This window comes from Ostrea edulis, chromosome 1 (genome assembly GCF_947568905.1).
Source record: "Ostrea edulis chromosome 1, xbOstEdul1.1, whole genome shotgun sequence".
NCBI classification, from domain to species: domain Eukaryota; kingdom Metazoa; phylum Mollusca; class Bivalvia; order Ostreida; family Ostreidae; genus Ostrea; species Ostrea edulis.
In genome coordinates this window covers 24,187,879-24,314,863 of record NC_079164.1, presented here as the reverse complement: position 1 = coordinate 24,314,863, position 126,985 = coordinate 24,187,879, and the positions used below count along the sequence as shown (strand labels likewise).

Genomic DNA, 126,985 nt, shown 5'->3' with positions numbered 1-126,985 from the left:
AATTAAATTGGTTAAACACATACATCTTGGCTAACATGATGTTTATTTAAATCTAGTGATTGAAAGGTGAGAAGAATGGTAGAACTGAAGAGGAAATATTGGCTTCTAATTTCATAATATTTGTTTCATGTACACTGGTACATATTATTGATAAGGAAAGATTAAAGTTTTTGTAGAAATAAATTTTCTGTATGTTTTAGAGATATTGAAATTTGGCTTTTAGTGTGTACATTGTTCCATTTTGTGCTGAATCATGTTTTGACGTTTTCTCATCACAGGAACAACTGACTTGTCCATCCTGCAAAGTGAACAAGAAAGATGCTGTTTTAACAAAGTGTTTTCATGTATTCTGCCTGGAATGTCTAAAGACTCGATACGAGACGAGACAAAGGAAGTGTCCCAAATGCAATGGAGGCTTTGGTGCCAATGACTATCACAGACTTTACATATCCTAGCAGGGCACCTGTCATGTGTGGATGAGGTGCATGCTGGGAGTATGTACAACATGGCGATAGTAAAAATTCCATCCTTTTGTGAATGTGCACCATTTCTTGTTTCATAACTTGGAAACAGGCATGTTGTAGTATACAATAATACTACATGAAAAAACATGACCTGTTTGTTCATGTGTGCTAGTGAAATCTGTGCGAGAGGTTTATGTGCAGAAGTATTCCATATAGATCTGATCTCAGATTCTGTGTCGTGCAGTACTTTAGATGTGTGTAAGGTGCACAAATGATGTCCTGAAGGCATATTTCATACCACTGTATCGAAGAGATGTGAATAAATTAAATTTTACACAAATGTGTATGCTATCATTACATTTTATTGTGTGAACAGAATTGATACCTATGCCAAATATTGATATGAGATGTAAATCAGGGTAACTGTTTTTCATATCACAATTGATTCCAAACAAAGAACAACTTTTCCCACACATAATTACAGGTCACTGTTAAGGAATAGTGAACAAAAAATAGTTACAGTGAAATGATGGGGATGAACAATTTTGGTTAATTATAAACCAAAATTGTTATTTGTGATATCCCATAAGTTCAGAATATCCTGAAATTTTTTGTAGTTAGGGCTATACGGACCGTGGATATTGGCCTGGGTAGCTCAGTGGCTAGAGCACCTAACTAGCAATGCACGAGTCCCGGGTTCGATTCTGGCCCAGCCAAAGATTTTCTCCTCTCCTATACTACATTTGGTGTTGTTGACCACCCCTAGACTTCAGGTGAAAGTTCTGCCAGGGGCAAAAGAATCTGGGTTGTGTATCTTCAAGGGCAAAGACAATTTAAGGAGGGAGGAATGTAGCGGTCAGATGGGTTCGATGGCCAGATAGCTCAGTTGGTATAGCACCTGACTATATATTCAGGGGGCTCATGTTCAAATCCCAGTCTGGTCTGTGCATTTTCTCCTTTCCTGTTACAAATTCAAAGTACAGGGATTGAAAATTACTTCGTATTAAGTGTGAATTCATTAAGCATGTTCACTGTAACTGTGTTTCAGTGCATATGAATTAATAGTGTTGTGCATTGAGACAAAATGTGTGTGAAGATGTATCACAATTTGCCCTTTATGGTAGAAGTTTTATTTGACGATTGTCAGGGATACACAGGAAGCGTATTATTTATCTTCTTTTGTTTTTGGTCTAGAAAGGACATTTTTAGCTCACCTGAGCCAGAAAAGTTTACATTTACACGAAAGCTTCCTGACGTAGTGCAGATACAAGTTTGTATAAATCATGGCCCTCGGGTGAAGGTTGGGGCCACAATATGGATCAAAGTTTTACATGCGAATATATAGGGAAAATCTTTAAATATGGGCAAGGTGACTCAGGTGAGCGTTGTGGCCCATGAACCTCTTTGTTTATTTGCAGTATTTTATATCTGTCATTGAAATTACTGAATTGTAGCAAGTATAACCAAAATCACCATTCCATGGAACTTTACTCCCTCCCAGATAGTGTCACCATTGCCTACTCCTACAAGTCTTGTTCTGGTAAAATTGTCAGTGGGTGACCTTCACCCACGTGACAATTTTACCAGAAGAAGGTCGATGATATTGATAGATTTAGAAATTTACTTTTCTCGTAAAAGATGGGAATGTGAAACCAAAAAAAAAAAAAAAAGAGATAAACAATCCCAATCTGACAATGCTTCTGTAGATACATGTAGCATGTCCCAAGTTTCTCTTCTCTGAGCCATGCGATTCTAGCATTAAGGTTACCTTGGAGATTATCACAACAGCCAGGAATGTGTTGTGTATTTCTAGAGGCTTGTGATATGAAATGAACTTAAATTTGGAACCGGCTTTTTATACTCCCGCAAACGAAGTTTGGGAGTTTATACGGGAATCACCTTGTCTGTCCGTCCGTAGATATCATTTGTCCAGAGGGTATCATTAACACCAATGAACAGATTTCATTAAAACTAGGGTATCATTAACACCAATGAACAGATTTCATTAAAACTTTATGTATATCTTATATGATTAATGAAGATGTGCAGCTATTTTGATTGTGATATTTTAATATTCAAGGACGCTATGGATATTTTTCTTCCATTTTTAGGGGGTGACTTGTCAGTTTCCAAAGTGCATATTAAAAACCAATGTACAGATTTGATTCAAACTTCTTGTATATACTAATAATGAAGTTGTGCTCCTGACCTTTCTCAGAGACTAATGCATGCATTAGTTTAGGAGAGGGTATAATGGAATCATCAGTCCATTTGTCTGTCCGTCTGCTCATCTGTCTGTGGGTGATTTTATTAATACAAAATGTGTTGTTTTCTGGCTCATGTACGCTGAATAGTAGTTATGCATGTAATATTATTCAGCTTCAATATTCTGAGTAACACGCAATTGCAGAATATATAGTCTTGCATTTATATTAATTGCTCTCAACAATCTTCACCTCAAAAGGATGTGTTTATTCTTCAATGAGCACAATTATATTCACTATTTCCCACCATCCAATCTACCCTTCGGGGGGGGGGGGGGTGTATTCGTCTCGCTAGGATACTTCTAGTTAGATATATTATCAGAAGATTGTCAATATAAGAATTAATTATGTATTTCAGTATTCTTGAAATGAATACAAAAAACCGAGAAACTTGAAACCACTAAAGCGTTATCTTTATCGATGAACTAGATAATTCATATTGCTAAGTGCAAAACATAAATGTTATATTAGGATTTGATACGACTGTACAGCTTCGAGAAAGATTATGATGTAACAAACATTTTCGCCCGCCAGTTGAAAAGTGACAGAACCGCGATTTCACGTTTTGTCATATTGAATATTGGTGTATATATGAAATAAATTTAGAATTAAGTTTTTATCCCGATTCTTTAGTTTTATACTGTCAAAAAGTTATGTATAGTTTTGCCTGTTATGAGAATTAAAAAATAAAAATAAATAAAACAACACCCCCACCCCCAATTATGTTGTGATATAGAGATCTCAGAACGCTCGATTTTTTTAGATAAATTCCAGAGTAATACGTTCTCAGGCCCGCCAGAAAATTCTTTCCTTCAGTACTGAGACACTACGCTCCTTTAATAATTCCTAGATCCGTCACCTGGTTACTATATCAATCACACTGTAATCATACGTATTGTTTGTAGCCTACTGTGACATTTAGTTCGGTTATATAAAAAAAAATTGATCAAGGTGAACTCTATTCGCAACATAACCATAGGTATCAGGGGCGGATCCAGGAATTGTGGTTACGGGGGGGGGGGGGGGGCGTTACTTTATGAGACAGTGGGTCCAGGGCGAAGCCCTGGTGGGGGTCCAGGGGGCGAAGCCCCCGGAAGCTCCTGGATTTTACAGATTTTATGGGGCTTGAAACATTTCTATTAAGTCATTTGTACTATTTTCTATCATTTTAATAAGGTGAAATTAATAAAATGACCCAAATTTTAAGGGGTTTTTGGAAAAAATTAAGTTCTCCCAATAAAGTAATTCAAGAAATCAAAGGATTTTGTCATTTATTTCTCCGGGAGTGGAAGAAATTATTGCTTCTTTTATCGTTTAGTACACTTTCCGAAACAAGATACCTTAAATTTGAAAATTTTAGTGGGTGGGGGGGGGGGGGGGGGCTGCGCCCCTCTAAATCCGCCACTGGGTATATCGGTTTTCTTTTTTACTTACAATCATATCCACACGGGTGATATACGCTCAATGTACATGTACATTAAACGTCACACTCGATAATTTTTTACTCATATGGAGACGTTACCATTGCCGCAGTCTGATTAAAATCAAACCTCTCCCTTCGCTCGATATGCCGATATACGGACAAGTCTGATTAAAATCAAACCTCTCATTTCGTTCGATATCGCAGCTATTGTCCGTATATCGAGCGAAAAGAGAGGTTTGATTTTAATCAGATTACCGGCGGCTTGGCGCTTGCGGCTCTAGGGATCTTTATCGTGCCACACCTGCTGTGACACGGGACCTCGGTTTTTGCGGTCTCATCCGAAGGACCGCCCCATTTAGTAGCCTCTTAAGACAAGCAAGGGTTACTGAGGACCTATTCTCATCCGGATTCCCAAGGGGTCTTGTGACATTTGAGATTGCTATATGGCGCAGAAATTGAGAACAAATATTTCCACAAATGTCCCTTGATAGATTATGTAGATAAGGAAATAACCTGACTGGCCGATCGATATTTATTCTACTCAGGCACCTCCGTGACCGCTCTATGAAAATAAACCAAGTATCTATTATAATTTGTGTGTTTATATATATATATATATATAACATATACGAAAGAATCACTTATTGAAAGAGCTTAAACAAAACTTATTGTTTCTATTTTTATTAACCTGAGTGATTAATATTTTAACTAATTGAACATGTTTGACGAGGCCTATGTTTGACTATGTTGCATCCCTGAATAGTTTTGGTAATAAAATAATCTGTGCTATTCCTTCAGTATTCAGTTCAAAGGTGCAGAAAAAACCAAATAATTACGTCTACGTTTGAAAATAAGACAATCCTAGTTTGTTATTCATAAATTATAAATCATGCAGTCAAACTGAAATCGAATTTCAGGGCATGAATTCGTTTGTATAATTTTATCACAAGATTCACCACAAAAATACGTAGCTAAAATATTTTCTCAGTAATCAAACAAAATAATTTTTAAAATGATTTAAACTATATGCCCGCGCGCTTAAGGACAGAAGGAGAAAAAGACCTACTGGTAAAAAATTGTGACATTGTAAGTTATAAGGAGTCGTCACCTTAAGTTTCATTGCAAAAGCTTGGATAAGACTGTGAAGTATTTCTACATGTAATACATAAATTGGTGACCTTGACATTCATCTTTTCAGCTCAAAATCAACAGCGGTCTTTTATATATGTAGTCTCTCTCTCTCTCTCTCTCTCTCTCTCTCTCTCTCTCTCTCTCTATATATATATATATATATATAGGCTATAAAACAGAGACGTTGTATTAAATCATATTGCACTCAAAGAGAAATAAAGATGTCATCTGAAATTTTCTACACAATAATAATCTTAAAATTACCCTGGCCTACAACTCATCAAAAGGGCCACCTTATTTGAGTTATAAGGATTCATGATTCATCGCATAAAATTGCAAGGCTCGAGGACTTAGAATCACAATATTTGACAGGAAATAGAATGACACTCTAATCATGAATCATAGTTTTACTTATTTTGATTGATTATTTTTATTATGCTGACCGGGATTCTATATATAGCGCCCAAATAACATAAACTGAAATAATTGAAGATATCATCAATTGAATTGATGCGCGCTTTAATGCATTTGATGAGAGCAGTAATTGATTTCATGCGTACATTGATGAGAGCAATATTTGATTTCATGCGCACATTAAATCAATTGATGAAAGCAATTAATAATTGATTTGATGTGCGCATCAATTCAATTATTACTCTCATCAATTCAGTTGATTGGTGGTAAAATTGCATTTGGAACTAGGTATAAATGGTGTGACGATCTCTTTAATTCAATTGAAGATATTTACATTCACTGAATCTTTTCTCTTATATTTCTAGTGAAATTGACATTGCTTTCATCTGGGACAATGAATGCATGTTTGTTGCAAACTAGTTCGATCCGGTTTTTTAGTACCACCTGTCTGTGTAATCATTACCAAAGATGGAGCGTCGTCAAGGTCAAAGGGTGCATTGGCTGTTCTGTTTAGCGTTTTTTAAACACTATATAAAATATAAATAATAAAATGTCTTTCTTTGTTGTTTAAATATCTTTAATTATTTGCAACTCCTCTGTATAAGGAATTAATGAGCGCATCTGTTTAAAGAGATCAATAATTCAATTAAAGATATCATTAATTGAATTCAATTGTGGACATGTTAAATTGAAGATATCTCTAATTATATAGTTGCTCTCTCTAAAAGAATTAGTGCGCGCAACAATTAAATTAATGATATCATTAATTCAATTGAAGAGATCAATAATTCAATTATTGCGAGCGTTAATTGAATTGATGAACTGATTAATTGAATTATTGCTCCGTTCAATTTAGATGTAGCGAGCATCAGTTCAATTGTTATCAATTCCTTTGTTCAAAGAGAACAACAATTCAATTATATAGCGCTCATCGATTCGGCAGAATAATCAATGCTATCAACAATTCAATCAAACCCCGCAATAATTCAGAATTGAAATTATCATTCATTATTTGAAGAGATCTTTAATTCAATTGTTACACGCATTAAATGAATTGATGATATCTTCAAATAACTAAAGATATCTTCAATTATTTGAGTTTTTGTTAATTTGGCACTCTGTATGATTCACATCACGAAAAAACATCTTTCAAAAGAAGTACCATCTGACATACAGTAGGGTTCGAACCCTTGGAATTTTTTGATCAGGCACTGACAAGTATTGGACATTTTGAGTCCACTCTAGAAGTTACATGTATCTACAACGTTGGTGATCATCAGGGTCGGATCCAGAAATTTTTCAAAGGGGCAGGTGCGAGCCAAGGCTGTGCCTTTTCTGCCCAAAAAGGGGGGATAAAAATAGTCAACATTGTTTAGCGGGGGGGGGGGGGGCTCCGGAACCCCCCCCCCCCCTTCTAGATCCACCACTGATAATTTTCTTCCAAAGGGTCCTTCTGATGTTCTTCGCCATTTTAGTTCAACTTGTCTACATCAATATTTGGAATTCGGACGTACAACAATAAAGCTATACATCAGGAAAATGATCGTTTTAGATATATAACTATTAGTTCAAAACTTTAATTAATATGATTTAGCAAACCGACAAGCTGTAGAGCGATTTATTTTTTTATCCATTTCTAAATACACTGACAATGTTGAGAACACAGACGTACTGAGGTATTACCTGATCGCCAACGATCTTAAAATAACAGATATGGGGTACTGTTTTCACAATGAGTGAGGGGTCTCATAATTCCTCTCTCTATAAATGCCCAACATCACAGGGGCAAAGCTCGTGTGGACCCGAACTCTGTGATACCATAAATATAGAAGATTTATGGTATCACAGAGTTCGGGTCCAAACGGACTTACCCCCAGTGTCTCTGTCTGAAGAGGATCGACATCTGATTTGAACGATAGAACATTTTATAGAGTTATATATTAGTGACCACCTGGTGCCATTGTATATTGAAATCAGAATCGCACTGAAGTTTAAACCATTCGTTTTAATAATCATTTTCTAAATAACGAAAACACTATGCTCGGTTGTATTCATAGTTTAAAGATGATCAATAGTTCCTAATTAATCAACAATAGTTTCTAATTATATCGATAAGCGATGTGCGCCGGGTCATATAAAAGAGGATGAAGTACATTAATGATTTTATACTCGAATGTCCACTATATGATAATCACAGAGGAGAATTTTTAAATGATATCCTTAAAATATTTCTAAAACTAGTATTACTTAACAATGCTGATCAAATTACATTGATTATGTCAAAGGAAGATCCTGAGTTTGCTGTTTTATTGTGTCACTACTTGGTTGTAAATTTCAATATAAGAAAACAACATACATGTATACAATATAGTTATGTGCATGATCACTGTAACATAGTTACTATGCATGTACTACATGTACATATATGTTTTGTGTGTATTTTATGCATTGACAGATTTGACGACTAATTCTCTGTTCATCACGCAGCGCAATTGTTTTTCTTTTCCTTTCTTTTCCGCCCTTCATGAATGACCCCCTTCGCGCAACAATCCAAGCCGACAAGAAGCATTGATATAAGTTTAAGAATTTGATTGTTAATCGTTGTAAAACAAAGTTTTTAAAAAGATTAAAGCAGATTCTAATTGGCAACCCGATCCCAATGGAAATCGTCAAACTCCAGTCGAATTTTTCGAAACAATCAGCTTATATAAGAGTTCCCCGACACCAAAAGAATTTTCATTTTCGGCTCGATTCTAGAACTCGATCGCACGGGGACTCACCGCTTCCCGATATTCCAAATAGTGATAACATCATTAAACAAGAACTTGAGTTTTGCATGGTAAATCTCATCCAAACTTCTGGCGGAACGTTAGTATCGCCAGATGAGTCCGATCTCTGACCACTAATGAACTACATTGGTGACGAGTGTTGGACCAGTAACATCAAGATAATTCATAGGAAAATATCATTATTCACCAGGGATAGCTGAATTGGTGCTCTCTCTTTCCGGACACACATACAAATTACATGAACCACCCAAAGTACACATACGGTGTTTTCCCACTTCGCTAAAAATTTGAAATTAATATACGGGTGACTGGTTTTAGCTGGACTTTGAGATATACATGTAATTTTTTTTTTTTTTTACGATTATTATAATATTCTTAATGACACTAACTAAATGACGAAATAAACTAAATTCAAACGTAGAAAAAAAAATTAAAATCTTACCAAAATTCAACTTTCATCGACGCGACAGCACGAAGACATTCAAGTTATGCATGTAAGCATAGCGTTGAATACTGACATTTACTGATACAATATATTTTTGCTAGTGAAAGTTGTGTGCTATTTCAATGTATTCTCAATAAATTAATTTGATATTAAAGACAATGTATCCACAAAATTTACAAAATGTAAATATATTGATACTTTTATTTTGTTATGGAGGATGTATAAACAATGGAACGATCGGACAAATTTTGCATTATTAGCTCTGATTATGCAAATTACCTTATCCATCAATTGCTTACATATAAACATACATATATGTAAACAACATGGCATTAATGACGTCACTAAGACCGAAAAGAAAATCGAACGTGCGTGCGGTGGAGTGAAATGATGAACAATTTAAGCAATACCAAAAAAAAAATGATAATAATAAAACGAAATGAAAAATTCTAACTTTTTTTCAACTAAGTAAATAAATCTATATTCTGATATAACTGCACAACTCTGAGCTTTATTGGATGAGATCCAACAAAGTTGAAAAAATAAAAAGTTTTATTCACCTCCATGTGCCCTCGGGTTGAATATAGTATTTTATTTTTACAAAATTGGACCAAAATTGAATTGGGAATTCGTAAGTTATACGATTGGCTATTATTGATCGTCCAATGAAAGCTCGCGTCTCTACTCACTTACGATTGGGTCTTACACTCTAACTGTACACAAAAATGACCGATTAGGTATTGTTTTATAAGTTTTAGTGTCCGGTTTCAATCTTATGATAAACAAAAATTCACTTCACTCGTAACTTCCGATCAGGTCCTGTACTTTAGCTGTAAACACAGATGGCCGACTAGGTATCGCTTTGTGGGCTCTAATTGCCGGTTTCGATATTTTGAATGATTCAATGATATAATTTAACTTCATGCTCGGTTAATATTGTATTTCTCGGGTAGCTAAATTATCGTATTGATCCCCAAATTGTCAATCATTGAATGCAATTGCGATATACATAATGTATAGTGAAATTCAGTTTAAAATTACTTTGACCTGTGGTTTGTCAGTGTGGGATGTTAATTTTCAGCCGAAGAAGTTGACATTGTATTCGTTAATAATGGATATACAAGTCATGAATAATGTATACATAATTTCACGGGTATGAACACTGTCGGAAAAAAAGAAGAAAAGAAAACGAACGACATATATGGATCCATAGATGACGTGTGTCAATTACAACATTTCAATTATTCAATAACATCACAATGTCGTAACTCAATGTAATATTTGACACTGCATACAATAAAATCCATATTACAATTGTGTACAATTTCAAATTAACTGTTACTCCAAATTTCAGGATTGCTCAGGCTGGTTAACTTAAATCAGCAGCAGCACTTTACAGTCACCGGGGGAGTGTCATTGGTGTTAATTGGGGAAACACGTGACAGGCTTAAAGTCTCTTCTTTCTTACCATCTTGGTCAAATAGTGATGTTTTCATTTCCCGTAGTTTGTTTTTATGGTAGAAATCACTGAAGTTGGTGGCGAGGATCGCCACGGGCATGGCCAATATTAGCATTCCAGAGAACGCACACACTCCCCCAACAATGTAACCAAGGGTCGACTTAGGATACATGTCACCGTAGCCTACTGTTGTCATGGTGATCACCGACCACCATATCCCTATAAATATATCGGAGAATGTGTCCGACACGTAGAATTCCGCGTAATAGATGAAACTGGCGAAGAATAGGGAAGCCACAAGAAATGACATGGAGAGTAGGAGAAGGTCTCTGATGCTAGCCCGTACAGACATTATCATTATTCGTAAACCTGAATAAAGTTTCATCAGTCGAAATACGCGGAACAGTCGCAAAACGAGCAATGATTTCAACACTAAAAAGAACCGCACAAGTTCATAATTCTTCACCAGAAATTCCAAATCTTGTTCAAGGGCAAAGGTTACCCACATGGCAACCACCAGAAGAAGGTCAATGATATTCAATGGAGATCGGAAAAATCGACCTTTTCTTGGACAAGACGCAAAATGGAAAATCAGTTCAATGGTGAAGAAAATGGAGGTGACTATTTCACTGTGTCGTAATAGATCTACGGGTTTCGTCGTCCCAAACATAATTTCTTTAGGATTCTGCAAGTTGAGCTCTTTAAAAAAACGAATGTCTCCATATGTGATAATATACAAGAGCGAGTCATTCGACAACGTTTCCTTTCTGAATAACGGATGTGATTCCAACGTGAAATTTGCCATGGAAGCAATCACAACAACCAGGAAAATATAGTTGAAAACCTAGAAATATAATGCATTTCAAATAAATGATTCTTAGCAAAATATAATATTTCATATCCACTGGTTTAATTATATTTCTCTGAAGATCAATTTTTGTTAATTGAATCAGACTAAAGATTCGAGCACTAAAATGTTTCGCTTTTAATAAAGACTATCGAGAGTGACTGTTCAAAACTCAATGATGATCCTAGGGTTAGAATGAGCCTGATATTTTAAAAATAACAAAATGCTCTCTCTCTCTCTCTCTCTCTCTCTCTCTCTCTCTCTCTCTCTCTCTCTCTCTATATATATATATATATATATATTCAACGTAAAATATAGATATTGTTGACCTGTAAAGTTATTTAAAGTAACAGCTGAAAATCACCTGACCTTGACTTGTCTCCATATTTGGTAATGATTTCCATATTTGGACAATGGTAAACTTTAAAATATATAAGTGATTACATACTAACTGTATTAGTACGTGTTAATTATTATAATTATTGAAATAAAAGGTAAAAAAAATAAAACAAGAAAATACTGTGTATTATCGAATAAATTCAATAATGACAAGGAATAAGTAGGGCAGTTTGTGGAATGGGTATACTCGCACGCTGTCCGCAGCACTATAACCAGGTTCAAAGACTTGTAAATGACAAGCAATGTATTTTAATAGAAAGAAGCTGTGAAACAGATTGAATGTAAATACAAATTTTAAAAGACGAATCTAATTCTTGAAATGTGCTCCTAAAAGACAACGAGGCTACACGTTTATCGGATTAATTTGCAAGCATTTTCATGAAGTGTGAAAATATTGCCCCTCTGGTATCAATAGTGTGACGGTACACTTTTAAATATGATGAAGAATCATTATTAAACATTTTGTAAAGTCTGTCAACACCATGTTGATATAGAAGTATCTCCATTCCTTTAAAATAAATGTTGCAGTTACTTGAACAGTGCAAAATCTTCGATTCTCAGTTTGAATCGTGACACCAAACCATAACTTCCTGTTGGCAATTTTTTGAACAGTAAAATGCCGATTGGAAGTTATGATAAATCAGCAATGAAATGTATACCATAAGGTTTTCAAAAGATCAAACAGCTTTAGAACCCAAAACTAAAAGTGTTGCTTGTGGCAACGAAAGAACTGTGGTCATGGGTTTCCTTTCATGATCATAATAGACGAATTTTCCAATAGCACTACCTCAGCCTGATTAAAGCCAGTCTTTATCATTTCATTGTGTTACTGGCAAAGTAAAGCTAGCAGTCACTAACCATCAGCCAATAAGGCCGTATATGTCAGCTTCTTATTGGCTGCTGGGTTCAGCCTAGTGTGAAATAGTAGAGCTGCTGGGTTCAGCCTAGTGTGAAATAGTAGGGGTACCGTCGGCATCTCTTCTCATCATCAAAAATACGCTAAACAAAAGTTTTATTTACCATGGTACTGATACTCATCAAATTCCTCTCCGTAACGTGGTCTAAATCTGTGTAGAATATTGTTCTATCACGATGTGTTGGATGCCGCTTTTCTAACAACCCCAAAAAGGTAATGATAACACCCCCCCCCCCCCCCCCAATTTTTGTTCTCAACGACTCCGCTTTCGCCCTCTTCCACTAGTGATACTTTCTGCATATGGTTAATTTAAACCCACCCTTCTTGAGATTGGACTATTCGCCCTAGGCTTCTGAATTTTGCATGGTATAATCCTCCCAAATCTGCAATCTGTCTTTCATAAAAAGAGATATTCGGCTACTTTAAGAGAGTTTGGCTCTAGTACGAAGTGGAAATCATAATTTTATATTCCGATCCCGCCTCAAAAGTGATGGTTTAAATTTTTAATCAGATAAAACTTCTCGATGTTAACGAGAGTTGCTCAAGACGCAGTTGCTGACCTGTAGCTCTCTTGGAAGTGGGGAGGGGGGGGGTTACCAGAGATAACCCATTTTCCGCAGGGGTTTAAAAATACGGTGGTCCGAGGTTGGAGACCTAAATTTCATGGGGCGGACTAGCTAATTATCATGGGACGGACTAGCTAATTTTCACTTACCAACAGTCAATCAGAGCAGTAGTATTAAGCAAAAACTAATATTTGAAATTTATGGGTTTCGGAAGCGTTTTTCGATTGATCAATGAGAGAGAGAGAGAGAGAGAGAGAGAGAGAGAGAGAGAGAGAGAGAGAGAACACCTTAGCTAATCTTGATGAAGATGGTTCTTCTAAAGTAAGCCATATTTTTCTAAGAATTCTTTTGATGTTACTGGTCCGACACTCTTCGTCAGTGTAATCCAGTTCGTATTCTTCAAACGCCTGATTCAGTGTTTGTGTTGTTTGGAGATCAGCCTCATACTGGAGATAGTTTTGAAGACAACATTCTGCCAGAAGTTTGGGTGAGATTTCCCAAAACTCAAGTTCCTGTTTAATGGTGGCACCACAATAGAAAGACGGGAAGTGGAGCGTCCCCGTGCGATAGAGTCCTAGAATCGGGCCGAAAATGTCCGGATTTCTGTCGAAAAAATAACACTGTCTCCTGTTGTCATAGAATTCTGATTGTGGTGAAAGTCTTCCCAATAAAGTTTGCGGATATTGAGAGAGGGTTAGTTTTTTAGTTTCAAACACTGTCCCCCCGACGTTAATCCTGACAATTTCCATCGAGCTGATTGCTACAATGTGAACAATGCATTATAATCAATTAAGGTTCCACATGACGTAGTGTACACTGCATGTATTGTAGTCATTATAAATTGTAAAGAGCAGAGATTTCAATACTCGGTGTTTTCTGTTTGTCAAACTCTCGTCTGTTAGGAAACAGTAAACTTCTTGTAATTCTTTTCCCTAACTTTGAATCGTTAAAAATATAACGCAGGAATTCGAGGTTTTAAATCGATTGAATCCTAGCGCGGGCACATCAACATTGATTCAGCGTGAATTTTCAACGTAGAAGCAGCATTGAAGCTTTGGTTGCTTTTTGAAAATTAAAGGGATCATCTATTTCTCTCTCTAGAAAAAGGTAATCTATAATTTAGATATATATCCGTCATGAAATACATCAAATCGACAAAAGACGTAAATAATATATCATAAGTAAAAACGGTATTAATTTTACTAACACGCTAATAGAATGTAAAGTTGCGCTGTTGATTACAGCATGATTAAGTAATAAATAGTTAAACATGTACATATCTTAATTCCTTACTGTAGCTCAACAGGAACTTTTAAAAGAAATGTAATGTGATATCAGTCAAGAGGAAATGCACATTCTAAATCTGTAAAAAAAAAAAAAAACAACAACAAAAAAACAAAACAAAAAACCAACAACAACAACAACAAAAAAACAACCCAAAAACCCCACAATTTTAGGAGGAGGGATTTAAAATCACTCTGTATCATGATCACAAACCACCATTGTACCAGTAATAGAAATATATAACACCAACCCGTGTGGAAATATTCAAAAACGGTCAACTTTTAACGACACTCCCTGAAACAAACTTTTTCTAAACTGATGAGAATAAAAATTACAATTCCTTTATGTCATGAGGAAGTTTTACAACCAAACAAAACCTAAGAATTTATGCTAATCCACGCAACCATGTTTTTGTTTGTGTCAAGTGTCCTTAAATCTAGAATGCTTGTAATGATACTGAAAATACATAGTTTATTTACTAGTTAGGGACAAGAACAATGATAAGTGTAATCCCTCAGGATACTGATGAGATTTCCAAATAACCATTCATTTCAGTCATGACCTTTGACATTGACATCGTGACTTGAAAACCAATGAATGTCATCTACTCTATTCGGGAGAACAAGTGTACCGGTACCAAGTTTGTTATTTGCCATCAAAGGGTTCACAAGATATTGAGCGGACAATATTTTCTTATGATCGGAGTAGTTTGACATTTGACTTCGTGACCTCGAAATCAATTGGGGCCACCTACTCCTTAGTATATACCAGTGAACCAAGTTTAATGTCTCTCCAGCAAAGGGTTCTCTAGATTTTCAGTGGAGAATATTTTCCTATGTCTGGAGTAGTTTGACCTTTGACCTCCATATCAAGAGGAGAAATCTACATCCTAGGAACAACCAGTGTACCAGATCTGATGTCTAAAGATATTAGCAGACAACATTTTACCATGTCTAGTTTAACCTTAGACGTTTGGCTTGTGACCTCAAAATCCAGAGGCATAATCTACACCTTTGAGGAAACTATTAGAAGTTTGATGTGAGTCAAGCAAAGGGTTCTAAGATATTTTAAAAACAGTCAAAAACTATTTTATCTAAGCTGAAATTTGACCTTTGACCTTTTGACCTCAAAATAAATAGGGAGACAAGTATAACAAGTTTGTTGTCTGTCAAGCAAAGGAAGCAGACGATACTAGTTTTTTTCATTCTGAGCGACGGGTGCAGACCAATTTGCCCCCTTTTCAAGGGGCATTAAATCGATTGCAAGAATTGTAGAATACTGTGTTTTCATCATTTTTCAATGCACGTATTTACATTTCCAATATTTTTGCCTTCGATATCTTTACAATGCGCATGAAATTCATTTTTGAACACCGATTTTAGTTGTTTTCTAAGTCGAATAAAATCTCAAAATCAAATGATCGATGAAATGATGTTATAATTTTATAAACAAAATTTATACTACAGTAACTTGATCCGAAGAGTCGGATCACGTCGATTTGACAGGCGCTTTATTGTGGGATTGAATGGTTTCAATTAGATTCACTTGCGGGTAAATCATCCATGGATTGATCAAAAGTTTACATCGAATGTAACCTGAAATGAATTCAAACCCAAGCGCGCCTGATTTCCCACATACTGTATGAAGGTTTGCACAGAAACGAGGGGGATAAGAAAGACCGATTATAAATACCCCCCCCCCTCGTTTCTACAGAAATTAAAAAATGGGTAGATTGTCATCATCTTTGTCGAATTTTTACTTCCAGGACCTTTACAATCTTTCATATGTGTACTTTCAAGAAGCATATACATTATTTTTATAATTGGTTGTCATGCTAATCTGATAATTAAAAAAAAAAAGGGGGGGGCTTCTGAAGGCGAACTTTCTTCCATTTCCTGGTAGTGTGGCCCCTAAATCGCAGCGTGGTAATCCGGAAAATCGGACCACACTCTGTGAAATACCGAAACATTGATGGGTACATGTATATAATGAGATAGAATACTGAAAGGATGGGCGTCCACGACTTCTTGTATCAATGAAATATATACATGTATAAATATATTGAGGCAAAACCGCTGAATTTAATGATTACGAAAATAAATGAATGAATGGATGTTGATCATTTTGATACTGTAAACTAGCTTTTCTCCGCATACGAGAAATAATCGCGAGATTCGCGAATACCCCTTACCTGGAGGATACTTATCGTCGCGAAAATCATTGTGGTTAATTAGAACATGTGTGTGTTGATTCGCAAATGAAAGATTAAAAAAAATATCAGAAATAAGCCTTTTCCACACATGATAATTAACATCCAACTAATTACAAAACATGTAAAACGAATCATTGTTTATCCTAAAGAAAAATCTGATGACATCACAGAAGGGTGGAATTACTTTTTGTCTGTCAACATGAAAAAAGTTGCAGTGGCGGCATAATCTCTAATATTCTTTCAAGTAAATACATGTACAACTATTTCACAGTTTATTGTTTGTGATGAACTAAACTGTAAATATAAAATTTAATTTAAAGAAAAATAATAGAATGAATTACAGGGCTTAAAAAGTATAAGAAATTTCACGACACAGTGTAGTGTATTCGTGCTACTCCGAGAACTGACAGGTTACAGCTGATTCATGACCCCCCCCCCCCCCCCCCCCCCTCCGATATAGATTTGCATACTCAAAAACGTCATAAGGTGAGGTTCATTCCCTACAATAATAAGAAAAATAACTCACCAATGTCAATGTGTATAAGATCTCCAACTACTTAAGAATGAAAAGTGGGCTTTTTGCTACAGTGACGAATAGAACACTAATACGGAAAACGTATATCCGCCTCGAGTTCCTGTGTTGCTACATCTCGAGATAAGCAGTCTCGTTTAGTGTCGCAATATTTTTATTATGATGACATAGTGTATTATATTATATTACAACTCGTTGTGAAGATTTTTTTTTTTTTTTAAAAATATATAATTTTTCATACTAGGCTAATAACCAGCAGCCAATAAGCATCAAAGTACTGAGATATCCAAGATTAGCAAATGATCGATCAAAATTAATAATTTTTAAAATCAATTAATAGATTGTTACTAAGTTATTAAACATTTAAAGACCGCAGAATTGGCAAGATTGGGAATAAACAATTAACTTTCCAGACTGTCATCTGTTACACTCAAAACAATTCACGTCACAAATGAAAAGTGCAGATACGATTCAGCACGGACGACCGTGAAAACATTGGATTGAAATTGTAGTTTTTGAAGTCCTAATATAAAGCGCAAACATGTGATATCTTCTGAATTGCATTGATTTTTAAGACATAGGCCCCTATATTTGAATATCATAACCCTGGTACAGAAATTATTGTATGTTACTTCACAAAAATAAAAAAAAAACGTCTACCAGAGGTTTTTGAAGAGATCTTTAACTGGATGAATTGAACGCCTATCCACTTTACAAATACATGCATATGCATCAAAAGAATTATAATGGATATTAATGATTTGAAAGACCATCCTGTTTTTACCTTCAGTTTACGTCACTGGAATCATGAGACTGAAATTTCATTTGACTAATTGAATTCTAATCCATACTTAGCCTTCATTACAAAATTAATCTTTTTCAACAATAACTTCGTCTAGATAAAATAATGAGATGCTGAGATGGCAAACTATAACCAAGGTTTTCAAACTTTGCCAGGTTTACCCCCAAGAATGGGGATGGGCGACGATTTGGGGTTTCTTATGTAACACCCCAAATAGTCGCCCGTCCGAAATCGTCGCCGGCGACGATTTCGGCATAACCTCACACCCCAAATTGTCGTCCCTCTTGCTGCAACTATTTGGAAACATCATTTACATACAAACTTCTCCTCTCCTCCTCTTTCTTCATCTTCTTCTTCTGTGGTCCAGCTATGACTGCAAAAGGTTCCCTGGACCCTATAAACAAGACATTTTAATCTTCTACTTCGTCTTTTACTTGTTCTGTTGTATAATTTTTATAAACATTTATCATGATCACAGTATTTGTTATTGTTGTTTTGGTTGGTAGTGGTGTTGTTACTATTGAGAGAGTTGCATTTGTTGTTGTTGGTGGTGGTGTCATTGTTGTCTATATAAAAAAAATTCGTCCAGTCCTCCAGAGAGAGAGAGAGAGAGGGAAGAGAGAGAGAGAGAGAGAGAGAGAGAGAGAGAGAGAGAGAGAGAGAGAGAGAGAGATGTCCAACAATAAATCATTTTGCCTTTTGTTGTAGGATCATTCTGCCGATCATGGGTTCTTAGGTCTTGTGCACCGAAGATTTGTTAGTGACCTCAGATTATTTTTTTATTACACCTGTTAGCCGCCGTTTAGAAACTCTCATGCCGTTTGGAAACTCGTGAAAACCTCGAGAAACGCCCATCCTTCCTCTTTATTTTCAAAATTTTATTTTTATCTTTTTTTTTTTTTTTAACTCGTTGCACCTCTCAATAAATAAATGAACAAACAAAACAAATAAATGAAACCTATGTGCTTAGTCCCACATAACCTACATTCAAAATTTCAGCTCAATCGATTCACAAACACCAGAGTGACAGTCGAAAATAATTCGCTATGATTACAGCTCTCGGCGTTTGAGCTCGCGATCAAGAGAGTTCATGTTATGAGAAGCACATGCCAGGAACACATGTAACCCACATATCAGTTCACACACACCAGAGATATTGCAGAGTTGCTGAAAGCTCTCATTCCAGAACTCTCATTTTTGATAAAATACATGCCTCAAGTGAGAGGGTCACTTGTACTCTACATACAAAATTTCAGCCCAATAGGTCGACTAGCACCAGAGATATGAGTGACAGACAAACAGACCAAGTGAAACCTATGTATCCCCATATAAGAGGGGATACAATAAAATAACTTCTGTGTAATCTATCCTAAAACGTCAATAAAAGATTTAGGACGCCTTCATATGACATCACAGACTTATAAATGCAAAATCTTTATTTAATTAAACTTTGTTCATTCATTCATTCATACTTTACTTCCTCCCTTAGGAGATTATGAAGAAAATACATTTACATGAATATAATTACAAATACATGTACATACAAAGAAAGAAAGAAAGGAGAAAAACACATTATGTACACAATATAACCAAAAATAAAAAAGAATAGGATATTCTTAGTTGTACACCTCAATAGATGAGTACATATGGTAGCAGCTGTCCCCTTAAAGCCAAAGCATATTTAATATAGATATAATTACTGCAGTGAGCATCTGTAGTACAGGGCTGAAGTGCTGCGCACCAATTTAAAGTTCAGCAGACGGAATGATGTGGCGTCCATCTTATTTAAAGGTGTAGATATTTGGCCACCAAGAAGAACAAGATACCATTCAAATTCCGAGAGCCCACAGAGTTCTGCACACAGTTTGACACTGAAGTTATTAGCAATGGCGTTCCACCACTGTTCTCGTATGCTGGCGGTACTTAGACACAAACAAGACGAGTGACAGAAAACATCCGTGAACGAATTACCACATAAATGACAGAAATGAACAAGGCCATTTACATGCATACCTGTATATATTTTGCATATGAATTTGCAAAGTTCAATGTTACCTAATTTCCAAATTGTGGCAGGTTTTATATCTGAAAATATTTGTCTGAATAAATAGAAATCCGGACTGTTCATCCTCAATTGCCACTGGTCTTGGTGATACAATGATACAGTATTTCTGGATATCCTTTTCCAGGATAACTTATCGGGGAAGAATCCGTTGTCAAGCCATGTACTTATATAATTGGTAAGATTGTATGTTTGCAAGGTTTGAAATGATATCTGGAATAAAACCATATTGGACTTCTGAAAGGTTTTGCCAGTAAGAAAATAGTCGGGTCAAGAATATTTTCTATGTCCATTCGACAGAGCCTTCCTTAGAACAGTAGTTTTCTTGTATCTATTTTTGCGCTGATGGGCAATACATCAAAAAGTGATTCACGTATATCGGATCTGCATAATTTTGGTAAATTTAGAGATTTTTTGCACACAAAATGTTGAAAAATACAAAGGTTTTGGCGGTCTGAACAGGTAATATTATTCCAGAGTTCGCATCCATAAAGTACTGTAGGCATAACGATTGTTTTATATAAATGAGATGCAGTCATTGGGTTGAGAAAATGGGATCCTATGTCAGATAGTGCAAAAAAGGATTTTCTGCCCGTTTCGCAGGCTCTTCCTATTCTTTGAGAAAGTTGGAATTTGTGATGAATCACAATACCTAGGTGGTTATAGGATTCTTCACATGGAATCGATGATTGTCCCAGATGCCAAAGAAAGTTGTTATCCATTTTACTCCTCTTACCACGGAATTTCACCACGCACGATTTTGACGCATTGAAGGAAAATCGCCATTTATTCGAATATGCGTATGCAATATCTAACAAATTTTGGAGGGCCATTGGGGATAATCCAATGCAAAATATATCATCTGCCAATGAGGGACAGCTGCTCGTAACATTAAGGACACCTGTATTAGGACTACTTAGCTCTAATTCATCAACAAGATCGTTAATATAAACAAGATATAAAAATGTAGACAAAACACCACCTTGTCTTACACCTTGATCAACAGAGAACCATCTAGATTGAGTTTGATTTACAACAATAGATCTAGATGTTCCTTTATGGCAGTTATTAATTAGTGACCAGATTTTACCTTTTATTCCAAGTTTGTAAAGCTTTAACATGAGGCCATCCCTCCAAACAGTATCAAAAGCCTTACTGCTATCCAAAAAGCTAACATAGACATTGTTGCCTTGTTCTATATTGTGAAAAATTGTCTCTTGTAAATTAAACGACGCGGTTAAACAACCTAGATATTTTTGAAAACCTTGTTGTTGAGCATTTGGGAAATCTTTTGATACAAGAGTTTAATTTGAGATACGAGAAAGAATTATTTTCTCAAGTATTTTAAAAAAGCAGGGCAAAAGAGATATAGGCCTATAACTGTTGAATGCGGCTTTCGATTTGTCTCCATCTTTATATAATGGAACTATTAAGCCGCGCTTCCATTCATGGGGAATATTACCGCAGGCTAAGACTGCATTGAACATTTTCAAAAGACAGAGGGTAAGAATTTTACCTCCGTGAATAATTATATTTTCCCGCGTTTCGTTAGTAATAGCGGGAAAATGTTGTATTGACGGTACAGTATATTGTACAGGTAGAATGGAATGATCCATTATTAGCCAATAGAATGTGAGTTAGAAAAACAGGTTTTCGAGCTGCAATATTCACTTCTAGCCGCCGTTCGTCACGAGATAGACGAAATGGACGCCCAAGCAGTTCAACAACAGATTAATGAAACTGTTGTATTGCCAATAACGAAAACCCCATCGCATCAGATTCCGACGCGACGACGAGAAGAAAATCATCAAAGCGCAGTTTAGGGCTGCCAGAAAAGTAAAAGACGTAAAAAAGCGACGCAGGGAACTGAGGGAAGCCAATAGTCTCTACAAGAAGCCATTGTTGTCGTCTTAGACAACGCCCAATGAATCTACCTGGAAGCCTGGCCACTGCTATCGATGTAGTGAGATTGGAGAAAGGATTGCACAGAGAAATTAGATGATAAGATAAGTGCATTTGTTCATCAAGAAAATCATTTGAATACACTCGCAAATAATAGCGAGAATTATGATAATGTAATGAAAAATCAGTCAAGTAATATATGTATTTCACCTGTTGGTCGTTTAAAGGAAAATATAGGTCAATGGCGTTCGATTGGTGCAAACAGGTATATTTTAGACACTATTGAGTATGGTTACAAAATGCCTTTGTTTACCACACCAAAACCGGTTGAACTATGTAACAATAGATCTGTGTTAGAGAACACTGAGTTTGTAGATCAAGAGATTGAAAAACTGCTCAGAAAGAATTGTATTGAGGTGTGTTCAAGTAAACCAAGGGTTGTAAATCCATTGACGGTAGTGGGAAACAAAATAAAAGAAAGGTTAGTATTGGACGCTAGGCACGTGAATCCTCACTTGTTTAAATATAAGCACAAATATGAAAATGCCTATGTTTCAAAAAGCTTATTTCAAGCAGGTGATCATATTTTTTCATTTGATTTAAAGAGTGCATATCATCACATTATGATGCATGAACTAGACAAGGAATATCTGGGTTTTAAATGGAGAAGTAAGTATTATGTGTTTAAAGTGTTGCCGTTTGGGCTCAGTACAGCAGGTTACATATTTTCTAAGGTTATGAGAAAAGTGTTGAAATTTTGGAGATCCAAAGGTTATAAAATTGTCATTTATTTAGATGATGGAATGGGTGGAGCTTCAACTTTGCATAAAGCAGAGTTGATGAGTTTAGAAATTCAAAAAGATTTGGAGAAACTCAGGTTTCTAATCGCAGTAGAGAAGTCATTGGGAGCCAGTGCAGGAACTGATATGGTTAGGGTATGTTTGGAGTACAGTAAACAACAAAATATAGGTTGCTATGCCTAGCATGAAAATGTTCTGGAACGCTACAATTCTGGAGTTGTTTGGTTTGAGGTAAGAAATATCGTAGCAGTGGTTGGACAAATAATCTCAATGCAGACAGTACTGGGTGATGAGGTCAGACTTAGGTATTTATATGCATGTATTTTGAATCATTCCAGTTGAAATTCAAAAATAATGTTGTCACCAGAGGCAGTAAGTGAACTTAGATTCTGGGAGACATCAGTGGAAGAAATGAATAACAATGGTACCCCATTAAGTCAGTTGACAGAGTCTGAGGTAAACAAAGTGGTAGTCTATTGTGATGCCTCAGACACGGGGTTCGGCGGTCATTTGACATTATGCTCAGAGGGTGGGCATACTGATTTAGAGTGGTATGGAGTGTGGAATGAATGGGAAAGTAAGCAAAGCTCTATTTGGAGAGAGCTTGAGACAGTTAATAGAATATTATCAAAGTCAGTTGACAAAGTTAAAGGCATGTCAGTTGAGATCAATTCTGATAATCAAAATGTGGCGCATATATTGAGAGTGGGAAGTAAAAAGAAAAAGTTACAAGACATTGCAATGTCGGTGCATAGTATGTACAAAGACAAGGCCATTGAAATATAAGGTAAATGGTTACCCAGAGAATAAAATCGTAAGGCAGATTCTTTAAGTAGAATTACAGATTGTGATGACTGGTCAGTTAAACAATGTGTATTTGATTATTTTGATAGTATATGGGGATCACACACGTGCGATAGATTCGCCAACTTTTATAACAGTAAGTGCAAGAATTTTAATTACAAATATTGGTGTGAGTGGTCAGGCGCTGTAGATGTGTTTTCTCAAGTGTGGACATATGATGTCAACTGGATTGTACCACCGCCAAAGTTAATTCCGGAGGTAGTAAGGAAAATTGAGAATGATAAATGCAGTTGCACGTTGGTTATACCGGAATGGAAGTCCGCTCCTTATTGGCCAATGTTGGTCGATATGGAGGGAAATTTCAAATTTTTCATTAAGAATTTTTCGAGAATACAAAATGTGCATGTTATCTGCAGGGGTAAAGGAAATAATGGAATCGTTGGTAAAAAGGGTCTTCTGTTTAACATGCTCTTTCTGAAAATTAGATTTTGATTACATTGTAAAATATATTTACAGGAATAGGTCTGCAGAACAACATTGAAAAGACTGCAGAAAAGCATGGCGTTGAACCTGGTAGTTATTTGGCAGATATGTGTCCATTCTTAAGCAAATGGATTTTGCGCAGCAAAAGTGAAAACACTATCAAATCTTACTTCAATGCTTTTAAAAGATGGGAGGTTTTCATCACAACACAAGGACACAGTGCGTTACCGGCAAGTCCGATCCACGTAGCATTATATTCGACGCATTTATTACAGTCGGGGGCATCTCAACATCCCGTGAACAATGCGGGGGCTCGTGATTGTGCGGGTTTAACATTCATTTGTTAATTCTGTACAAGAAGCTGCAAGACGAAAAGCCAGTCATAGTATACAGAAAAAAGAACCTATCACCAAGGATGTGTTAATTGCACTTTGTGATACATTTATTGATGAAAGTGATTTGTTAATTGTAAGAAATATTACAATGATTTTGTTTTGTTTTGCCGGTTTCCTTAGGTTCGATGAGGTTAGCTCATTAACATTTAATGATGTGATTGTACGTGATGATTACTTAGTGTTGTTTATTAAGAAATCCAAAACAGATCAGTACAGACTAGGGAGCGAAGTTCTTATCGCTAAAGGTTCAACGTCTGCATGTCCAGTCAATATGTATTTGAGATATTTAGATCTTCTGGGTTCAATTGATGACAAGCAATGTTTCTTATTTAGACCAATTTTTAGGTCTAAAGATGTTTGTAAATTAATTTATAAGAACAAAAAGCTTAGTTATACTGCGGCTAGAAGCAATATTTTGTCTTTGTTAAAGACTGTCGTTGGTGAACACGTTAATATAGGTATTCATTTTTTAAGGGCAGGTGGGGCGACTGTGGCAGCGAATTCGAACGTTGATGAAAGATATTTGAAAAGGCATGGTAGATGGAAAAGTGACACTGCCAAAGACGGCTATATAGTGGATTCTTTGGGGAAACGCCTTTTGGTGTCAAAATCACTGGAGTTATAGGAGTTTTTCTGTCACAGTCGGTTGTTTTTTCCACCCCCTTCTTTGTATTTTCTAGAGCAATCACTGCTGGCTGTCGGGCAATGTATGTTAGTGTTATGTTTTTGGTGTTAAAATGTAGTATAGTTAATACTTATATTTTCCCGCGTTTCGTTAATAATAGCGGGAAAATGTTGTATTGACGGTACAGTATATTGTACAGGTAGAATGGAATTATCCATTATTAGCCAATAGAATGTGAGTTAGAAAAACAGGTTTTCGAGCTGCAATTCAGGTATTCACTTCTAGCCGCCGTTCGTCACGAGATAGACGAAACTTAATGGATAGTTAAATCTTATGTTTTCATCCATGCCATGCAAAGGTTAAACATTTACAAATAAGTTGTGAGGTCCGTTCACAAACCCCTGCATCCAGCGGCACTTGGCAACGGACACAGGTTTTCTAGAGTTTTTTGCGATTTTCATCGTTTTATTTCTAGTTTTTTCCTGGCCGGCCCTGATGCTATATAGAGGGGATTTGAGGTATATTTAAAAGTATTGTTATTTATGTATTGCTCATATTCTGTATATGGAGTTGGAAGGCTATCTTAATTTTTGTATATGGGAAAACGCCTTGTTCTGCGAATTGTGTATTTAGAATACAATAAATTACGGGCGTCCAGCAATCACTGCTGGCTGTCGGGCAATGTATGTTGGTGTTATGTTTTTGGTGTTAAAATGTAGTATAGTTAATACTATGTTCATTTGTTAGTGAATCATGGCCAGGTGCTTTTGAAAGACCATCCTGTTTTTACCTTCAGTTTACGTCACTGGAATCGTAAGACTGAAATTTCATTTGACTAATTGAATTCTAATCCATACTTAGCCTTCATTACAAAATTAATCTTTTTCAACAATAACTTCGTCTAGATAAAATAATGAGATGCTGAGGTGGCAAACTATAACCAAGGTTTTCAAACTTTGCCAGGTTTACCCCCAAGAATGGGGATGAGCGACGATATGGGGTTTCTTATGTAACGCCCCAAATAGTCGCCCGTCCCAAATCGTCGCCGGCGACGATTTCGGCATAACCTCACACCCCAAATTGTCGTCCCTCTTGCTGCAGCTATTTGGAAACATCATTTACATACAAACTTCTCTCCTCTTTCTTCTTCTATGGTCCAGCTATGACTGCAAAAGGTTCCCTGGACCCTATAAGCAAGACATTTTAATCTTCTACTTCGTCTTTTACTTGTTCTGTTGTATAATTTTTTAAAACATTTATTATGATCACAGTATTTGTTATTGTTGTTTTGGTTGGTAGTGGTGTTGTTACTATTGAAAGAATTCTAACACCAGAGATATGAGGACAGACCAAGTGAAACCTATGTATCCCCATATAAGAAGGGGTACGATAAAATAACTTTTATGTAATCTATCCTAAAACGTCAATAAAAGATTTAGGACGCCCTCATATGACATCACATACTTATAAATGCAAAATCTTTATTTAATCAAACTTTGTGCATGATAGATCTTTGAGGAATTTTATTCACTGGATAAAATAAATGAAATGGTAAACCATCGATACTGAAAAAAATTATATTTTCCATAATTATCAAATTATTTATAATTCTAAAAAAAATAATTTGCAAATGACAATGACTCCTATGCTGGTATTTTCTCTACTGTATAACTAAAATACAGAGATTTCTCATGTTCACTATTGATTTATGCTGGTATTTTCTCTACTGTATGCCTAAAATACAGAGATTTCTCATGTTCACTATTGATTTACACATATTTTAAAGAAGCAGATTTTTTTAAACTGTTCACATCAAAAATTGGTCATTTAAACAAGTTTTTCATCTTCGCAAGCCAGGGGATTTCGGTCCACTCCGCTCGGGGAGCGGAGTGGACCGAAATCCCTTGGCTAACGAAGATGCAAGTTTTTATGCATTTTATTTTCTTTTTAATGAAAACGTTGATTTTCTAATATTGACATACATCTTTAAAAAGGTGGCAACATACAGATTTTCTTAATTATTTATTATTAATTATTGATTAAATTAAGATATTAAAGGTATGTATACCGTATTCTTTCGATATTACTGTAGAAATAAAGAGCAGGTGTTTATATCAAGCTATATAAGTTATACACTACTTTACGTATTCAGTCGCCCCTTACGGCAAGCAAGGGTACTTGGTACCTATTTTAATCCGGATCCCCACGGGGATACTTTAATTTCGAAAAGAAATACGACACATAATGAAGGTGTCTTATACCACATAATTCATGCAGATTAAAAAAAAAACAAGTGAAAGAAGATAGATAATGGTCCGAGTTCACTTCAAAATATATATTAAAAATTGTATGCTGTAGAAACAACAGAAGTTAAGTGGTAAATGAAACTCCTGTTCATAACAAATTATCTACAAATACTTAACACATCAAAAATACTTAACAATGATCTTCAATAACTCCTTGTACATCCTTTTTTTGTGAAATGACATATACAATCGTATGATATTCAAATATACGTCTTAAAAATATTACTATATCATAAATTTATTTCAGAAGATATCACATTCTTGTGTCTGATACCCAATATATTAGTTATGATAAATGTGATTGCAAAATGGATTGAGATTCACTGCAAAAACTAGAATTTCAATACAATAACATTAAGGTCAGCTTGGCTGACATTGGATAACGCAACAAATGAGCATGGCCCCCGGGAGCTTTGGAAAAATGCGGTAAGTGTTTTAGTTGATTGTAGTTAATCCTTTCTGATGATTGCTTTCCGTATAAAAAATCATTGAGAAAAACATTAATGCCCATTTTCGTGAAATGCAAAACTTTTGACAAATTCTCACGGAACATGATGCACGTAGATACATCTCGAAAACGAAAATCTTGCAATATTGAACGGTCCGTTCAATATTTATTGGGGGGTTGGGACCGGTGCATTCCACATTTCCATTAAAAAAAACCCATATGTCCTATCTTCTAAAATACCCCCCAAAAAGTGGCTGTCCTATATCAGATGTGTAATTAAAAAGTGTGTGTCCTATCTAATAAATATATGTTTGATTAAACACCATTTTACTTCATTTTAAAAACCTCTGGAGTTCTTCATGATTGTCTCTCCGGTTATATCAGCTGAGGGATTCAAGCTCCTGAGAAACTTTTGTTTACTTTGTCAAGTTTGTTCGTTAATTTATCTAGTGAAGTTACAAAACTCATTATTTTCATCTAATTCTTTTCTTTTTGTTAAATTGTTGTTTAATGATCTTTAGATGTGTTTTAAATGAAATATTTTGTGTAGTAATCTTACGATATGCATATTTACTCTCGACATTTTACGCGCCATTATGAAAGATGAAGATAACGAACAGTGATCAATCTCATAATCCCTATAAACAATATGATAGAGAGTTGGGCAAACACGGACCCCTGGACACACCAGAGGAGGAATCACATGCCTAGGAAGAGTAAGCATCCCTGTCGATCGGTCACACCTTTCGTGAGCCCTATATCTTGATCAGGTAAACGGAGTTATCCGTAGTCAAAATCAGTGTGACAAGAACGGCCTAACACTTGGTATGAAACAATTTCGACAGCATTTGACCCAATGATATGGTGTAATGGCAAACTATCAAATTATTAAAGATGTGTTTAGACTTTAGTTAAATTCTGGTCTGTATCTTTCAAGTTATGACCAACATGATATACCATTTTTAGGTCACCTGAATTCATTCAGGTGACCTATTGCTATCTGTTTTTGTCCGTCGTCGTGCGTCGTGCGTTAACATTTGAACATTTTCAGCTTCTTCTCTGAAACCCCTGAACCAATTTCAACCAATTTTGGCATATAGCATCTGTGGGTGGAGGGGAACAAAAATTGTGAAATTCGTGGTCCCTGCCCCCCTGGGGCCTGAGGGGTGGGGCAAAAACCATCAAAATGAGTGTAATTTTAAAAAAATCTTCTTCTTTACTCCTGGACATCAAGAAGCCAAACTGTGGGCATAATTATAATGAACGTTGAGCCCTCTACCAAAATTGTGAAATTCATGGCCCCTGGGGCAGGGGTTCTTGTGTTAGGGTGGGGCTCTATTGGTCATATAGTGAAAGTGTAGAAATTCTTTGAAAATCTTCTTCTCTGTCTCTGGGTATTAAGTAGACAAACTACTAGCATGGTAATGATGAGCAAGGATGCCTCTTTATACCCCCTGCAACAAGTTGTGGGGGGGGGTGGGGGTGTTATACTGGAATCGGGTTGTCCGTCTGTCCGTCCGTCCGTCTGTAGACGCAATGGTTTCCGGGCTCTAAAGTATTATCCTTTCCACCTACCGTCACCATATCATATATATGGACTACCCATGGGATGAAGATGTTCCCTATCAATTTTGGGGTCAAAAGGTCAAAGGTCAAGCACACTGGACATCGAAGTAGCAATATGGTTTCCGGGCTCTAAAGTGTTATCCTTTCCACCTACAGTCACCATATCAAACATATGGACTACCCATGGGATGAAGATGTTCCCTATCGATTTTGGGGTCAAAAGGTCAAAGGTCAAGCGCACTGGACATCGAAGTAGCAATATGGTTTCCGGGCTCTAAAGCGTTATCCTTTCCACCTACAGTCACCATATCATATATATGGACTACCCATGGGATGAAGATGATCCCTATCGATTTTGGGGTCAAAAGGTCAAAGGTCACGCGCACTGGACATTGAAGTAGCAATATGGTTTCCGGCCTCTAAAGCGTTATCCTTTCCACCTACAGTCACCATATCATACATATGGACTACCCATGGGATGAAGATGTTCCCTATCGATTTTGGGGTCAAAAGGTCAAAGGTCATGCGCACTTGACATCGAAGTAGCAACACTCAGAAAAGAGGTAGTTTATACCTATTACCAACACCCTTTCGGAGATTGGGGTAAGCGGGGGGTATTCTTAGTGAGCATTGCTCACAGTACCTCTTGTTAACAATTGTGAAATTCATGGCCCCTGGATCAAGGGTTCTGGTGCTAGGGTGGGACTCTATAAGTCATATAGTGAAAATGCATTATTTCTTTGAAAATCTTCTTCTCTGTCCTTGGGTATTAAGTAGACAAACCAATAGCATGGTTATGATGAGCAAGGATGCCTCTTTCAAAATTGTGAAATTCATGGCCCCTGGGTCAGGGGTTCTGGTATTAGGGTGGGGCCATATTGATCATATAGTGAAAATGCATTTTATTTCTTTGAAAATCTTCTCCTCTGCTGCTGGGTATTAAGTAGACAAACTAATAGTATGATAATGATGATCAAGGATGCTTCTTTCAAAACTGAAATTTATGGCCCCTGGGTCAGGGGTTCTGGTGCAAAGGTGGGGCTGACCACATAACTATTCAATGTTTCTTCCATCCAAAAGTAAAATTCTTATATTTAAACACAAACCTAATTCAAACATTGGAAGGTTGTTACATGATACTCAGGTGACCTATAAGGCCCCTGGGCCTCTTGTTATTTTCTATGATTGAAATCCATACTCCGTCAAAACTTAAATGTAATTTTTGCAATTTTATTCACAGCTGAATACTTCTTTTATGATTTTTGATTACATCCTGTGATATCAAAAAATTTCAAAGGTCCCGTATTTTATTGCAAATTGTCTCTAGTAAATTCAATTTGGACATGAAATAAAGCATGCACACAATTCAGTATTATTGTTTAAAAGATAGTTGAATTAAAAGTTTGTAATACATACTTTATAATTTTTGTTCATTGATACATTTGCACAAAAATATAGCTGTCTTATCAATGTTAAAAATAAATAAGTTGGAGTCCTATTAGAATGCAAGTCAAAATAAATGTGTGTCCTACTGCATTTTGCACCCCCCCCCCCCAATAAATATTGACCGGTCCCTAAAAGTGTCCGTTTGTCCAGTGTCGCATGTAATTTATGTTCCGACTATTTCGCGTTCCGGCACGGCTGAGGCCTTACTTGCATCGCCGTCTCAAATATTCAATAACAAAACATTCTTATCATGTTTTCCCACTATACTTTTGTCCCAACATACTTTCAAACATTCATCAAAACCCCATGCGACCCGAAAACTCAGCTTCAAATTATTCCGTTAGTCATGTTAGGTAGGTACTTAAATTGTTTAAAATAAGTTAAAACAAATTCTCATGAAAAAATCCTTTGGATTTGATGCGTATTTCGAAAATCATTAACATATTTTCAAGACTTACTCTCTTATTTTAGAAGTCTTTTCAGTGCATGGCGATCCCAAACTGATTTTGCTTGATTTTCTACAAAAGAAGCATTTTAGATATACATACTTTATTTTTCTTTAAAAGGGATTGTTGGTTTCTCTATCAGGTTAACAAAAGTAAACCAAAATGGATTTTCTCATTGAAGTGTCGTGCAATTAGTTTTAAATTTTTAAGGATCAGGTACAGTTGATCTTTTCGGTGTGAATATCTAGATGAAAACAAATATGCCAATCATTTCTGTTTGAAGTTGATAGTAAATTATTAAACCGATGCTAAGCCCGTCCTTCTGCCTAACTCTCACTATGAGTGGCTCTGGTTGGATACCAAAAAACAAACAAGTTGACATTGAAAAGATAATTCATAATTAACTGTCACTTCAGTAATTTTTTTCAGATATTTGATAAAACTTGAAAAGTTAGCCATATAACTGAATTTTGGAATTACAAAATCCCCCCCCCCCCAAATCCATCATCAAATCTGTCATATAACTAATTTCATTCCATCGTCATCTTCTCATATTTGTGGAAATTGTGTAGCATATTCCATTATCACCTCCATATGGTGTTTATGTCTCTCAACTGATTTGATACGCAAGAACTTGTTCTGTGTGTGAACGATATTCAAATCGAGGTAAGCTACTGACAAACAAGTTGATGTTATAATAGCGAATCCCATTTGAAGTCAACATTTCACAAAATATATGACCGTTTTGATTATATTTGAAAATACAAGCTATCACTAGGTCAAATGCTGCCTGACGTGTTTGATACCAGTTGTTTAGCCCGGCCGTTATTCACATACTAATTTTTACTACCGATTACTCCGTTTACCTGATCAAGAGGCATATATAGGGCTCACGGCAGCTGTGACCAGTTAAAAGACGGTGTTTACTCCTCTTAGTCACATGATCCCACGTCTGATATGTCCAGGTGTCCGTGTTTTCCCTACTCTTAATTTTTGTATTCTTTTTAGGATTTATGAGAATTATCACTGTTCGTTATTTTCACTTTTTCGTGACTCTAGTCGTGCCATGTGACCCGACTTGATTATGAAAAATGCAACAGTTTCTATTTTGCTTCCACTCTTAGTTCACCGTGCTGAACAATCACTTTATATTAACAGATTGTCACTCCTGGATATTGTTCGGATTTGTTTCTAAGATAATTAGAATTAGACCTTTATGATACGCACTAATATAGCTACAGATTTAATTAGGTTGGACTATATAAACAACGGCATGTTCGACACCCCCCACCCCCCCCCCCCACCCCAAGATTTACACTCATAATCAAGAAGTCTTTTTCAGTGCATAGCGATCCCAAAATGATTTTGTCTGATTTCCTACAATATAAGCATTTTAGATATACTTTATTTTTCTCTAAAAGGGATTGTTGGTTCCTTTATCAAGTTAACAAAAGTAACCGTGAAATGGATTTTCTCTTTGCAGTGTCATGCAATTAGTTTTAAATTTTCAAGAATCAGATACAATTTATCTGTGTGACATGTTTGATTATTTAGATGAAAACAAGTATGTCAATTATTTCTCTTTGAAGCTGATAGTAAATTATTAAACTGATGTAGTTCTGTCCTTTTCCCTGCTGACTCGCACTATAGATGGCTCTGCTTAATGTTATACAACTAGGATACACAAAACAAACACATTGGGGGTTGAAAAGGTAATTAACAGTTTATTATTAAATGGCAGTTCAGTAAGGTTTTTTTCTCACATAATTGATAAAACTTGAAAAGATAAACATACAACTGAATTTTGAATTTAAAAAATAAAATAAATATACCATAGAGATACATGTATCTACATCAAAGGTGGGAAAAGTATATATATATTTATATATATATATATATATATATATATATATATATATAAAAGCACTAAAGTTCCAACAACACCCGATACCTCAAAGTGTCGGATCCACAACATGGATACAAGGTCAAATACATACATACATATATATATATATATATATATATATATATATATATATATATATTAGGGCTGGGACGATTCAGGGTTAGCTCGATTCGGTTCGTTTCGATTCAGAACAGCACGGTTCGGTTATTTTCGATTCGGTTCATGTTAGGTCCAATTTATCTAATGACACCACAAAAATTAACAATTTTAATGAGTAGCATATTTGATTTTATTTTATTCAAGTTATATAACTATATGTTGTCATTTGTAAACATCATATCTATTCATAATGACATTTTATAACTTTGATAGAAAAAAGAAAACACTTGGCAGTCTATTAAAATTTGTTATATTAATGTGCTGCATAAGTTTTGGATTATTAAACAAATCTATAGTGAATCTAAAATGAATATGATATTGTTTTCATTGATATACAAAAATTCAAGAATTCTATCAATTGAGAGTCTCTGAAAATCTCTCCTTTATTGATTTACTTCTCTCATATTAACTGTCAAATCTGTGTCATTACCTACGATGTTGATTTCACTCCACCACTGACAGAAATGCTGTATGTCATGTTAAGATAAACTGCAATGATCTTACGGACCATATTCTGTTGGTATCTGAGTGGTGAAAATGCTAACTCTCAACACAGTAGTGATTTAAATCTCTGTTGCATAAAAAACCACATGTTCTGCACATCACTCGGACGCCATATTTGTTGTTTTGGTGTAAGTAAAATCTAAACCGAACCGAACCGAAATTTGTAATCGGTGCATCGAATCGAATGGTATGAATCGCGGTGCACCGAAATTTTCGGTGCACCGCACAGCCCTAATATATATATATATATATATATATATATATATATATATATATATATATAATGACCAACGACACCAACAATATGTAATTTTCGGAATGACCTGTCCCTTCTTCAGAACGGCAGAATATTTACAAAGAAATGAAAATAAAAATGATGCAAACTAGCGCTACAACTACACTACAAAAGCTACAAAACTACAAAAGCTGAGAAGAAACAGAACGTCTGCACATTGAAATCATCGAGTGTAATATAGTACAATAAAAAAGTGTCTGTTCTTCACCAAGGTTTTTGTCAGAGTGCTCTCAAGTTCACTGACCCCTCAATCACAGTTGTCCTCCATAAGGCTCTGTCTTCAGTTGTTTCTTCCCATGTGTTGATGTTTATGGGCAGACTGGACCTGCATGCATCCTTATACCTCAGTTCTTGTCTTCCTCGCTGTCTTTTACCACGTGCCAATTCACCGCTGAGCAGTTGTTTTGGGATTCGACTGTCTTCCATTCTCTTTACATGACCTGACCCCTCAGCCTTCTTTTGCAAAGAATTGCTGTCATACTCTGAAAATAAACTTTCATGTTGGTCATCTTATCACTCTAAGTTATGTCTAGGATCTTACGAATGCATCTGAGATGAAAAGTGTTGACTCGGTTTTCCAACTTACTGTAGCGGGTCCATATTTCAGATCCATAGAGCGGTGTGCTAAAACACACACGCCTCGTCTATTTTGATCTTTGTCTTTTGGTTCAGCCCCTTATTTTCCCAAGTTCGTTTTGTTAGCCTGCCAAAAGTTGTTGCGATCTTTCCAATTCTGAAGTTGATCTCGTCATCAAGGGACATGGTGGAGGTGATGGTACAACAGATAGCAAAACTTATCGACTGTCTCAAGTTATTTATTATCAAGCTTGATGTGTCCTTTATCTGTGTCTTCCTGGGTAAGAACAACCGGATTTTTCTTACACCGATGACTAAATTGAAGGCCTTGTATGCTGCTGATCGATGGTCCATCATACATGTAGTCTGTAAGGTAGATTCACTATGGGCAACCAGTGCTGCATCATCAGCAAGAGGAGGTCCCTAATTGTAGTTGTATGGATCTTAGTCTCGGCTCTGAGTCGTGAAATACTGAAAAGTGACCCATCCGTTCTCCAATGAAGGTAGTCATCACTAGGTGACTCCCTAAACACAATACTGTAGCAACACAAGAAAATACATGCTGAATAAAGTTGGTGCTAGAACACAGCCCTGTTTGACGCCGATGTTGATGTCAAAGTTCTCTGATGTTGAACGATCAAACTAAATAGTGGCCTTCATGTTCTCGTGGAATGAGGTGATGAATTGGAGCAGCATAGGTGGATACCCTATTATATCTAGCACCATGTAAAGTCCAGATCTGCTGACTATCGAATGCCTTCGTTAGGTCTACAGATGCTATGTGTAGGGGTTCCAGGCACTTATCTTGTAACGGACGAAGTAAAAAGATCATTTAGTTGTTGAGCGATTAGATCTGAAACCACATTGGCTCTCTGGTAGTACCCTCTCTGCTAATTTCTGTAGTCCCTTAAGGATGACCCTTGCAAAAGCCTTTCCAGTGATTCTCAGAAGAGAAATGGCCCTGGAGGTATTGCAGTTTATTTTGTCACCTTTGTTGTGGTGATGATGATAGTGGCATCTTTCTTGACTTTGGGTTCTCGACCTCCAGCCAACGTTATGAGTAGTTTGTGCAGATGGAAAAGGAGGAAGTCGTTATTTTCCTTCAGTATTTTTGCCGGTATGTTGTCATTTCCTGGCGCCTTCTCACTTGCAAGTTCGTCATATGCTGAATAAAGTTCTTTCTCTGTTGGTAGTTCATCCAATTCTGTCATTTCAGGAGGTATTTCATCTTCATGGTATTCATCAACATATTTCGGCTGCGAACACAGATCTGAGTAGTGCTCAATTCATCGTTCCATTAGCTGTTTCTTGTCTGTTATTTTCTCACCTGGTGTCGATTTGAGAGGCGCGACTTTGCTTGTCGTTGGTCTTATAACAAATCTAATCGTCTCATATATTTTCCTGATGTCGCCGATGTCACTTGCTTGTCTTATTTCTGAACACAAACTATCCCAAACTCTCTCTCTCTCTCTCTCTCTCTCTCTCTCTCTCTCTCTCTCTCTCTCTCTCTCTCTCTCTCTCTCTCTCTCTCTCTCAAATCTGAAGATCTGATTTGGCAGCACACAACCGTTGCTTTGAGCTTTCAGTTGGATTTTAGTTATGTCCCACAAATATCTTGCGTTTTTTATTCTCAGGGAGTGGCATCTGACAAGGTTTTTACACGAATCTAAATCCAGTCTTCTTGGGAACGTCTATCCCGTTTTAAAAGCTTTTGCTGCTGCATCATACATAGCAGATTTCATGTTATTCCACAAATTGTTTGGTGACTGGTCATCTACATTTTGCAGCTGTTTTTCAAAACATCTTTGAAATTGTGCTTTAATTTCTGGATCTTTGGTGTTGTTAATGTTAATCTTGGGTTTCTTTGGTTTCTCGGATATACATGTTTCCTTTGTGACTATCTTTATCTTAGTTATGATCCGCAAGTGATCTGTGTGACAAACAGTACTGTGGCAGGCTCTTCTTTGCTATACTGTGTTGATGTCCTTTCTTCTAACAATGATGAAATCGATCTGGTGTCAGTGGTCTGGTCTTGGATATCGCCATGAGAATTAAACCGGTTCTTGCCATTATAGAATGTATTTGTGATGCACAGGGTTTTCTTTGTGCAGAATTCAAGCAGTCTCTAACCAATCTCATTCATCTTACCAAGTCAAAACTGCCCAATGCAGTTGGGCCATGATTAGTGATAAGGCACCTATTCTTGTGTTAAAATCTACCATGAGAAATCGTTGGTCTTTAGGATAATTTTGCTTACGTCTTGCAGTTCACCTCAGTTTCTGATGTTAGAGTAGGGACATAAGAATTGATGATATGGACTAAACCAGCTTTTGTTACCAGTTCCACGATAGTGATTCGTTCAGAGATGTCTCTAGGTGTGCTGATCTTGTTTAGTAGTTCGTTATGAACAGTAAAGCCAATGCCGTGAATTGCTCTTTCATCATCCCCAAGACCCTTGGCCTTTCAGAAGCAAGTATAGTTTCCTTCCCTGGTTGACACAAAGTATGCAAGTCTGGTCTCCTGAATATCAGCAATGTTGATACGCGGTCTTGTTAGCTCCCTGTCTTTGTGCGCAGTCTTTCTCATGTGTTCTGTCTTGTCCAGGACTGTGATGTCCATTTTATAAATTTTCTTTTGCCTGGTGCGAGGGTTTATGTCTACGATTTGGCTTTTCTCCTATCGCCATACTTTTATTGAAGTAGCAGGCAGACAAAGCGGATCAGCGCCTTACTGACTATGCGTTTGCCAGCTTGAGACGGGCGGTAGATGATCAGTGTGGCTAATAGTTACTCCCATTGCCGGAGGTGGCCCGTGGCGACATCTATCTCGCTGAGTAAGGATGTCTTATAACTGTCGCATTTCGTGTGTTTTGTTGCCTGTCAGAACAAGGTTGAAGTGTCCTCTCCAAGTCGAAGCTGAATGTCTGGGTCCCATATGTAAAAAAAAATGTGTCTTATCCATTTTGCACAATTCCCCTCTCGTCTTTTTTCATTTGATCCAAAGGAAAGACAGAACCAATACGTTTGGAATTAGCGAAGTTGCAGGGGCTTCCAGAAGACGGTTTGGTGCAGTCCTTCCCATCATCTGCCTTAGGAGCCCTCCCTCCGGATTTTCTGTTGGGGTTTACTCCCTTAGCCTTTCGCAGTAGGAACGATATGTCTTGATTTGATTACGGCTGCTATCCTCCGGGTTTAGAGTCAGAGTTTTCCTTGTCCGAGATAGGTTGCTTTCACAGGTTAATGAGTTCCATCTACCCATTGCCCTTGTGTGCCCAGTATCCATCTGTTGTCACGGGAAGCCGTCGCATAGGACTCGCTGTGGACAGGTTTTATAGCAACAGGATAGACTCGCGCATTCTCTAGCAGTGCTGGCTGGAAGCGCACACGCTACACCAACACTTTCACGCATCACACATCATTTAACTCGTCTAATGAAGGGTCATTATAAGTATTGTGTACCTGGAGGTGTGAAGCTGTATGACTATAGTATTGAAAAAATAAAATAGAAAGATAGAATAGAACTAGAGCCAAGCTCGTTGCAAAGCAACGAGAGGTCTTCCGTCGGAGCTGTATGACATAAAAACCTTAAACTTGACCATATGTCCTTGGGTCAGGTCCTAATGCAGCCTAGTTAACATAAAAATACAGGAATCGTACATGAGTATGTGTGTGTGGGATCTAACTTTTGCCTTCTTTCCCTCTTGATATGTTATACGTAACATCACCCCGGGAAAAATTATTTGAAATACTTATCCAGTGATTTTACAAAAGACGAATACAAGTTAAGTTTTTAGAAAGAAAATAATCAACTGTACTGTGACAGGAAGATAAGTACTGTAACGATATAAGTAGTTTGGCTACGCTGGCGATTCTGACTTCTCGTATGTACTTAAGAAATAGTTTGAGAATTTAATATATATCATTGAAATGAAGCTTTAAAGGTGTACTATAAATTTTTATCGTTATAGGTGTTTAATAAATTTATACTACTCAAGTATATGCGTGTATGATCTCATTCCACGAATCAGTCTTTTGAGGCGCGCGTGTATGTGGGATTAAATTCTTTCAGCATTTAACTTTTCAGTCCCAATAATGAAGAAAAAATTACTATTTAAATTTATGGCTCAGGACATACAATAAAGGTTTATAGCTGTTACCAATATTTTATCATGCAACAAAATTATGATAGCATAATATTCAGACTGAAGAGAATGATTCATCGAGTTTGCATTATTTATACATACAAATCAAATAAATTGCTCTCAAATCTTGAATATTTTATTAAACTTTAATATCTATCTGCGTAAATACATGTAGGTATATTATGTACACAGTGGGCACAGAAGTCGCGTATGAATTTCACGCCAGGGGCACGTGCCGAAGTAAGTTATACGCATATTTTTCCCCCTTCACCTACCTAATGATAGGGTTACCTGTTTGCGGGTCAAGCTTTTTACTCATCTATAACACAATACTCGAGCAAAATATTATGTTTATGAGATCAAGAAGATGTTAAAAAACAACTTTTCCAGCGAAAGCCATATCGAAATATTTACCGTTTTTGAGTTATAAAGCGAAAACTTTGAAGATCCCCATATCCCTAATTTAAGGGGCCAGCCCCTTTTTATGGATATCAAAAGAAAGCTCTTAACATTTTGCACAACTTTTGTTCTACACGTCTTAACAAAATATTTTTAGTTTAAAAGATACAAAGGAAAATATGTGTAATATTTTGCTCCTTTGGGCGTCCTAATTTTTTAACCCTGTCAACCACCATTTTGAACGCTGTAATCAAAAAACAAAAAACGATGTGCACAACTACAATGCTCCTACTTTTCATTTTCAACGCATTTTCTACTTAAGCTTATACAGTCTCGGAGCCTTTGTCTGGAAACCAAAGCCCCTAAAATTTCATTCAAAGGGGAATAACTCGTGAACAGAAGGGTATTTCTGAAATGTAGTACATGATTTTAAAATCGTTCTGTAAAGTTTATAAACCCTGAAAATTTGAGCAAAATCCATGCAGAAATGAGCGAGATATGAAGCTTCAGAGTTAGCGTCTAGGAAAAAGAAAGAAAAAAAGAATAATAAGAATAATCTTAACCAGCACAATCAGTAGAAGGTCTTCCGTTGTTACGGAAGACCTTAATTATTGTGCATGCTGTTACTGAAAGTATATGGTGAATAGAACGTGTAAAAGAGACAGAACTAACGAGAAGCTAGATCGCATTCACTCTGGTGAAGTTATTGAGTTTGTTCATGCCATTAGGGCGGAATGATTTCAGTCTATGCATCCAGAATTTCTCGTTGTTCTTCCCCTCCGAATCGGTCCAGTTTGTTAATAACCACAGAGTACTGTCATGTCTTCCATTTACTAATTCGTTCGTATGAAATAGAAATTCGTTCAGACAAAATAGAAATTCGTTCCAACGAAATTGAACTTCGTCTGAACGAATTTCTATTTCGTCCGTACGAATTGGTAAATGAAATGAAATACGAATTGGTAATTCGTCCGAGCAAATTACATGTACTAATTCGTACAAACGAATAATATATTTTTGGCCTTTCTCGCCGAAAAGATAATTTTTTCAAAAGGTGTGAAAAATAGTATTTCTTTGGGTGATTGATATACATGCATGCATCACACTCATGTCTTGTGTACAGTGAAATAAAATAATAATGATAATAAAAACAACTACCCTCTTCCAACCCGCCATATTTTAAATTATAATCAAACATTGATCTGTTTTGATCTAACCTCGAAGTATACATTTTGTCAACACCATTATGCTCCAAATAATTTAAGAATCTACAATGATAAGATATTTGGATATATTTAAAGTATTGTGTTTCCAATAATTTCAGACATTTAAAATTTTGATTTTTTTTATTTCCACTAAATCTAAGTGACCATTTTCACTTTCTTTGGTATTTTCTGACACCCAGGACATAAAAGAGAAATTCTCCTATCTTCCATGCTATAGGCCTAAACTTACCTGACTGTTTGTACACAATAAATTAGCGCCCCCTCCCTTTTTTTTTTTTTTTTTTTTTTTTACTATTATAGGTATTATCTTACCTTTTCGTGTAGCGAAAACCGAGGTCCCGTGTCACAGCAGGTGTGGCACGATGAAGATCCCTCCCTGCTCAATGGCCATAAGTGCCGGGATAGGCCTAAATTTTGCAGTCCTTCACCGGCAATGGTGACGTCTCCATGGAAGTGAAAAATTCTCGAACGGAACGTTAAACAATATACAACCAACCAACCTCATGTAACACAATACCTGATTACCTGTACAACAGTTTATAATCGTATGAATTCACTCTCGGGTCAAAAGGTTAAAACTACGCGATTCGACTGTAATGTTAAATGTTGAAGAAAAGACGCAAAATAAGATTTTATATTGCCATATATGAATAAATTGTATTGTTATGGGTCAGAACTAACCCTTAAGGTAGGTCCTTAGTCCTGGATTAGCATTTTTTTTATTGTGTTTGGAATCAATAAATTAACATTCAGAGTAATGAAAAAAGGCAAAACGGTTAAGGGTTTCCATAATCATTTTCATTACAGACACTACTGAAGTCATATAACCCTATGTCGATTTAAATATGAAATTCATTGGAAACAGTGTTTTGTTGTTATTTTAAAATTTTAAAAAAATGTTTTTTAAATTGCATATATTTATCAGGAAACATGTCAATATGTCCATCAAGGTTTAGAATAATATGTTCAAAATTATTGAATTAGCGTTATTCTCCAAAATGTTAAAAAAGAAACAAATTTGGACACATTTTCCTTACAGCATGGTTTACATATAATTTTTTTCTGTTGATATTAGTAGACGTACATGTGCATCTATTATAGTGATTTATGAAAAAAAAATCCACACCTTTCCTTAATAATTTCAAATCTATAGCTTCCAGAGTATGTTTACCTCCATTGGAAGAATAATAAAAAAAAAACCAAAAAAAAAAACCCGAAGCCTGGTACCATACAGTTGAGCTATTCAAAATCACTCATGGATTAAAATTTTATGTAATTTCACAAAGACACAGATAATAATTCCTTATCAACTTAGTAATTCGTGTACTTTTTAAAAATTAACCATGAAAAGCCGAGAACATGACATTTCACACTAACGTACATCAGATGTTGAACATATCCTGCTAATAATGAAGAGTGAATATAATTCTAAAAAAATAAGTCATCTAATTCAAAATATACAAGTACCTGCATATTAAGTAGATATTGTTTTTATGAAAAACAAAGGTCTCCCAGCTGCCCAAATTGGGGGTGCTCCAAATGAAACCTCCTCTCCTTAATGTACTGCATGGTATGGATAATAATAATTACAGTTCAATTATTAATTAATTAATAATATTTATTTACAATTAATAATTGAAAGAAAATTGTAACAATAGCAAAATACTAACTTGCGGTAGGCCTAGTTGAACAATAAATCCGAACAGAATCTACACACACACACTAAAATAGTAATTCCAAAATCGTAGTTCCCAGTGTAAATAAAAAATCCAAATGCATAAAAAGTATCTAACCAGAGCTTTTTTTTTAATGTAAGAATTTCAGTGTATATATAAAAGGAATTAATTTTCTAGTACAATCTTGAAAGACAATGTTGCAACCATTACGTCATATTTTTACTAAAAATAACATGATTTTTTTTAATGGGGTTTAGAGCAATTTAGGTCACAGGTGTCAATGAAAGAAACATCACTTCTCTAGAACAATCTAAGTCACAGGTGTCAATTTAGTGCAAGGAAATACTACACTACAGTATACCAAATGATATATTACTCTTAAAGTAATGCAAGCTGTAACTGACGGTATTTTTCAACTATTCATCAGCGTTTCGTATAAACCGCCATAGCCTCGGACACTTGATCGTCGTATACTCCAAAGGTTTCTGATTTTTAATCAATAAATAGATATAAAAAAATTTAAAAAGGGGGAAAATAGTATTTACATATATAGATATCGATTTTTCTTTCCCTTTTTTCCATTTATATCTATTTACTGATTAAAATTCAGATACCTGAGTATACTCGGACATGGAAATGATGATTGCCGAACATAATCAGGTTTCTGAGACCGAGGCCAAACAAAGATACAAACCGACGTGAGTAAAGTAATACATTTCGTTTACTTTAAGATATTACATCTTTTCATGAATGACTTGAAGTACAATGAGTGTAAGAAAGTAGGAATTACGCAAATGTGCCACTGCAATGAAATTTTGATATTGAATTTGCTATAAAATTGGCATATTAAATTGTTTGAAGATATGACATGTTCGCAGTGCCTCTCTTCCACATTATTCCAAACTCATGACCTCCGAGGCCAATACACATCGGAGATTACGAATAGGAATCACTGTTGGGAAGACAATAATTCATGAATTGACATCTTCTGCTGATATGATTACTTTGTTGCTTCAGATCCACTCTGATTCAAGGAGATTATATATATTTAATCACAGATATGTTATTCTATTTGTTCTTTTATTTTTAATTCATTTACCGTCAGTTACAGCTGGCAATGCTTTAACACGAAATCTATTTTTCAAAGGAACCTTCACCCTTTGTTCATTTGACCGATTGTATCACTGAAACTTGGTGTAATGGTTTGGAAGATTAGTTGCAGATGAAACAATAAACCCAAAGTGTTTGTGAGAAAAAATAACTTTAATGGATTGGTATACACCATTGATTCAAATTTTACAACATTATAACAATAAGCTTTAAAACAGAAGTAAAACAAAAATACATGTAGCTACCAATTGTCACCAGATACGCTTTACGTTAATCGGAGGCGCTTCATTGTCATGAATAGGGGTTACACACGAGAGACTTAATTTCTGTACATGTTTTCTTTTCTTTTCCAGAAATGACACTTTCATTTCCCGCAGTTTGTTTTTATGGTAGAAATCACTGAAGTTGGTGGCGAGGATCGCCACAGGCATGGCCAATATTAGCATTCCAGAGAACGCACATACTCCCCCAACCATGTAACCAAACGTCGATTTGGGATACATGTCACCGTAGCCTACTGTTGTCATGGTGATCACCGACCACCATATCCCTATAAATATATCGGAGAATGTGTCCGACACGTAGAATTCCGCGTAATAGATGAAACTGGCGAAGAATAGGGAAGCCACAAGAAATGACATTGAGAGCAGGAGGAGGTCTCTGATGCTAGCCCGTACAGACATTATCATTATTCGTAAACCTGAATAAAGTTTCATCAGTCGAAATACGCGAAACAGTCGCAAAACGAGCAATGACTTCATAACTAAGTAAAACTGCACAAGCTCATAATTCGTCACCAGAAATTCTAAATCTTGTTCAAGGGCAAAGGTTACCCACATGGCAACCACCAGAAGAAGGTCAATGACATTCAAAGGAGATCGGAAAAATCGACCTCTTCTTGGACAAGACGCAAAATGGAAAATTAGTTCGACGGTGAAGAAGGTGGAGACTGACATTTCACAATGCCTCAATGTTTCGATGGGTAGTGATGTCCCAAGCATAACTTCTTTAGGATTCTGCAAGTTGATTTCTTTGAAGAAACGGATGTCTCTGTATGCGATAATAAACAAAAGCGAACTGTACGACAGCTCTTCCTTCCTGAATGATGGATGTGCCCCCAACACAAACGTTATCATGGAAAATGTTACAACAACCAGGAAACCGTAGTTAAAAACCTAGAAACATAAAAAAGAGCCATCACTAAATGTACATCTACGATGCGCAAGGATATTCACGGTTGATTTCGTATTCGTAGAAAGACGAAACGAACCGTGATTATTCTACGATGACAAAGGGGAACCGACATTTTATCATTTACTACTTTGTTTAAAACTTGTAAAGTTTATCGTTGTGATCTTTGTTTATTTAATTGGTGGAAAGAAATGTCTGTGATTGAAAACACCAAGAAAAGTTACATTTTCTTTTAGTAGTATAATTAAAACTGTCATGACCGCGTTAAACCTAAAACGAAAATATAAATAGTGATTGCACATCGAAAAACGCTCAGCATTTAGGAGTAAGAACCATGTGTCTTTAAGATATAACCTTAAAAACGAAGGTCTGGCGTTGGCATGTTGAAGAACCCTTACGGATACGGACCTGGGCGCTAAACATAGGTCTAAATTTGTGGTACTTCACCTACAGCTAGTGACGCCTCAATATGTGTGAAAAATTCTCCAAAGAACGTAAAACAACCAACCAACCAACCAACCATCTCACGACCGAAAATTAGACCTAGGAACAATATCAAATGATTCACGACCGAAAAGCAGCCCCTGAAACAATACCAAACCTTCCACAAGCAACAATCAAGCCTAGGAATAAAACCTAATAATTTGCAACTGATAAGCGGGTCTAAGAATAATATCAAGCAATTCACGATTCACGACCAAAAGGTAGACCTTGAAGCATTATTAAACCAAGAAGACCTAGGAACAAAACCAAATCACTTGAGCTGAAAGCAAATCTATGAATTATATCAAACGATTCACGGCCGACAAACACGCCTAGAACAAAACCTAACCAATCACAACCGAAAGCAAGCCTTCAACCAATACAGAACTATCCACGACTGAAAGCAGGCCTTCAAACAATACTGAACTATCCACGGCTGAAAGCAGGCCTTCAAACAATACTGAACTATCTACGACTTAAAGCAGGCCTTCAAACAATACTGAACTATCCACGACTGAAAACAGGCCTTCAAACAATACTGAACTATCCACGACTGAAAGCAGGCCTTCAAACAATACTGAACTATCCACGACTGAAAACAGGCCTTCAAACAATACTGAACTATCCACGACTGAAAGCAGGACTTCAAACAATACTGAACTATCCACGACTGAAAACAGGCCTTCAAACAATACTGAACTATCCACGACTGAAAACAGGCCTTCAAACAATACTGAACTACCCACGACTGAAAACAGGCCTTCAAACAATACTGAACTATCCACGAATGAGAGCAGGCCTTCAAACAACACTGAGCTATCCACGACTGAAAGGGGACCTATGAACAGCGAGCCTAGGAACAATCCCAAACAATTCACGACCGAAAGCAGGCCTATAAGAACAATATCAAACGATTCACGACCGAAAACACTCCTAAGAACAATTTCAAACCATTCACAACCAACAAACAGGCCCAGGAACAATATCAAACGATTCACGGCTGATAAGCATGCCTAGAAAGTAGGAGCATAATGCATTCTATATTCTAAAGAGAAAGGAGCTATTTATGATAAACCCCTAATTGATCTTCTAAAAATTGTGAAAATTCACGTGAAACCCTCGAGATTTGAAATATCTGTACTATGTGTTTTCAGACTTTGAGAATATCGGTGGCAGTTTGGCGACATTTCTTTCGATCTAACATCACAATTGTAACACTCTGTGCTGTGTCTTTTTTATTTGAATAGAAACGTTATTTCTAGTGTTCATGCTTGTTTACAAAAACATCCAAAAGCACATTGGAGAACATGGTTTATTTTTTCTACAAATGACCTACCGGTATTTTTGAGAGATACACTGTACATATATAAATCATTTAAAATATTTTGTGTCTGAAGTTAGACACTGTAATGGGCGATATCAAACATACCATCAATATTTGAATTTAAGAAAATGAAATTTTCCCATGCATTTAAAACGATTAAATTAAAAAACTGAATATGAAATTCGATACACCTCTTTTACTATGAAGAATAGTTATTATGGAAAAGCGACTATACGACACCGTATAAGTGTTAGCCAATTAGTTAATTTCTGCTATTTTATTATGCTAATGAAAAGCAGATTATACTCGGGTAATCACCAAAAAATGCACTCATAATAAAAGTTTAATATTCTAATGCGTTGGAATGAGTCTTTAGAAATCTTTTATTTTGAAATATTTATTACGGTAAGTTGACCTCGACAATATCGTGTAAAATTAGTGCGTATTCCAAAATTATTGATGTTGAAAGAAAATAGATTGCAGCAGTTTCATCTACAAGGCATCCATCTTTTAAAAGACTGCTCTATTTCTTGGAATCTTTTGCATTTCAGCTGGTGAATTAGAATTTTTTGACAGAAGACGAACGTTTTGGTATACATGATAATTTATCAATACAACCTGTCATTGAGTCAAATGCTCATAACAATTGAGGTCGTTCTTTACACAATGATTTTGACAACGGATTACTCCGTTTACCTGATCGAGATATAGGGCTCACAGCGGGTGTGACCTATCGACAGGGGGTGCTTACTCCTCCTATGCACTGGATCCCACCTCAGGTGTGTCCAGGGGTCTGTATTAGTCCTACTCTTAATTTTGTATTCTTTATAGAAGTTATGAGATTGATCACTGTTCGCTGCCTTCACCCTCTTATGCTACATTTATATAGCATACTTTCTAATAGTTTGAAAAGTAGTATAGAACTATAACGGAACCAATAACTTAATATGGCATCGTCCGATTATAACCTACATGTACCAAGAATAGCAATTTGGTAATTCACTTTGGAAAATGGTATAATGATATACTCATTTTATTTTAATAACCACACCAAAACCGTATATAGTGGTAGGTGATGACATTGTCTGATGAAAGAGAATAAATAAATACCAAAAATAAAAAAGAGCAAATTTTTCAGATGCTTTGTTGGGGAAAGTGTTTTTTTCCCCTTCAACATAAAGGGATGCTAATTTATAATTAAATATGCAGAAGTCCCATAAGTGATAATAATAATGTTTTATTAGATGAAGCTAACTCATTTAGCGCATATCACTCTCGGTCTTTTTTTCCAGAATGTCAATAACTATGTACAATAACTGAACGCAATGTAATACTGGACAGATGATGAACTACGATAATGATCTCGAAATAAAGGACACCACAGAGTCGTCCACTTCTGCTTCATACTTAGATATTTTATTGAAAGTAGACATTAACGGCAAACTGACAACTCTACTGTATGACAAACGGGATTATTTCAGCTTCTCCATCGTCAACTTCCCACATTTATGTAGCAATATTCCATTATCACCTGTATATGATGTTTATATATCTCAACTGATTCGATATGTAAGAGCTTGTTCTGGGTATAGTCAGGTTTTAAATCGAGGTAAGCTACTGACAAACAAGTTGATGGTACAGGGATTTCAACAGTCTCGATTGAAGTCAGCATTTCGCAAATTCTATGGTCGTTATAACGATCTAGTTCGTCAATACAACCTCGCATTGGGTCAAATGCTGTCTGACGGGTTTCATACCGATTGTTAAGCCGTTCTTGGCACACTGATTTTGACTGCGGATAACTCCGTTTACCTGATCAGGATATGGGGCTCACGGCGGGTGTGACCGGTCAACAGTGGATGCTTACTCCTCCTAGGCACCTGATCCCACCTCTGGTGTGTCCAGGGGTCCATGTTTGTCCAACTATCTATTTTGTATTGCTTGTAGGAGTTATGAGATTGATCACTGTTCGTTATCTTCACCTTGCATTCAACACAATCTTATGATTATTAGAAGAGGTACATCGTTTGCATAAATAAATTTTCTTATACATATTGTTTAAATCTTAAAATTTAGGGCGATGATCTTAATTCATTCCAGCTAGAGGTTTTGAACTGCTCTAAAGACAGGCATGCAAAGTACATTATTGGTTTGAGGTGGGGGTTTTTTTCTCAAGAAGAATGAAACGCCAACAAATCGTTTAAATAAGTAAGGCTCATGCAATAGAAAGTGTAATATAACAAAAAGTATTTGTAAAATTGGACTTGTTGAAAAACAGTTAGCCATCAAAATTGTTCAAATAGTGATTTAAAAAATCCAGAGAGACTGCATGCTTGCGAGATGGGTTAAAGTTCTCACCATACGGTTCTGCGCGTCAACACCCAAAATCAAGATATGAAAGCATTGCAAGACAAAAATCCGCAAGTAAAAGATTGGGATTTGTCAGGGAATCGTCCCGAGTAGTCAGTTAATAGAAGAGTACTGGCGCCTCTGGTCACGGGCTGTTTCGCTGTAAGTAGGTGAGTAGGTATTATATCGATAGTGAGACTGTAACTCTCAGAAGATGCAGGCCATATTCCCCTGTCAAAGTGGTAAGATGCCTTAACGTTCATTATAGACCCTCTGGACACTTAGGTGTACGGAAAACCCTTGCAACGATACGCCAAACATGTTACTCATCAGGGTTGCCAAAGGATGTCAGAGCAAACATAAAAGGACGCGATAAGTACAACGTGCAGATTGTGGCATAAAAAGCACTAAGGCAGGCTACCAAAGCTGGAGTACACAAGGAGCGCACAGACACGGACATTTTGGGCGAATTGCCGGTTACCGCAAAAGTAACAAATACATCCCGGTTGTGTCTGACTATTTCTCAAAGTGGACAGAGTGCTTTCCAATGCGTAATCATAGGTAGTGATTGTTCCATCAATAAGCGTCGGGCATTACAAGCAAAAGTCATGTTTTTATGTTTTTGGTTTTTTTAATTTTACATTAAAACAGAGGTCCCATATATGACAACATATCGTCTTATCGAAACTTTCGCGAATATGAAAGGTGAAGATAACGAACAGTGATCAATTTATCAAAACTTTCGCGAATATGAAAGGTGAAGATAACGAACAGTGATCAATCTCATAACTCCCACAAGCAATACAAAATAGATAGTTGGGCAAACACGGACCCCTGGACCCCTGTGCCATGAACTTGTTTGTCAGTAGCTTGCCTCGATTTAAAAACTGACTATAAACAGAACAAGCTCTTGAGTATCGAATCAGTTGAGAGATATAAACACCATATGCAGGTGATGATGGACTATTGCTAGATAAATATGGGAAGTTGACGATGGAGAAGCTGAAATCATTCCATTTTCCATACAGTCGAGTTGTCAGTTTGCTGTTAATGTCTACTTTCAATAAAATATCTAAGTATGAAGCAGAAGTGGACAACTCTGTGGTGTCTTTATACAAGTAACTATCGCGTTATAACGCGAAGTATTCTCGTAACTTTCGCGTTATAAAACTTGATTTTCCCGTTAAAATGGGAACCTTTTAATATACGCAATACTTTCGCGAAACATGATTAAAACATCATAAGTTAAAGTGTTCTCACGCAAAACTTTTGCTTATACATGCGAAACGTTGACATAAACGATAGAAGAAGCATGAAATAATTTGTTCATTACAATGAAGAGAAATAATAAAATACTTGTCCAGCTGTACTTTGAACTTGCATTACCATATGCTTATTCAAACCTTCTGACAATAGTGCATCAAATAATTATTATTAAGTCGATATTGAAAAAACGCTGAAAAGATTACTGCGAACAAAAAGAAAAAGCTATTTCTCGCATCATTTTCTCTTTTATTTCTTCTGAAGAAACATAACTTTCAAGTAAATAAAAGTCACAGTCTTCGGTCAATGTTCTAATCACGGGTTCCTCTTTTACATAACTATATACAGTTATGTAGAATGTTTCGCGTTATAACGCGAGAGAGAAAATAAGCTACGAAAATGAGCTCAATGGACTTTCGTAAGATTCAGCGCGGACTGTTTTCAGTCTTGACCGCTGAATATTTTAATACTGCCCGTATGAAACTCATTTACATTTCAATCTGTTGTCCGCGCTGAATTTTGCCATAATGTTCCAGCTAATGACGCCTCTATGAGTGAAACATTCTGGCATGAGACATAAAACAACATAACAAAACTTTGTAACAAAAGCGTTTTGTTTATATAGATAATGTACATGTAATGTAAATTTATACCACGTAAATATTTCTATAAAGCCCTCATTTAATGTTCAAGAAAATCTGGGTTCCATTATCACAGGAATGGAAATAATCTATTTTATATGGATTTAGAACAATTGTCCTTTTTTGTCCAAGAGAAACTATATAAGTTACAATATCGATTATCCCCATCCTGAAAACAAAATATGAAAATAAAATATCGGGCGACGTCTGGTAGATTTAGTTTAAACAGTATTTTATTCAAACACAAGTTGATATTCATGTTTACAAACTATGCATTATAGAAAGATTGCAGATGTGATGTCGTACCACTTATTATTTACATCAGAAGGTGATGTGTTTGGTAGGATGCGTAGTTGATTTAAAATTCAGACAATATATCGTTTATTCAATTGCATTGCTAGATTGCAACGCTTATTTCAAACCGTTTTACTATTTATTAAAAAAAGAGGTATCACTTTAACTGAGAGATAACTTTCAACTTCGACATCTCCTAACCTTTAGAGATGCTGGTTTTTTACTGTAGAAAAAGACCCGTCTCCTCATCCACGCAACAGTCATTTCTCAAAGTTCAAAAGTTTTCACAGAAATATTTCTCTAACTTAATATCTCTAAGTTGAGATATCCCTTTACTTAAAGAGATATTTATTTTTTGAAGAGATATATCTTTAAAATAAGACATCTCCTTGAATTAGAGAGATACAGATATCTCCTTTTCGAATAAATAGTAGAACCACGGTGGCTGGTTTAGGACCAGTGGAAGAGATTGATTTTAAAAAATTCGTTCCAACGAAATAAAATTCGTTCCCACGAAATAAAAGTTCAACAATAAAACTGCAACATTAAAATAGCGGATATTACATACATTGCAAAGTTTATAACCCCCCCAAAAAAAAAAAAAAAAAAAAAAAATGAAATTGATAATTTATTCATTCTCCATGGGTATGGAAGTTAAATGTAAATACACCGTCCCCTATATCATTTCGTGAGAACGAATTGTATTCCATGGGAACGAATTTCATTTCGTGGAAACAAATTTTATTTTGTGGAAACGAATTAAAAAAAAATGAAAAAAATCTTCAACCCTCCTAAACCAGCCACCGTAATTCACGACGACTCTAATCAGTCCACTAGGCGAGTTGCAGTTATTCGAGTAAAGTTACAGAACGGACAAAGTACATACAGTATATAAATATGCAAATTATTCTCAAATAACGGTATTAGCATGAAGTATCTTATCTAATATTCCAGCACACTTTACATCACAATACATGAGAGAGAGAGAGAGAGAGAGAGAGAGAGAGAGAGAGGACAAAACCTGTATTGTGAGGACAATTTTTAACCATTTGACAGAAGTTGTGAGGACAGAAAGTTCACTATGAGGACAAAATTCTGTCCACACAATTACGTCCCCATAAACGTGATTCACAGCATGTGAAAGATGTAGATATAAAATATTAGATAGTGAGGACAAGTGGTGTGAGGACATGTTCTCACTAATATTCTCTCTGAAAACCATTTTTTCACAATTCGAAAGAGAGCATTAGATAAACTTTTATAGGTGTTCCTATAACTATACATAACAAAGTACATTTTTGCCTTTACAATAACATATCCGTGTATTTTCTTCTATACATTGTGAGGAAGTCCTCACTAAACAGGTTTCATCGTCCAGAGAGAGAGAGAGAGAAGTGCAAATAGAGGACAATTTTTAACCGCTTGACCTGCATTGTGAGAACAGAAGGTTTGATACAAGGTATTCGGTTAGTGGGGACATGTCCCTACGGATATCAAAAACTTTTTTTTCACCATTTGAAAACGAGTATTAATAAACTTCTATAACTATACAAGATAGTACACTTTTCTTTTTTGTCTTTACAATAATATAAGTGTCTATTCTCTCCTACACACAGCCAGGGTGTCACTAAATACGTTTCCTCAGAGAGAGAGAGAGAGAGAGAGAGAGAGAGAGAGAGCGAGCGAGAGCAGCACCTTAGCTAATCTTGATGAAGATGGTTCTTCTAAAGTAAGCCATATTTTTCTAAGAATTCTTTTGATGTTACTGGTCCGACACTCTTCGTCAGTGTAATCCAGTTCGTATTCTTCAAACGCCTGCTTCAGTGTTTGTGTTGTTTGGAGATCAGCCTCATACTGGAGATAGTTTTGAAGACAACATTCTGCCAGAAGTTTGGGTGAGATTTCCCAAAACTCAAGTTCCTGTTTAATGGTGGCACCACAATAGAAAGACGGGAAGTGGAGTGTCCCCGTGCGATAGAGTCCTAGAATCGGGCCGAAAATGTCCGGATTTCTGTCGAAAAAATAACACTGTCTCCTATTGTCATAAAACTCTGTTTGTTGAGAAAGTCTACCCAGTAATGTATCCGGATAACGTGAGAGAGTTTCGCTTTTAGTTTCAAACTCTGAACCTCCAACGTTAATTTTCACCGTTTCCATTGCGCTGCCTTGTCAGTAAATGTCAATTGCAAAGCTACAACGCGCATTTATTCTTCAGTAGGGCGATCCACGATCAATGACAATTGATACTCCGGTTTTTAAAGATACCGAGATGAAGTCTGAAATTCCAATATCGATGTGTCTTGCGAAGAGAAGTGAGGCTTCATGAATAACAAAACACATACTATAATTATTCTCTTTTATTTCTCTAAAGAGAGTGTGTGATCTACGATTAAAGAAATATTTGTTTATCTAGTACATCAAATTGATAGTAGAGGATGCAGATACAAACGTAACAGAATAGTTTCTTCCTAGCAGGTTAATATCAGAGATACGGACTGTTACAATACGGGAATGGTGTTTTTGTAAACAAAGTCAAGGGATACAAAGCTATGTCATTGTAATCTACATCATAAACGAACCAATGGAAATAATCAGACGTCTATTTCCTTAATGCTGTTTAAACAATTACTGCCAACAAAAATTTTTATTAATAAATATACTTTCATGATTTACGTATCCAAGCGGACTTTAAAAATCCCACAGCATAAAACCAATGAGAAATTGTAGATTATATTTGTAAACACTGTGGAGAAAATCGCTCAATAAACAGTTGGTCCAAATTGATTTCAGTCAGGATTGTGCATGCTACACGGGGCATCTAAATTCAAATTACATTCGTTCAAAGTTTAAACAATTGCCGGAAGTTTCCATATTGTTCAATCTTCCAATTTTAAACAGTGTTTACATTTTTTTTTTCACTTAACAGCATATAATTATAAGATTTTCCTAGATGTCATAAAACTTTCCACTTCTTTCTGTTGAAGCTCAATGCTATTTTTCAAATGAATTCAGCAACAAAGAAAACAGACTCTACATATATCTTCTATCAACTTATCAGGTGCTTGAAGGCCCAATGTGCATAAATTATCTTCAAGTATATTCAACCAGTCAATAGTCTACAGATTATAATAGTGATGTACTTGTAACATTCTGTTGATAACTCACAGGAATGTATGACTAATCCCTCAATATATAAATAGATAATATCACAGCATATTAAATAACAATTACATGCATTTCATTTTTACATGTAATGACTTAATGTATTGATGCAAGAATATCCACAGCACTGTATGTGAAACAGTTTAACAGTACATGCCGTACCAGTGTGTCCATTCTAACACTACTCAGTAGTGGTTGAATTTTATAAGGTTTTGTATGATCCACAAATTTTTAACCCAAAAGCATAATTAACTGCATACTTTGAATTGTCAAAATCTGAGAAAGCAGTCTTCTCTTACTGTGCCAAGAAAGTACAATAATTTCTGTTTTTTTCTATAATGAAAATGAGTTGCAGACTCGGTGTATTCTATATGCGTGACTAATTAACATGTGCAGCAATCAAATACAAATAAACAAACAAAAAAAGTCTCAAAACCAATTAGTCATTAAATGGACGGTTTCTTGCATGATTTTTTTTTTTTACAAAGCCACTTAAAATATTGTTTATGTTTCACTAGAATAAATATATATTTTAAATAAAAACAAAAATAAAAATAAAATTATAAATATGTTTGTGGACGGAATATTTGGGGTATTGTGAGAAAAATACAATATACAAATTGAAATTCATATAACACATTCAAAATAAAAGGAAATGAATACATATAACATGTATAATACATACATTATTTATATGAGATACAATATTCATGCCTCTAAATGTAACCTGTCTATACGGTATAACCCTTCCAATATGAATCAATAAAATCAATTTAACACTGAAACTTATCAAGCATGTTTTGTCTAGTGTGTAGATAAGAAAAGATTTGTTCTACTGAGAGAGCTTGTAAAATGTATACTAAATACTAGATTTTTTGTTTTGTTTTTTCTTTTAAATCTGACATACCTACCTGTTGTTCAATGCATAAATTTGGAATTCTAACAGAAACTGTTTTATTTTCAAACCTAATTTGATAATTACATTTATGAGTTCTGAATAGCATCAGAAGTAAACAAATATAAAATAACATTTGATTATTACATTTATGAGTTCTGAATAGCATCAGAAGTAAACAAATATAAAATAACATTTGGTCTACTTTTCACATATCTTCATAACATACTGACACACATTCCTTAATAAATAATTGAGCTCTAGTTTCCAGACAGACTAAAAATAAATAAGACTATATTTATCACAGTTCGGAAGCTGCATATTACATAGAAGATTTCTGTCTAATCTAGCTGGTAGTATGGAAATATTAGCAAATCACAGTTGATGTGTGAGGCACATTGGTCACGATCGACCTGTAGGTGGGCGAGAACGACGGGTGTGAGGGGAAGGGCTTTTCCCGTACGTACTACTGCGGGCACTGTTTCTTCCCGAGGGGATTGGAGGTTTAGCACTTGTGGGGGTCATTCGGGCTGTTCTGCCGTCCTACAAAACAAAAACAAAAAATCAACATATATGGATTTTTGTTTGTCTTCATAATTTGGAAAATGAGTCATAAGTCTCCAATAACTCTTTATTCTTTATAATAGATACATTGTACAACATTCTGATTTCCTTAAAATAAACGTTCAGATTTTCTTGAAAATAGATATCCAGTATATGTATGCACGCCAAGTAAAGTGTTTTCCACGCCAAATTTAAAAGCAACATTATGCACTATTGATTTGAGAAATTAATCATCAACATTTTTGGATATTGGGAATTTTTCAATGTTGACTTCTTCCAATTGTTTGAAAAATTATATGAACATATGATAACTATTTATTTTTGTAACAATAGCTTTGTTTTGCAACTTTTTCACATAATGCTTCAAATTTGTAATGAAACATCATAAATTCAACAAATTCTAGAAAACATGTTAATGTCCAATGTTTTCCTGATGAAGATGCAAGTTTCATATAATGGAAATAAAGCTTTAATCATTTAATCTCCTTGAGAAATTTTGGCTGACCATTTTTGGAAATTTTTTAACAATATTGTGAGGGGAAACTGCTCAAATAATGTAGCAATTCTTGTGTATGAAAAACATTATCAATGAAGTCTTGTTGCACAGTAATAAAATCAGCAATGCATGAAATAGGTCTACAACCCTTGCTTATTTTACTTATTCTAAACAACCAAAACCTTAGAAAAAAAATCACAAAAGGTGAAGATGCACACTCGATATTTCTTTACAGAAATTATTTTCAAATGAACGCAGTATTAAGTCTTCCCCGGAAGACATGTGTTGCCTGATAGTTCATTCTATATGTAATATATCACGTATAATGTTGAAAAAGTAAATTATTGAAATGGTTTTTGTCACTAAACAGGAAGTTGATAACCGACAGATTCGAAAATGTCTTACACAATACAGTTGGCCACACTGATGCTCTGTGCCAAATATCAGGGAGTTGCCCCATGTGGTTCTTGAGAAAACTGTGACAGAAATTTTTTTGCTGTAAAAAATTCTAAGTCCCGGCAAACAGGAAGTTGATAAGCGACAGATTCGAAAATGTCTTACACAATACAGTTGGCCACAGTGATGCTCTGTGCCAAATATCAGGAAGTTGCCCCATGTGGTTCTTGAGAAAACTGTGACAGAAATTTTTTTGCTGTAAAAAATTCTAAGTCCCGGCAAACAGGAAGTTGATAAGCGACAGATTCGAAAATGTCTTACACAATACAGTTGGCCACACTGATGCTCTGTGCCAAATATCAGGGAGTTGCCCCATGTGGTTCTTGAGAAAACTGTGACAGAAATTTTTTGTGACGACGACGACGCAAGACGACGGATAGTGATCCCTATATGTCGCCACTGCGTAACGCAGGCGACACAATTACATACTACAAGTGAGGAAATCAATATTGGAACCACTGAAGTGCACTTGTGCCATGTTATTAACCTGTCAATATCCAAGACGCATTTGGTGGGATTTCCAAGAGCACCAAAATTTAATTAATAATTCAAATAACAAATCAATATTCCCCTCAATCATTTGAAGTGATTAAAGCTTAGCGAGTGTTCAAGAGATCATAATATGACCCACCTTTGATTTAAAACTTATATATATGGATGATGAAATGCAAATTAAAATGAAAAGAATAAAAAATAATCAATATCCCTACCATCATATTGATACAGTCAGTAAAATCATTCTAAAAGCTTTGCAAATTTCAAAGAGATTAATATGATCCAACTTCGAAACAATCAATATTTTAAAATTCCATTTACATATATTATATACATATCTGTTTTTGTTCCATACCTAAACGTACATCACTGCAGGCAGTATGCAATAGGTATCAAATATCAGTTATATTTCCGTAATTCAAATGGAATACAATCAGCCAAGCTAAGCAGACAAGGAAAATCAAACAGCACACAAATCAGACTTCCTCTCTTTACGTAGAAATTCAACATTATTCATTAAAACTGACCTTGTTCGTAATCTGCAATTGGACATTAAATGTTTTAAAAAATGGTAGCTAAACCTAAATGTCAGACTATGCTCTTCACTGCATGTGTGTACTGTGTGTATCGTTTCAAGTTTTCGTGTTTTGTGTGTATCAGGTTTTCTGTTTCTAGCTCTCAAGTTTTCATTTATCATGTACATTTATAGGTTTCTAGATTTTCAGTCGCATAAACAAATCCAGTGTTGTTCCAAAATATCATACTACAGTGTCAAAGGATGAAAAAGGAGCGCTTTATCTCATATAATAAATAAATATAAAATTGAAATATAAGTAACTTCTGTACAGAAATATGGTATGCTGGTGTGAGTTTTGCAGTTCAAACTCTCATGTAATTCAAAAACGAAATTTTATTTCTTATAAAACAGACTTTGAAAATATTCAAATAATAATTCTGTATGTGTATCTGGTTGGCACTCTGGAGCAATAGAATTTATTCTCTCTCTCATTAACAATCAAAGGTAAAATCTCAATTTGCATATGCTACATTTACACAGTGTCAGCAATATATACACATGAGTGTTTGTGAAGAATACAAGTTCATTGGATGATCTCTCTATTTTTTCCTACTTGAAAGCTAATGATTAGCATGATCTACTTATAATTAAGAAGTGTTTGTAGACTATATGTACTTGTGAATTCAGTGCATAATTTATTGATAATTATTAACAAGAGTACTGCAAACAGTACAACATACGCCTGTTAGACCTTCAGTGCAATATCTATATCTATGACGAGAAAAAATCCAGAAAACTATTTCAACTACTTTTGGTCCAAAAGTAGGTCACGGTGCACCAATCAAGTTGAAATGTGAACTGCTCATGTATTTCTCTGAGAAGGGGGTTCTGACAAATTTCAGGGCAACACCTGTATTCATAACAAAAAGTCTGGAAAACACAAACAAGATTATTTTACTATTAAAGTGATAGAACAACCTTGACCTTGAGAAATAATAGGCATCCTCCACTTGGCATGAGGAGTATGTGTACCAAGTTTGATGGGCCTAGCCTCAATGGTTTGGTCTGTATCCTGCCTACAAAGTTTTTCTACAAAGTGATACTATGACATTGATCTTTGACCTTGAAGAACAAATGGCATCCTCCACTTGGCATGAGGAGTATGTGTACCAAGTTTGACAGACCTAGCCTCAATAGTTTGATATGTATTCTGCCTACAAGGTTTTCCTATTAACTGATACTATGACAGTGACCTTGAAAAACAATAGGCATCTTCCTTTCATGGACTTGGTGATCAAATGTACCTAGTTGTAAGATCCTGGAGCTTAAGGTTCATTTTGCCTACAAGGTCTGGGCAGACAGATGGACAGACAGACAGATGGTAAGCCATAATACGTCCTGTCTTCGATGGGCATATAAAAAGGAAAGTTCCTTTGGGGATCTGGGTTAGAATAGGTCCTCAGCCTGGTTTACTGTTTATAATGATCATATTCTGTATAAATGTTATCATATTGTGTGTATCCCATCATGTCAAGTCAATGTTGTTATGGGTATTGTACAACTAATTATAGCCATGTACATGTATCACTTGTGTACTGCACACTTCAAATTTCTAGGTATCCTTTTTCACATATTAGGAAATTTAGTTAAATTGTCAATTCATTCAATTCTAAGCACCATTCTACCAAAATCACAAGACGTGCTACATTCCACAGTTATTTCATATAACGGACTACATTTGACCAATAGGAAGCCCTTCTTTGTCTTTGACCTATATTAGTAAATCTTTTTATAATCATAATACTCTACATAAGTTTTTACTTAAATCCACTGGGTTTTTTTTTTCAAAACAGAATACATTTTAGCCGCACATTTTATTTACAATTGAAACCATCATGCCACTCACTTTATCTATTTTCAAATTGACTGTAAATTTGCTGTTCCAGCTAATACAAATGAACACTTTTAGACATGAAAAAAGAAATCCACCCTTACTTTGCATACCCTTGACCTTTGCTACATGAGAGCAGCCAAGTAAACTCTTGTTAGATGCTGTGTTCTCTTACAATATATAAAAGAATTAGTGACCAAGGAGAAATCTTCCCAAGAAACAGAACCTATATATTTCATAAGCTACAGGTATGCATACTTCTACTACAAATAGCGTATATGCAAATATTAATGCTATTCTTGAACAAGTACATGGTCAGTAAATATATACACAAGAGCACTACAATATAGCACTTCTGTAGTAAAAGTGTTAATATGTGACCCCGCCCACTTTACATGCAACAACATTAACATGCTCTTGGTTACAAAGGTCAAGGTCACTTACTCTGCTGGATTTTCTTCCTTATAAACAACAAAGTGCAAAACATCAGTATGTGTATTCTCTATTACTAAATAACATATATACTGGTTTATATAAAACATCCATATCTTGGCATACTGGTGAGTTTTGTTTTCAGCAATTCTGAATGGCATTTTTTACATCCGAAAGCAAACAACATATTTACACGGTGCTACTGACTACTCTGGTAGAACTTGGTTAGTCACTGTACGGCTCACAACCTAGTGTTTCTTGATGATAAGTTTACATCACCGTAATAACCATTAATGATACAGCACTGCTTAACGATACAAAGTGTTGCAGTTGTAATAATACAAATGATTCATTTACTGTCTCATCTTTACAATTATGACGCCTCACGACAATTTTTACCACTGATATCACCAACAGTTGAAACTACACCATTTACTTCTCTACTTTATACACTAACTTTTGTGATTACAGTACTTAATCATCTCTTATCATTAAATGGTGGTATATCATTAACGGTAGTTACCAAGCACATAAAATGTTCTTGTAATACACATATAACAGTTTTGCTATAAACATGATGCAATACACTAGTATAACACACCACATTATCAAAATATCAGTTGAAAAGTACAAGGCTTCCCAACCTTACTTTCAAATTATATCAAACAATTAAATCCTGATTTACCTGTGGGACTGACTGGGATAATGCCCTTCCTTGTGCGTGGCCCGAACTTCTGAATCCCTGGGGTGGAGGAATAAGGGGCCCTGCTGTGTCATCTTCCTCAATAACATCCTGTAGTATGGTGTCCCCATTTTCCTCGAGGTAGTCTTCACTGTCCATGCCCTGGAGACGAGGTACTGCGGGGGAGGACTTATGGGGCGTGTCCCTGACAGGCACAGCATGACCATTGACTACAGGTCCCTTGGCATCTTCTCTGTATTCCTCATCCATACTCTCATCAACATACCTAAAATAAAAGTTACATATTGAGTCTTATTCTGGCAATGAAACTCCCACATATTCACCAGAGGACACCATAAAACTTTAAATAGATTCTAAATAAGTGAACTCTTATATGTCAGTGTATGGAATAAGTCATAAAAGAGATATTTGATGTACACATGTAAATTATACAGTACAACACAATTATCTTGAAACTCCAGTGTCAGCGAAAAACAGTTTCTTATATCCAAACTTCACTATATCCAAAGAATTTTTTGGCTTTTAACCTGTCATAGCGGAATAAATATCACTTCGCAATAAACATGAAATCAATTCAGTGTGTTTGTTATAAGTGTGTTTTACTGTATGTATATGACAAGAGATTTAAATGAGTCTTTTACAAGAATAAATTACCATCTTTATCAAATTATGTTCATGTGGGATTTTGTGGGTTTAATAAAATTCCTTGCAATGTAGTTAGAAAATACATTCTACTTTAAAATGTACATGTACAATTACTGTAGATATTAAATTCAGGTATTTTCTTACAAAAAAGAAAGAAATGCTTTGGTGAGACAAAACTTTTAGCCACAGAAACAGGTGTGTTGATATTCACCTGCAGAGGATTGTACATATAGATCAATTATCAATAAAAAATTTGTACATGTTTTAATCTGCCAATCATTTTAACAATATAATTTTTCTGCATCATAATCCAAGTATGGACTGAACACTATATATAAGAAGTTAAGTATCCAATGTCGATTTCTAGCCATTGTAACAATCATTTCGAATTATTAACCCATACCAATTTTCACTAGCCTGATGTATAATTTCAGAGCGAATTTATTAAATAAGCCTGATAAAAAAAAAAACCCTGGTGGGCTGGGTCGTTGGGCCAGTGGTTTATCACAGACTGCAAAATGGAAGTCACTAATAAATATTTGTCATAAATGCTCAAAAAATTGGCACCAGTTACATATTTAGTACACGTGCAGGTTTCTGCAGAGAGCTACAAATATCTTACCTGGGTTTGCCATCTTTATATTCTATATTCAATTACAAGGTGTGCGAGCAGTGTAGTGTCCTATGGATCACTCACCGTGACTCGTGCCTCTGAGGTTGCTTTATGTTCTATTTTCACTTACAAGGTGTGCTAGCTGTGTAGCATCCTATGGATCACTCACCGTGACTCGTGCCTCTGAGGTTGCTTTATGTTCTATTTTCACTTACAAGGTGTGCTAGCTGTGTAGCATCCTATGGATCACTCACCGTGACTCGTGCCTCTGAGGTTGCTGTTTTGAGTATCTTGGTGCTGGGATTCCTGACTGTGCCCTCTGGGAACGTATACTGGCTGACGGGGGTGGATGCAGTGGTGCAGCATATCCCCGTGGTGGTTCTATGTCCATCGGTGGAGATTTAATGTCATTTTCCCTTTCTTTCTCCTTCTCTTTCTCTTTCTCCCTTTCACGTCTCTTCTTTTTCTTTTTCCGTTCCTTTTTCTCAAACAAGTTAAAGGATGGAGGCAAAGGAGCATTTTCTAAAGGTGTCAGCATTGGAGGTGGAATTTTTCTGCCTTCAACGACACCTACAATAACCAAAACCGATCAATAAATCAATAACAGGCTTTAAAACTGCCAGATTTTCTCTTTGCAGATGAATTCATATCACAATCATAATGTATGTTAAGTAGCAAGCTTGTTATGTACCAGTAAACTAGGGTGTAAAAATGGATTTGCTGAGCTTTCCGGAAAGGTTTGAGTAAAGTAGATCATGCACTGCTCATCATATTCCACTACTTTACTCATGCAAGATTTACTCAATATAGCAAAACTCATGTAGTATGATTTTAGCAATTTACAAATGGACTAACGCTTTACTAAAATCCAAACTAAGATCCTAAATATACTCTTGTATTTCTTTATCATTTCTAAATCTGGTTATAATGAATTCTGATAAAGCGAATTTACACTGTCAGATAAATCTGGTTATAATGAATTCTGATAAAGTGAATTTACACTGTCAGATAAAATTAACCAAGTCTCATTTCCCAGTTGTATCAAAATAATGCATATGTGCTTGCATGGAAAAGGTACTCGCATAGAAAAATTTTCTAGTGAATTATTTTTCATTTCACTCCTCCACCACATCTAGTGGATAGTTTCTGTTTTAACCATTAGACATGCTTCCTTCACATTCAATATTCTGGGATTTAAAAAAAACTTTCACTGTTAGAGACCACTCCAAATACATTTTGTTTTTCAGGTGAATTATCATTATATAACACTACTTAAAATACCAACAAAGAACTCCATGCATCTGTACAAACGGCAAGCAAGCCTTGTACAAGATTTCAACATAATGACGACAAAGCTTAAATAAATTCCAGAGACCAGAATAACCGCATTCGCCAATATTTGTTTTAAATAATCAAATATTACTCCAATTTAACATGCAAGACATTATTTCCATTACGTAAGTAAAATATACTCGATACAATTATTTACAAAAGGATTAATTATATCACTGGGTTAGATGAATTCAAAACGGCGCACACAAACATTACACTGCTTTATATAACAATGTTAATGTCTGCAGATCTTTTGTGATGTTATTAGGTCATAACATCAATTAACATATATATTAGGGAATTTAATCTATGCTTTGTGAACTGCCTTTTTTTACATTCACTTTCGGTGTTTAACATCTTTATGTCTAGTTTCAGGTGTTTCTCAATGTATGTATTTATCTACCTGTTTATTAATGTACACATTTTTGCTGATATGAAGACACTTACCTGGAGGTTTGCTACCCGAGTCTGGTCGATTCTGTTCACTAGGAGGCGAGGGCTTCTTTGAAAAGTTTTGCTCCGGACTCTCAGGACTAAATCTTCCCCTCTCCTGGTCTTTATTACCAGAGTTAGGCCTCACTGGTGAGGGAGTTCTCCTGGGCGGAGGGGGCCTCGGGGGTTGTTGTCGGTAGATCTGAGCCTGACGGGGAGCTGGTCTGGGGCGCGCTGGAGGGAAGGTCTCCTGTAGGTTTACGGGCTGGTTAAAGTGCGGAGAAATTACCCGCTGATTGAATTTTGGAGGGGGTTTTGGTTGCATTACTTTTTGCATTGGGAATCCATCTTGATTATCCTCTTTTGTTTTACTAAAAGGTGCCTCCTGCAAGATTATCTCAATTTTATCTAACTGTTTACACATTCCTTAGATCTACATTTGGAGAAAGTTTATCATATCTGGATTCAACCTTGTCACTGTTTTTCTTTTTCTTATCATTCTGAGTTTTCTCCCATCAAAAACAAAAGATACAATACTAATCCATAAACCCATACCTGTGACTGAGAGAATTGTTGTTTTGGGGGACTGGGTTGGTGGGGGTATCTGGGAGGTGGGCGTGGCTGTAGGGATCCCTGGCTGTTGATGCTCCTCTGACTAGCATGACCTCCAGTTTGACGAGAGGCCATAGACATACCGTCATGTTCCTCATCCTCAATGTCAGACACATCCATTCCTCCCACACTTACTCCATCCACATCTTCCTCATCTACAGTAAAACACAGTTATAGCAAACCTCCAGGGTCAGCAAAAAACAGTTCATTATAACCAAACTTCATTATATCTAATAAAATTTTTGTTATATTTCTCTCTTAGGAGAACAGATATCACTAAGCCTGGATTCATTATAAGCTTGTTTAACTGTACATATTTAATCACAGTTGCTATAGAATTAAACTAAAGTTAAAACATTCATCTCTTGGCGACAATTACTTTCCAAATGTATTCATGTACATGTGTACTACAATCATCATTAAATAACATTTGTAACAGTTTTACCTTGTTCCGGTTCATCATCTGACATCATTGGGAAATCTTCTCGTTGGGTATAATTATCAGGGTGGCCCTCTCCATTCATCAGTCCTCTTCTATTATGATTAAGCTGAACCTATGTTTAATAAAAATTTGTATTAAATTTTCAATCAAGTATCCTGGAAAGAGTGAAATCTTTAAACAACACAACCTCTCCTTGATAAATACACATACATGGATGATTACCGTACAAGCAGAATTTTTAACGAGAATTTAATTTGGCATTGATAGTTATCTTTCTTGGATTATAAAGTTGCTAAAATTAGCTCTCGCTAAATACATATACCCATAAAATTTTATGGGAATATCGCTAAATTTGTGTCTCGCTAAAAATTCCACTTATACAGTACTTACCATACAGAAGTAAATAAATTTACAAGAAATCAACTTACTTGTATCTATTTATCAGTAATCTATATAGAATTACAGTGTATACATGTAGCACTCACAATTTTACATTTCTCAATAACTCTAAACAATGATTTTGTCAAATTAGCCATAATTAATAATTGTAGTCTTAATGAAAACCTTTTTTGAGCACTGGCCTTTCTGGTCTCTTTATCTGGACTATTAGAAACAAAATTTATCGACCCAAATCAAACACCAAGTATTACTTTTTTCAGTTTTTAAAGTTCATTGAATCACTGATAGGGTTTTAGTCAAAATTAGTTCAAGTTTACGATATTGTGTATAACAAGTGTGTAACAAGTGATGAAAAACCAAAGCTATATGGGCTACATTTGTTATTATCACTTTTAGTATCAATTTGTTGGTAGGTATATTTTCAATACCTTTGAATTATTATTAGCTGTCAAATACTATGATATTACAATTACAAGTGCTTTTGTATGAGTGATTGTATGTATGTGTGTGATATCATGTATGTCTATGTTATTGTAACTGTCTGAAAATAAAGCATTAAAAAAAATTAGTTCAAGTGTGCTAGAAACACTATCTATACTATTGATTCTGAGCAATCACTCCATTTAAATATGTAATAATATAGTTTTAATATAAAATCAGTGACATTGATGAAAAGCACAGGCCTGACGGCCTCATACATGTAATGATTTAACAAGCCCAACTCCACTTTTACTGGGCTTAGTCTTCAGGCCAGTGGCTGATTTCAAAGACTAATTGCTTATGTATGTTTCTATGTTGTATGTTGTTAGTGTTGGGGGGAGAAGGGTGCTTGACCAATGTCTATATGGCTGTTCTAGGTGACTACATTCTGTGTTTGGAACACATGGTACACTACATTCTGATGTTTGGAACACATGGTACACTACATTCTGATGTTTGGAACACATGGTACATACATTTACCTGTATTCTCTCCTTTCGTTTGTTGTTATATTCTCCCCCTGCACTAGCTGATGTACGGTTATCCTCCACAAAACTACCAGACTGATTTGTTTCTGACAAACCCAAACTCTGCGACCGTCTGAGGGGAGTTCTGGGGGTAGACATGGTCCTGGGTCTCTTTGGAGGGTGGGGAGGAGTGATGGGGGTGTTGTAATCAGTGCTCTGTCTGGAATTCTGAAAAAAAAATTTTAAATCTTTCTCATGCAATTGTAAGTACGTATGTGTGAAATGCATTAAAATCAATTCATGAAAGCAAATACTATTTAAGGCAAGATCTTTTCCTTTTTTAAAACCTTTTAAACATACTAGTCACCACTGTTTTCAGTGAGAGATGAACATTTATTATCTACTAAAACAATTTTGAAATAGCTGACCATCATGTATTCGTAGTCCAGATCACCATTACCCAGCCCGTTAAAGCTGGTCACGGAGAGCCCCATTCGATTGGGTATGGGTGTGCTTGGGTTACTCTGCAGACGCTGTCGCTGGTGTGACATGATAATCAGCTGGCAGTAATGAAGTTGTTTATTTCTGGCATAGTCCCAAGCCGTGGCATTAAACTTGTCCAGCAAGTTCAGGTCAGCTGTACAAAAAGTCCAAATGCAACCATTACATACACTGTTCACATTATATCCTTAAGTTCACTGATGAAATTAATTGATCCTATACTGAGGAATTTTTGAACATCTCAACTTAAAAAACACACCCACTTTATAGCTGATCGTATTTGAACCTTTGTTCACACATGTATATTGTATATCATTTCCATAATTTTAATTTATTACAGGGGCATCACAAAGTGGAACATCCCCTCATATTCAACAAGTAACATCCTCAATAATTAATGTTTAAATGATATTGTAAAGCGTTAGATTAATATGTCTTCATCTTTGTCCTTGAAATCAAAAAGCATCCTCCCCTTCTAACTTGCCATGTTTACAGAAAGTACAAGTATGAGGCTGAAAGATCATCTACTTTTCATTCATGTACAATATTACTTTTCACTGATTTCTATTAAGGTTCTTTTAACTCAGAAATTGATAAAAATCTTCCTGTACTCTGTGCGAATTAGGATATTGAGAACTAGAACAGTACTCAGATTGTCCACATTTTACTCTGAACCATTGACTTTGATCAATAGACCAATAATCAACAAGGATCTTCTTTTCCTAAACTGTCATCTCTGCATGAAAACTAGAATGGTAATCTTTATAAATTTTCAACAATATTCTTTAACACTGAGTCACTTACTGTGACCTTCACCTTTTGACCCAGAAATTGATATGGAACTTCCTCTCTATACCTGTCATTATATAGCAAGAATGATGGCAATAGCACATGTAATCTATATTGTGTATAGACAGGTTCCAGCAGCCTAGTGATAGAGTGTTCAGCTTTGTAACCAGGAAGTTGTGAGTTTGAGCCCCCGCTTATGCATGGCTGTGTCAAACTTAAGATCTAAACATAGGCAGTAATTGCTCCTTTGCCAAACACTCGGCATTTAGAAGTGAGAATCATGTTTCTTTCAGATATGACCTTAAAATCGGAGGTCCTGTGTCGTGGTAGGTGTTGCCACATTAAAGAACCCTCATTGCTAGGGCCTTGGGCGGTAAGCATAGGTCTAACTTTGTGGTAGTGTCTCAATATGAGGGAAACATTCTCGAAGGGACGTAAAACGAACAAAATATAAAGAACAAATCATTGTTTACACACATACAACTGTCCTGTTCAATCACTCAGTGACTGTGTTCTTGACCTTTGTCCTGATGACCAAGAAATAAATAGGGTACTTTATTTCCCTCATTGTAGCTAGTATGAGACAAGCATCTGAAATATCACTCACACAGTGTCCACTTTTACCAAACAAACACACTTAAAACCGGTATATCCTCTGCAACTTTGTTGTGAAGGGGAAAATTAGTCATGATTAAAAATGCTTTTAGATCACCCTTTCTTTTAATGGATTGTATCACCGACCTCCATAATCCAGTAGATGATTAATGACATCTCCATGTCCATTTATCGACGCCAAATGTAAGGCTGAGCGATCATTGTTGTCGTGGTCGATCACTCTATGGCGTCCAGCTATCTCTAGAATGATCTTACATGCCAGTAAGGAGCCTAGTAAATACATACAGAACCAGTATTAAAAAAATGCTGCACTGCATAAAATATTCAATGCACAAAAATTATCATGCACAGGTACATTTAAAGCCAGTAAACAAAAATAACATGTCCACTTAAATCAAAAGAAAATTCTATATATTCATTGAAATTCCCCCATCATACATAATTATATTGGTTAGTTTTATTTTAACTGACAGAAAATCATTAAATGAAAACAAAGCTTAAAAGCTATTGAAGTTCATGTCAATAAGTAATCAGCTTATGAGCATGCACATTTTTGATGCCATTAGTCTTTTTTTTTCCTAACAGCATTCAATTTAGAATCAAGCTTTGTTTATTTGAATGAATTTTAATCATCCAAATGCATCTGTTTTTAATGTACTTTCCTGACACAAAAAGATATTGCATGCTCTTGAAACATCATGTTATAGCTAATATATATATATAGGTAAAAAAAGAAGCTTCTGAAGATTTGAAATGAAAGTGCCAAAGCTTTATTAAACATCTTCGTGTATCTTTTTTATTTTTTACCTATACTTTTACCGATCATTGCGAAAAGTAATTATTATCTATATCTATATAAATATATATATATATATATATATATATATATATACACACACACACACACCAAAATAATTCTGTGTATATGCTGTTAGATCTTTGTGGACAGAATGTACTAAAAAGAATTAGTGTTCAAGCTACAAATTAGGGTCATAATTACCTGTTTCTGCAGCCAGTAATAGAACTGTTTTACCATTTTCATCTTTTATCTTGGCCGTTTCTGAGGTTAATAATGTCTGAAAAACAACTCAATACAGTAAGCTCCTATGTTTTAGATTCTTATTGTGCAGGGCATCGACAGAAATGTTATGTCATAAGGAACCTGTGTTTAATATGACGCCTGAGGTAAAATTATCACAGTAGCTAAGAGACATACTACATGCTCAAGTTTTCTTGACAGACTTTCAGTAATTGATGAACAGACAACATTGCTCAGGAGATAATGTGAAGAAAAGAAAAACCTGACTTAAGAAAAAACCCATTTAAACACATTTTTCATTTTCATCTCAAGACCAAGTGTTCAATGTTCTTTATCCATCAACATTGAATGTGTGTGTATGATTATGTTGTCAAGAGAATTTAATTTTGTTTAGATAATTCCTTTATGAAGCTTCAGAATAATACAGTCAATTTCACTGGTCAAGAACTGGTCATATGAAGGGAGACAATTCATGATGTCTCCCTCGTGTGCAGAGTGACAACTGTGTTGTCTCCCTTCAAATGATAACTCCTAATGGCAAAAGCGAGATAACTCAAAAAAAAGTAAACTAAAAATATACGGGATCGTTAATCATTAACTTTATATGATAACAATTCCTGTAAACACTGTTAACTGTTTACTATTGTGGAGAATTTGTGGTAACACCATACCTACTTTTAACTATGGTGGAGAATCCATGCTAACACAATACCTACTGTTTACTATGGTGGAGAATCCATGCTAACACAATACCTACTGTTAACTATGGTGGAGAATCCATGCTAACACACTACCTACTGTTAACTATGGTGGAGAATCCATGCTAACACAATACCTACTGTTAACTATGGTGGAGAATCCATGCTAACACAATACCTACTGTTTACTATGGTGGAGAATCCATGCTAACACAATACCTACTGTTAACTATGGTGGAGAATCCATGCTAACACACTACCTACTGTTAACTATGGTGGAGAATCCATGCTAACACAATACCTACTGTTAACTATGGTGGAGAATCCATGCTAACACACTACCTACTGTTAACTATGGTGGAGAATCCATGCTAACATAATACATGTACCTACTGTTAACTATGGTGGAGAATCCATGCTAACACAATACCTACTGTTCATTATGGTGGAGAATCCATGCTAACACAATACCTACTGTTAACTATGATGGAGAATCCATGCTAACACACTACCTACTGTTAACTATTATGGGGAATCCATGCTAACACAATACCCACTGTTTACTATGGTGGAGAATTCATGCTAACACAATACCCACTGTTTACTATGGTGGAGAATTCATGCTAACACAATACCTACTGTTTACTATGGTGGATAATTCATGCTAACACACTACCTGTAAACACTCCAATGGTTCTGTCCTCCGGATTGACCAGTGCATCCAAGTCCTCCCGTTATGGTCTCTTTCAATGCCATCAGCTTCATCCACTGTGAAATTTGGGGAGCTGCTTAACAGTTCAAAATGTTTGATGTGATCCAGCCGACAAGCCCACATACATGGTGTAAGGCCATCTTTGTCTCGAATGTTTACATCGGCATTGTGCTGAATCAAGTACTGTTGTAAAACATGAAAATTGTGTAAGAATGTTGTCATAATCTCACAGGAAGTGGGACACCCAGTCCCCAGCATGACTCTTCACTAACATGCAAACACCTACATGTGATAACATTGATTGCTTTTATTCATCCAATAACTTTATATACAGACACTTTGCATTTCACCAGAACACCATGACCAATTCTACAGTTGGTTAAGATTGATTTTAAGCTGATTAAAATAAGAATTGAAAAGTCCTTTCCATCATCCATGGTGTAAACTACTTAACAGTACCTTTAGACACTCTGTGGACTTGGTTATTACTGCCCAGTGTATGGGTGCTCGCCCCTGAGTATCCTGGATTGTGAAATCCCCTCCATACTGAAGTAAGAGACTTAGTGCCACATGGTTTGCATCATGACAGGCTTGGTGGAGTGCTGTAGATCCATCTGGAAATCAATAACATCATGCTGATTTCTGTCAGATTTATACATGTAGCAAGCTTAGACATGAGATACATTGAACTAGTGAAAGACATACAGTAAAATACAGTTACAGCAAACATGCTTATAACGAATTCATGCTTACAGTGATTTTTTATTCCCTGTAGTTTTAAAACATATCATGAACTCATTGGATATAATGAATTCTGTTTATATCAAATCCAAATTGTTCCCCCCTAGCACTTCACTATGAGTGTGTATTAGTTTCTCATTAAATATGGAGGACATATTTATAAGTGTGTTGATATTGTCTCATCATTCAGACTACAAAAATACAGCTGCAAGTTTGTGTTGGTTGATATGATGATGCAGGTCTAAACACAGAGCAGTGAGATGTGGAACTTAAAAAAACCCGCAAATCATAGCATGTTTAGTACCAACATTCTGAATTCAAAAGAATGATAATGAACATCTCGATTATACAATATCACCCACAGATCAACCTAGTGATTTTTAGTGCAATATTCACCACCAGCTTTCTGAATCTGATGGCTCATCAACAAAATTACATTTAATGGGGAAAAATTGTATGAAAATAAAATTTGTGTGACTTGTAACTTCATTGTTACTGGTGTGACGTGTATTTTTTTTTTTACTTGAAGTTATTAATCAAGTACAACTATCATAACATTTTGGCATGCTGATCAACACTTTGTTGACATGACAATAAACACAACTGAAATTCTGTAAATTAAATATATGTATCTATACTGGAATTATGTTGACAAGTGCAACAGCTATTTAAATGCAATGATAGTTTTCAAAAACCTAAAAATTTACATTCATAATTCAAAAGGAATAAAACAAAGAAACAGGAAATGAAAACGATCCAATTACACCCATTTATGTGTTTAGATTATTATGATTTTCCCCCCTTAACTCTAGGTTACAGGTACCATGATTTTCGAATTACTTATGATAGCTTATCACATAAATTCACATACTACCATATGCTCACTCAGTGGAAGCTATTTCACTTAATATACAATGTAAGCCTCTGTCCTGATTCTTCATTTGTTTATCTAGAGATTCTCCACGCTTTAGTCCTCTATAGGAAAAGCACTTCTTTACATGTAGATGATTATTGATTTATGCTATGAAATATCATTAGATCTGAGAAAGTGAACAAAGTTATTCAACATTTTCTAAAGATAAAATGATTTAAGGAAACTTTACCTCTATAAATTTTTGGCAAAGAACTTGCTACTACAATATCTCTTAAATGATATCTAAAGCATAGCTGCTGTTGACAATGACTGTTTCATTATGAGGCACTTCAATTTTTGAATGATATTGTTTATTGGGTATACTACATGTACATACCATGTGAAGTGATGTTAACATCTGCTTCATTTTCTAAAAGATAGTTCAGCATTTCATTCTGATGGAAGTGTACTGCATACGACAATGCTGTTCGTCCTATTCCATCTTGTTCATCAATGCAATTGGGATCTAAAGGAATAAATAATATACTTTTACCAGAAATGAAAGCTAGACCTAGTGATCTCACAACATTGTCTGTTATCAGACATACAGGATGCACAATTTTCAGGAAAGTGAGTTTCTTGGTGGGGTTCAGAATTTTATGATACATGATAAACTGTCTCCATTTACATATTTTACAGCTTTTGGCTGTGATACTATCAGAATATCCAACATGTTTTGCATATATTAACCTATCAAGTTAAAAAAAAAACAAGAGGGCTGCATCGCTCACTTGAGCCACCTTACCCCTGCCATTGTTCAAGGTCAACACCAAAGTATAACAAGGTCTTGCCATAAAGAATCTATATAAAAAATATGAAATCCTACCTTAAATAGTAACGAATGTATATAGCTTAAATAGTTCAAAAGATATTCTTAAAGATATTTCCTATATATATCTGCATATAAAACTTTGATCCCCTATAGTGGCCCCACCCTATCCCTGTCAGGGTTCCAAATTACTGCTTGCCCACTCACATTGACGACCATACTTTGCTTGTATGTGCCAAAAATTCCCATTCTCGTCACCCACTTGGCAATCATAATTGTCCAATCAACATATTTCTTTACAACCAGTCCCAGTCCTACTATAATGGGAGTTCAGCTTCTGGTAGGTACCAAACCCCCAAAAACGAAAACCAGAAGAAGTTGTACAATGCAAGGGTTACTTTAACGTGTCTGTTTTACTCAAAGAGGAGAGAAGGAAGAATATGGTTCGATGATAGCGAGATGGGGATGATATGTGTTGTGTGCAAAAAACATGACATGAAAGGTTCAATCTTATATAATACATGTATGTGTGGTCCACTAAAATTTCATGTGGTCTCAAATGATTTCTTATTCAGTGGCCCACTTGGTCCTTAAGGTATTCAAACGAAGTTGGAACTCTGTCCCAGGGGGTCATGATTTTAATAAAGTTAAATCTGCATTATGTAAGGAAGCTTTCATAAAAATTTCAACTTTTCTGACCCAGTGGTTCTTGAGATGATTTTTAAAGATTTTCCCTATATATTCTCATGTAAAACTTTGATCCCCTATTGCGGCTCCACCTTAAAACTGGGGGCCATGATTTTATCTGAACTTGAATTTGCACTATCATATTAGGAAGCTTTCCTGTATATTTCAACTTTTCAGGTCCAGTGATTCTTGAGAAGATTTTAAATGACCCCACCCTATTTTTGCATTTTCATGATTATCTCCCCTTTAGAATAGCATTCTTTAGATCCTTCATTTGAACAAACTTGAATCCCCTTCACCTAAGAATGCTTTGTGCAAAGTTTGGTTGAAATAGGCCTAGTGGTTCTGGAGAAGAAGTCAAATATGTGAAAAGTTTACAGACAGTCACAGACAACCAGTGATCAAGAAAGCTCACTTGAGTTTTCAGCTCAGGCGAGCTAAAAATCTATTTAATATTCATACATACCGCCTTGAACAAGCTCCATAAGTAAATCAGAATCCTTTTGTTTCACTGCTTGCATTATAGGAGGTAATGATGTAATATTCATACTTTCATCTGTCATTATTCCTTGTAAATTTTTTAGGTTGTCCAAATTCACCCATTTCCACTGAAATTTGTCTGGAGCATCAACGAATGGAGTCATTGGACTAAACCCCCTTGCAGTAAGTGATAGTGTCTTTTCTGCATTTTTTTCATGGGATCTGGTTTGCAGCTTGCGATAATATTTCTGCATATGAAGAAGGGCTAAGTTCAAGGTGTCTCTGAGCTCTGAGCCTTCAGCATCTTCATTGAGTTTCAACAGAAACTCATTAATAAATGCAGCTGCTTTTTGGAAATCTGATGAAAAATGTATTATATTTAGCATATCATATAAAAAGTTATTTTTGGTTTCAACAAAATTCAAGTGCAAAAAGGTGCTTAAATCTTCATAAGTTTACTATCACAGGATCTTGACACAACCTGAGCAAACTTGTGTACATATAATAAGTGGTTGAACACTAGTAACAAGACTGATATAAATTTTTATCAATGTACATAAAGATAGAAATTTAAGTGTGAATTTTACTGCTGTGAAATTTTACACATTTTTTGTATACTTTATGATGCACAGAAAAACTTAGCAATATTTGAAAATTAAATTGTATTATGGAATACTGAAGTTCTCTGATGGTATTATTTCTTTATACCGAGTGCATTATACTCTAAAATCAATGTGTATGGAGAGGAATTACAACTATTCAACTAATAAATTGATTGATTTGAAATGAGTGGAGGCAAGACAAACTTATCACAAAACTCACACCAACCAGTGATAAACTAGTTTGTAAAGCAAAGGCTTATCAATCAAGATGAAACCAATTCTGCAATATTTCGAAGGAGGTATGGAGTCATTGACTTTATATATATATATATCTATTAAGTGAACAAGACCTTAAACGAACTGACAGAAATGAGGAGGGTTCTTGATAGTCTGCAGCCAGTTTGTGGAGTCTGCTATTATCTTATTGGTTTTGATAAAATATACGTAAAATATTACATTAATGTATGTTCATTCATCTTGTTTATATAGATCGTCAAATATTTTCGAATAACGGATGGGTTTACATAAATTGCAGTGTTGTTCTTTTGCAATTCAACGAAAAGTTATCTAATTTCAAAATCGTCTCTGCTTTATATCCTTGCAACAACTAAAGTTTTATATCGTCGTATATTTTATCGTCGTATATTTTTGTTTGTTTACAAGATCGGACGTGCGTTGCGACCTCGAAGTGCTTACCCTTTCTTTTGATACCCATGCTGTTAAGGCAATACACATTCGCCTAAACCTTAGAAATCAATGTACGAATATAATTTGGGAGGATTGCGACACATCGCAAGGACCCATAGAGGGTTTGTTGACCTCCATCATATTTCTGATCCCATGCTAGGTGCCCTCGGCAGCCATTTGTTATTTTCCCATAATGCAATTCATGCGGAAGAGCATTCACCTCTCCATTAATTGTAACAAATATGTTGTGTTGTTTCAAATGAATTCCATAATAGTCTTTAAATATAATGGGTACACTAAATTATGCTTGTAAACTTTATCATTACATGTTAAAACAAATCAAAATGGGTTTAAACACACACGCACTATATTTTGCTATATCCCTATGAAACTATAAATTCATACGCCTTCGAAACGGCGGGAGTCGTGTTTATTTGCCATTAGGGCCCATAATATGGGAATATTTTTTTTAAGAAGAGAGAGAAAGAGAATGAATTATTTCAAATAAAGGATGAGATGAAAATTTTCCATTGATGTTCCCATCCATATTTTCTATGGACGGCGAAAATGCTGAAATTTTAGTTAGTATGATATAGGTCCCTGATATAATATTACAATGATTAATATTTCTACTGTTTTTTAAATCATTGAATATATTTTAATCATAAGTTAGTCAGGGGAAAATATAATATAAACTCTATGTTATATATATGGATTTTATATATTGGTTTAGTTTTGTTTTTTGTTTGGTTGGTTTTTTCTCTTTTTTCTTTCTTTTTTTGTGTTTTTTTTTTTAGGGGGAAGTCCCTCTCTATGAATGGATATTTAACAAATCTGCAACAATATACACATTAATTACCTTAGAAATATAATAAATGGTCAAAAACGTAAATACAGTACACTATATATAGGAAAGTCAGTGACACGCGAATAGAATATGAACGACCTATCATGCAAATATCCTTCGTTACGTCCGCCATTTTCTTTCTTGTTTTGATCGGAGGGGGGAACTGGATAAAATCCACCATCATCTGCTTTATTTTAGCTCTTTACTGTTGAATACGATATTGAAACTGCAGTTAAGGCATTCCTGCTATGGCAGATACAGATAAACTTAATATAGACAGTATTATAGCAAGGTTACTGGAAGGTAAGTATTTGTTGTTGGATATATGTCAAATAATTTCAAGTAGTTTCTTCCGTAATAAAACAAATGCTAAATTTCGTGCAGTTCAAAATATACTCGTCAAATGATTTCACACGATATTTAGATTTTTAATGTACGTGTGTGTGTGTGTTTTATAAACGAGTTATTCTTGCGCACTTTGGTCGCAAATCCCTTTCAATTGTTAAAAAAGTTGTTGCTTTAGATATGATATCTGATAAAGCAAGAGTATACCGTAATACCAAAGTATTTATAGTCTTCTTTCGTTGTTATGTAATTAAAAACTACTCTCTGTCATATCGGTGTGGTGTTGCGAGGTGTTGTCAACTTGAAATTCTAAAACGAAAGTTGTGAACAAGTTTTCATTCAATGTGCAAGGAAAACTGCGGATCTATACCGTACCACCCCCGAGTTTTAAGAAAAAATCAGCTTTTATTATCAATCACCTCAAAGTTCTTTCTGATCCAGTAAGTTCAATATTTAGTGTTTAGTTGAAATTACAATTTAGAAACCAAGTATTGCATTTATCAGGTTGGGAACACTTCCCCTATGGCGAGGTCATCTTGCTAAAACGCGATTATCCCTCTCTAGCGAGAGTAAATATATCCCGTACAAATGAGAAAAACACTTGTGGAGTACATCTCTTCGTGTTTCACATGAGAAGAAGAAAAAGTGCTGAAATGTCTGATACTTCAGCAGATATAAAAATCAAAACAAAAACACTCACGATGTTCACTGGATTTCAGCCTCCTTCCCTATTACGCATTAACGTTGATATGAATTTTTTGACTGTTCTCAATTTTATAGAGGCAATTCGCTTCATGTTGAGTGCGTGTCCACTTATTCAGCATTGCAAGGAATTTGTCATTATTTTAAATAAAACCACCAAAACACCTGTTTATGTAATGTTTACTCTCTGGCTAAAGAGGGACAACCGCATTTTAGCAAGATCTCGTTAATGGGGAAGTGTTTCCAACCTGTTTATAGACTATGTTGAGCTTGAGACACTTCTCACCAGGGGTGTGATTTTTCCTCTTTTCAGAGGAAATCCTCTGATTTGCTAAATTTTCGAAAAAATGAAACACTGGATTTGATCTAAAGTGGCAGAAAATGATATTTTTCCAGGTAGGGTGATGTGTTTTCCTCCCTTTTTGACAAGTTTTCCTCTGATTTCTGAGGAATTCAGTCACATCCCTGTCTCTTTAACAGGTTGGGAACACTTCCCCTACAGCGAGATATTCCTACGAAAATATGATTATCCCTCCCAAGGAATACATATCTTCATGCTTCACATGAAAAGAAGAAACAGTGCTAAAATGTCTTGTACCTCAGCAAATATATATGAATTTTAAAAAAACACCCACAATGTGCATTGGATTTCAGCCTCCTTCCCTTTTTACGTAGCAAAGTTAATATGAAATTTTTTGACTTGTCCATTTTATTAAAACAATTCGCGTCAAGTGTCACACTTTTAAGCATTCCACAGAATTTGCCGGTGTTCAATCTAGAAAACTGCAAGGGAAGGGGTTGGGGAATCCATTTACTTCACAGTAAAATGGGTTCATTTTCAGAAAATAGGGGGTCAATAAAAGTCCCTTTGGTAGTAAAGTAGGGGGCCATTTTCAGACAACGGGAGGGAATCAAACCAACATATTAGTTAATCTGGTTTTATGTTGTGTATCTGTGAAGGTATTGTGCTTTTTAGCTTTAATGCAAAGTTCACACTGCAAAATGTTTTTAGCAGAATCATAAACCACCCACGGATATTCCGTTTTCCATTTCACTTGAAAAAAGAATTTCAGGTTCAATGGCTGTGCCCATTTGTTTTCCGAATTTCAGGTTCAATGGCTGTGCCCATTTGTTTTCCGTCCGTGCTTTGTTGCGTGTCGTCAGAACTTAGAAGGGTCAGTGGAAACCACCGTGTCCCGCGACTGTTGCTTGTGTTTGTCTGACATGTTTGCTGATTATAAAATGGTCAAGGTCATTAGCACTCTAAATAACGGAACTGCGTCCGGATACGAAACCAAAAAAATCTGAAAATTGAGGTGGACCAACAGAAACCTGTGCATCCGCAGGGCCCACGTGTTGCACCTTTTATGCACCATACGTTAAAAAAAAAATTGCACCAAAGGCACGGTCTGAAATTAACACTTTTTTGTCATTATTTTCAATCAAAACACCAAATCACCTGTTTAAGGTTATGTTTAATTTCCCGCTAAAGAGGGATTATAATGTTTTAAAGACAAGATCTTGCTATAGGGAAAGTGTGCCCAACCTGATAAAGTGCTGAGAGATTCTTTGACAGAACAATTTATGATGAGACAAACAGTTACTCAAGTTATTCCCCTGGCTTGACTTATTCCAAGAGCTAACAAATGTAGTTAAGAGATTTGTTTTGATGTGACATACTGAATGCAATAAATACTGTAACCCATTTCTTTGTAGTTCGAGGATCAAGGCCTGGAAAGAATGTTCAACTGACAGAGTCAGAAATCCGTGGTCTTTGTTTAAAATCACGTGAAATATTTCTGAGCCAGCCTATATTATTGGAGTTGGAAGCACCATTGAAAATATGTGGTAAGTGGAGAATGTCACCTGTTTTGTCACTCCCACTGAAAAGAAATATTAGAATATAGTGTAAGTAAACAATGATACTATAAATGAGGAAGAAAAAACTACTCATCAAGATTTTGTATACTATTCATGACTTGTGTAGGGTTGTCACTACTGCGAGATATTTCTTAATGATCATTGAGTCTTGAGACTTGCATTTTAATACAAACTTGAAACATGTTGAATGTGAGCATACAACTAATTTTGTTTTGCACACTCCATAGGAATTCTTGTGAGCATGTTGTGTATTAAGGATATTCATATGCATTTGTATAACTTGTATCTTAAAATGAATGATTTGCTTTTTTTTTGTTTACATCTTCCAAGTTATTCAAAGAATGAGGGGGGGGGGGGGGGGGGGGATCTGTAATTTGAAAGATATTTAAAGAAAGTAGAGTATATTTTGACATGAAAAGCAGTTAAGAACTAAGGCATCACTTAAGACTCCAGCATTGGGCGTATAAAACGATAGATATATGTTGTTTATGTTCCATTCATTTTACAGGAGATATCCATGGTCAGTACTATGTTCTATTCATTTTACAGGAGATATCCATGGTCAGTACTATGACCTACTACGTCTGTTTGAGTATGGTGGATTCCCCCCAGAGAGTAACTACCTGTTCCTAGGAGATTACGTAGACAGAGGAAAACAGTCACTGGAGACAATATGTCTACTCCTGGCCTACAAAATCAAATACCCAGAAAACTTTTTCCTCCTCAGGGGTAACCATGAATGTGCAAGCATCAACAGAATCTATGGGTTTTACGATGAATGTAGGTTTCCTTCCCATTAGCTTTGATTTGAAAAATGAGAATGTTTACTTAATAGGTGATGCATTTCATTGTATATCGTATATGTATATAAGTTTTGGGAATTAAAAAAATGTTTTTTATTTTCATGAAGGTAAAAGACGATACAACATAAAGTTGTGGAAGACATTCACAGATTGCTTCAACTGTTTACCAATTGCAGCCATTATTGACGAAAAAATATTCTGTTGTCATGGAGGTAAGTGGAGATGGTTGTAATGTTGAATATGTATTAAAGAAATTAGCAAACCAAAAATTTCATGTACATGTATTTTTTCCTAAATTATTTGGGGTGACTTTTATTACACACCGAGGATTGACATTAATGGTTGTCCATTTGCCATTTACAAGTAGAATTCATAATCAGACAGGGGAATATGGGAATGTATGTGTAGTTGCCTAAATTGTGCATATAGTATTCCTAATTTTTGATATTCTGTTAAATATTTTGAATAATGGATGATGAAAATTGTTCATGAAATTCGAATGCACCATATATAAAGAAAATTTTTTTAATACTGATGCAGTGATTGGGTAGGCCAAAATAGCCCCACGGTTCAAATTTTCAATGGGCCATTTTCACATTTAATGGGTCATCAACATATTTTGAGTAACCATTTTCAGTAAATAACACATATGCAGTGGAACATTATGTTTATTGTTATTTTATTGTCTTTACAATATGATCATAGTGTTTTCCACAGCTCTATTTCCCCTTCTCAATGTTATCATTGCTTTTATCAGTATCTGATGACGGTTTCTCGTTATTTTCATCATTTGTTTTCCCATTTTCTGTTGTTTCTACACCTGTCCTTGGCCTTACAGATCTTAGAAGTGGTTGGGGTGTATGTGTATTTTTATCCTTTCTTAGGGGGCATTTCCCTGATATGCTCAAAGTAAACATGTTACTTGTCTTATTTGAAGACAAGAAAGTGTTGTACGAGGAAACAGTCTATTGGTTATCGATTTTGATTTGTATTACTTCAACCAATAAGATTCGTGTATCAGAATCCATAAGGATAAAAAACAAAAGTATAAAAATTTTAAGTTATACTCGATTCACTTCTCGAGAATAAAACGTATGTTACAATTTATTTTGAATGTGCACTTCGGTGCATGGCTTAGACATTCTGATGCACCAATTTTCATCTGAATGGGACTATGGCTCATGGCCTTCCCTATCACTGCTGATGCTATGTTTAAGATGAATATGTTCATCATTTTACTCTGGTTGCTTGCTGCCCATCATGTTTGAAAGAGTAGGTGGTTCAATATTGGAAGATGAAAAAAAATGTCAGCTAATCGCTTTCATTAGTGTGTCTGCTGTTGAATGCGACAATTCAAGTATTAAAACTTCAGTCATTGCTTTCTTTATGGCTAGTGTTCCGTCAAAAGCAGCATAGCATGATGTGTTACATATCCTCTATTAAAAGCTTCTGTTATAGTTTTATAATGTATAGATCTATCTCTTTCATTACCGAATGTGTTGAAAAGCAGACCACTAATCAGATTCCAGGGTAATTGTTATGCTGAGCACACAGCAAACACAGGTTATTTTGTCGGTATCTGCTGTGTTTTCCTATTTGGTGAAATTCTACAGATAACAAGATTTGTTTGTGAAACACTTATGCCAGCAGATTGCAACACAGTGAAATCAGGTCAAAGGTCAATGTTAAGGTCACAAGGTCAAATATTTTGGTGTCAATTGAAAGGTCTTGCTTCAAGAAACAAATTTTTTTGCCACTGACAGCCAAAAACTTTACACCCCTATATCTCCGATTCTGGGAGCATACTCCCCCCCCCCCCAACTTCTAAATCTAATGAGAAACCTGATATTATATTTATATTCTTATCTAATCTTATCTCGGGTAATATTAACCCTGCTGATGAGAAAAGCTGTAGCCTATGAAAAGGGAATCACTCAGGTGTGAAAATGATAATGTTGGTGGAATAAAAAAAAAATTCAGAATGTTAGATCGATGAGAATAAACTGCTCTGACAGTGGAGATGTCAATACAGGGTTTGACACTAAGGCACATCCAACCGACCAAGTCTACTAAATGATAGGTCCGGTCGGGTAAAATGTTGGTTTACCAGTCTGACTGGTCATGTTGAAGAAATGAACAACTTTAAACCATACGATATTTTTATCCTATACAACCAAAAAGAAAAAAAAATTGCAATACCTATCATTTAGTTAAACCATGTGATGACATAATCTCTATTTTTAGTTAAAAATGTGAATGTGTGAAAAAGTTTTGTTTTAAATGAATATAAATTGAATTCATTATAAAAAACAGTTTATTTTTAATGAAATGTGAGAAAGTTTTTGTCATTTTGTCAAATGAAAAATGTCATAAACAGCTATTTTTCTGTGTTGACATACATGTATGAGCAGGAATGTCTCTATTCCAATATGGGTTCTAAGATGCTCCAATAGTAAAAGATAAAAGGTAGGGAAGTAACAGAGCGGGCTTATGAAAACCAAAAAATGATTGCAGTTGTTTTATTCTAAAGAGACTGAAAAATTTCTGCACCGGTGAAATTTAAAGAAACGGATTGAGAAAAAGTTGTGTTTTAAAAGCATCATTGATGAGACTAAAGATTTTTATGAGACATTAATTGAATACATTTTAGTTTAAATTTAACACAGAAAGTGTTGTTAAACATTTAAAAGTATTTAAATAGATTATTAAATGAAGAAACCATCAGACTGTTTTGATTTAATTTTTTTTTCTGGAAAGGTTGGTTGGTCAGGGCTAGTGAATGCAAAGTCAGGGCTAGTAAAAATTATTTGAAGTAGCCCGACAGGCCTATTGCTCAAAAGACTAAATGTCAAACCCTGTACTAGCATGTAAATTGAGTGCAGAGAAATTAATATGGGTTGTTTCACACATATTGGCCCCTAACTTTTATCATGAACATGATACAGGTGATTAACTTGTAGCTTTTTCTTTTCTTTCCTCTTTTGCATGGAAAAGTACATTTTTTGTATTTTTTTCATACCCCTGGTCAAAAATGGGTAACATACAGTACTTCCTCTGTCAGTTTAAGATTGCCTTTGGACCAGTAAATAGAGATTACAGACCAAGCTTTAGTGAATATTACAAGCTTGGAAGTCACTCAACCTGTGAATTCAAGGAGAATTTGAACCCCTGATTTAAAAGTGATTGATAGCCAAATAATGATAACCTAACCTGGTTACTATATATGATGATGAAGCAAAAACACAGATTAAAGATAATGTAGTTATTGTAGTGAAGGAAGATGACCTATATCAGAGCAGGGGATAAAGTGTCATCCTGGGCATTTTATTTTAGTTGATTCCAGGATTTGGATGGATCGAGTCCTAGTTATTCTTGCATGCTATTGTGTATTCAGTCTCTAAATCCTTTGTTCACAGGTTTAAGTCCAGACCTGCAATCTATGGAACAAATCAGACGAATCATGAGACCAACTGATGTTCCCGACCAGGGTCTCCTATGTGACCTGTTGTGGTCTGACCCTGACAAAGAGACTATGGGATGGGGAGAAAATGACAGAGGAGTCTCCTTCACATTTGGGGCTGAAGTTGTTGCCAAATTCTTACACAAACATGACCTTGACCTTATTTGTAGAGCTCATCAGGTTTGTCATGTCTTTATTTTCTTTCCTTATTGTTTTTAAAGTATGTATAATTAATTTAGCAAAAGAATCTATTGAGATTAACAGTGAATAGATGTCTAGAATTGATCACTGTGTATATAAAAAGTTGAACTTTTTTGTTTTATGTGGATAGTGGTCTTTGTATTACTCTTTTTTATGATTTACCATTGTAACAGGTGGTAGAAGATGGATATGAATTCTTTGCGAAACGACAGCTTGTAACGTTATTCTCTGCACCAAACTACTGTGGTGAATTTGACAATGCAGGTGCTATGATGAGTGTGGATGAAACACTCATGTGCTCCTTCCAGGTAAATATATTGGGCTGTGTTTATTTTGCATTAATGATTTGCATGTTATTTATGAAAGCATGATTAGGTTTTTTTTTCGATTTAAACAATACTTCAATAAATTAATGGGATTGGACAGCAGGCTTGGTCTATATTAACAAGATGTGCAATATTTTGTGGTTGTGCTTTAAAGATTAGATTGGCTTTTTTTTTTTTGTAGATACTTAAACCCGCAGACAAAAAGAAATTTCCATATGGCGGACTTAATGCAGGTCGACCTGTCACTCCCCCTAGGGGCCAGGCCAAGGGCAAAGGGAAAATATAGGATTTTGAGACTGTCAAAATAAGGATCCACCATCATGTTTTTAGTGTAGCTCTTACAACACACTGAAATGTAAACACCATATCACCAGTATCATGCGATTTCACAGTACTCATCAAACAGCAACGTAATTTGGCTATTTACATAAGACGGTTCACTAAGACCGACAGAGTGTTGTTATTGGTGAATACATTGTGATTAAAGCTCTTTCATGGCAATCCAGACATAGGGGACTACTCATCTGTATTTACATGTGTTGTACATATGAAGAAAAAAAAATGGACATAATTGTAGCTTTTTGTGTAGTGTAATTGGTACTGTAGATACATATATGTAAGAGCTAGGAGCAAATCGTCAGGGCACCTGACAATAAAGTAATGACGGAAATGTGAACCAGGAGAGAGAAAGATTAGGCTGTACATGTAGACACCTGTTATATAGCAAAGCTTGGGCTCTTCTGCTTTCTCCCAGTGTTCACATTTCCTGCTGTGTTTTTCTGTGAATTGCTATCTTTGTAAAGTTGTTGTACTCTTGATACTTGTAGATAAATACTGTACACTTTAATATTTTTATCTCGAGTACAAGTAATTTTTTTTTAATTGTCTGTAAATAATTCTCTTTTCAATATTTATTGTATTAATATCATTGTAATTTTACTGCATTCCTGGTTATAGTACATGTACAATGAAATTGCAGGTAAGCTAAATAACAGATACATTCACTCCGTGTTAATAAGGATGTCCTACAGTGAAGCATCTTGTAAGGATGAATTTGCTGTGGATGGAAAATTTTTAATAGTATGATAGAAGAACAAATAAAGGATGTTTTCTAATTGTGGTGTTGTAATTCAGAGATTGAGTCAATGCTTTCTACACACGGACAGATTTGGGTGGGGAATGTGCCCTCTGCCAACCCTCCAAGACAATGGGTCCATACCTCTCTTCCATTCTGCATTTTTTATTGAATCTTGTATATTGGAATTTGAAAGGAAAGGGTACTTGGAGATGGAAAATCGTCATAAACTGAGAGCTCCTGTCATGAATCCTATCTCCCCCGAACAGAGGTCCCCGGGGTATATGTTCCCATTAAAATTACTTTCAACATTTACTGATATACTAGATTCAGAACTTTCCATGCACTGCATACTTGGATTAACAATTGATTTCTTTAAACTCGTTGCTGGTTATGTATACTCGTCATCTGCTTATTCCACAACAACGGTCTTGACACAGCTTGTGGTACTGGAGTCCCAAAGTGGTTGTGGATGCTTTCATTGACTTGAGTCAATTTCCTACTAAGTCTTCTACAGGACCAGAGTTGTCATAAAGTGAAAAATGTGACATGTCCTGTGAGTTTTCACATACTGCAGGAGAATTCTTGTGTAACTTCCAACTTGGAACACAATTTGTATGGAAGAAAATAAAATTACTAACTGCCAAATTGATTTTTATACGCCCGTCTTAAGACGGGACGTATTATGGTATGGCGTTCATGTCCGTCCGTCTGTTAGCTTTTTCGTGTCCGACCCGTAACTTAAATACTACAAGGCCTAGAATCATCAAACTTTGTCTGTAGATACATCTTGGGTAGAAGGTGTGTCGCACATTAAAACCAGGTCACTGTGACTTTTCATTAAGAAGATATCCGTCTGTTAGCTTTTTCTTGTCCGACCCGTAACATAAATACTACAAGGCCTAGAATCATCAAACTTTGTCTGTAGATATATCTGGCCATATATGGCAAAAACTTGTCCGGCTCATAACTTGAAAACTATTAGACCTAGAATCACCAAAATTGGTCAACTAATGCATCTTAGGTAGAAGGTGTGTCGCATCCTACTTTAAGGTCACTGTGACATTTAATAAGTTTTAATGGGTACAATCTATACTGTTAACAATATGTGACGGGCGTATCATGTGCCGTGGCGGTGCACTTAAGAAATTGGATTATACTTTGATATAATGAACGTCATTCAAGCCAATTACGTTTGTTTTCTAACTCAAAATTATATGGATTAGAAAAGCAGGCATCTTTGCTAGCCAAGGGTTCTTTGTAGAGAAGCGGAGCGGATCGTAAACCCTTGGCTAGCAAAGATGAAAAGCAGGGTAGGTGCTGCGATATTGGTACAAATGTTTGATTTTAGTGAAACATCCAGTTTCCAGAACTGATAATGTCGGTTTTTGTGACTGATTAACGCTCCTTAACGGGGCGTGTCTGATTGGTCTGCTTTTCAAATTTCATTACTCCGATGAGCATGTTGGTATTACTTAAACATTAGGATAAAAACTTGCTTCAAACATGATGGTTTTAACATTTTGTAAATTAAATAAAACTGCTTAATGTGTATCGATACACGAACCAGTAAATACAAAAATAGCTACTATCTAGCTCACGGATTCTGAGGAAAGTTGCGTAGTTGCAAACACTCTTCTCCCCACCCCCCTCTCAATGACAGTTGAAAATTTTACACATCAAAGTGTCATTTTATGCCACTTAGGGAGTCTGCAAAGTATTTGAAAATTTTAAATAACATGGGGGTCATTTTATGCCACTGAGAGAGTCTGCAACAACTTGTTGCTACAGGCATTACTTTCCCCCCCAACTTTACAAATGCCCTTCCTTTCTGAAATGTGTAAGGACTGCATTGCTTTTAGTTTCTCCTGTGAGGGATAGTATCTGACAACTACCTGCGTGCGGATATTTGTAACAATATATCGATATTTTGTCATAATTCAGCAATGCATGTGTAGTTAACGCAGTTTAATCTATAATCATCTACATCCACAATGTTTATATAGTGGAGGTCAAATTAAAAAAAAAATCAATATGAACAATTCGATAAACCGTCCCTTCCTTAGGACAAACGAAAAAGGTTTTAACTAGACCTAATAAAAATACAAATGAAGGGCCAGGCAAACACAGACCACTGGATGCACCAGAGGTGGGATCAGGTGGCCAGGAGGAGCGAGCATCCCCTGCTAACTGGTCACTCCTGCAGTGAGCCGGATATGGTAAGTCGCACGTCAAATTATATTTACCTTTAAACAATTATTAAATTTGAATTAATTCCTGTTTGGGAATACAACAGTTGCGTGAAGGAATCTGATAAAATGATATGATTTGTAAACTCGAGGCCAAAATGAAGTGCGATTAGTTGTGCCTGAACTGCTGTCTTTGAAGAATTATCAATAACGAAAATTCTGCCCAGTTAGGTAGACTAGAACTGCCTAGTGGGACTAATGCCCCCAGCAGGGCACATTGAATGGTGGGAAATAGTAAAATTTGTACCCTCTCCTTAACTAATGCAGTAGCTAGCTAGCCTCTGAAAGAATTAACATACATATTACAAAATCTAAAAGAAAATGACTAAGTCAAGGAAGTTAAAAAAACACCCGTAAAAGGAAAATATCGATAATTTCCTTGAATATTAATGAAACTCAATAAAAATGACAGGAATTAATACTTCATTATATACATATACCCAAATTTGAATCAAATCTGTTAAATTTGTTTTTAAAATCTACTCTAGAAACTGACCAAACTAATTAAAATTAGATCCTTTGATCCGCTCATGTATATCACTTGTATAGAAATATATGAAGGATCGTGGCAATGGTTTTTAAAAAATCCTGTGAAAAACAGAGCAAAGTTGACCCATTTTATTATACCCCACGCAACGAGTCCCTCTATTGATAGTGCAACTTCTCTGAGACCGCTCAACAGAATTTTGTGAAACTTTGTAGTTAATAAGGACACACTGTAATAGTGCATATTCCTGGGAAATTTTTGTGAAAGTTATGCCCCTATAGAACTTAGAATTTCGAGCCCATCTGTCCTGTTCTTGTCTGCACAGCTCAGAGACCGCCCTTCAGAATTTCATGAAACTCTTCAGTTAATAAGGACACACTGTATAAGATGTGCATATTCCCTAAAATTCTGATTCATTAATTTTTCTGGGAGTTATGCCCCTTATCTAGTTACATGTATGAATTATAGTTTATTAGGATTTTCAACCGATTGTCCATCAGTAATGCATAGCATTACCATTCATTATTTGAGGCATTGTCAAGCAATGTTTGAGCATGGGGTATGTGAGCTTGCTCACTCTTTCTTTCATTCTGTTCAGCCTCAAGTTGTAACAAAACAAACAGTTTTCTTTATTCCAGTGAAGCACTGTTAAATCACTTTACAATGAAAAGGGACAAGTTCTCTATTACCACAATTTAATCATTTAGTGCAATCTAACACATCAGCAAATATGTATTGATCAGTATACATAAAACAAATATTGATACATGTCCTTCATATGAATAAATGCTGTTTAACACATGCCACATTCACACTACAATATATGTACAATACTGCATACAATGTTTGAAGTATCAAAGTACAAATTAGGTAAAAATGGATAAAAATATAAGTACCAATCACTTTAAAGAGATATCAAATAGGAATGTGAGCTATACATGTATGTCACACAGGAACACATAAAACGCACTGTCACATTGAATTGTTCCAGTTTATAAGATCGCCTTCTCTAAACAGCTGCCTGTCATTCGTCGAGATCATGGACTTGATGCACAATGAATGCTGGGATTGTAAGTCACACTGGGAAATTATGGGATGCTGTGTCAGGTGGTATCTATTCGGATCATTCTTAACTTAAAATTGTCAGCCAGGACACACGCCGCCTCGTTGGATCCACCACAGTAATGGGAGGAAGAAAATACAGTCATCAGCTTGCCTTGCTGTTGTACCTATGGAAAAAAACAAATCTCAAAAAATATCACAGATATCATCATATTTTGTTAATTACGAAATAAATGTCATTTTTTAAAATACATGAGAGCATTAATTAGCTGCAACACTTTAGGCCAGTATACTAAGTGTTAGCACTTCATGAAAAGTATGTTGGTGTGAAGCAATGCAGTTCATACCCTCCAGCATGTATTTTTCAAACCTGAAATTTATTTTTTAAATTTACATTTTACTTTCATTTCTGTTGGAATTCCCAGCCGTTTAAATAGTCACTCATCTTTTCTGTCAATCCTATAACCTTTAAATAGCTATGTACTGTTGAATTTAATGAACTTTGGGCACATTTGTGTTTTAGATTCCTTTGAGTGGTTTTACTTGTTTGTTTTTCATATATTTAGGACGTTGTATGCTTGCATCATATTTTATACTTTAAATTGTCTTGATTTGTACTTTTTATCCATTATGACATAATGTTGCATTCATGCTTATATGTGTAAGGATTATTCGTTGTGTATTCTATGGGTTTTTTTTAAATTATCAATTGTAAATTTTAGTATGTTGTACAGCGCTTTAGAGTATTTTTAGATAAGGCGCTATATAAGTGTACTTTTATTATATTATTATTTATTATATTCATTAAGATTCATTTCCACATTGTTCATGTTCATGAGGAAAAGGCTATAATTTCAATCAGTAAAGATATTGAAAGAATGTAAATATATAGATGAATTTGCCTCTAGTGAATGGTACATATGCGAGTGTGATCATACAAAGTTATTAACAAATTATTAATGTTCGAGGGGGTCAATGTTCATGGGTAATCAAATATTTAGTAGTTCGTATGCATGGATTTTAAGGTTTAATGCCATTTTGAAAATATAAATCCTTTTACTATAAAACTATTGCAAAGAATCACTAGTTCGTGGGGACGTAAATTTATGGGTAAAACGTATCCACGAAATCTACGAACATTGAGCCCCCACGAACAATTCCACTGTAGTCGGATTAGGCCATAATAAAAAAATTTCTAGATTCTCAACCCCGCCCACCCAATTTTTTATTTTTTTACGGAAAAAAAAAATCCGGAAATTTTGCAATTCTTTGGTTTAAAACTACATCTCAAATATAATCGGCTTCAGTATTCAACTTGTCATTAAACTTCCGTTTTTATTTCCGCGATTGTCATTTTCTGTCAACGTGATCTTTGAAGTGGACGGAACACATGCAGAATGGTGTTTACAGTTTTGTGCATAAAGCAGGGGCCAAGAGTCATGAAGGACTGGTATGGCTGTGTAGTTAGAGATACATACACCCTACTAGAACTGTACAACGACTTTTATTCAGCCTGGGAAAATTGATAACACGTTTCCAATTAATTGATAACAGTAACACAAATAAATACGGAAGCAGCAGGAAAATCAAAGGATGAAAATTTCATGACCCACAGTGTACGGTTGGTGACAATTATTTCTTTTTTAGGATATTACATTTAATTCACACAAAACGCAGACGAATTGGTGTTGTCTACTCGGAGTACTATCAATGCTGCATTCAGTATTCTTATGTCGGCAGTATCAAAAGCAATCTGTGGATTCATTTATGATATGTTGCAACAATTAAGTCAAATAAACTACTGAATTAAAAAAGATGTGTTGTTATCTGTGCCATGTAAATGTTACATGAGTGCTTAGCCCATTTTTCGTGAAATAAAATATAAAAAAATAAATTTTGCCCCGCCACAATTTTTCATAAAAATTTGGATGAGAATCTAGGAATTTTCTTTTATTATGTCATGAAAGTTTTTCCAGTCTGTCACTCAATAATGACAAAGACATCAGCTCATTTGTTAAAAAACAAAATGCACTGTACATATTATCAAACACTTTAACATTTATACTTTGTCGGACTGAAACAGACACCTATTTGTACTTTAGGTAGTGTATATGTTATGCCTTGCATACCTGGAAGCCGTTTTCCTGCACCTCATGTGCTCTAATAACGTGAGACAGACCATTTTTATCCAAAAATGACATCAAAGCCTCACAGCTGAAAAAGTAAGCTGTTCCTCGTCTAGTGTTGTAAATAAATCCATTATGATCCTTTAAATCTTTAATGTTTTCTGGGGTCATCACATCCATGCTAGAATAAAGAAATATACATGTCATATAAAATGTAAAGGAAAATTGTACAGAATGCCAATGTGTGCTTATCATTCCCTTCACCTCTTGAATTTCATCTCCCTTTCACATAATTCAAGTGTTCAAAAATGACATCTATGTTATAAATTTGCATCTTTTGCTCCTGTAGCAAAGTGCTCATTTTCAGAATTTCAAATCATACTATACTTAAGTCTTGATACATGTATATGAAACATCATACCAAATCAACCACAATATGAACTAGGAAGAATTGTTTCAGCACACTAAAACTGATGTCTCCCCTTCCATTTTACACAGTTTTTTAAATCATCTTTCAGGGATCATCTTTAAAGTGGAAAATTAAAGACTTATGGTACACAACATTCGCCCATATGCATATGAGCTTCAAACAAGGAGTTTATGGGATGGACAATAAAAATTCTATCATTTGACCTTTACATAAAGGTCAAGGTCATCAAAAATGGCATGCGACACTCTGTCTTATGGTATACCAACATACCAAATATCAAAGGCCTAGCCTAAAATTCCATCATTTGACCTTTACATAAAACGTCAAGGTCATCAAAAATGGTACATGACACACTGTCTTATGGTATACCCACATACCAAATATTAAAGGCCTATGTCAAAAGACAAAAGTTATGGTTCGGACAAAACAAATGCCCAAAACATTGTATTATTTGACCTTAACATAAAATGTCAAGGTCAATGGTCATCACAAATGGGACGTGACACACTGTTTTAAATCTCCAATGAATCTGTTTAACTGATCATTGCCCTATATGCTTTATCAGCATGCAGTCTCCTGATTTAAACAGAAATGGATCTCCTACCTGACTGGATCACTCCACATAATTTCCCAGGCCAGGGGGCTTTCTATTTCTGGATCCTTCAGAGGCACTGGAATTTTGTTAATGTGCTCAATGTCAAAATCTGAGCAAGGTATGCCACCATGAACACAGAATATCTGTGAAAAAAGGAAAGATTAACTACTAAAAAAAAATTCCAGAAATGTAACATAAATACTAATATCCAAATGCAGGAGTGGAATTTGTTGATGAAAAAAAAAGACTAATTTCCTTACAATTCAATGTGAAATATGAAGCTGTTCTTATTAAGTTAAGTGAAGAAATACATTTACTAAGGAGTATAAAATGTGATTTCCAAACAATATCAATATTCATCTGGAAAGACTGGACACGCAACATGAATACTGTGGAATCATTAGAATTTGTGGCGGCTCAATTTTTGTGGAATTCATGGGTACCCCTCACCCATGAATTTACATCCTCAACGAATAAAGAAATTCCAGAGTTACCTTTCTTACAAATATATAAATCCACAAAATTACGTCCCCACAAACCTGTAAAAATTCAGCAATTCACGAAAATTGGCCCCCACGAATTTAAATGATTCTACAGTACTGAGAATTCTTCCGAGAGCCTGATAATTCACCTTATCATCAACTGTAGCTGCTATCGGCATAGCATCAAAACAATCATTGACAGCATCCCACACTTGTAGTCCAACAGACTCGCCAAATTTTTGTAGACACTCACTGTAACATACAATGGGATGATTCATCAAACACTTATGTAACAGCGATATCATAGAGAGTAAACAAGGTAAGAAAAAAACCAAAAAGGTCTCTGCAAAAAGGGGTATACCCCCTTCCCACTCAACATGGGCATTATAAAACACAATGTACAGTGTATTTTTTAAAATAATGTTGATTTCAATACATAATAGTAGTTATGTGCATACTTATGAGTCTTCAAATCCACACTTTCACAAGCTTACACATAAACACTCGTAAGTCTATACATCCTCACAAGCCTACACATTCACAACCTAACACATTCTTACACGTACATTCATGAGCCTACACACTAATGAGCCTACACATTAATGAACCAACACATGAGCCAGCACATTCAAACATTCATGAACCAACACGACCCAACACATATTCATGAGTCAACATATTCATGAGCCTACACGTTCATGAGTCACCACATTCACATATTCATGAGCCAACATATTCATGAGGCAACACATTCATATATTCATGAGCCAACACATTCTTACACGTACATTCATGAGCCTACACATTAATGAACCAACACATGAGCCAGCACATTCAAACATTCATGAGCCAACACATTTATGAGCCCACACACCCACATTCATGAGCCAGCACATTCACACTCAAGACCTGCACATCAATGAGCTTACACATCAACACTAGCCTACATATTTATGAGCCTAAAATCCACACACTCACACACCTACGTATTAGAAGTCAGCTGCCATTTAGCTACATCAACTTTGGCCTTAGCTTAATAGTCATTTTACTATATATACCTTCAAAGTCCATTTCAAGAGGATAATTAATTACTGCATTTGATTGATTTATGATACAAATTATTTTTTTTTTTTTTTGGAAAACCCTAGGATAATACCAACACTTACTTCTTAAATGAAAACATCTCCTGCACAGATCTCAATTCATGGTTTCCTCTTAAAAGATAAAATTTGTTCTGGGCAAGCATCTTCTGGGCAAACAAATAGGATATCACCTGGATAATATAAAGCATAATGGTGTTCACCATTGATTACTTTTCAAAACCTGGGGGTATTTTTTCCTGTTTAAGATGAAACAAGAGTGGATTCAAAGACCTTTTTTAATCCCAGCTCTTTGAATCAGATGTACACCTAACTTTTAATACCAGATTTATATCCGTGAGAAATTTTCCTGTCCTTACTTACCTCTATACCGTATTCCCCTCTGTCTACATAGTCTCCCAGAAACAGGAACGAGGCTGGGGTCAAGAGCGGACCCATCCTCCACAGAGCTTTCTCAAAACACACCAAATCTCTGTAGTTACCATGGATATCACCTACAAAAGCGAAGAAAAAATATACATGTAAAATCTATTTCATTCTAATACTATGGATGTAATTCACAAAAGCTATTCAACAGATAGTAGGATTAAGGTCTTATATGGCCCCCATTATATGAAGTAATTATGGACAAAAAGGTAGATCATTATTTAGTAACCAAGACCATGCATATCTCAAAATAACTATTAGTTTTCACATATAACATAATCCATGTTCACAGGAAGGTCACAAACTTAAAATTAAAATTAAAAATTTCCTCATTTTTGGCCTAAAATTGACAAGTCTGAGGAGTACATTTTACAATCCAATCACTAACAATTATCATTGTCTAGTATTTGGCAATGTTGTTGGGTAAATACTTTTGAAATATTGATTTACTTAACTGCCTGTTTTAAAAAAACAAACAAGGGATTTGCAGTGGTCGAGTTTGGTTTTATAACAATATCAATAAAATGGAATTTGTAGACTTACTTTCACCCTATTTCATGTTCAATAAATGACATGTGTATAGTTAACAATCGAAAGATAAATCTTACCAAGAATGTACACTGGTGATTTCAGCTTAACCAATCGTGGCTCCTGACACAGAGAATCTTTCAGTTCTCGACACAAGGTCAGCAGACATTTCGCCAGGGCATTGGTATCTACCTGTCCCCAGTCAAAGCCAGGCTGCATACAAGAAAAAAGAGTGATGCAATTCATTAACATACAGAGGAGTAGCAGGTTGACTATATACAGTGAACCCTCAGATATCCAGATGCCAGATATCCGGATGCCAGATATCTGGACACTTCATCTTCCAAACAATTTTTCTTGGGAATGGATTTTTTTCAACGTTATGTATTTTGTTATATGTTTTATATGAAATTCCACATTCTGGATCTGGAAGATGTTTTGTTTTACCACAATACATTTTCTCACCATATATTTTGGTTCATTATCCAGAATATTTAATTGGTCTTTTAATTGAGACACTAAGTGTTAATTGCCTGATCGTCTGTTTTTAAAAAAGGGGAAGGCACCATTACTTACTAGTAATTTGCAAGAACTTTCAACTCATTACCTCTACTTTTCATTTTGATTTCCTGTGTACATTATCGCAAATTTCTTTCAATAGGGTATCAGCTAATTATAACTCATTACTGCTACTCGCATACGATTCATATCATAGGTACAAGACACTCAAGTACACAAGTTAGAAGAACATAAGTTCTATTCAATAGTATTCACTCAATAAGTATTGTAGTATATATAGGAGAGAGGAGAAAATCTTTGGCTGGAGCGGGAATCCAACCTGGGACCCCTGCATTACTAGTCAGGTGCTCTAACCACTGAGATACCCAGGCCGATATCCATGGTCCGTATAGCCCTAACTGCTACAAACCTCCCTTCTTAACTTGTCTTTGCCCTCGAAGACACACACAACCCAGGTTCTTTTTGCCCCATAGCAGGACAACCTGCAGTACAGGGGTATTCAACGGCACCAAATTTAGTATATATAGGAGAGATTAGAAAATCTTTGGCTGGACTGGGAATTGGACCAAGGACCCCTGCATTACTAGTCAGGTGCTCTATCCACTGAGCTACCCAGGCCGATATTCACAATCCATATAGCCCTAATTACTACAGTATATATACATGAGTTCTATTCAATAGCCCTGTAGTCCGAGTAAAATTTTACACATTCATTCAATGAAATGGCTTCCATTGAAAAGTTTGTTATAAATCGTGGCAATTTAAATATAGATGGCTACAAATTCTGCATAAATAAGACCTGCACCAATGCTGAGTTATGAAGATGTGTCGAAAAAAGTTGCCAATGCTGATGCAAAACCGACTTGGAGGAATTAATGGTGTTAGCTGGCAATGTAGCAGTAATGTATACATATAAAATGAGTTCTATTTTTTATAGTAGTAATGTAAAACTTATACGGTACCAATTTTGATGCACCAGATGCGCATTTCGACAAATAATGTCTCTTCAGTGATGCTCAACTGAAATGTTTGAAATCCGAAATAACTATGAAGTTTTAGAGCTAAATATAGCCAAAACCAGCGTGCCAAAAAAGTGGAGCCAAATTCGTCCAAGGATAAGAGATATGCATGAGTATATAGCTGTAATTACAACTTTGAAAAAGTAGCATTAATGCAACACACCCTTAAAAAATTATCACTTGTGATCAATGACTCACTGATAATGATAGGGAATCAGCAATATGTGTGCACAAGATTTTCACTTGTCTTAACATGTGTTGAATTGTAAGGCATCATCAAAATGTGTGCACGAGACTTTCACTTGTCTGAACGTTTTTGTTACTTTTCCATATCAGTACTGTCGGTTAAATATGATAAGACAAATATTCAAATAGGTAGAATAATAACACTTATAATAATGGTTTACATACTAGTATTGCTATTTATAGACATGAATTAAGAATTTCATAGCAATCGTTCTCTACACACATTACTTTACATACAGATCAGAATGTTAATTTGATGACATCATAATACTATATTCAATAAATTTATACATATGCTATTGTGATTAACAAAACATAATAAGAGCATTACATGTCAGTTTTAGCTTAAACCTGATTTACTTGAGTGTACAACTTTAGTTAGAGGGGACTCAAAGACAAGCTTACTTGAGTAAATTCACTGCTTATCAATTGGTGTAGGGGAGTTCAGTCATTAGAAATTAGCAGGACAACATTACAATCATGGCCATGTAAACAGTGTTGCATCCAATGTCAGTCATCGCATGCTTTTCACTAGGTCTCATGTCTACATCATCAACCAAGAGAGTGCAAGTTGGCACATATTATTGTAATAAAATAAACAATACTATATTTAAACACTAGCACTATTACATAACACAATTGCATAGTACAATATCAACAAGAGGTACTGTGAGCAATGCTCACTAAGAATACCCCCCGCTTACCCCAATCTCCCAAAGGGTGTTGTTAATAGGTATAAATTACCTCTTTCCTGAGTGTAAAAATATGGTATGCCTTTGTAGAAGAAAATAGAAGATATAGTCCGAACACAAATCCATGGCATAAACCTATAATTTTGACCTTGAGATCAAAGGTCAAGGTCATAAAGAGGTCATGAATGTACATGACACATAGTCTCATGGTGATACACCCATGTCTTATGGTATGACTATGTCAAAACCCTATAATCAATTTTGACCTTGAGGTCAAAGTTCAAGGTCATATAGAGGTCATGAAGGTACCCAACACATTGTCTCATGGTGATACACTCATTTGTCAAATATGGTATGCCTATGTCAAAGAACAAAGAAGTCATGACCCTGACACGAATCCATTGTATAAACCTTTAATTTTGACCTTGAGGTCAAGGTCATATGGAGGTCATGAAGGTACATGACACATCGTCTCATGGTGATACACTCATGTGTCAAATATGGTATGCCTATGTCAAAGAACAAAGAAGTTAAGGCCCGGACACGAATCCATTGTAAAAAACCTTTAATTTTAACCTTGAGGTCAAGGGTCAAGGTTATATAGAGGTCATGAAGGTACTCGACACATCGTCTCATGATGATCCACCTGTGTGCCAAATATGGTATGCCTAATTCAGAGAACAAAGAAGTTATGGCCCGGACACGAATCTGCACAGACAGACGGACAGACAGACAGAATGATTCCTATGTAACCCCCTGAACTTCGTTTGGGGGGTATAATAACTGATCGTACATATATACAGTGTATATGTATATGCAATAATTCTAGTAGTGTTTATTGTACTGTCCTATTGTATTACAGGGCTATCAGGCTCTCTAAATTGGGTACAATAATTGGACTCATTGCCAATTGGAAAATGAGAAGAAAAAAAATCCCAATTACTACAGGTAATCTAAAATTCTCAATTTTGACACAATGTATTAAAGCAAGATGAATTTTTCAAATGATCACCTATTGTCAAAATACAGAGATTGATCGATTCATTGATGTTTTCCGCCACACTCCACAATTTTTCAGTTATCTGATGACGCCCAGTTTTTTATTGGTGGAAGAGAGAACCCCGATACAATGTACCTGGGAAGAGACCACCAACCTTCTGAAAGTAAACTGGGAAACTTTCTCACTTACCGGCGTGAGCGGGATTCGAACCCGCGCCGACAGAGGTGAGAGGCCATATGATTTTGAGCGTGATTACATTTCATGTACTTTGTTGGTCATGGGTTTACTGAATGAATGTAAATGAGTGAGATTATATGTTGGTCTTTACTTTCAAAAAGAGAAGATCTCTGATTCAATGGAAACAAACACCTAAGTGATATTGTATGTCAATTGAAAAAATTCCCCATCTGAACAAAATAATAATGAAAAATTTCTCAATTGAAAGGGAATGGGACCATATCCTATAATTTGTATTGACAGCTCAATACTATACAATACTGCTTAGTGTATTTTAGTAATGCTCATTTTATTTAAACAATGGTTATGTAGTAGTGTTAATGTATGTCACAGTATTCCGTACAAAAAAGTATTAATGCAGCATTCTTCTTTATTGCCATTGAAGGGTGTATACATGTATATAGAAAAAGTAGAGGTAATCCAAATACTTCACTTATCCGGATGATTTGGCGGGAAACCACACCGTCTGGATAAATGAGGTTACCCTGTGAACTGGTACTTCAATCTTTTAATGCAATTCACAAGTAAATTTTACCTTTGCTGCTCCGCCATTATCTCCCTTGATAGCTCTCTCAAAATATCTAAGACCCGTCAACATTTCGTTAGGATGAGATCTCTTTGAAATAAAAGTAAAATAACACAAAATTAACAATTATCTCTATAAAAAAATCTTTTTTGATTTACTTATACACTATACATCAGTTCACCAATGGTATGTGAAAGAACACAAGAGTTCATGTAACTGAGTTCAAGTCAATTTACCTTCCAAAAAATTTAATTTCTTCATATATTTGACGTAAACTCTACTTCTACTATGTTCAATTGTTTTTAATCATATACTTATAACTGACGCTTACTGCATTGAATGAGTCTATTGATGGCATTCTCTGAAATCGTGAAATGTCTCCCTCCAGATGGCAGGCAGCACTTTCAGTCACGGCCGAGGTACCTGAACAGACAGATTGGAATTAGGCTAGTAAAGACAATTACATCAAAGCAATGCCTAAACACCAGTGAAAACAGCGTAACACAACTTTTAATGCCTTGTTGAAGAAGTAATATATATGTACCTTGTAAATCCCATAGTTTAACAACATCTGATAACACCCCTGTCCGTCGCACTTTGACAGTATGTGTTGCCAGCTCATATCGGATCTGGTTGTTGAATCTCCCAGCAGATAGCGGACGACCCTCGGGGTGCTTGAACACATCCATTTCAGTATCTGTTAAAAAATAAGAGCCACACGGGCCACAGTGTTACAGAAATACCGCTACCGCTGAAGCTTGGAAAACTAATAGGCATCCAACGATAAACCTGCCACTGAAAAGTTGTATACTATGCACAGCTTAAGAAGCTTACTTATATTTTAACAGTCTAGCATTATTTTTCTGCTTTGGAAAGACTCTAAAGAATCCAAAATGAAATCTTAGGACCTCTGCTGTTGACCCACTCTGGCCCCGATGGTCATGATTCAATTTATACTACCTATACATACTAAAATATTATTTTGCAAAACTGCATGGCCTTGCTGTTAATGAAAAGATTTTGAAAGGTTTTCTATGACTATTTACTAAAGATTTTCCGTAATATGTAAACCTTTATTAAAGATTTTTCTTGTTATAATCTTATTTAAGACTATGAGCCCCTAATGAAGTATTACTCTTGCCCATGCAAGGGTCAAGGTTTGAACAAAATTGACTTGACACTACATAAGAATGCATGCATATTATTTTGCTAAATGTTGCTTTTCATAAGAATATATCTAAAAGATTTTCACCACACAATCCTATGTAAATTTTGAATCCCTATTGAGGTCCAAATCTGACATCAAGGAACTTTGATTTGTACAAACTGAAGTTTACAATTCAGCCAATGGTTCTTTTTCCCCCCCATCAATTAGCCTAATAATTGAGAATTTTTTCTATTTTTTCCTACACGAGGACGCTTGAAAATCGCACACTGAAATGAAAATTTGAAGTCATGTTGCTTTAAAGAATACATTGTATCTTATGCATGTTTCCTATATATTCTAGGTAAGACTTTGTATTCCTTTTTGGTTCCATCATGACTATTTGAACAATTTGTATCTGCAACTATATAATGAAGCTATTGAATAAATTTTGTATTTTCTGACATTAAAAAAGATTTTCAAATAACAGCATTTTGTACTATTCTCTTAATATTTTCCATTGGGAGGTTTGACCCTTCACTGGATACAATAATTTCCTTCACCCAAGGTTATTTTGTTTGAAATTGATCAAATGGTTTGAAGAAAAAGTTGAAAAAGACAACAGATAATAGACAGATGGGGATCAGATAAGCATGTGGGCATACATTCATGACATCACACTTTCAATACTAATACACATCACTGTTTAAAGCATGACCTTTAAATGGGTGTCACAACCTTCTAGACAATTATTGCTAACTTTCTGTTTTCAAAACTCCTAGTACATGTATTTCAAAGATTTTATATCCTGAATCATCATCATGAATCCATAACAACCCCTGCTGCAGACAAGAAGAAATAGCTGCAGCTGTACAGGACTGTGTTTACCTGTAGTGTTTAATTTCCTAGGTGGGGATAATTTGACAGAATCCAAAAGTTTGGGGCGACATTTCTTTAAAGGTGGTTCCATGGTCTCGTCTGTGTGATTCAAATGATTTTCACCTCTGTAAATACATACAGATTCAGAAGTAAAACAACTGTAAATATGTACAGATTCAAAAGTAAAACAACTGTTAACCACATCACATTTCTTCTCAGTTATATATAACCATAAATTCTTTTTCTGTAAAACTTAATTTTGTAAGCAATCCATGGCAAAAATATATACAGTAAATTGTGGTACCTAACTTGGTGTTAATTTGAATAATTATTCAGTTTGACTAGAATTTTATCTATTTTTCCTCATTTCAAAAGAAAAAAAACACTTGCCCTTTCAGTCCCGACACACACGACTGAGGTAACCTGAATAATACTGAAGTCCCTCGGAATTTTAGCTGCCCTACTGCTGTCAAAAACTCTCCCAGGGGAAGTCTGTTCTTTGTCTCATTTCCAAACAATCTTTAAGTACATATATACAGCATTTTACAACAAGACAACTAAATTCACATTGTAGATCTTTATGTCATCGCTGTAATTTATTATTCATTATTAAAGGAGATCACCAACTTTACCCTATGGAGACCATGTACTTGCCATTTATGAGACAACTTATTTGTGCTTAAAGAGACCACTTACTTGTACTTATTGTGCATCAGAAGACCACTTATTGTGCATCAGGAGACCACTTACTTGTGCATTAGGAGACCACTTACTTGTGCTTGTGTTTAAGGAGATCACTAACTTAAGGAGACCATTTACTTACTTACGAAGACCACTTACTTACTTAAGGAGACCACTTAACGTATATACTCACCTATAAGTCAGTTCGCCTATAGGTCGGTTGTATATTTTAAGGCTACTTTGGAGGGATATGCCATTGACCCACTTATAAGTCAATCGGTATAACTTTTTGCAAGAATCGGTTGACAATTTCAAATCAATGCTCTATTGTTCTCACCTCTGATTTAAATAATATTTTGATAAATTTTCTCAGCAAATTAATTTTAATAATATACACTTAAAATGAATACACTCATTAAAATTTGTAAATACAGTCAAACCTGTATTAAGAGACCGTCCAACGGAGAATGGAAAAAAGGTCACATATGACAGGTGGTCTCTTAATACAGGTTGCCTATTTTCCGCAGTTAATTGATAAAATTTCGCGAATGATTTGTACAATGGAGAAAATGACTACACGTATTTGGAATTTATCACTAAGAATTTCAATTACGGTTTAAATAGTTGTAAAATAAAATTAATAATACACTGTATTTAAAAATGTAGAATGCAATGTGTTGTATCATAATTTATTATTCATGAAAAATTACATTTAATCGGTTTAAGAATGATAAACATGCATTTCATATTACACATTTACATGAGATTTAAATCTCATTTATGAACTGCATGTACATTTTCTAAAACTTATTAACACTTTGTTGTAAAGAGTATTCATGTATAGCCTACTTGTTCACTGTAACTAAAAAAATGCAGTGCTTGTGGTAAGAAAGCAAATGATGAAGTGTTGTGTCTCCTTTTGTACAATACATGCTGGAAATATGTTATTCAATTTGAGAAACATTACCTAAATCACAATATCCATTGTACATGCACAGCAAATCTTTTAAGCTTTGAACTAATGCAGGCAACTTTCTTTGATTCCCTAATCCTTGATTTTGTTAAATAAACAACAACTTGGGTTTTATTAATTAACCACACAGGGTCGTGAGTTGACAGATTGGGTATCATAATTAATTCAGAGGGCCTACTAAACAAGATCACCGCCAAACTATGGGTTATAAAACGAAAGTATTAGGGGCGATAATTCCCAAATTAGTCGTGCGTTTGAAAACGAAAGTGTTAGGGGCAATAATTCTCAGAATGGTCGGCTCAACCAAAATTGAAAGTAGTAATCACGGTGTAATCGAAAAATGTACAGTTGTTAAATAGAGGTAAAATTTTGTGAAAATACACGAAAAGGTTGTAAAAATCATGGTCGTTGGTCACGTCAGACAGGTGGTCGTTTAATACAGGTACAATATATAGAGTAACGTCTTTGGGGGGGGGGGGGGGGGACTTTTTATGGTCACATACGACAGTGAGTCGCTTAATACAGTGGGTTGCTATGGCAGTTTTGACTGTACTTGTACTTTATGCATAATATTAGAATACATAAATAATATAATATATCAAGTCAATGTTAATCATAATAATCGTCGGAGTACAGAGTTATTTTAAAAATAATACTATACATAATGCCATCCAGAAAAATACTATTCTTCTTAGGACACACCTATAAGTCGGATAGAGAGTTTACCAAATTTTAACTCCCAAAAATCTGACTCACAGGCGAATATATAAAATACTTGCGCTTACGCAGACCACTTACTTACTTAAGGAGACCATTTACTTACTTAAGGAGACCACTTACTTACGAAGACCACTTACTTACTTAAGAAGACCACTTTTAAGGAGACCACTTACTTACTTAAGGAGACCACTTACTTAAGGAGACCACTTACTTACTTACTTGTGAAGACCACTTTTAAGGAGACCACTTACTTCGCACTTTTCTGGGCATCCTCAGTTACAGCTTCATCGTCCAGAGATAAACCTTTGATTTTCCGTATGTCTCTAACCATACATCTTATATAAAAGAAAATCAAATAGGTGAAAATCAGTCCCAAAGAGTTGAAATGATGCAGGTATTCATGAATATCACAAAGCAAATACCCTTCATTTCAATAACCTGGATACAACTACATGAGTTAATATAAAATCAAACAATTCTGCTTTTATTATCTAGATATACAGTGGAGCCTCGGTAATCCGGACACCATTAATCCGGACGCTTCACCTTCCGGACGATTTATGATTATTTTGCATCATTAATCTGGAAATTCGCGTTCCGGATCCGGCGGACGGTCGCTTTTTACTACAAAACGTTATAATGCATTGAAAATTGTAGCGTTAATCCGGACGGTAATTTTTTTTAGGGAAGGTCTGTGTCGGACAATTTTAGCATGGCGTAAATTATAAAGAAAACAAGCCAAACTGTCTAATTGAAGCGATTACCTGTACCCTGTCAACACCTCCCTCCAATTAGGTGGTGTGTGATGATAAGTCCGTAAGATAGCCGTGACGTGCCGATCGAGACATTGTATTGCCAATTTTCGCACATAAGATCTTTATTGCGTGTAGTGTTGAATTTTGTAAATAAATCTGTAGCATATTATTTTATAGTCTTGATCAATACCCTAATAGTATTAATAAATTAAACATACCGTAATGATAATTTTTTTTTAACTGCTACACATATCAGTTGTACTGATTCGTAAATTGATATTGGCTTATTCAAATCTAAAGAGTGTAGATTATACTTCTACATTCTGGATTTTATACTGTTGATTGGCGTGAAATATGCATGTATGTTCATGCACATGTATATGTAGTAAGTTTTTAACGTTCAGAATGTCACTCATGTAGAATGTACCTGTGTACGATTGTTTCTTGTTACGATGTTGTAGAGTTTTATTGCTTTGAATTTTTAAACTCTGGGTAGAAGTGAGAAAATTACCATTTTAAGGAAAATGACAATTAAATTCTGTATGTACCTGTAATGCTAGTTTCACCCGAGTTTTGTTCCGTTATTATCGCATCATGAAAATAATAGGTGCGCGTGACTAGATCAAAGCAGTAGTAGGTCTTGATATTACGAGCTTAAATGATTTTGTTCTCCCGATATTGTTTTGGATAATTATAGAATAAGAAATATAAACTCTGGCAGACTGAATTTTGGTTAAAGATTGTTGTCAACTGACATGATAATCACGAAATTCTTATATCAACTTTAGACGATGAAGATTGTATTAACAGACCACCGAACCAGTGAATCGTGACAGATGGAAATTACCGGCCTCTTTAAGAAGTAAAAGTGTGATGAAATGTTTGAAGTGTAAATGATTATGTTAGTTACTAATGATTTATTTACTTATAGTTACATAAAGTGCTTCATTATTTGTTTTAGTGCATACGGTACACATTTTTGTATATTTATTTGTAGGGATCATATGTATGTAAAATGTAAGCACAGGCAAATACACTGAACACGTACATTAAATTTTAGTGCTTTGAAATACATGTAAATGTTAACATTATCATAATTTATTTACTAATGCAAATGGTCAAATCCAATGATAGAATGTGTTTAATTCACTATGCATCAATAAAGTAGGCACATATTGGTTACTTATGTAAAGATAGAAAATATGCGATTCAATTATCTGGACGCTTCATTTATCCGGACGATTTTGCTGGGAACCAAAGTGTCCGGATTAACGAGGCTCCACTGTAGTTTAACTAGACCTGTTCTTACAAAACTTAAACTCTCCAATGGACTCCACCAAACTGGAGCAGATTTGAAATGTCATAAATTCAAAAGCTACATTAACACATTGAGCTTGTGTCAATCATGAGCATCTTATGTTCCTTTGTTACAAAGATACATGTGTAGTCGAGACAGGAAATCTCTCAACTTTTTGTCTCAGTGACCTTAAATTTGAGTAAACAAGCTTAGGACATAATCAACAAGAAGTACTGTGAGCAATGCTCACTAAGAATACCCCCCGCTTACCCCAATCTCCCAAAGGGTGTTGGTAATAGGTAAAACTTCAGTATTATGATCCAAAAGGTATCTAGGAACACAGCATCTCCATGCGATGAAAAAAGCCGTTAAAGAATTTAAATGGAAACCATATTGCTACTTCGATGTCCAGTGCGCGTGACCTTTGACCTTTTGACCCCAAAATCGATAGGGAACATCTTCATCCCATGGGTAGTCCATATGTATGATATGGTGACTGTAGGTGGAAAGGATAACGCTTTAGAGCCCGGAAACCATATTGCTACTTCGATGTCCAGTGCGCTTGACCTTTGACCTTTTGACCCCAAAATCGATAGGGAACATCTTCATCCCATGGGTAGTCCATATATATGATATGGTGACGGTAGGTGGAAAGGATAATGCTTTAGAGCCCGGAAACCATTGCGTCTACAGACGGATGGACAGACAGACGGACAACCCGATTCCAGTATACCCTACAACTTGTTGCGGGGGGTATAATAAATATCTTATGGACATAGTTATCACCTGAAACTTGAAACAACTTTTTCTTCCAGTGACCTTGAACTAGAGCTAATGAACTTTTTTGATCCATGACAAACTTGAAACTTTAGGGCATAAGCAACCTTTGTCTCAAGTATGATTAATGTGTTTTTGTTACAAAGTTATGGTTCATCAGAGCACATTTGGAAATAAAAATCATCCTCTAATGCAATCTAACATTCTCAAATGCTTTTCAGATAAATTTAGTTTTTGATAGGTTTCTTTAAAAGGTTCCAAATTCTATCCTGCATATGGCATATTTGAGGAATGTTAGCTAACAAAATTTGGAAAATATTTAAGATTATGATTAGGGTGTCATTTTAGCTTCAAACTAGCTTTGCAAAACTTTCTGATAACTTACTTAAATTCATCAAACTGAAGATAGCCATCCAAATTCTGATCATAAAACCTGAAAATATATCGACATCTCATTTCTGCTGGCATACCACCATGTTGTGTGGAGGGTTCCAGGGCTGCCAGGCCAACCAGTACATCTTTGAAATGTAAAATTTTCTTCTTGTGCAAGTCAAAAGACCTGGAAATGGAAAGTTTGAAATATATAATGCCATTGTAGTGCAGGTTTTTTCTCTCTGTGTACCATCAGTCCATCATACAATATCTAATACTGAAAACCTGATTGCTCACTGTCAGAAAAAATACAAACCAAAACACAAGAAATGTTTCAGAAACATGTATGCCCCCATGGTGCAAAATTGAAAAGGTTTATACACATGCATCATTTAAATGATAGTAGTGCCAAGACAATTCAAGATATTTAAAAGCAGACAATATCTTCCTATGTGCAGAGTGGATTGACCATATGACCACAAAAACAATATGGGCAATCTACTCCTTAAGCTGTACCAGTATACCAGGTTTGGTGTCAATAAGCAATTCTTAAAATAAAGAGGAGAAATATTATTACTATGTCCATTTTGACCTTTGATCATGTGAACCCAAAATCAATAAGGTTCATTTAATCCTTACCGTGTACCAGTTTACCAATCCCCTATTGTGGCCCCATCCTTTCCTCTGGGGCCATGATTTTAACAAACTTGAATCTGCACTATGTCAGGAAGCTTTCATGTACATGTAAATTTTTCTGGCCCAGCGATTCTTCAGAAGAAGACTTTTAATGATTTCCCCTATATATTCCTATGTAAAACTTTTATCACCTATTGTGGCCCCATCCTACCCCTGAAGGCCATGAATTTTAACAAAATTGAATCTGCACTATGTCATGAATCTTTCATGTAAATGTAAACTTTTCTGGCCAAGTGGTTCTTGTGAAGAAGATTTTCCCTATAAAATTGTATGTAAAACTTTGATCCCCTATTGTGGACCCACCCTACCCCCGGGAACCATGATTTTAACAAACTTGAATCTGCACTATGTAAGGAAGATTTCATGTAAATTTCAGCTCTTCTGGCCTAGTGGTTCTTGAGATGAAATTTTTTAAATGGTCCTTCATTTGAACAAACTTAAAAGCCCTTCACCCAAGGATGCTTTTTGTCAAGTTTGGTTTAAATTGGCCCAATGGTTCTGGAGATGAGGTTGAAAATGTAAAAAGTTTATAGACGGACAGACAGATGGATGGACGGACAATCATGACGGACAACAGGTGGTCAGAAAAGTTGACTTGAGCTTTCAGCTCAGGTGAGCTAAAAAAAATAAAAGGTGAACACCGGATCATACAGCTTTAACTGTGTACAAAATTTTGGCAGTATCCTGTATCTACTTTCAAGGACACTTGTATGGGTGCTATGAATGATACCCCGAGGTTCTAATGAGTTTTGTGACATTGAAAGGACAAAAAACACTGAGGGTATTGGGGATCATTGTGTGAAAGATTTGAGCCACATTCTTATACCATTTTCATATTTGTGGGTCTGGTTTCCTGTTTTCATATTTCTGATGTAAAAGGTCAAGTTCATTGGAAGAGAAACCATGAGTAGCTTAGCTGGTCATAATAGGGAAGTATAAAACGGAACATTGTTTCCTCATTAGTCACCACATACACATGTACTTCACTTAACGGAAGCACACTGATGAAGGACAAACAAATCATTAACAACAAAAATACAAGTATTCTTTTCCTCCACTACAGGATTCGCAGCATGAGCATATCTATAATTAGTGTTATTTACATATGTGAATATTCATTACGATTTACCTAAACAGGCATTCTACTTGGTCCTCCTTTGCCCCTTTGTGTACAATGTATTCCTTAAACACACTTTTGTTCATCATTGAACAGGGCAAGCACCAGTCCATAAACTCACAATGCAGAAGTTCTTGTTCTACCAAAAAATATCATTGATTGATTGATTATCTAATCCATTTGACTGGCTAATCAAATAAATAAGCAAATCTATCAGCTATATGAAAATACAGTAATGCATGTACATGTGCAGTGTAAGTAAAAAAAAATCATAATTTAATGGGCATTTTGTGAATATATATATTTTTTTAGGATATATCCAATGACGGCTGATCTTGTGTGATTTTGTTAGGATTCTTCCAATAATCAATCTTATGTGTGTAATTTTGTTGGGATTTATCCAATGGTTGGTCTTGTATATAATTTTGTTGGGATTTATCCAATTGTTGGTCTTGTATATAATTTTGTTGGGATTTATCCAATGGTTAATCTTGTGTGTACTTTTTTTAAGGATTCATCCAATAATTAATCTTATGTGTAATTTTGCTAACATTTATCCAATGATTGACCTTGTGAGTAGTTTTGTTGGGGTTTATCCAATGATTGACCTTGTATGTAGTTTTGTTGGGGTTTATCCAATGATTGAAATTGTGAGTAATTTTGTTAGGATTCATCCAGTGATTAATATTATGCCAGTGTGTACTGACCTTTCCGGCCCATTTTGGCTGACCTGACCACAGCTTCTTGAGCAGAAAGCTGAGATGAGTCATCCTTATCTGTGTCAATGTAGTCCACTCCAATTTCACTCAGCACATTCATCGTCAAGGAGGCTGACAAAATAAGTTTAAGATATGTCACATGTGTTACATCCATGTACATCTGGTAAAGTGAACTTGGTTTTTACATTAGATTAGATACAGTTACAGAAAAAACGGTTATAAACAAAATTCTACTTGACATGTAATGAGATGAAATTCATTTTCCTTTTTAATTTTGATTAGTTTAAAGTTATTTTGAATACAATAAGATTTGCTCATGCCACAGTTGATTGCACCTGTGACTCCAGTAGACATACTGCAGCTATAAACAATAGTGGACATACCTTTCAAAGTCACACTTAATGAGAATGCAACTAACACCAGTAGATGCACACAAAACACTAAAAAAAATTCCATCAGATCCCAAAAGTAATAATTAATTTTGATTTGAATAGATTTTGCTGTGGAATTTCAGATAAGGAAAGTAAATTGTGTATGGTTTACATAATTGGGAAATCGATTCATCAATATTAATCAAACTTGATTAATCAGATTACACTGACATGTGCTGTGTTCATACAGCTCTGAACTTGAGGACTTGTCAATGTATATTGAGACTCATAAAAAGTATCTGGTACTCAACCTTTTTACACACCAGTCCAGGACTTTTCTTGAAAAAATATCGAAGAAAACCTTAAACTTGAGTCGTTCTTGCTCCAATTACACAATTGGACTGAGGATTTAAAGAAGGAATAATTTGTATTGTTGCACTTGTTTGATCACATTTCGTTTTTCAATAAAAATATTTTCATTAAAATTGTTTATTGGAACTGTCTGGATAATGCAAAGACTGACCTGTAAAACACTTGTATACTTCATGCAAATTCCAAGGTTTTTCTCTTACTGGTCACAATAGAGGTTAGCTCAATCTAATTAAAACTAGATCTTCCATCCGCTCCCCAGTTTTCGATACATTGTGACATATCGAAAACTGGGGAGTGGATGGAAGATCTAATTTTAATTAGATTGAGGTTAGCTAATCCAGGTATTGAAATTAACAACAGTTTTGACTTCTTACAGAAGGTGTTAAAATTGGACAATTGACACATCACAATAGTGGTGTTTATGATATTTTTGTCTCTCAAAAATGAATGCATAATATGCAAATAATTCTCTTTAGGTTTAAAATTGAGGTAAATACCACAATGCCAGAAAACAATGGCATGTTCAAAATTGCAAGAAATATGTTCTAAATAAATTAATCTGATATTGCTTCAAGAAATAAAATTACGATTAAAATGTTATCATTTTTATACATGTATATCTGATATCATAGTACAGTCGAAATTTTAAATGAAATATCGGATCGAAACACTACTTTCATACAAATTCCTCCTTTCATACCTGTATGATATAAGTAGGATCTGAGATATTCGGAATAAATCGTTCATCTTACGTTCACCGTTCACTTCGCGTTCTGCATTCGCTCACCGTTTAGCGTTCACCAACTGTTCGCTCTGCATTCGTTCACCATGGACTCACCATTCAAATGGGAAAGTAGAACGTTTCAGGGACTGTACGTATCTAATAACTTACTAAATAATCATTTACAGCCAATCAAAAAACACAATTTTTGACATGTGATCAGTGGTTATTGCGTGATTTTTATTACCCCCTATGACAAATTTTACTTTTCAACAGGTGATCACGCTACTTTTTCTTGTTTCAGTTACCTGAACTTTACAGTGAAGATGAGTGCGCGTTCCTGACCATGAATGTGGGGGATTTGTAAACATGATAGCACCATTTTATCAACCGAGGAGGCCTTTATGCTAACACAAATATGTGATGAAGCTGAAATGAATCACAACTTTCGTGAAGTTGATTTAAATGATATTCCAGACATCTTGGACATTGACTAATTAAGTTGGACGTACTGAGACCAAATTTGTTAGAGCACGCAAGGGCCATGTTTTAGTTTGAAGATGAAAATTAGTGTTTTGTCATCTTCAGACTATCATTCAATCAATTTCACCAAAGTTGTGGTTCATTTCAATTTCACCACACACATGATAACAAAGTCCTCCACTGTTAATAAAAAGTATATATGATGTAAATTCCCCATGCTCAGCATCAGAAACTTGTAAAATGCTGCAATTTTGTCATTTCAAGACAGATATTGTCAGTGAATCTAGGGTTTTTATAAATTAAATTTTACTTTGGAGAGATTTACACAACATTCAATAATTCATTTACACAGCAAAAGTACACCATGTAACTACTCGCTCTGCCCATTCATGTATTTCTATATAATATATAGTTATTGCACACTTTGATTTCAAAGGCAAAAACTTCACAGCCATGACACAACATCTCATATAACAGGTACTGATATCAGAATAGCTGATCATATTCTACAACACCTCATATAACAAGTACTGATATTAGAATAGCTGATCATATTCTACAACATCTCATATAACAAGTACTGATATTAGAAAAGCTGATCATATTCTTTAAACTCAACACTATTATCTCTTAATTGACAAATTAAATGAGACTGATCTTGAAAAAGGTAGCAGGGATTTTTTTAGGGTCTGCGGAGGGCCGAAATTCGGCCCTATTCCCATGCTGAAAAACAGGTATTTTCCCTAAAATGACAACTAAAAATTCCCAATAGATGATAATAAAAATTATAATGATAACAGAATTTATATAGCGCATTATATAAAACAAATTACTTCAAGACGCTTTACAAGGGTAAGAAGAGGAATTAAACAATAAAACACAATTAAATGAAATAAAATGGCATAAGATCTTATATCTGTAAAATTAGCAAAATAGAACACTATAATTAAGATCAATAGTTAAAAGTTTTTTTTAGTCTTTTTTAATGTTGAGCACTATGCAAAGTATTAGAAATCAACGAAATAAGACATTAAGAAAATTTAGAAATTTGCATTAACGCGCAGTCATTGAAAAAAAAACTTGTACTGTGTAAGAGGCTTAAAAATCAGGGAAAGCAATTTTAAAAATGAAGGTTTTTAACAGTTTTTTTAAAAAATGTTAATGCTTTTGGCAACATTAATATGTTGTGGAAGGTCATTCCACAAACTTGATACAGCCAAATTAAATGTACACTCTCCAAAAGACTTTGTGTGAATAAGTTGTTTGTTTTCTATTAAGAATTCATCACTTGGGACATTTCGGGCTTTTGTGTATATTCGTTGCTTTATTGCTATTAAGTTCAGGATTGGTATTCTATAAATCTGTCAGTGTGACAAAAAATGTCACTTAAAATATTGTCATAAAGTTATATTAGAGGATAGTAAAAGCAAGATGCCTATTTTTTATATTTCAAAACTTTAGATCTTCAAGTGAGAAATACATGTCCACTGACAAGTTGACCAGGTGGCAACTCAACAAGAGACTGGAACTGAGATTGAACACGGTCATATGATCTGGTGGCAACTCAACAAGAGACTGGATCTGAGATTGAACACGGTCATGTGACCAGGTGAAAACTCAACCAGAGACTGTATCTGAGATTGAACACGGTCATGACAGTAACACAAGTCTTTCAATGGAAACAAATTCCAAGAGTTTAACTTCGATTTCAGAGAGTGATAGAGAAAACGAAAGTATTAAAAATGTTGATGATTACAGTTCTGATGGATAATTCAGATGAGGAAAAAACTGTTATCTTCAGCCAACACTTAAACTGGAGGTCGAAATTAATTTCCTTTGATAAAATCTGACTTGGACAATGTCTCAATCATGATTTTACTTGAACATTTACATCTTTCTTTACCATCATAAACTGGAAATTGAAGCTTAAATCAGTAGATATAAAATTAATTTTTAAAGGGACTGATTCACGATTTTTCCCAAAATTTTGTTTTTCACTTTTGATGATCAAAATCTACTGTCTATTGTGTTTGAAATATTTCATATGAAAATTAAGGTTATATATTATCACAGAAGCTCATTTTAGAGAGTTTATTATTTGTTTTGTAAACAAAGATTGCGGTATGCTATTGTTTACAAAATTTTCAAAAGAAATGGATATCGATCTAAGTTTATTATACCTTTCACATTTCAAGCATTTTTGGGGTAAAATGTGTCATCTAAAAGTTAAAATTTGTGGCTATGCAAAATTAAGATGCATTATATTACAAAATCAATATTTCACATGTTTGTTTGTTTACATAAAAAGACTCGAGTCTTTGTTTACATAACACAAATTTAGGGCTAAAATTTTGCTTTTATTCTGGCATTCAGAAGGTCAAAATTTTGGCTGTCAACATTATATGAGTTATATTTTTAATGTTTAACATCAAAAATGAAAAATATTTTTATCAAAAATCGTGAACCAGTCCCTTTAAGCGATTTTCCAATTTCAATCAAATATCGCTTTTTCACCTTATTGAAGATCAATGGTAAAAAAAAAATCCCTGGGTAGATTTTGTGGGCATTGGCTAAAAATTGAGTTTTTCAACCGATTTGAGGTGCTTAGCCAGATGAATTGAGGTTACCTTTATTTAGGTGGTTTGAGGTTGTTACCGTTATTTAGGTGCTTAGTCAGACGATTTAAGGTTGTTACCGTCATTTAGGTGCTTAGCCAGACGATTTGAGGTTGTTACCGTTATTTAGGTGCTTAGCCAGATGATTTGAGGTTGTTACCGTTACTTAGGTGCTTAGCCAGATGATTTGAGGTTGTTGCCATTATTTAGGTGCTTAGCCAGACGATTTAAGGTTGTTAGCATCATTTAGGTGCTTAGCCAGACAATTTGAGGTTGTTACCGTCATTTAGGTGCTTAGCCAGATGATTTGAGGTTGTTACTGTTATTTAGGTGCTTAGCCAAATGATTTGAGGTTGTTACCGTTATTTAGGTGCTTAGTCAAATGAATTGAGGTTGTTGCCATTATTTAGGTGCTTAGCCAGGTGATTTGAGGTTGTTACCGTTGTTTAGGTGCTTAGCCAGATGATTTGAGGTTGTTACCGTTATTTAGGTGCTTAGCCAGATGATTTGAGGTTGTTACCATTATTTAGGTGCTCAGCCAGATGATTTGAGGTTGTTACCGTTATTTAGGTGCTTAGCCAGATGAAATGAGGTTGTTGCCATTATTTAGGTGCTTAGCCATGTGATTTGAGGTTGTTACCGTTATTTAGGTGCTCAGCCAGATGATTTGAGGTTGTTACCGTTATTTAGGTGCTTAGCCAGATGAAATGAGGTTGTTGCCATTATTTAGGTACTTAGCCATGTGATTTGAGGTTGTTAACGTTATTTAGGTGCTTAGCCAGATGATTTGAGGTTGTTACCGTTATTTAGGTGCTTAGCCAGATGAATTGGTTCCAGTCCCAGAAGACCTGGATCTGAATCAATCTGCTGTTCCATCTCCTCCACGTTACACCAGGTGGCGTCATCAGAACACTTCAGAGAATAAATACACAAACATTATCATATCATTTCAAACTAGAGTAATACCCATAACTTATATTCCAATATTTTCACACAATCTGTGTTCACAGTTTAGCATTTCATCACGACGGTACAACAAAACATTTGTAGGTTATTCAATAACTGGATTTTATTTCAAACCAGAAGTCCTTTATTTGTATCCATTTAAAATTATCTCATTTTTTTTTTTTTTTTTGAGAATGAACATTACTCTGAAAAGATAGTCATCTTGTTCACCATAAATCATTTTTGTTGTTCTGATTTTGACTTGTGAGAAAAATTCATTAAAGAAACCAGCTAGCTACAATATTGTAGCCCTTTTCAACTTTTTATTGGAGGAGTGGGGGGGGGGATGATTCCTTTACTTGGTACCAAATCCTGCCTGGTTACCTAGCAATACACAAAAATGGTACACAAAATATACCTCAAGATACAAGCAAGAGGCCCATGGGCCACATTGCTCACCTAAGTCACCTTGGCCCTGCCATTGTTCAGCTGTTGTGATCTTTAAAAGATTTTTTATCAATCTTTATAAAAATTCCATGAAAAATTTTGACCCCATATTGCAGTCCCAACCTAGCCCCAAAGGATCACAACATAAATGTATTTGAATTCACATAACACAGAGATGCCTCAGCACCAATATGACTAACATGATCTTCCTGTTCTGGATAAGACCAAGCTAGGTCACAAGGTCATAGATCATGGTATGATATGAAGACCTTGTCTTAAGAAATCAATATACAGAATATGAAAGTTCTATCTTACATAGTTAAGGAGATATCAAATAGGTCAGAATTTTAATAAAAGTACGTAAAACTTCCAGGTCAAGGTCACAAGATCAAACAATGAAGTATATCAAGGTCTTGCCATAAAAAATCTATATACAAAGTCTAAAAAACTTTACCTTAAATAGTTCAGAAGATATTGACTAGGTCAAAGATTTAAAAAGTAGGTCCAACTCTAAGGTCAAGCTTTTCAAAATAATAAGGTCTTGCCATAAAGTAACTATCATATACAAAATACGAAAACCCTACCTTAAACATCTTCACAAGTCAAGGGTTATTGATTCATTACCTCGCACTTGTGAAGATGTACCTTAAATAGTTCAGGAGATATTGAATAGGTCAGGGATTATTTTTGACAAGTAGGTCAAACTCCAAGGTCAAAAGATCAAACACCATTGTGTACAAGGTCTTGCAATAAAGAATCTATAAACAAATTATGAAAGCCCTACCTAAAATAGTTCCGAATATATTTAACAGGTTATGTTTTCTTAAAAGAATGTCAAACTCTGAGTTCAAGGTCACAAGGTCAAAGATCATGATATGAAATGAAAGGTCTTGCCATATATCAAAATATATCAAGATCTACCTTAAATAGTTCAGGATATATTGTATAGGTAAGATTTTTATTAAAAGTAGGTCAAACTTTCAGGTCAATGTCACAAGATCACACACCATTGCATCACATGAAATATCATTTGTAAAAAATGTAGATACAAAATATGAAGCCCTAAGTACATTGTAGTTTAAATAGTGCAACAGATATTTTTTTTTTACGATTTTCCCTACATACCAGCATATAACACTTTGATCCTCTATTGTGACCCCATCCTACCCCTGGGGACCATGAATTCCACAAATGTGGATCCACTTTATGTCAGAAAGCTTTCACGTAAATTTGAACTTTTCTGCCCAGTGGTTCTTGAGAAAAAGATTTCCCTATACAACTACTCACAAAAAAATTTATCCCTTATTGTGGCCCCACCCTACCTCAGGGACCATTATTTTAACAAACTTGAATCTGCAATATGTCTAAAAGCTGCCCTGTAAATTTAACTTTTCTGGCTTAGTGGTTCTTGAGAAGATTTTCCCCATATATTCACACGTAAAACTTTGACCCCCTATTGTGGCTCCACCCTTTCCCCAGGGGCCATGATTTTAACAAATTTGAATGTGCACTATGTCAGGAAGCTTTCATGTAAATGTAAACTTTTCTGGCCCAGTGGTTCTTGAGAAGATTTTTAAGGATTTTCCTTATAAATTTGTATGTAAAATTTTAATCCCCTATTGTGGCCCCCATCCTACCCCCGGGGGCCACGATTTTCACAAACTTGAATCTGCACTATGTCAGGAAGGTGCCCTGTAAAGTTGAAGTTTTCTGGCCCAGTGGTTCTTGAGAAGAGGAGATTTTTAAAATTTGTATGTAAAACTTTGATCCCTTATTGTGGCCCATCCTACCCCCGGGGGCCATGATTTTGACAAACTTAAATTGGCACTGTCTGGAAACTTTCAAGTAAATTTTAACTTTCTTGGCCCTGTGGTTCTTGAGTTTAAGAAGATTTTTAAATGACCCTACCCTACTTTTGCATTTTCGTGATTATCTCCACTTTAAAGGGAACATGGACCTTCATTTGAACAAACTTGAAAGCCCTTCACCCAACTAAACTTGATTGAAATTGGCCCAGTGGTTCTGGAGAAGAAGATGAAAATGTGAAAAGTTTACGGTCAGACGACAGACAAAAGGCGATCAGAATACCTCACTTGAGCGTTTTCTGTTCAGTTGAGCTAAAAATCGGAGAGGGCTACATTATTGCAGCTAGAAACCAGCCAACACACACTTTAATGTGTGTTACTGTAAATGCTGTGTTTACCATCTCACAGTCCTCTAGCATCTGGGACAGGAAGATAATGTGTGTAACAGTGGGAGTAGTGCTGAAGTGGTAAAAGTTCATCTTGATGACCCCTTTACTTGGTGCCAGATCCTGACCGGTTACCTAGAAAGTACACAAAAGTGGTACACAAAATATGTTTAATGATACAAAGAGTCATTTGTTACTTCATAAAATTTCAATATAATTCAGCTAAAGAGCTACATGTACATATATGGTACTGACCTACATATATCCTTTGAACAATTTCAATAAAGTTTGTCTGTTTACATAGCCACTTTAGGTTGCTGTAGATTACTAATTTGTTAATATTTCCAAGAATATAACATAATACAGAATTTCTGAGATATCAGCTCTTCTGTGATGGAGATATGCCTAGTATTCTGTTGAACGATTGGGTGGGTACAAGATGTATACTTAAATGTAGATTAAACGATAAAAGTTATGAAAGCGTAATATTTATTTGCATCAGCTGTTAAAAGTACAGTCATTAAACTGACCATATGAAGAATAATTGGTCTGAATGATACCATTACATTAAATATGAAATCATCATTTATTTCCTCATCTGCATGAGTGATACTTTAAACAAAGAAAGATGGTGATTATCAAGTTTTGATTGAGCTATTTTATCATCAAATACTCATAAACTTACTAAATTTGTGTTTCACTGCAATTCGGGTGGTTGCATGACGTCTGGTAATCATACTTTAGGCAATAAATGAATGCAGCAATAAGCATTTGTACCCAACGCATAAATACAAAAACATATTTTGTGTCTTAATTACCATGTGTAAAAGTTCAACAAAGGGAAATAACTATTGGGTAACTCAGAAATTGCGTATATAATCATATTACTCACTGTGATCATCAAATTAAGATACAGCAGCACCGGTGCTCTGATAGCTAGATTAATTCAACTATCAACCACCGATCAAACAATCATGCCAAATACAGACGCACGGGGTAAATTTATTTCATTTTTGTATTATCAGTTTAATTAGAGTGGAATCATCATTGTTCATGGGAGATTAAAGTTCGTGGATTTCGTGGGTCACTCTCACCCACAAATTTACGTGTCCTCGAACATTTCTTAAACCCAGTAGAGTTATATCTTGCCTAATGAAATTACGTCCCAACGAACCAGCAAAAATTTGCTTACCCACAAGCATTGGCTCCCACAAATCAAAATGATTCCATTGAATGTATTTCTAATTCAAATAACCAGCAAATAGATATAGCGGTAAATTGAGGAGTGAATTGGGTCATGAGCCTGCCTGCATCAACTTGATGAGGCCTAAAAAAATTATGTTTCCGAAAACCTGAATGACCTATTTTTGAGCCCCCCCCCCCCCCCCCCCCCCGAATTTCAGGGGTTTTTGACATCAATTGTAATGAACTTATTAAATTGCTTTCTGATGTGGAGGCTAAAAACTATACAAAACAAATGGTATATGGCCATCGCCAGCTCAATATTAATCCGAGATTCCTCAGACTCTCTCCACCACTATAATGGGACAAGTGTGAGAAAGATTCAGAGCGGACCTCCATAGTGAAAAGTGGGACTGTCAGAGGCACAAGCTAGTCTCGCTGATTTGTCCAACTTTTACAACTTTATTTTGCGGTTCTACCTTCCAGGACGTAGTTGGATGATTATTTAGCAAGTTCATAATAAATTGATAATAAATCGAATGGTGGGGAGGTGACCTAAGTCAAAGTCATGCTTCATTTGTTCATGTTAGGGCCGTTTAAATGACCCTGACATGAATAAATGAAGCATCACTTGGAGTTAGGTCACCTCCCCACCATTCGAATTCTTTGCGCATAATGTCAGCAGTCAGCACACAAATTTCCAATCTGTGTCAAAGTCAGTATGTTACTAGAAACACAGAATTTTTTAGGCCTGAAACACTGTTGTCTTAATTGCATTTAATGCTTCGTTCACAGGAATGCGCATTTAATGTTACTTCGCATTAAATTTGATGCGAAGTAAAAATAATGCGCATTAAATTAATTCTAATTGAATAGCGTTCACACTGCCGTAATATTTAATGCGAAGTAAAATAATGCGCATTAAATTCATATGCATCTCTAAATTAAAGGATAGACTATATTATTAAAAATTATTTTATAGATATTTTAATGAATATTGTGTAGATACAGAATTCATTGTTCAAAACACTAGGCCTATATATATATTGCTGACTACTGTTGTGATGTAATTTTTATGCCCGCCTTTGAAAAAGAGGGGGCATATTGTTTTGCACCTGTCGGTCGGTCGGTCGGTCAGTCTGTAGACCATGTGTTGTCCGCTCAATATCTTAAGAACCATTCACTTGATGATAATGATATTTCATATGTGGGTTAGTTATGAGTAGAAGAGGATCCCTATTGTTTTTCAGGTCAAAAGGTCAAGGGTTAATCTACTATGGACATAGGAATATAATGTCTGCTCAATATCTTGAGAATCCTTCGCTTGAAAGACATCAAACATGGCACACTGGTACATCCTAAGGAGTAGATGACCCCTATTGATTTTGAGGTCATATGGTCAAAGGTCAAGGATCAAACTGGGCATAGGAATATACTGACCATTCAATGTCTAGAGAACCCTTTGCTTGACAGACATCAAATTTGGTATGCCAGTACATCTTCAGAAGAAGATGACCCCCATTGATTTTGAGGTCACATGGTCAAAGGTCAAACTGGACATAGGAATATACTGTCCGTTCAATATCTCGAGAACCCTTTGCTTGACAGACATCAAACTTTATACACTGGTACATCTTCAAGAGAAGATGACCCCTATTGATTTTGAGGTCACATGGTCAAAGGTTAAGGGTCAAACTTGACATGGGAATATACTGTCTGCTCAGTATCTTGAGAACCCTTTTCTTGACAGACATCAAACTTGGTACACTGATACGACTTCAGGAGAAGACGACCACTATCGATTTTGAGGTCAAATGGTCAAAGGTCAAGGGTCACACTAGACAGGAATATACTGTCCGTTCAATATTTTGAGAACCCTTCGCTTGACAGACATCAAACTTGGTACACTGGTACATCTTCAGGAGAAAATTACCCCTATTTATTTTGAGATCACATGTTTAAAGGTCAAGGGTCAAACTGGACATAGGAATATACTGTCCGTTCAATATCTTGAGAACCCTTTGCTTGACAGACATCAAACGTGGTACACTGGTACGTCTTCAGGAGAAGACGACCCCTATTGATTTTCAGATCACATAGTCAAAGGTCAAGGGTCAAACTGGACATTGGAATATACTGTCTGCTCCATATCTTGAGAACCCTTTGCTTGACAGACATTAAACTAGGTACACTGGTACATCTTCAGGAGAAGATGACACCTATTGATTTTGAGGTTGCGTGGTCAAAGGTCAAGGGTTAAACTGTACATAGGAATATACTGTCTGCTCAATATCTTGAGAACCCTTTGCTTGACAGACATCAAACTTGGTACACTGGTACATCTTCAGGAGAAGATGACAACTAATTATTTTAAGGTCACATGGTCAAAAGTCAAGGGTCAAATTGGACATAGGAATATACTGTCCGTTCAATATCTTGAGAACCCTTTGCTTGACAGACATCAAACTTGGTACACTGGTACATCTTCAGGAGTTGATGACCCCTATTGATTTTTAGGTCACATGGTCAATCCACTCTTGACATAGGAAGATATTGTCTGCTCAATATTTTGAATTGATGATACTACTCTCAATTAAATGATGTGTGTGTGTGTATAACCCTTTTCAATTTTGCACCATGGGGGGCATAAGTGTTTTACAAACATCTCTTGTTAATTACTAATACGTATCATAAGTCTACTATGACGTCAAATGGTATAAAAAAATTTTTAACAATGAGCGGCATATTTGTTAAAATGTAAAAAAGAAAATCATATTATCACTATTTTAAAACATTTTTGTCGTATTTAAATGCTATTCCTTCCATATGTATTACTCAGTATGCCTATGCAGAGCACATATTTATGTCTGACATTATCCAATTACATGCTGTTTGTACATGGGTATTTTTAGTGATTATTATCATTTTGATTCATTTTTCGCACAAAACTAACACTAATATATATAGCTGACCACGGGTATGATGCATGTGATCCAAATTTGCCATTACGCATGCGTGTACATTTAATGCAAATTAGCTTCGCTTTGTGTTCACACGGAGCTATAAATTATGCAAAGTAAATTTAGTTCGCATTAAATCACGACATAAATTTTAATTCGAAGTAAACTATTAATGCGCATTAAAATCTCCGTGTGAACGCAGTTCAGATTTAATTCGCATTAACTTACAATATAGGTAGTTCTTGTTAAACTATGGAATTTGAACAGAAACTTTTAAATCATCCCCAATTCAACAGTCATTTGTACATTATTTATTTAGAGCAGAACCCCCGGACAATTCTCACTCTAGAGCCAGACTTCCCCATGCGAAGACCTACTCTATCACTAGTTGTAGAGTCAGACTTCCCCCTATAGCAGGACTTTCCCCTTCATTTATTCCTGGTAAACTACTATCACTTTATAGTGATTGTTTAGATACCAAGACCTTTTTCAGCAGGGCATTAAATGATTTTGCTTAAGTCGTTCAACAAACTCAAGAGAAGAAAACGGTGAATAAAACACATTGGAATTAATAAGTCATTTTGTTTGACCATAGACCTTGAACTTTGACCCGCACAATACCCATGCCTTGGTTAGTTTTAGAGGTTTGAAAAATGAAATGATGAAATTTCGAATTTATGTTTCTTCTCATCTGCGTACAAATATTGGTTATGCTTTTAAACTTGTTCAACTTCAGGTAGAGAGGTAGGTAAGTAGGTAGAGAGGTAGGTAGGTATAGGTAGGTAAGTAATTCCCTGTCCGATAAACTAAAATTAATTTCATAGTTTGCATACGAGGGGATGAAACCGGGGGTGTCCCTCCAGAGCGAGACTTCAAGAGGGTGTTATGGCTCTAGAGTGAGTCTTCCCCCTGGGGGTAAGGTTTATTCTATAGCAAGTCTGCTGGGGGAAAGGTTTACAGGGGGAAGGCTCACTCTAGAGCCAGACTTCCAGTGGCGTAGGCTCAGACTTCCACAGGGGGAAGGCTCACTCTAGAGTCAGATTTCCGCGGAGGGGGAGGGGGGGGGGGGAGGGTGGCTCTAGAGCCAGACTTCCAGGGGGGAGTCTCACTATGGGGGAAGTCTGGCTCTATAACAGGGCCGGCACATAGCATCGTTTTTCGAAAAAGGGGGGGGGGGCAAAGAAGATTCGTATAAAGTTCTTGAAATGCAAACCAAAAATAAGGGGGGAGGGTAGGGTCCTCATAAGCTAAAACTGCCTCATATTTCCCCCAGGCTTTAATTAATAAGGGTGGGGATTTATCCTTCCCTACATGTCTTCACATCATAGCTTTATTAAACACTCTTCTCATTCACTATACTACAATGACATATAGAGGGAAGGGAGAGGGGGTGGGGGCAGTCACCCAAAACATCTTCATTTGAATATAGAAATAACAGATATTGATCATTGTCAAAAAAAGTCCCCCCCCCCTTTTTTTTCTACGTGCCTGCATTGCCAAACAATCCTTTAGAATTCAAGGTTAACCAGAAAAATATCTGTAATTGTGTCTGTTTATTCAATGCTATGCATGTATTCAAAAACGAAATGCAGAACGAAATTGTGATTTTGGAGGATATATGCATGTATGCATCTCATAATTTTACAGTGTAAGCGTTTGTGTTCACTTCAGTGATGTTTACACACATATATATGTAAAAACCCATCATGTATAGTATTAGAGGCAAGCACTGAATTATGGATAGTAAATTTCAGTTAGTCTGCATGCATGCATGTAAGAATTAATTCATACCCAAATCCTCGTAGCATGCTTATATTCAATATTTTATTTTTCTAAATTATCAGAAATTGTATATAGAAATAATATCTCGGTGTAACCGCGGGTGACTTGCTAGTTTTAAATCGTGCATACATATGTACCAAATTACATAATTCTAACTATTCCTTTTTATTGTAATCATTTCAGATTAATTTACAATTACTGCACGACAAATTCCTGAAAATCACAAGATGAACGAAAACATTTTGATGAGTTCATTATGGACTTTTCTTTTAAAATATTGTGATGGTATATTCCTGTTGGTTTAAAACAGAAAAGTTATGAAGATCACAGAGGAAATATAGATTAATTCTGATTGAGTCGCAAGTTTAGTTTAGCCATTATAATTTACCTAAATATAATGTCTCAGGAAAAACAGCTAATTCGTTTTATGCTGCGTTCGCTTCAACTGTCATACCCCTGTCATATCAATTTTTTTCCCATCAAAACTTCTTATAACGTAAATTATAATATATCGATGTTATGACGTTGCGTTTTTAACGTCATTTTGACGTTACCAAAATTGACACCAATAGCGTGTGCGACATCAATACAATTTTTGGGTCGCAATACCAGGTAACCCAGCACTAGGTACGAGTTCTCCTGAAGAAAAACTTTGCCATTTCTGTCAAAAAAATCTGGGTACAAAAGTTTTCCTGGAAAAAAAAACTTTAAACTCTTATGACAAAATTTGTTGTCGAGGAGAACTCGTATGCAGATTTCTATGACAGAAACGAGAAAAAAAATTTCCAGGATAACTCATACTCAGATTTCTGTTTGATGAAATTACCAAGTTTTTCTCCCGGAGAACTGGCACCCAGAGTTACGAAGTTAAATCAATGGCCTATGTCCAAAGGCAAAAAAGTTATGGCCTGGACAAACTTTGTATGAGAAGTGGAAGAAGTGGAAGAAGAATTCACACTAAAGCAATATGTCTCCCTTCTAGGAATGGGAGACATAATTAATAAATTTCTTTCAATCATTTAGCATGTTTAGAAAGTGATTCAAAACTGGCAATGATCCAGAACTAAATTTAATGTCCTTATAATCATATTAAATACTAGATTATAAATTGTTCAAAATCAATGTGTAAACAAACTTGACTGTAAAAATAATGTCTCATATGTGAAGAAAATCACATTAAAATGACCATTGTTGAAAGGAAGAGACATGTTACGATATATGAAAATATTTGTCCTATATCAAGGCTGATGTATTGAGATGTTTACACAGATGAAACTCGCATCATCCCAGCCCTACAATAGTCATATGCAATTTAAGACAAGCAGAGCTGTAATAAAACCATTCAACAATAATTAAAACTGACTGACAACAGAAAACATTAATCTTATTAACTAACTAGCATGTCATAATATGATGAAATACCTCCAATACAAGTTTATTAGCAACAGTTTGAAATGTTTCTCCATCACAACGAAGGGCTGTTGGCATCCATAATCCTTTTTCGTCTAGATTTACGAGTAAAATTCTTGAATCCCTTGTCCTGGGAATAAGAACACTTATAAATTCTCGAGTTGTTTGACCTGCCATATTTTCCTCTTGTTTCTACGAACGGAACCCGTGACGTTGAATGTCCTTACACATCATAGGGCAGTGGATTAGTTGTATGCTTCCAACACGCAACTATGCGCAATACATCTCTTAAAATCTATTTGAGAATGCTGCAAAATCTTGCATATAAACACGACAGCACAATATTTGAAGTCCTTAAATTAGTTTCACTTTCATGACGACCAGTTTATGGCTATTAAAGCATACGATAAATGTTTCGTGTATCAGCAAAGAAAAGGGGAATACTATCCTGATAAGCAATATAATGTCCTGATTTTCCTGATTGTAGATCAATATATTTTCTAAAATATGAAGATGCATTAACCAAACTTTTTTGACTTAGTATATTCAATCTTAACATTTTCTGTAAAAAAAAAATATATATATATATATATATATATATATATATATATATATATATAAATATGCAAAGTGAGTTTTTTTTTATTTTTTTTATTTTAACAATTCTAAACTTACAGTTGTTAACTACTGTGGAGCAAATAAATTTATAAATAAAACGACAGGGGTGCAGATACCAAATAATGTAATGATCTGATTTTAGAGTTATAACCAATTGATATGATGAAATTAAACATTACACTAAACGTATTTAAATCCTCTTCTTCTAAATTGTATATTTTTTTCATTTCTGTAAAAACAAACATATTTATATGATATATTTAAGTTTATACATTGAAGTTTTAAAACGCAAAGAAAAGGTTTCACTAGATATGTCATCGATAATATACATGTATTTATACGTTTACGCATTTTAAATTGGGACTCAAAAATATTACACGTTTTTATCTTTTTTACAATATTTACTTTTCATAATTTGTTTGTATTGTATAAAGTGCCGACTCTAAATAAGATTTACTTACAAGATTTACTTACATTTTCGTTCACATACCGATTCGATATATCCCTATATGAAGCCGGGGGGGGGGGGGGGGGGGTCCACATAGTCTACCTTCTCTGCTTCATATTTGGATGTTTTATTGAACATAGACAGTAATGGCAAACTAATACATGCATCATGAGAGAGAACAATAATCAATCAGTTGTTGCACGCATTGATTGAATTGATGCACATAATAGAACTATATATTGCTCTTTTCAATTGAATATCATATAGTGTGCATCAATACATTTACAACCTGATACCATTAATTCATATGGATAGAACAACAATTCAGTTATAGCGCGCTCAGGCTCGTAGCATGACTTTTCAAAGTTGGTGGAGGGGGGGGGGAGCTGGAGGAGAAGTTGGAAGTTGTAAATTGGGTTGTTTAGAATATTCTTGACAAGCAAACCTAAATCGTAGGGAAGGGGCAGGCACGTAGAATAAAAGGGAGATGGGTTATTCCCCTCCACTTTTATCGACATTGACCATTGTGCAAATAAAATAAATACCGGGTGCATGACCCCCCCCCCCTTCTTTTTACGGCAGTATAAGAAATGAAAAGTGAAATCTCCAAATTTTCTACCTGATCCCCCCTTTTTGAAAATGATAATACGTGCCTGGGGAAGAAGAGCGCTCATCCTCCACTACATGGGTTGAATTCATAACTTCTCATTTACCGCCAAGTACTATCAAAAACTATCAAAAATATGGGATCACCAAATGGGGCTGGTGCTTTGTCTTTCTTTGCATATACTGATATGAAAATAGCAGGCTTATAGATTATTTCCACACACTCTCACCAAAAAATAAATAAATAAAATGGAGAGGAGGCAGGTCCCTCCCCCACTCCCGATTCTATTATTGAATATTATCATTAAGCCTGATTATGTGAAGATTGAAGAGATATTTAATTGAATTGAAGCGTGCATCAAATGAATTGATGATATCTTAAATATTTGAAGATTTCCGAGGTTGAGTTTCCACCGATGATGTTTCCAGATGTCCGTATAAATCTTGCCTTTCTCTCAATTTCGTATTCGTTATAGGATTTATGAGATGGATCACTTTTCCTTATTTTCACTTTTGGGGGGGGGGGGGAGTGGGTGGCGGCAATGTCTGTATTTCCCTTTTCACTTAAACTAACATGAAAGTGTAACTTTGAAAATATCACAACTTCTAAATGTTTTATTTTGTTTACGACTAACCCCCCGTTTTGTAATATTGTGATCTATCGAAATTTATTACGATTATTATTAATAATAGTATATAAATGGTATTTCAGTTCACTACCTCAGAACACGTGCGTCAGTTATGGACAAATGCAAGGTGATTCTATAAACAAATAATTATTACAGCGACGTAGCAACAGGGGAATTTGGCCCACACATTCTTTTGTTTTGAGAATGTAGTTTTTCCATAAATTTTACATGCGAATTTTGATTTATCCCCCCTCCTTTATGGTAGTACTGAATGGTTGCGAAAATTTGAGCATGAAACGATTAGAGTTGTAGATCTGTTGGCATTGATTACAAATGCAGTCAGAGTCGTTCGTTTCTACTAGAAATGTTTTCTTAAGAAATGTTTTTATCCATTTTTTACATGTAATGATCGGGATTCACCGGGTTTTGTCCTCTTGGAACACACAATACAAGCGTATACTTTATCTTTTAGCTTACAAATGAGTAATAATTTAGATATCTAGATACTACATCGTTCATCTATCAACTACCAACATTCACTCTAATAGCTGGGTTGATGCGAATATTCCATTACCATATATATCATGGAGTAACCTCTCCTAAATGAGTTCGACAACTTTGTAATATAAAAGACAGATCGATGAAGTTGGAATTGTTTTGATAGGAAACATGCATGTC

General features: G+C 35.4%; 6 protein-coding genes across 17 annotated transcripts in view; 2 read left to right on the top strand and 4 right to left on the bottom strand.

The window, feature by feature from the left end:
- The window catches only part of LOC125663771 (E3 ubiquitin-protein ligase Bre1-like), a 39,814-nt gene extending 39,006 nt beyond the window's left edge, over positions 1 to 808 (top strand). For all 6 annotated transcript variants that reach the window (XM_048896127.2, XM_048896131.2, XM_048896126.2 and 3 more), the window contains exon 19: positions 279 to 808. In XM_048896127.2, coding sequence (XP_048752084.1) covers positions 279 to 455 — 177 coding nt within the window. In that variant the 3' untranslated portion in view covers positions 456 to 808. The remainder of the gene's footprint in view (positions 1 to 278) is intronic.
- Positions 809 to 7,988: 7,180 nt separating this feature from the next.
- LOC125663767 (potassium voltage-gated channel subfamily C member 3-like) lies at positions 7,989 to 17,281 on the bottom strand. Its single transcript, XM_048896122.2, has 3 exons — positions 17,140 to 17,281; positions 13,405 to 13,877; positions 7,989 to 11,233 (listed from the first exon to the last, which is right to left on the bottom strand). Exons 2-3 carry the CDS (start codon positions 13,864 to 13,866, stop codon positions 10,310 to 10,312), a joined length of 1,386 nt encoding a protein of 461 aa, XP_048752079.2. The 5' UTR covers positions 13,867 to 13,877; positions 17,140 to 17,281; the 3' UTR covers positions 7,989 to 10,309.
- Positions 17,282 to 43,354: 26,073 nt separating this feature from the next.
- Positions 43,355 to 53,036, bottom strand: LOC125663768 (potassium voltage-gated channel subfamily C member 3-like). Its single transcript, XM_048896124.2, has 2 exons — positions 52,463 to 53,036; positions 43,355 to 44,397 (listed from the first exon to the last, which is right to left on the bottom strand). Exons 1-2 carry the CDS (start codon positions 52,922 to 52,924, stop codon positions 43,474 to 43,476), a joined length of 1,386 nt encoding a protein of 461 aa, XP_048752081.1. The 5' UTR covers positions 52,925 to 53,036; the 3' UTR covers positions 43,355 to 43,473.
- A 73-nt stretch (positions 53,037 to 53,109) lies between these two features.
- Positions 53,110 to 75,237, bottom strand: LOC125663765 (uncharacterized). Of its 6 annotated transcripts, none has more exons than XM_056153109.1 (16): positions 75,043 to 75,237; positions 73,731 to 74,102; positions 72,146 to 72,274; positions 70,614 to 70,768; positions 70,119 to 70,337; positions 68,706 to 68,781; positions 67,832 to 67,975; positions 66,229 to 66,437; positions 65,816 to 66,028; positions 64,458 to 64,566; positions 63,956 to 64,167; positions 63,416 to 63,785; positions 61,891 to 62,206; positions 60,361 to 60,643; positions 59,688 to 59,704; positions 53,110 to 55,367 (listed from the first exon to the last, which is right to left on the bottom strand). In XM_056153109.1, exons 1-16 carry the CDS (start codon positions 75,059 to 75,061, stop codon positions 55,346 to 55,348), a joined length of 2,865 nt encoding a protein of 954 aa, XP_056009084.1. In that variant the 5' UTR covers positions 75,062 to 75,237; the 3' UTR covers positions 53,110 to 55,345. The 6 variants fall into 6 exon arrangements, with proteins under 6 accessions (XP_056009084.1, XP_056009083.1, XP_056009081.1 ...); XM_056153108.1 differs by having other exon boundaries at positions 65,810 to 66,028; positions 75,043 to 75,216; XM_056153106.1 differs by having other exon boundaries at positions 59,688 to 59,700; positions 65,810 to 66,028; positions 75,043 to 75,216.
- A 722-nt stretch (positions 75,238 to 75,959) lies between these two features.
- On the top strand, positions 75,960 to 84,713 carry LOC125663766 (serine/threonine-protein phosphatase alpha-2 isoform). Its single transcript, XM_048896120.2, has 7 exons — positions 75,960 to 76,183; positions 78,644 to 78,775; positions 79,358 to 79,588; positions 79,719 to 79,823; positions 83,028 to 83,251; positions 83,446 to 83,580; positions 83,780 to 84,713. Exons 1-7 carry the CDS (start codon positions 76,129 to 76,131, stop codon positions 83,882 to 83,884), a joined length of 987 nt encoding a protein of 328 aa, XP_048752077.1. The 5' UTR covers positions 75,960 to 76,128; the 3' UTR covers positions 83,885 to 84,713.
- A 3,377-nt stretch (positions 84,714 to 88,090) lies between these two features.
- Positions 88,091 to 124,414, bottom strand: LOC125663764 (uncharacterized). 2 transcript variants are annotated; one of them, XR_007365642.2, is made up of 21 exons: positions 124,019 to 124,402; positions 116,685 to 116,807; positions 113,890 to 114,001; positions 108,516 to 108,638; positions 107,821 to 107,947; positions 106,009 to 106,182; positions 103,046 to 103,129; positions 100,811 to 100,939; positions 100,430 to 100,545; positions 98,942 to 99,094; positions 98,729 to 98,820; positions 98,407 to 98,487; positions 94,239 to 94,371; positions 93,568 to 93,698; positions 93,271 to 93,377; positions 92,254 to 92,356; positions 91,632 to 91,765; positions 90,601 to 90,778; positions 89,271 to 89,317; positions 88,866 to 88,917; positions 88,501 to 88,638 (listed from the first exon to the last, which is right to left on the bottom strand). XR_007365642.2 is itself a non-coding variant. In XM_048896114.2 (19 exons), the coding sequence occupies exons 1-19, from the start codon at positions 124,181 to 124,183 to the stop codon at positions 88,513 to 88,515; spliced, it is 2,391 nt and encodes a 796-aa protein (XP_048752071.2). In that variant the 5' UTR covers positions 124,184 to 124,414; the 3' UTR covers positions 88,091 to 88,512. The 2 variants fall into 2 exon arrangements, 1 of the variants encoding a protein (XP_048752071.2); XM_048896114.2 differs by lacking the exons at positions 88,866 to 88,917; positions 89,271 to 89,317 and having other exon boundaries at positions 88,091 to 88,638; positions 124,019 to 124,414.
- Positions 124,415 to 126,985: the final 2,571 nt, after the last annotated feature.

What these genes read in the sequence shown, in the direction of transcription:
- LOC125663764 (XM_048896114.2), bottom strand. Translation starts at nt 124,183, where the DNA reads ATGGCAGGTCAAACAACTCGAGAATTTATAAGTGTTCTTATTCCCAGG. An exon ending in ATAATGGCGGAGCAGCAAAG is followed by an intron (nt 94,372 to 98,406) that starts GTAAAATTTACT and finishes TCTTGTATGCAG; the next exon opens with CCTGGCTTTGACTGGGGACA. An exon ending in TGCAGGAAAACGGCTTCCAG is followed by an intron (nt 88,639 to 90,600) that starts GTATGCAAGGCA and finishes TTTTTTCCATAG; the next exon opens with GTACAACAGCAAGGCAAGCT.
- LOC125663768 (XM_048896124.2), bottom strand. Translation starts at nt 52,924, where the DNA reads ATGGAAACGGTGAAAATTAACGTTGGAGGTTCAGAGTTTGAAACTAAA. An exon ending in CTTCATCAAGATTAGCTAAG is followed by an intron (nt 44,398 to 52,462) that starts GTGCTGCTCTCG and finishes TTATGTTTCTAG; the next exon opens with GTTTTTAACTACGGTTTCCT.
- LOC125663767 (XM_048896122.2), bottom strand. Translation starts at nt 13,866, where the DNA reads ATGGAAATTGTCAGGATTAACGTCGGGGGGACAGTGTTTGAAACTAAA. An exon ending in CTTCATCAAGATTAGCTAAG is followed by an intron (nt 11,234 to 13,404) that starts GTGTTCTCTCTC and finishes TTATATTTCTAG; the next exon opens with GTTTTCAACTATATTTTCCT.
- LOC125663766 (XM_048896120.2), top strand. Translation starts at nt 76,129, where the DNA reads ATGGCAGATACAGATAAACTTAATATAGACAGTATTATAGCAAGGTTA. An exon ending in TATAGCAAGGTTACTGGAAG is followed by an intron (nt 76,184 to 78,643) that starts GTAAGTATTTGT and finishes ATTTCTTTGTAG; the next exon opens with TTCGAGGATCAAGGCCTGGA. An exon ending in AATATTCTGTTGTCATGGAG is followed by an intron (nt 79,824 to 83,027) that starts GTAAGTGGAGAT and finishes CTTTGTTCACAG; the next exon opens with GTTTAAGTCCAGACCTGCAA.
- LOC125663765 (XM_056153104.1), bottom strand. An exon ending in TATGGAGCTTGTTCAAGGCG is followed by an intron (nt 72,275 to 73,730) that starts GTATGTATGAAT and finishes TTATTCCTTTAG; the next exon opens with ATCCCAATTGCATTGATGAA. An exon ending in AACAATTCTCTCAGTCACAG is followed by an intron (nt 63,786 to 63,955) that starts GTATGGGTTTAT and finishes ATAATCTTGCAG; the next exon opens with GAGGCACCTTTTAGTAAAAC.